Genomic DNA, 144,179 nt, shown 5'->3' on the forward strand with positions numbered 1-144,179 from the left:
CTAACTCCAGAGGGCACACCATGTTTACTAGGGAATGACATCCTGCGTAGATTGTCTTCCCTCATAGATTGTGTAAACAAGGTCCTCTGGAACCAGACAAACCGACCAATAAAATTAAAACATAGTGTCAACCATGTTAGTTTAAATGGCAAATGCCACATAGTTGAACAAACACCTGACCAAATTGAAGTCTATTTCCAAAATAACCAAATCCCTAACATGACAGTAATTGCAGTAGGACAACAAACTGGTGATGGGAAGTCCTCTCTATTTCTGAAAATCAACCTTCCTTCCAGTCTTAAGTGGCATTACACACTGGAAGGGAATACTCTGAAATTCTATACAAATTCACAATCAGAAAATCCCACTCCTGTAGCCCAAAATGATGAGAAACCAGTTCAAAGCTTGGCTGACATTCAGAAAATTGGAGAGCAGTTGTTCATCCCTATTCAGTTAAATGTGGGGAAGGACTCTGTTATTTCCCGAGTGTGCATGAACAACGGTAAGAGCTTCATCCAAAAAGATCCAGCCATTCCTGCATTTAAATTGATAGACAAATGGGAAATGGACCGGGAAACGCCCAACTCCAAACATCTCCTGCCTAGCAGTTTTATGCTCAAGATTTCCATAGGCAACAAGAGCATAGTCCATAATTGTTGGGTCGTGCGAGATGCCCCTGCTGCATTTTATTTAGGCAGTTACATTCTCAATCGCTTTGCCATTAGGATGGACCTAATAAACTTCAAAGCCTGGTCCCGATTAGAGGGTAATTCCATGGACTTTGATGACCCAGATAAAGCATTTCGGTCAGCTCAACTGCTGCCATATGCAGTTGAAATTCAGATTGGAGAGGAAGTCACATTCCCAGAACGTACCTGACAATTCTCACCGGAAGTAAAAATTAAAAGAGGACAGAAACTGAAAAATCCTGACACCTATGTCCATCTCAATGCTCATTTCCAACAGAAAGGGTTGGGGGTAAACCCAACACAACTAGTCAATACAGAACACGACACCATTCCAATAGAGGTGGATAACAGCGACCTAAAAAGTATCACTCTGGGCGCAGGCACCATTATTGGAATGGCGACGTTTTTCCGTAATTTAGGTAACAAACTGATAGGACCAATCCCCAATGACTGTTTTGACAGTGATAGCGACAATGACGGAACACCAGACAGGATCTTCACCCGGCAAGGGGGGAATTTCCTGATGTACTCTTCCTGCCCTTATGGTAAGGAAGATGTGACCTGTGACTTCAGGAGGGATGAGGTGATCTTTCAAGTCCACCAGGACTGCCTTCCCCACCTGAAGCCGTAAGTCCAAGTCAGTACTTTGACCGAGGACTTCTCCACCCAGCTGGAGGAGGCCGCTGAAATAGCTAAACCAGAAGTCTTTCCAGGTTTCAGGCAGATGGTTGTAGAGAGAATCAACATAGGGTGTCCGGTCAAAGGTTCGAAAGCAAAAGGATCGAATGCCATAGGGTTGAGTCAATAGGACCTAAAACGAAAGCGTCAATTTCTTTTTAAAAATGTATATATTTTTTGGGGGAAAAAAGTGAGTTTTAAAGCAAAAAAAAAATCGAACCTTTTGTTTTCAGTCCTTTTGATTTGACCCGATTGTATTTAGATCCTTTTGATTCGAACCTTTGACCTATAACCTCAACCTAGCTTATACCTGTGAGACGCAAAAATTGAGACAAGTTTTCTTAGATTTTCAAGATCTCTTTGCAGTGGACTCATATGGCTGTGGTCACACCGACATCCACACAACAATTCCCACGGACCCTGCATGACTCCAGTGTTTGTGAAGCAATATCGCTTGCCTCTCACATCAATCGAGTCCCTTACTGAAATAATTAAGAACCTTGAGTCCTGTGGTATAATTCATCCAGTCCACAGCACCTTCAAAAATCCCGTGCTGGGGATTTTGAAACCAAACGGCCAGTGGAGATTCTATGATGACCTAAGGGAGCTCAACAAACAGGTCCACACTTCCTGATGGCCTCTTCCCTGCATTGACCAAGGGCTGGCCCAGATACAGCGGTCAAAGGTTTACACTGCCATTGACCTGACCAATGGGTACTGGACTGTACCTGTCAGTAGGGAGGACCAATACAAGCTGGCCTTTACCTTCCAGGGGCAGCAGTACACTTGGACGCGGACTTCCTTCGGATACATCAACTCCGGCAATGAATTTAACATCTTTCGGATAAGGCCATGGCTGACTTGGGTGAAAAGGGTACCCTGGCCTATGTAGATGATGTTTTAATCAAAAGCTCAACTGTGGAGGAACACATAGCGGAGATCTGTTATGTTCTGTCACAGTTGAGGGCTGCCAGAGCAAAACTATCTTTCCAAAAGGCACAGTGGAGTAGGACCCGTGTCAATTTCTTGGGGCATGCGATAACTCCTGAGGGTCTCTGTCCCCAGGAAAAGAAAGTAGCAGCACTCCAGAAAATAAAAGATCCGACAACTCTGCAGGAACTTAGAAGCCTCCTTGGACTGACTAATTACAGCAGAAAGTTCATTGAGGATTACACAGAAATCACGAGACCCCTGATCCATCGATGAAGGGGGGGTCAAGTGGGAGTGGTGTCCAGAACAAGCTGAAGCAGTAAGACAACTCAAAGGAAGCCTCTCACAAGCGCCTTGCCTAGCTTGCCCTGTCAAAAACAAGGAGTTCTTTTTGGAGACAGGGTTCTCAAATACATACGTGACTGCAGTATTATATCAAAAGCATGACAAGGTCAATAAAGTAATTTCCTATGCGAGTAAGACTTTATCCTCTGTGGAGGAAAAATTCAACGATATTGAGAAGGCACACCTGGCAACGGTGTGGGCATTGAAGAATTACCACCCGTTTATCCAGGGGTAACACATCATAGTGGAGACTCCACACCAGCCTCTGCAGTATATTCAAAGTGACAGAATCTGGTCCAGAAAAGTGAGTAATTCCTGTATTACTTCCTGAATTCTGTCAATGCAAGGCTTTCTTGTGGAGGTCAGATATGGCCAAAACAAGAAAAGTCCCCTCGCGCAAGGTCTGGCTGACTTGTGCCAGAGAAAACTGTCTCGGGGACGAAGGTCTTAAAATCAAGAACATGGAGGCATACCTTAATTCCCCACACAAAGTCTATGAAGAAGACAAATGTGAGGGAAATGCCCACTGTATATGTGGATGGGTGCTCCTACCATGTTGACAACAATGAGGAAAAGGAACTTGTTGTCGTGGTAGGGAATGCATGGGTGAATGATGCCCCCGAACCTTATGCTGGGTACACAATCGGTCGCTGAAGTAGTCAAGTGGCAGAGGTGATATCTGTGCATCAAGCCATCCTCACTGCCATCCAACACCAACTCCACGAACTGGTCATAATCACTGATTCAGATTATGTACAGAACAGGTTTGTGGAGCACCTGGTTAACTGGAAAACCAGAGGCATGCTATGTGCTAATAATAAACCACTAAAATACGGAAAGTTAATACAAAATATTGATGATCTGGTCACCTCGAATGGGATGACCATCTACTGGAAAAAGATTAAGGGTCTTAAGGGAGACTGGACAAAACTGGAAATGACCTAGCTGATCAGCTGGCCAAAACCGGAGTCATCCAACGGGATCTACTTGAGATCGAGTCCATGTTGGGGGAAATCCAGGTCACTGCTATCACTAGGTCCCAGACAAATAATCACAATGAACTCTCAACTGCACAATGGTGTAAGGAGACCCGAGATGCTGATTTGATTACGGCTCAAAAAGGGGATCCAATAATTGGTAAGTTTTATGAACACATTGAGGACCCTGAGAACTTTCCCCTGATGGATACCGATTACATTGGGAAAGAGGACCTCAGAGTGTTGATGAAATGTCCAAAAATGTTCTGACTCCAAGACGCTTTGCTGATGAGGAGATCCATATCTGGCCATGACCAGTGAGTGGTCCTTACCTCATTCTGAAGCCTGATGCTAAGTCTCACCCGTGATGCGGCCACAGCCGGTCATCGGGGGTTTCATACGACATTAGAAATCTTACGAGATATTGCATACTGGCCACACATGCGGCAGGACTTCGACCAATACTTGAAGGGGTGTCTTTTATGTGCACAATTTCAGCCAACATCACTCACACACCGTGCTCCCCTCCAAAAGAGGGGGATAACACTGCCTTGATCAGATTTGCAAGTCGATTTTATTGGGCCTGTGATTTGCTCCTCTAGAGGGAACAAGTACATGTTGACTGTAACATGCTTGTTCACTAAATGGGTGGGTGGAATGTCTCCCGGCCCCAAATTGCAAGGCAGAAACAGCAGCTGCCCTGATGATAAATCACATCTTCTTGTGTTTTGGACTACCCCAAAGGATCGAGTCAGACCGAGGTAGCCACTTCACTAGAGAAGTGATGACAAAGATGTGGGAGATACTTGGGGACAAAGGGGGGAAACTACACATTGCCTACCGGCGGTCCTCTAGTGGTGGATTTGAGAGGTACAATAAAACTATTGTGAGCATATTAAAAAAGTTTGTGGCAGATTCTGGGCCAAGTTGGGCCATTTGATTACCCCTTGCCTTGTCCTGATGGCCATCAGATCTACCCCTTATTCTGCAACAAAAATGTCTCCATTTGAGCTGATGACTGGACGAAGGATGGTGCTACCCCAGCATCTGCTCTACAGAACCCAAGAGTAGACCTTGATAAATGCCTCCACAACTCATGAGTATGTTGAGAATCTGAGAAAACACCTTCAACATGCTTTTGCCTATGCTCAGCAAAATCTAGAAAGATCTGCAGACAGTATGAAGACCCACAATGATCTTAAGACAACTAAAAAGGAATATCAAGTAGGAGACTGGGTCTACTTGTACAATTTCCGAAGGAACCAAGCCAAAGAGCACAAATTCCTCCCAACTTGGTGGGGTCCTTTTCAAATTTTGGACAGAATCTCACCAGTCGCCTACAGAATCTGCATCCCCAAGGGCAGTTTGACAGAAGGGGAAGACAAGTGGGTTCACAACACTTCTCAACATTCAAAATCTTGCTTGGCACTAAAATTCATGTAATCTAAGGAAGCATTGCGAACATACAAAGTCCTAATGTGAAGAGAAAAGCATTCATCAGACAAACTGGATTGTCTGTAAACTGACAGCCCCTGGCAGAATCTGGGTGCAGTACCCTGGGCCATCTGAATGACAGCTGTCAGATGAGTTTCTGATGAAACTTTAAAGTGATCTAACCTAAAAATCTGCTGGATTAGCAAACATAAACAGGATTGTGGCAAAAAAGAATACAGATCTCAGTTGCTTTTTATCCCACAGAGTTAAAGCTAAGGAAGTAATATATTTATGTTTGATGCAACAAGTTTGTTTTTTCCTGGATCTTTAAGAATAAATTAGCTTGGCTGAGCTGCAACCCTTTGGAAATGGACAAGCAGGTTTCCTCCAGGGGGAGGGATATCCTCTCAGCTGAAACACACGGGGAAATGATAATTGTGGGGTAACTCAGACTTTTGTCTACAGAAAGAGAATGAACAATAGCAGGCCCTTCAGCCCAGGAAACAGAGGTGTGAAGGTGGTCCTAAACTGCTCCTGGAAGGGACTCACAAGGGAGGGGCATCTTCCTGGACTGCAGGGAGACATAAATGGGCAGACCATTTGATGTTAAACATGAGCGAAAAACAATTTTTAAAACTCATAACTTAGGATTCAAGGTGGTGAAAAATATACCAAGGACATATCTGTTAGTCTTAATTTTGCCTGCACGTTTTAAGAGGCAGCAGAACCGTGCAACATGTCCTGGACAGGAATGACAGTTTATGTGGTTTTATGTGAAATGTGTTAACACTAGAATTGTGAAATTTTACACACACATCTCTAGGTTAAACACACACATTTGTGGAAAGTTGCATAAAGTTTGGAAATTGTGTTCATAGCGAAAAGGACACAATTCTGTAGAAAGTTGAAACAAGATCCCACAGCTGCAAGATTTTGAGGAACAGATGCTACATAAAATATGGCATCTTTGTGTGTTATTTGTGTAAAGGTGACCAAGGGAGAAATATGTATTTAGTATAAAATCCGATTTTGAGACCCGTGGCTAAGGGGATGTTTCTAAGAACTGTAAAGCAAACCATAAAATGTGACATCATCCGGCCTTGATCCAATCACTCAACTGCAAGGCGGAGATGAAGTTTTGATCCTATCCCAGCTCACAGGGGCACGCTTAGCTAAGCCGGCCCATACACCCACTTTGTGATGTCATTTTAAAGCATAAATAGAGACAGCTGAAAACACATAAAGACTGACTGATTCATCCACTTTCCTGATTCCGGTGAAGCACTCTGTGTAACGCTCACCTGATTCCCACGGAGGCGCAGGTCTGGCTTCGAGTGCTGATGCTTCTTCAATGGTGAAGCGCAGGACTCTGAAGATGGAGGGCCCTCTACTCTGGCTTCTCCGGCTTGCAGGAATATTCCCCTGTGCGTGAAAAGGGAGTATTACCTACTGACTGAGTTATGCACCAGCCTCCCACTCTCTTCCAACCCTCCACGATACCCTTCCACGATTCCCTGTGAAGTCTCACCTTAGGGTCAGGAAGGATGAGCTCTCCACCCTGCTTCTGATGCAGGGGCGCGTTGAAACCCAGTTACTTCACTGGATTGAGGATTGATGGGAGTTCAGGTAAGCTTGACTATTCAGGTAAGGCTCTGTAAAAGTTCAGTTGCAAGTTCAAAAGTCCAAGCTTAATAATAATGTTCATTGTCTTTTTGCAGCAAGCGCTAATGCTTATGTCTTTTTTCCCCTTAGGGGCCGGGGTTCGGAATGCCGGAGATTTGGCGCCGACCCGAAGTGAAATGTGCAGTTCCTGTTCCAGTAAATGGCAGGTTAGTTCTGGATGAGCGCTCGGGAACTGTCTTTGCATATGCTCATTCAATGTCTTTGTCTTTTTTCCCCATAGAGGCCGGGGTCCGGAAAATGCCTGGAAGCGGCAAGACCCGAAATGAAATGGGAATGACCCAACTGGTAAGTCTTATTCCCTTCCTTCTCTCACCTCTTATTCTTGTCTTTTTCTCTAGGCTCTGGGAAGTGGCTGTGTATCCGGATGATCGCTGCTGAAGATGGAGGAACCCAGGAAAGGTGAGTGAAATGCAGCGCTGCAGCGATCGTAACGAAATGCTTTTAAAAATAATGTCTTCCCTTTCAGGATCATCGGTGATGTCTCCGTGGTGCAGATTTAGCTGGTAAGGTCTCTTGTCTCCCTTTGCAGGTGACCCAGGATGCTGACAGGCGTGGCTGAAGTCCAAATGCAGGAGCTGACATGGTGAGCGTCCAGCTGCGAGGAGCAGAACAACGCGAAGCGTGATTTGCTGATCGGGTGTGGTTTAAATAGCTTTGGAAGAAGTTCCAAAAGTGTATCCTTCCTCCGATCAGGTATGTATCCTTCCCCGACCACACCCGGGTGGAAAGTAATCCCACAGGTAAAGTAGTTCCATTCAGGCCTCAAGAGGGCCTGGATGTGGCAGCATGGTCTGCATCAGGTAAGTGCACATTAAAACACTTAAACACATGTCTAGCTTTATGAGCCTGGCACCTAAGGCGCCAGGACAGGGGTCCAACATGAGCCTGGCGCCTAAGGTGCCAGGACTGCGTCCAAAGGGCCCCAGCTTGGGCCCGCTGGCACTCCCCTGGGGGAAATGATGCCTGCCTCTGGGGTTGCCGGGTCGGACCTGGCTCCTTGGAGGTAGGCATCATGACACTCTGATCCAGAATTCTACATCCAGCTTTAACATCCTTCCAGATCCAGATGCCAAGACTCTTGCAAGCAGTAGAAAACTATTGACTTTCTGCAGGGCCTAAATCTTCAAACTTATTCTTGCAATCCATGAAGCGCTGTGGTGTGAGAAGGCCTTTTGAACCAGTATCCTGAAATTCTCTGCCTTGCTACCACTAGGCTTGTCTGAGGAACTTGCTATCCAGCTGATTGAAATATCCACAGACTTGGAGGGCTGATCCTGTGCAAATCCAGTGACCAGCCTAGCTGACCCAATCCCGTGCCTGATGTGCTGTTCTTCCTAGACCAGGTCCAATCCATGACCAGAACTGACGGTCCAATTTAATAACTTATTTTGTGAGCATTAATAGGAAGAAAAGTGACCCTAATAAATCTGCATCGTGTGATCCAAATCTCAAACCCATCCCATCTGTAATTTAGAACCATCGTATTGCTAGAACTATCTTTGTGCTGACTCTTCTCTCATCTGTGTTCCTAAACCCTAACTTCTTATTGAATCATTAAGAAAAGTAATTCCCAAACCAAACGGAAACTAGAGTATCACACATGAATTGTTATGATCGGCTGTGAATGACCTTCCTTTGTGGCATTCTCCTTTTTGTAGTCCTTAATATAGCATAAGAAAACCTACCTGTCATTTCTAAACCCGAATTTCAGTTTCTCATTCTCGTGCCTATTTTATAAAAACGACCTTCACTAAAACCTCTATAGCTCCCTCAGTTTTTATGATAGGAACGAAATTTAAACTCCTACTCGTATCTAACATCCGTAGCTATCCAAAGAACCCAAACAGTGTGATTCTCCCATTATCGCGAATATCACACAAGGAAATGTTTGACACGATTTTACATTCTGAGAAATTTTACACATGTAAAATAGCTTTAATTTGTTTCCGACTTGGACTTTGAGATTTCAAATGTTTTCTTCCGACTAAATCATTGCTCATGATTGCGTGCAACTGTCCAAAGCGGCTCCCATAGGAATTTATAACACTTTAAGTATTTTGACCACATTTGGTGTTTTTTCCCAGTCAATTCCAAAGACAATTGCAAAGCCTTTCTGACAGTGAAAAGTCAATTCCGTTCTTCTCTTGTGTTTGAAGAGGGAAGGTGGGACTGATACTCTGTTTGATTTGTGCTATTCCTGAATATCTGCTCTCCCCTCCCATCTCTTTACATTGCCTATAGGGGGCTTCAGGGGTGTTGCAGGGGGAACCTCTAACCATAGTGCTATCTGTTCCAAACCAATTCAAAAGTATTATTTTCTGTGTTGGATTTGTTTTTGTGCTCATTATTTGACTCCTAGTGTATTAAAGATACTATTCAGTGTTCTGTCACCCCATTGGTGATTGTTGTTTACCTATTAAAATATATTGTGATTAAAATTCTAAATACATAAATAAATATTTACCTTTGCAAACTAGCCTGATTTCTGGTTCAGTGTGACCAGTCGGGTCTCAGGAGAAGGGTGTGATACGAGTGGTATATCGTTCAGAATATTGAACTTATAGATAAAAATAAATAAGGGTTTCAGTTGTGCACTGCACGCTGGGCGGAACTTGGGTGTGTGCCGGATTGAAATCACTTGCAAGTCACAGGATCAGCAACAGGATTACACACAGGCACCTCCACAATGACCTGTGCTGCCTCCTGTCCCTGCCCCTGGACTGCACCACTTGCACCAGTGGAACCACACCCTCCAGGTCCCATGCGTGGGTGTGATACGGCCTCCTCCTCAACCGCCCCCCCCACCAACCTGGATGACTCTGTGCCGTCTTCTGTAGTATGCCCCTGTGGGGGCTCACCTGCCCCTTCATCTGCCGAGGAGTCCACATCCAACATTGGCCTCTTGGACCTCCCCTTTGCACCTGCGGCCATGGACGTGGTAACAGTCCTCTCACTCCCAGAAGATATTATTACCTGGGAGGGGGCAGGGCCATGCGTCTCCGGCTGGTGGTGGCATCCCTGCCGCTGGGCTCCACAGCACCATCTCCGCCCCTTCATCAGCCGACACTGCAGACAGGGAGAGACAGAACACAGGCATCAGGACACCGTACAATGGCCTGCTAGACACATGACTAGAGCACATGAGTGGCAGTGTCAAACATCACAGACGGCATCACACATGCACAAACAAGCAGGGAACGTGCAACAGACATCTACATCCATTCACATGTAACTGCATGAACATCCTAAGTGTGGCATGACATCACAAGCATCATGGAGCATGCCATTCACATGCACACACGCCACCAGACATGAATCTGGCCATCTCTACCTCCTGTCACAGTGCAATCATTGTCCACTATGTCACATCTGCCAATTAGGTACCTACATGTCCGTGTCACATGCATCCATGGCGTCTCACAGTCACACACACACCAGACACAGGCACATGTACACCACACACGGTCATGAAGGTGGGACGAGCATCCATGTGTCACACCCCAAACATGCCATGCAAACAGGTGTGTATCTTGCATCAGAACACATACACCATTGATGTGCAGCAAACATGACTGGACTCACATGCAGCGCGGTCATGTCCCTGTACATACAAATCCATACATGGGCCATGTCAGAAATATGTCCAAGCTGCACACTCCTGTCACACCTCAACATGCACTGTGTCGAATGAGAATGCATGGACACTTACAGCTCGACTCCAGACAGGTCTGCCTCTTGAGGACCTGGAGGTGAAGCGCTAGGTCATGAAGGTGGGACGAGCATCCATGTGTCACACCCCAAACATGCCATGCAAACAGGTGTGTATCTTGCATCAGAACACATACACCATTGATGTGCAGCAAACATGACTGGACTCACATGCAGCGCGGTCATGTCCCTGTACATACAAATCCATACATGGGCCATGTCAGAAATATGTCCAAGCTGCACACTCCTGTCACACCTCAACATGCACTGTGTCGAATGAGAATGCATGGACACTTACCGCTCGACTCCAGACAGGTCTGCCTCTTGAGGACCTGGAGGTGAAGCGCTAGGTGAATGCCCTCCAGGACGCTCATCTGGTCGGTGGTAAGCAGGACCCGGCCCCCCACTGCATCTACTGCGTCCAAGAGGCGCCGGCCTTCCTGAGGGTCCTGGACTTGAAGTCCTCCCAACGCTTATGGACGTGTTTAAAGTCATGGGGTGCCACGCCCTCCGCGTTGATGGCCCCCACAATGTTCAACCAGATCCTCTCGTGCCCATCCTTGTCGGCCCGTGCTTGTCCAAAGAGGGCATCATAATGCCCCAGGACTTTGTGTACCAGGATGCCAACTTCTTTTGCAGTGAAGCTTGCAGCCCTCTGCTCCCTGCCAGGGGGTCACCACTGGTCCCAGATGGTGTTTGGCCAGACATGGCAACCCCTGAGGCAGGTGTGGGTGAGCAACTGGGTCCTGGGGCTGGGCTGTGGAGCGATGGAACACCAGTAGGGAGTCTTCTGTTCCAGCAAGGGTGGTCACAGCAACTGCCTTTCTGCCTTTCTGCCCAAAAATCACCATACTTCAGACAAGGATTTTCAGGCAGAAAGGCATGCAAATATGCATTTTTCACACAAATAATTCCATGAATCAGGCTGATTGACTGCTGAGCACCTACACATATACAGCACCCGCTCACGTCTGAGCCCTGTTTCAACCTTCAACATGACAATTGACTTGTGTCATGTGAAAGTGACCTACCATTGATGTATCCATGTGCCTCCCATCACTGTATTTGAACACACTAGCACTGTTGCAGCATGTGACATATGTGTGCTTTGTCCCACTCTTTTGCATGTTCTGTTTGATGTTATGTGTTTTACATGTATGGGGGACAGTAGTGATAAACTCCCATCTGGGTGTCCTTATCAGTTCTGCCATGACTATGCTATGTGCCATCTGTGTGCTGGCATGTGTCATGTTTGTGGATGGCCCATGCTACTCACAGGCTTATGTGTGATCCAGGTGCTATTTACCATGCAGCACATGTGTTGGTTTTCCATTTTGTTGTAAACATCGTCTGCTTTCAGGATCCCCTTCCACTTCATTGCCACTGCATGCATGGCTGAGTTTGTGTCATGTGTGACATGTCTGATTAATGCATTAGATGTGAACATTTTGATGCCTATGTGTGTGGGCTATGCTGTTCATGTGTGTCTTCATGACTTCTCTTTTCATTTTTTGCAGGTGATGAGGCCCTAGATGCTGTGGAGGAGGAGGATATGGCGCAGGGGCAGGAGTATTCAGAGCCCCAACCAAGCACCAGTGGAAGATGTGGGGTGGTGCTGCACGAGAATCCATTGCTCCTACATCCTGTCCACGGGTGTCTCTGGGTACACCTCTGAGGATCTCTATGGCTCAGGTGCTTAATTAGACATTGACACAAATGTCCCGTTGCAGGTGAGTGTTTCTGGCAGGGATGCTGTTCTGTCCAACGCACCTGCACTGGGGGTACACCCCTCAATGGCCCATTCAGGGTTAGAATGTATGTCTGTGGTTGTTACAGATGCAGGGTCACACTCCACACTATTTGCTCCTGTTCCTGGGGCAGCAGATCAAAGGAGGATTGCAGTCCTGCAGCCTCGGGCAGCACCAGCACAGCAATGAGCATATCACCTTGGGCCTGACAGGTATCGTGTCCCACAACGAGGTGGCTGTGCGCCACCGGGCAGAACTGTGTGGGAGAACTCCATGTATGCAATTGCACAACAGGGGGCATCATGTGGATCAGGCCGTGGATAGTGTGGCCATTTCCATTCTCCCCCCCCGAAAGGTAGGTGGCGCTCCAGCAGAAAGCAACACAGTCCACGTGCCGCTCACACAGGCAGGACATGTTGGCTGCCAACAGGGACTGATGGGCTGAACTGGGGGCTCTGCACACAGCCATATCTGCAGAGGCACAGGCCCACAGGGATGCCCTGAGGGAAGATAATAGCTCCCTCAGAGCTACTCTGGGTGCACTTGAGGTGTCCTGGAGTAAACAGTCACAACAGCAGCTGGAGCAGCTAACACGCATCATCTCAGCTGAGCTCCAGGCAACCCTCGAGGGGATCCGTGCATCACGTGAGGCCTTGCAGGCAGAACTCTGTGCTACATGTGAGGTGCATCATGGGTACCTCTGGACCATCATCCTGCAGAACCAAACGGTTCAATCCTGCATGCTTGCTGCCATTGAGGAGCATGCCAGGGCTTTGCGTGGTCTGCCTCCCGTACCACGCACACCTTCTCATGTAGCACCAAATGGTGTCGACAGCAACAGCAGTTCTCCATGCAGGCCATCCACGCATCTAGGCGTTGGGGTGCACCCTGCTCCTCCTCCCTCCTGGGTGGTCCACCCTCCCCCCTGGTCTCCCATGGCCATTTTTGATTTTCCTCTTTTTTTGTCAATCGTGCATTCAAGTTACAGTTTGTTGCTTTGTGTGGCACCCATAGGCATCCACTGTGTGGTACAGCTGGGCCCATCCAGGCTTGTCTTGTGTTTGTGCTTGAGGCGTGGGGTCCAGACACATATGCCACTCCTGCTTCTCCTTTCCATGGGCTTGCAAGGGTGGCACCGTGTGACAGTAATTTACACAGAGTCATCAGTTGTGTGGCCAGTCTCAGTCCAAACTGTGTCTACACCCCTAGTGGGGATTAATGATGGTTTCTCCGCTGCATGGTTGATTTGTATATTGTATTCCATATTGCTCATTATGCATATTTACATGTTGCTTCTTCATGTGTTGCCTTACCTGTCTCCATTGCAGATGCAGTTCATGCTGTATGCAGTACCCTGCCACATTTACCTACCAGCAACACACTGAACATGGGAGGGGTCGATGTGGTGCCTTTGTCAGATATGAGACACTTGGGCTATTGTGATTGGTCACTGTCAGACGTTGCCACTGTTGGGTCCTGTATTCATGATTTGTCATGCTGGTAAGTATATGTTGATGTGTGCAGTTTCTTTTTCATATGTGAGAGGGAATTGTCTGTGGCCTGTTTCCATTTGTGACAGTGCACTTTGTGACAGTTGTGTCATGTGTTGTGCATTTATTTGGTTGCTTTCACATTGCATGCCATGCCATGGTGTGTCGTGCATGTGACATGGGGTATGGAAGGGGTTGGGTGACATACCAGTATTTGGGTGTGCTGTTTTGCAAACAGGTAGTCCTTTATGCAGCATGAATGTGTGCCTTTTGCTGACACGGCATTGGGTTTCTTTAAGTAGGTAGGGATTCACACAATGTAGCACAGGGAAACAATCTCAGGGTGGTAGGGTTGTGACAGTTAACTGTCCCTTTCTCATCATCGATTGTCACCTGGTATGTGCCAGGCCTGTGTGCACTCCGCAGGGTGGGATTTTAGGTGAAAAATGGAGCTACAAGCTGGGTACGGGCTGCCTCGCCACATGCCCGTTCCCTTCCCATGTGCAGCAGCTGTGCATGTGGTTGGGGATGTGGGGGCACCACCATGTCCACCGGCATGCCACGCTGGATTCAACGTTGTGCTGGAAACATGCTGCCACAATGATCCTGCACACTACTGGGGGCGCATATAGCAGCTGGCCACCAGATCGGTCAACGGAGCGGAAACATGACTTGAGCACTCCGAATGTGTGCTCCACTATACCCCGGGTTGCAATATGGGCTGCGTTGTATCTTACCTCGGGTGGTGTGGTGAGGTTCCGTATTGGCGTCCTCATGTAGGTGCTCAGAGGGTAGGCACTGTCCCCTGGGGAGGTGATAATGGTTGTGATTAGTTGCGTTTTGCAATTTCTCAGTGTGTGACATGAATGCATGTACACAGGCATTTGTACTCACCAATGAGCCATGTGTCGCCATGCCTCCCAGGTTCCAGGTCCCGGTTTAGGGGTGACATTCTGAATATGAAACAATCATGGTTGGCCCCTGGATAGTTTGCGTAGACAGGGGTAATTATTCCCTTGGCATCGCATACCACCTGCATGTTGATTGAATGCCAGTGCTTGCGGTTGCGATAGATGTGCTCAGTGGCCCTAAATGGACGTAGAGCCACATGGGTGCAATCAATGGCACCGAGCACTTTGGGGAAGTGTGCCACCCAGTAAAAGTCCTGGACCACGGCCTGCCTTTCTGCAGGTGTTCTGGGCATGTATATGTGCCTGCAGACGGAGGGGCGTGCCGTCATGATTGCCAACACCAGGTGTAGGCAGCGTGACTGTGTGGGCTGTGAGATGCTCTCATCTATGGCACTTGTCCACTGAAATGACCCAGTGGCCAAGAAAAGCAGTACATTGAGCATCTTTTCCAAACGGCTCAGTGCCTGGGAGCACAGGGTGGGTGATGTGAGTTCATCTTCCCACTCAGCGACCAGGTTTAGGATATGGGGTGGAAACCTGTACCTGCCATAGATCTGGTCATCAGGCATCCTAAAAAGGCTGGTCCTGGGTAAAAGAATGCGGGGCCTGGCTATCCTCCTCCTCCAGTGGTGACACACGAACACTGCTGCGAGGAACGATACATTCATTGTAGCGGTATGATCTTGTTTGTTGTTTGTGCAAACTTTTATGCAGCGCGGGGGTGCTTACTCCAGCTTTCGGCTGACGTGTTTCCGGCTTAGCGTGTCATTTGTGGTGCATGGGTTTCCCCTGTTCAATTCCATGAATATGTGTTGTTAGAGTGCATGTGGGCGTTGCAAGTATTTGGCAGCGGTACTTCCCCCTTAACGCCCACATTTTCACGTGTTGTTCCCCATGTTGCATGTTTTACCACCTTTTTAGGTGTGTGCGCTGGGTGGTGTGCGCCTTCACTGGTCGTCTCGCGCACAGCCTTTGGGATGTCGCAATGACGTGTGCGTCACACGTGGATTCGGCGCACGTCCCAAGTAAGCCACGCACAGCGCCTTCCATGAATCGCCAAACAGTTGCTTGCGCAGCTTTGGCACATGTGCGCTGCGATTTTCACGCTTGCGCACCAGTTTTCAGCGCATATTAATTCCATGATTCACCCTGTAAATCAAGGTTAAAGTGGTTAAAAAATGTAAAAAAAAGCCTGAATTCTGGTGCATTACATAGCGGGAGAGAGTATGGGATTCCAGGAGCAAGTCAAACAAATAGGGAGTAAAAAGAGAGTAGTTTTTCTTGGGGATCAAGTCCTAAAGAAAAGTGGGGGGACTCATTAAAATACCAATTGAATGAAGCATCACTAGAAATTAGCATATCAAGGTGCTCACTGAAAAAAGTGGGGGACTCTGTCCACCATCATGCACCCTCAGGCCCTGGCAGTCTCCAAAAAGTGGGACTGAGCCGGGGCCCTGCCGGGGCCCCCGTGCTACCGCAACATTGGCGGGATGCATTATCCCGTCACGGCCGCAGCCACAACGGGAGATGCGCCTGCAATGAAGTCAGGCAAGCTGACAGAAATGGCAGCCAGCCACAGCGAAGCTGTGACTGGCTGCCACTTCCGTCAGTCATAGTAACTGCATCTGGTGACCCCTCGCGCAAGAGGTCAGCAGAGGCAGTTAATGCCCATTTGTTTCCCCAGGTCGCCGAGGCGTCTTTAACCCTCGGCGAACCTGGAGATTTCTCGACATATTTCGAGGTTTATAAAAGATGGCTTTGAAAGTACACATTTCAAGCCATCTTTTATAAAGCTTTGCCGACGGGCAATTTTGTCCGTAGTCAAAGCTTTATAAAAGATGGCTTGAATTGTGTACTTTCAAAGCCATCTTTTATAAACCTGGAATGTTTAAAAAAAGATGGCCTGAAAACTAGGCAAACCGTAGGGTATGCACACAAATATATATAAATATTATATATTTGTGTGCGTACCTTACTATGGTTTGTGTACTTTGCAAGCCATCTTTTATAAATGTAGAACTATGTTACATATTTCTATGTTTAGAAAGGATGGCTTGCATAGTACACATGTATACCCTACGATTTGCGTACTTTTTAGGCCACGCCCCTCCCACAAGCCACGCCCCCAAATGAGGGCCCCCCCTCGATTTCTTACCCGACTTAAGCCCTGGCCTTGGTCTTTCTTAACAAGTAGTGCACAATTCACACTTAATGCATGGTGCTGTTAGCGCAAATGTATCAATCAAAATAGAGATAAATCCGACTTTGAACTGCGACAACTGCATCAGATGGATCCATAGTTCTTCTGGTTATATATGTATTTATTGTATTTTTGCAAGCATACCAACCACAGTTGCTAGAATTCCAGCCATTAAAAACCTGATCCAATCTTTGCTAAAGGTATAATTGCTTATTATATTATTATCTTTAAATGCAGGCATTTCTGAAACTGAACCGGTATTTTACACAGTTACCTTTTGTCTGATGTGGGTAGCTCATTGGCTGCTTTATTTATGCATTAGGTTAATTCTAATGTTGCATTCATAGGGGATATACAAACCAAGAGGATCAAAAGAGTTGCTCAGGTCTAATATGGGACACCTTCAGAGCTCTGACACTGAGGTCAAATGATGGCTTCCTTGTATGATCTGACATTTGGGAATTCTTTGCTATTGCAATGTAGCTATTGAAACAGTCAGTGCAGAGACTATCGCCCAAGCTATCATTGGCGCGTAAATAGATTACTGCGGCAGTCTATTGGTGGGTATGAGTAAAACAGAAGGAAACAGACTTCAGGTCATACAAAATGGCGCTATTCGAGTGGTGATGGTGCTGTCTTGTCGTGTCCATGTGTCGGACGCCGGAAGAGGACTGCACTGGATTCCGGTCAAGGCACGAGTGCGCGTCTGACTCTTAGTCATCACCTTTAAATGTATTCAAGGCACTATGCCCAGCTACTTGAAGCAACTTATTGAGGAAAAAGTTCAAAGTCGATCATTCAGATCTAGTAAAAAGGGAATTCTTATGGTTTCCAGAAGTAGAACCAGGAAAGGGGAAGGGGGAGCGTTTTACCTGTCGGCTCTCATGGCCTGGAATAGCCTGCCTCCTGAGCTTAGAGATCAGACTAATCTTGAATCCTTCAAATAGAAACTGAAAACGTGACTGTTCGCATGAAGTGTTCCCCATCAGAGCTGCATTCATGGTGTCTTCCGTAACCTTTTTTTGCTTTTTGTTTTTGTTAGCGCATCCAAGGTTTCGTGCTTTATAAATGCTTTAAAGTAAAGTAAAGTGAATGCACATGGACAGGAATTATAATAATGTAATTGCTTTGTTGCATCAAAAGATTGGTTTAAATTGATTTGGTGGGGGCATCTTACCCCAAACATTTTTGTTTTTGTCCTTAGTATCGCTGTGCTGCCAACACCCTGAACTAATCTCTTGTGCCTGGATAACCAAGACAGGCTCTCGCAACTCAGCTCTTCTTATTTCCCATCCTTCCTTCCTGTCATCTGTCCCTTGTCTACTTTCTTTTTGGTGTTTTTATTTTCACTCACTGGTCCTGCCCTTCTGGGACACTTTGTTTGTTTCTCGATAAATCCACGGTGCCATTTAATGGTAGGCGAATTGTAACTTTCAGTTGGTGCCACTTGTTTGTGGCTTCTCTGGTGTCCATTCACAGCTGAATCCGATTTGATGGCGTATGTTGGATATCTCGAACCTCCTTTTTTTTTTTTAAAAGCCCTCCTCATTTTGTCTATTTTCTTTGCACCTGCCACCTTCTACTTCGACCCACCCTCATCTGTTTTCGATCCAACATGCAATAAAGTTTTCCGAGTAGCATAGCGAATAGCTTGACAAACTCCCTTAAAATCATACCACAGCAGACACACAGCAAATTCACAATTCTTTGTTAGTAAAGCACTCAAGCACTGCTGCAGATCAAATACAGTTCAGCATTCATTAGCACTCAGGAAGGAAAAGAGAGCTAATTGGGATGGCATCCTGGATAAAGCCAGCTTTAGTGAACTTGCTGGGTTTCTCTTATTCCACTCCTTTCCCAAAAAGTATTCCCCCAAGCTCTAGAACAAGTACACTGTAAAGAAAAGAGGGTCATTTCTGAAAATATCAATAGTACATTATGGGCCTCATTTTGAGTTGGGTGGTATTCCGTTGGTAACTCAACCAAAATACTACAAAAAGGAATGGACAGTGGAATTACCGTAGTATTGTTGCCGTTTGAGTAATTAACGTGTCATAACATTTTCAATATAAATGCAATGGCAATGTGGAAATTTCACAAGAGCAATACAAAACTGACAACTTGGTAGCCCTGCTCAATTGGGCTAAACATTGTCCTAACGTGTTAATTGAACAGGAAACCCGGCACCCTTCTATATTACAAAGGACAGTTTAGAACACACTAATTCCATAGACTTTAAGAAAGATCTACATCCTAACTAGTAGTAGTTGTAGTAGTAATAGTAGTAGTAGCTGTAGTAACATTAGTAATAGTACTAGTAGTCTTAGTAGTAGTAGAGGTAATAGTAGTTTTAGTAGTGCTGGTAATAGTGTAGTAGTGGAAGTAGTATTATTAATAGTGGTAGAAGTGGTTGTAGTGTAGTGAAATATTCACCATCAAAAAACAGTGCATCGGCACCTTGCATTTAAAGTCAGACAGAATCTTCCAAAAAATCCATACATAGAGAGACGGCACATTAACAAAAAAAAATCTAAAACATAAGACTCCAAGCACATGCTTAAGAGTGTACCAAGTAACTGCAAAGAATTATTAATGTACCGTTGCGTGAATAGTTAATTTATGTTTTTATTGATTTATTTTCGATTTGTAAACGATTCCTGATATTAAGAGGAAAAATATTCCTCACGTGAAATGTTCATGATTTGAAACCCAAACATGCAATCTCAAATGTACTGACAGCATTTCAGAGGTACTGCAGCAAAGCACTTGGTGTGGGACAAAGCGAGACCACAGTCCTCCACCAGCTCCGCTAAGGGTTATTTTTTATTGTGGTTGTTTTGGGAAGTTTTATTAAATTCCTACTTCTACTCTAAAAAACCCTGTGATACACCGTTGATTGTAAGTATTTTGAATTCCTATCACTTACCTTTCCTCTTTTCTTTCAAAATCAAAAAGTGTAGGAACACCTTTAAATCCCTTTGTAAAACCCTTTGTGGAACACTTTGCAATCCCTTTCAAACAATATTTTTTTTTAAACCAATCTCCCCAAAAATACCAAAATAATACAATAATGCTGTTGTAAAAGGCCTGATAGAAAGCGATGCGAAAGCCTTTTTGGCACAAAAAGATGTAACACTCAGTAGAAGTCACAGAATGTCATTTCCTCTCCTAGGTGCTCATAGCATCTACATCATTTTCTCCACCCTACATTTCATTGATAAGCCTGGGCGCATTTATTTTTTCGAACTTCAGACGGTTCAATAAGTATGAACCTAGGTTGAACTTTTGAAAAGTTTAAGCCAAGTCTGCTGGCTACTCTGACAAATCCCAGGGTATTGTCACTGCTCTCATGCAGGCAGGCCCTTCCCATGAGATCAGAGATTTGAGGCCGCTACCTGATAATACCCCTGGGGGTGGTACTCTGCAGGTGGATCTCATGGGGAGGGACGCGGTATACACACCCTCCATTTATGTCCTGTTTTATCTCTCACCCCCACAAGTCTATGTATCTCGGTAGCATCGAAGACCCCATTCATACAGATCATACTGGGATGAGGAAGCATGAAGCTTACCCTGATGGACTGCATACAATTGCTGACACAAAGAAGAACAGGCAAGGAGGCAAAAGCCCACCACGGAACCAACATATGTGGTACAGTCAACCAGACTGCCAGGGCTGGTGCTTCTGTGTCTCAACGGGGACTTACAGTTCCCGCAGACTGACATCCCGGGCCACCGGGACTTATAATATCCCAGTGGCGCCGGGATATCAGGCGGTGGAAAGAGTGTTATGTAGTTGGCGACAAGCCATGAGCACAGGCGGATTACCACCAACCTCGTAATGAGGCCCACTGTGTAAGGCACAGACAGTCTCCTGACCTCATATATGAATTTATTGGCATCAACTCTGATTCTCCTATTCCAAATCACAGTACCACAGCCCTAGAACGTCTCCTCCCTTATCTCTTTTAGAAGCTAGGTGCCCATGGAGGATGCTATCGGGGCACCACTCTTATGTTCGAATTTTGCTTATTTATTATTCACCTTGAGTGCAGTGTCTGCAGTTCAAATACGATGACCACCCTTCAGATGAGGGCAATAGTGCTCTAAATCTTCATCATGCCTATTGACATCACAAAATCCCATGTCCTGTTCACATGAATTTAACCTTCGAAGTTACATCCCGACCCTTCCTCCCTGGACCAAACATTCCCATCCCAGTACCGCTGAGCTCTGCAGCTGTATCCAATAAACTGTTATCCCCACAGCTCGGCTGCCAGTGACCTTGCCAGCCTAGCTTCTCTCTGGGGGATGGATGGGGGACTCATCTCTGAAACACCTAATCAGAGCCGCAGCTTCTGCAAATGCCTACTTTGCATCCTTTCACAAGCGTACCCTGTAACATGCCTTTGACTCCAACATGGTGGAACTCTTGCTACCCTAGCCCCGGACCTCGTCTGCATCTCAATGCTTCCCTGACTCCATTTGACACATCTACCTCTATCTACCTATAAGCACATCTCTGAGAACACTACCCCAAACACTACCGCTAGATACAAGCTACATCACCCTATCTTTAACCTCTGCAACAGCAACGTAAATACGTGAGTTGCTTATTCTGTGTATCTACATGGTGTGTCTAATATGTGTCAAAGCTAACTACAAGTGAATACATACGCATTCTGCCGTACCCAATGAAAACTGCTAATGCTATCCCATCTGCTAATATGTCTTGCTCAATCTAAATCTCTTTGCTTGCCCGGGGCGTTGCTCTTGCCTCCCTATCCCAACAACCGCATCGATTGCTGTTGGTTTTAGGCAGGATTTTCAATATTTGTCTTAAAATGTTCATGTACACCTTTTGGTGCAAGTTTCGGTGTACATTGTTATATATTGTGGACCTGAGGTGGCTTGAAGAGTAGACAGGGTTCCATGTGGTTTTGATAAATAAACGTTTGAAGTCAGCAGGCCAGGTAGGATACATTTGTTTAGTGCTGGCTATTGACTGAGTTTGGAATTTAGTCAAAGTGCTTTTCAAAAAAGGAAAAATGTTTTTTTATTAACAACCTGTGCTCCAGTCAGCAGCACTGCAGTTGTAATGGTGGGCCCGATATTGTGGGGACATATTGAGGGTTGGCCTATTAGCCATTCAGTTGGGGTTGTTTGAGGTCCTTCTTTCATGAAATAAGGATGGGCAAATTGAATGGTGTCTGTTGAGAGAAATGGTTGGGGGGTCCCCACACATTGATTTCTTTGAATGATGTCTTGTTATGTCTTTGTCATCAGACTTTGACACTTTGCTTTCTAACCTGTCTGACCAACAAGTTAGGATTTGGTTGTCATTTTGTCTTGCTCCTTTCTGGAGCATTAGGTGTTTAGCATTTATGTGCGATCCCTTGGCATCTGGATCTTTGTTTTTGGCAACATTTTCCAAAAAGGGTGTGTTGAGAGTGTGGATGGGTGTTGTGGGTTGCATGGTCCAGCTGGAATGATGCAGGTTTTTGGTTTTGTTTCATCCTTGGCAGGTGACAGGTTATGTTGTTGGTCACAGCAGTATAAATGTGTGCAGCGGGCCCAAAGTCACGGTTTGCGTAACCCAACATTTTATGTTTGTGGTCGAGCCTGGCAGGTTCGAGACCTGTGGGTGGCAGAGTCAGTTAAATGAGATTGTGTTTTAAATTTATTGGCTCAGAGTGTGGTTTTGTGTGGCCATGGTGGGCTGGTCCGTGCTTGGCACTAGCAGACCCAAGATCTAAGAATGGCAGTCTTGGATAGAAGGTGTTTACGTTTCTCCTGTTGGTTGTGCCTGTAGTTATGTGGTTCGGTGTGCTTTGTGTTGTTGAGAAGTGTTATGGAATATTGATTTTAGGTTGCTGCCTGTGAATTCCGCTGTAGTAAAGTGTGAGTATTGAGAAAGGGGAGGTGTGTTGTGTTGTTCACATAAGTGTATTCTTCAGGTGTGCTGTGTATTGAAATGAATGAGGTGTTTTTTTTTATAGTCCCTTCCTGAAAGCATGGAATGTATGAAATCCGAGTGAGAATGCTGTGTGAGTGGCCAGAATGTTTGTATGTGAAGAAGGTTCCAGCCCAGGCAGTTGGTGGTGTGAGCCTGGGTGGTGGGAGCAAGTGGGTCCCTCTCGGGTCCCCCTTGGGGTTCCTGGCCTATACCCACTTAGCGTATAGAGTAAATGAAGAGTCTTAAAAAAAGGAACTTGGTTAATACCTTACCTGATGTCATAAGGATCTTCTTATCATAACACAGACATACAGTGGCAGAGGACAAAAGCCCGTCCAGTATACCCTATGACAACATGCTTTCATAACTGTCCTCCAGCAACCCCTAACCCTCCAAAGAGAATAAGAAGGGTTGCTTCACCACACACCTGCTCAGGAAAGCTCTTCTTGGCTCCCCCATGCTGGCCAGCTCTCTATGTAAAATAAAAGCTTGCTGCACCAGCACAGGAAACCTTTCCGTACTGAGGACCAGGGTTGATGCAGGAGACTCCCATTCAGTAAACTCATCACAAGACTGAATGCAGAAACAGCCCGCCCCACATCCTCTTCATAAAGGTTTCCAAATTGGTATAGATGTCTTGCAGATTGTTTGTTAGGGTGAGGATTGTGACCAATGAAAACAGCAGAGTCCAATTTCCATTACTCACTCAAAAGGATTTCTTGTTGTATCACTATCACAGACATGTTTCAAATTTAAAATTGTGGGCATTCTTATTCCCACAATTTCAAATGTAAACATGCATGTTGCATAAAAACCAAAGAACAAATGCTCTTCGCTTTAATACAAAATTGTAGGTTTGGCCACCCCCCCTTCCCTAAGGAGGTGGGGGAGCACAGAGTATATTTTTTATTTGACAGTGACGGCCTATTTCAGTGGGGAGCTTTTCACTTTAATAGGGTGCTGCCACCACAACAGCTCGCTGAGCCCTTTCAAAGGATGCCCCATGCTGGTGTGGCAGCTGTGCCCTACTAAAGTGAAACGTGTACTGCTCCAGCACAGGGGCGGGGAGACATTTACTTTAATAGAGTGCCACTACTATACCAGCTTGGGCAAGCCTTTCAAAGGCAGCTCCTTGCTGCTGTGTCAGCGACACCCTATTCAAATGGAGCTCCAACACAAGAGCAGGAAGCTTTTCAATTAGGCCGCCTCCACCACGCCAGCTAATGCGAGCCCCTGAAAGGCTCCCCCGAGCTGGCGTGGAATTTGCTCTCTTTGTGATAGAAAAGCTGCTCCCCCAAACTGGTGCAGCAGATTTCTACCTACGTAGGGTGACATTGCAGTACCAACATGGGGGAACCTTTTATTTTACATACGACACCATGGCCACTGCCACACCAGCAAAAGGGAGTTTTTGAAGTCTCCTCCATGCTTGAGTGGCGGAGGCTGTGGCACCTTTAAAATTATATTCATTTGGCGCCCCAGTGCCTGGGTGCACAATTTAATTATGCCCGTAGCCATGGTTTTAGTGAGGGCAGTGTGGTGAGGGTGAGGGCAGTGTGGTGAGGGACTCTAAATTGTTAATGGTTTGTATGAAAAATGTACATTTTGGTGGAGATGTTGAACACTATTCATTTAATTGATTCATTTAATGATTTGTCTATGTCTTTTGGGCTGATATACATTTGTGATTTAATATGTTCCTGATCGAAATATAATCATTTCAGCTCTGCTTAGGTGTGGGTGCAATGGACCTTGTCTATTTTGAAAAAGTTGAAAGAACACAGTTGAGTCACTGACCGAGCAACACAATTTAGTTTTCACAGCTGTTGATATAGTTTTCTTGTAAACACTGTAATTAGGGGAGTGCAAAATAATGTTTTCATGTGTGAAATTGTGCAAACTTCATGCCATCCCAAACAAGCAGTGTCACAATTGTTGTGCGTACTCCAAAAACAAAGATTTGTGCCCAAACCATTCATCTATCAGATCTGTTGGTACTAAGGAAACATGTTTATACCACACAGCTGTCTATTGCTAGGCCCTACACTCTTAACATTTAAGTGAAAGTAAGTTACAAAATTATAAACAGGCGGCTAAAGTTGAATGAATCTTTAGCAGAAGTACGATGGCACATTTTCAAAAGTGCGCTAGCCAATTTGTTCACTTAAAAAGAAAGGGGAAACATAATGTTGGTTGCCAAACCTGCTAAAAAGTGATATCAGTATACAACTTGAAGGGAGTATTCCTGCCCACACCAAGACATGCCCCTCTTAATGACCTTTTGCTAACATGACTAGAAAGAAAGTTATGCTCCATTTTTCATTGCCCTTTTTTTCCAATACAAATGGGAATTCATTTGATGGTGAATAAGTAGGCTTTAATTCTTTAAACGTTCACTTCATAAACATGGTGGCATAGATGATATACATTTTAAACTTAAGGACAGTGCTAAAGTAATGAAAGAAAATTATATTTTCTTAACAGATAGCTATATTTATTCAAGGGGATTCAAATGAGCTGAGAGCAGCACAGAGATCATAACAACAGCACCACAGGAACTAATTCCATCTGCATGGGGCAATCCTCAGTGGTCAGCGGACCTACATGAGCATCTACGATCAACATACAGACTGCTTACATTATCTCTGACCCCCAAAACCGCCATCTTTGAACGGTCTTTCCACCTCCTAAAGGGGCTTCAATTGGTCTGGGAACAACACAGAGCTCATACCAATAGCAGCAGAGGCACTCATTCCGTCTGCCTGAGGCTGCCCGCAGAGGTCAGGGGACCTACAAGAAGTATCGAGGATCAATCTACGGACTGCTCACGTGACATCTGAACCCAAAATCGACATCTTTTAAAGGTCCTTCCACCTCCAAGAAGGGTTTCATCTGGGCTGAGAGCCACATGGGCTGAGAGCTCATAACAACAGCAGCAGCAGCATTCATTCCATCTGCATGAGGCTGGCTGAGCGTGGCATTCTCCATCCAACCCGCTCCCGTCAACCACCTGCACCACTGTCATGCAACCATCATGCAACAAACAGGGTAGCAGGGCCAGGACTCCATCTCCAGGCCTGCCCTTCCCTGTAGCCGCAGGCTGGTGGTCCCGTCGCACCCTCCTGCCATCAGATGGTCCTCATCACTTCCAGTAATTGATGCCTTGTCTTAAGGTGACTCAGCCCCAGGCAACTCATCAAAGGTCAAAAAGCTAAGGACCAGCCTTTCCTCCAACCTCTTTGGCAATTTACCTTTGAGGTATTGCTTTATTGTGTCCTGCAAATTGCTTCTGAGTACAATTACGTATTTGCTCAGCCCCTCCCACACCATGCACTGCTCTTACTATCTCTTCCTTTCTCTTCTCCTTCTCTCTTCATTCTCCCCTGTTCCAAACCATTTCAACTCTCTTCCTATCCATATCATCTCTTTTTATCGACACCACCCCTCTTCTCACATCTACCACCAGCAACACTGTACTTTGGAGACTCAGCATCAGTATACTTCTACATCCCACTCCATTTATATTTCTCTTTGGAATGCACAACTTGTCTGTAACAAGACTTCATTTACCTCAACTTATTTCTTTCCCATTCTCACTCTCTTGACCTCATTACCCTTATAGAACCTGGATTCATCCCTCAGGCTCTGCAAACCTTGCTGCCCTTCCCGACCCAGCCAAAACCTTTTGCCAAGTCTCCCTGCCCCACTGGCTTCTGATCTCTCCTACTCCCCTTTCTTCAACTAGTTCTTTCTCTTCTGAATACACTACCTCCACAATCACTGCTCCCTATGGCATTTAAATTATATATTTCTATAGGCCACCTTGTCTTGCTGGTCAGTTTATTGACAACCTCTCCCAACTTGTTCACTCCCCTTCCTCCCCATCATCACCTCATTGTCACTGGTGACTCTAACCTCCCCTCCCTCTTTGTTCATTTATCCACTGATGTTTGCTCTCTTCTCATTAACCACTCGCCCTCTTCTGTCCACTTTCTGCCCACCCGTTCAAATAGTAACTAATCTGAGCTTATTCTCAGTTCCTCTCCACTCTCCACATCTAATACTCCACTGCTTCTTATCCATCTAATCATTCCATCATGTTTGCCTCAATCTCCACTCCTGTTTACAACCCACTCTCTCCATCTACAACGTCCATTACAAAGTGCAGGTTTCCCTCCGTCAGATTCCCTATCTACCTCTCTGACATAAATGACTCTCTCTCCTCCAATGCAAAATTAATTGTTCCATCCACTGATAAAGCCTTCACTAACGTTAAAACTGCTCCCTTCTCCTCTTACTTCCCTCTTATTATATTCACTGTTAAACTCTCCCCCCTTGGATTACACCTACCATCCTCACCCTAAAAACAAAATGAGGAAAAGCCTTTGCACTTGGAAAAGATTTAGACACTCCTCGCATCTCCAACTCTACCTGACTGCTATTCAAAATTACTCCTCTATTCTCGAGTCTCCCAAACATGACATCCGTCTCTATCTCTCTCCTTTTGTCTCAATCCTCTCAACCTAGATGCCTTCAGAAATCTCTCAACTCAATTCTCTCACTTCCCAAGCCCTCTTCCATCTCTTCTACTCTTTCTGCTAACAATTTAGCTCTCTACTTTTTGCTTCACAAATTTCCAACATTCAACATACCCTCACAATCTACGTTCTATGCCCCACCTGCAAACTTTTCTACACCCACTCTACCATCCTCTTCTGTGACAATGTCTTCCTTAGCCCCCACTAACCCTGATGATATTCTTGATCTTCTCAGGGCTAACACTTCATGTGCCCCCCCTCATCCCCACACATAATGAAACAGAAAACTCCAGTTGTTGCTCCATATCTTACTTCCCATTTTAACTCCTCTCTTGAAAGTACCACTTTCCATCATCCTACAGGTCGGCTACTGTCAGCCCTATACCTAAGCAACCTGGCCTAAATCCTAACTGTTCTGCCAACATTCATCCTGTCTCTCTGTTAGGTAAGATTTTCATTGCAATGATAAATCTTCCTGACCTTTGTCAACCCCCAGAACCTTTTGCTTTTACTGGTGGATTATTTTTCCATATAGGTCTGTGAGTGGGAAGCATTTTCCACTCTCACAGAATCTTTTACTCTTTTTATGGGTGTCATTTTTAAGACTCTCCATAGTGCCTTTTAAAAGGTATCCTCTTTGGTAACATTTTGGCAATATGTGCCTATTGTTGCTAGGTTTCTCTAGGGGCTCCCATTTTAACTTTCCCTGGCTAGCCTTGTGAGAACTACAGTTCCCAAGGGTAGAAAGGATCTTTGGATCCCTTTTACATTTTATTAGGTGAGTTAAGCATGCCCCCTTCAACTTACGTGGGGTGCTGGGGAGATACTGAGTATCCCCGTTCTCATTTTAAATGTAACATTTATGTTACAAGGACACACTTACCTTTAATGGCTGGTGGTATTGAACCTTTTCATTAATTCAGTGCACCTTTACCGCAGTCTGCTTACACAGCCCCGGTAAAGGCACCTGTGGTGCTCCTTTTACCAAAATGGCCCTTTACATTTTAGCACTTCTTGTCCTTTTGTGTTCCTACTCCTGACATCCAGGGTGGAAAATCCCTTTGTGTTAAATTTATCTGCTTGCGGATTCCTGTGAATTCCCTGCCCAGGCTCCAGAGTGTCTGTGAAGGCAGGAAGCGATGGACAAGTCCAAAGATCTGTAGGCCTTTGTCTTCCAGCCTGTCTGTGAGAATCCAGTTTAAACTGGAAGGCTGGCTGTCCTGAAAGGATTGCCAACGCCACAAGTTTTAATGTTGCAAGGCTGTTTGATTGGCTGTGTGCCTGCATAAATGTCTGATCCTGTAAACTGAAGATGTAGTCGACTACTGGAAGCAAAATCAAAGAGGATGATGAGGAATTCATGGCTGAAACGATTTCCAGTGACTGGATAGCATGCTGTGTAACCATTGCCTGCTGTTACCCTTCCTTCCAATCAACCTGAGGACTATGCCCTGACATAAACCCTAATGAGACCCACTAGAATCAAGAAGACCTGTATTTTGAGCCAGCCAACACCATGGTGTGACCTTGTGGGGGTGCAAAACCACTTACACTGGGACCTCAAGCCATTGGGTGGTGCATGGTTATCCAAATTCTGAATCTTGCTAAAAATGTGTGTGCATCCTGCTGTATCTACAGAAATACTAAACCAGTCTGAAAAATTCCCCTCACCAGATGCTGAACGTTGGACACGACGTGAATCCGACCAGTGATATTCTGTCTTCTTCTGTGTTCCTGAAAAAGGCACCAAATCCACAGAGCCGCATTCAGCCATGAGGAAAACCTTGCCCAGAGCCTTCCCGTGATCCTTACTGCAATATTCCTTCCATTGCCGTGTCTTCTGTCTTATTTATGAAGAAATTCAACAACCAGATTTTTGGTTGCAGATCCAGTAGCCTCCTGCTGCAAAACCTTCTTTTGTGCTGAGGTATTGTGCTGGCTTGGTATTTACTTATCTTAAGTCACTTGTGATTCCCGCATAGTTTTGGGATGTTTTCTGTGATTGGGAGGCCTCTTGTCCAGTTCACTCAAGCCCAATGCTGCAATCCTCCTAGGGTGTCTTCTGTGACACCACTGAACACACAACTAACTCTAAAAGTAAAGTACTTCCTTTTCTAACAGTCTTGCTTAGGAACTCTGTCTTTTGCTATTTAAGAACCTATCCTGACCTGCCTGTTTGACACTAGACCCTAGTAACACCCTTCTGCCAGTGAAAACACTCACACTCCAAAAATAAGGGAAAAACTTCTAAGGATTGGTCATTTTGCCTAGAAAAGAGAATACGTGTTTAAAAGTTGATTGCTTGCAAAAGAAGTTAGTTGGTAACCGTAACTCTGAGAGTGAACAGTTACAAAATATAATACTTACCTTAGAAATGTTCAGCCATTCTGAAAAGTATATGTAAGGTTATTTTACTTACCTTAGTAATGTTCTGCCATTCGGAAAAAAAGTATATGTAACATCTTTCTTTCCTTAGAAACTGTTTCGCTATTCTTATAGAAAGAAGAGGTAAGGTTATTTTACTCGCATGTAAATTGGCTGTGCCTCTTTCCCAAAAGTAATGCTGTTGGCTTCACTAACTATTTATTTCAGAGAATAGGTGTATACATTTCCCAACTGGGTCTTGCTTCCCCTGACTCACTGTTAGCCTGCCCAGGATAAATTAGGTTTTACCTACCTAGAATAACTTTGAGTCATTCATAAAGTCTAACACTGTTTTGTTTTAGTTCCTTGGTCTGTTTTAGACATACACAAAACTAGTCTGAGGTTTATAACTGCCTTTAAGTTGCTGATGGCTCCTTTCTTTAAAAAGTGTATAGTTTGTACTTACCTTGAGGTAGCTGTTTGTCATCCTAAAATAAGTTAAATGAGTTATTGCTTATCTCAATTTGTGTTTTACTGATCTCAAAAGCACCTGTAATAGAATATTACATCCTCAGGTTTTACTCACCTAGTATAACTGTGGGTTATCACAAAAGAAGTTATAGGTTTTTACTGTACTTAGAATAAGTGTTCAACTATTCACAAAAAGTATATTGCCCAGTTAGTTTACTACGTGATTTCTTGCTGAGCATCAAGGTACAACTGCTAGCATCTACTACCCTTATAGTACTGAAAGTAATATAAAAAGTAACTATTGGTTTGATCTTGAACCTGATCTCCTTAAATTCGGGAAACTCCTTAAGCCATTCCTCTTCTCCTCTTACTTCTCTCACCCTCAGCCCTGCTAACCCCTCTCTCCCCTCTATCCCTCTCTCCCTCCCTTTCCATACAGCATGCCGACTGGCCATCGGGTGTACCTCAGAGTCTCACAGGTCCCTGGCACCCTCACCCATTGCTATTGCACTTGGCCAATGACCCATGAGAATGACATCTCTCAGCACTTACCAGTTTCTGAATAACTGGTTGCACTTGTTTCTCCTCCATCACTTGCACTTTCCACCTCCCCCCTACCCTCTTCTGTACCTACTGTGCACTTCCAGTATCGGAACGTACCATGCCTGAATATTGTCTATCATTTCTTCCCTTTCTCCCCTCCTGCATGGTTGAGCCTTTATGCTCTTGGAAAACCTGCAGAATCATTGTCAGACCTATTTACTGTTATCTACACTGTTAATTGTATGTATGCACTTATTTCAGTCCTGTGGCATTCTTGTATCGTTCCAAATATCAAGGGCTCTGAATGATTGTTGGTTTTCTGCCATTGCCCTCCCCCCTTCCTTGAGCACTTTGAAACACTTGTCTTGTGTATAGGTGCTATACAAACAAGCATTACCATGACCATCCCCTTGAACTCCTGTTTGGGGTTCCAAATCACGTTATATGCTTTGAACTTGGTGCATTCAAGCATAGTGTTCTGTTTTTCTATAATGTGTTTATATGGTCTGTGATAGTACTTATTTGCCCCAAGATTTATCTGGGCCTACTTGTAATTAAAGACACCATTTATTTGTACAATTCATAGTGTTTGAGTGTTTTTTGGGCCATTTGTATTACAATTTCATAGTCATGATTCGACATTCCTCCATCCCACCTAAGATAAGCCTGGCTGCTCTGTCTACGGTACAAATAATGCATGGGGTACAGCCTTATACTCAGAGTGGAGTCTTGTACTGTTTCAGTTGAATGATTTTACTAAGCCCTTATTTGGACTTCAGAAGAATTGTCCTAGCACTCTCCCACTGTTCCAAAATCCTAGAGAGTTTTTTTTCAAAGGAATCACTGAGATCCTTGACACACACAACTTCCTGGATCCTCCTGAATCTGGCTTCCTACGGCCATGCACTACTGAGTCAGCTCACCTCAATGTCAGCAACTACATCTCTTCCACTCCTCATACAAACTGTTCATCTGTTCTTATTCTTCTCAACGTCTTTGCTGCTTTTATACTGTCAACCATTCCAACTTTTTCTCAACACTATCTCTTCTAGGTATCAGGGACAAGGCCCTCACATGGTTTGCTTCATATGTTGCCCCAGACACTTCCTGGTGGTCTGGAGCAGCCTTACCTATCGATTCACCCCTTACTGTTGGTGTTCCCCAAAGGTCAGTCCTGGGTCCACTTCCCTTCACTCTCTATACCTCTGCTCTTGGTACCTTCATCTCCTCCTATAGCTTCTCTTATCAACTCTTTGCTAATGGCACAAAGATCTTCTCCTTTTCCATCTTATATGACAAGCTATGGTCACAAATCTCTAACTGTCTCTCCCCCATAAAATACTGGATGCCATCTCAGTCACTCATGCTCAACTCCATTAAGACTATGTTCTCTACTTCCTCTCACCCTCTTCTATTCTTCTATCATTACTATCTACCACACTCTGCTTCTGTTCGCTACTTGGTGTTGTCTACATCCATCTGACAACTTCTGTCTCTTCATCTCCAAATCTGCTACTGCGGCTAGACTAAATCTCTGCAACATCAGAAAAATAAGACATCTTCTTCGCTTCAACTCTGCTCATCTCCTAATCTCTGCTTTAGTACACTCACAATCTGACCACTGTGCCAGTCTACTCTATGGCCTTCTCAACTATGCTTTTTCACCTCTGGACAAAGTCCTCAACTTTGCTGTTCACACACTCCTCAAACATTGCCCTCTTCACCTCTATCATGATGATACATACACACATCGTGGCTCACCTGGATCTTTCCAGTGCAGAGTCAGCTGCCAGGTTTCATGCCTGTCTGGAAGGCATGGAGGAATGGATGTTTGATAATTGGCTTAAACTGAACGGTGATAAGACTAGGGTCTTAGTGGTGGGCCCCCGGAGCTGCTTCTCCCTGACCCCTGCTTTCTGGCCGGCCTCTTTGGACCCTTTTCATCAGCCAGTCTCCACAGTCAAAGAGTTGGGGGTTAAACTCACATCATCCCTGTCCATTGAGCGAATGTTGCGCTTAATAAATAAAATCAAAATCCCAAAAAATCAACATCTCCCCCATTGGTCACCAGTTCGGCTGGTTATCTATGAGACAGACATCAAACTATAAACACATTCTCATCTACAAAACTATACATTGACTTGCCCCACCCTATCGGCCCATCTCACTCCCTACTCTCCCCCTCGCTCCCTATGATTGTCCTCACCTCACCTTCTTGACACCTCAAGTCCTTTGCGCTTCCTCTCATGTCAGCTCTCTTCCTCTCATTTCTGCTTTCTTCCTCTACTCGCTCCCTTACAATGAAATTATATTTCTCTCCCTCTCCCCAGTACTCCCAGTATATCTGTATTTAAATCCAACCTCCTAGCTCTCATACTTTCTGAAGAACCCACTTGCATAGCATTCTTCATGCTGTTCTCTGCTCCCCCTACTTCTCTATGACAACCCCACAACACTTATCCCTCACTATCCCAATCCTAGATCATGATCTACTGTCCTTGTCCCTTGTTCATATTTCATCTTTCTACCTCTCCTTATGGTCTTATATCCACATCTTCTCACCGATTGTTAAGTAAACTGGCCCAAAATGCATTGTTTCCTCTATAATTTCCATTAAATAAATACATATAAATAAATAATTAATTAATTAATGTAGGGATTTCATTCAATAGCAAAATCAAATTTGCTGCCAATTCTTTTATTCCCCACTCTTGCTTTCCACTCTGCCTACAGATGAAAGAGAAACCTACTGAAGGCTTCTGCCTTTGCAGATGCTCCCTTAAAACATGGGCCCAATTACATCGAGGAAATCCATTATTTTCTGTATAAGAGAGCTGACACTTCTCCCAGTTGGAGGGACTGGATTCCACAGGGGGTAGTGATGGGAAGATTAACTTCAGGAAAAGTTACAGGACAAAGGGAAATATTTGAAAGGGCGTAATTGGCATGTAGACCCTTTGATGTGGGGCCAGACAGGAGTGAAGGGAGATCCAGGCAACCCAAGAAAGTAGAAGGCTAAAAGAAGAAGACATTGAACATCTTGGTTAATACTCAAACATATAGGATAGCTGCAGGCTCAAGGACTCAAGGCAGCTCCTCGACTCCACCTTGCTTTGCCCTGAACCTTCACCCCGATGAGGACTAGTGCTGCATAGAAGGGAAGCCCAGTTGGGCTACACTGGACTAACTAGAGGCCTTTACAATCTTAAAATGGCCACTGCCATTGCCAGCATCATCCTGCATCTTAGCTGCTCACCCCTGAGCCAGTCCCACTCACTGCCAAAGGGCCACCCACAAACTGATTTGAATTGCCCTATCCGTAGAGCCTACAGTTGAAGCCAGCCCCCCTCCTAAGACCCACATTTATGGCTTTGTACCCTGCCTGGCCATCTCAAACATCTAGGATGGCTGCAGGCTCCAGGATGCAAGGCAGCTCCTCAACTCCACCTTGCCTTGACCTGAACCTGCACCCCGACAAGGATGAGTGCTGCGTAGAAAAGAAGCGCAGCAGGGCTACACTGGACTAACTACCCTTTACCATCTGAAATGGCTGCCTTCATTCCCAGTATCATCCTGCATCCGAGGTACTAACCCCTGAGCCAGCCTCACTGACCGCCGATTGGCTACAAACTGATTTTAGTTGCCCTATACGGGGAGTCGGCAGACAAAGCTGGTCCCACTCCTAAGGCCCACTTTTAAAGCCTCTTACCCTGTCTGGTCTGTCCGGCTATGGCCAGAGTGCCGGCCCCCATCCCTCCACACATTCGTACTCTATTCACTGCTCATAATGTGATGTACCAGATGGAGCACCACTCACCAATGAGCTAAAGTTATGCAGATAAGCAAGGCTGCTGACTATCACATATTGTCTGCCCATCTCACTCATCACTGCTTTATTGTCATACCATATCCGTTGCTAGCTTTCTCTAGCAGCATCCTTTATATCCACTCCACTCTAAGCATGTCTGGTGCAGATGTAGTTCGATCTCAGACTACCAACTCGCACTCCAGCCTCCAATTGACCTATCCTGCCCACATTTCACCAACCTTGTGGATAGCTTCCATTCACCTCGCCCTTTATTGACTTGACATGCACAAGCATTTCTCGAACTTCGAGCGCGATCTGATGCTTTATACACCCTGTTTCACCTATTATCTCGGTTTGCACTATTGAAGAAGCCCCCCATTCCATGATGTGAGGCTTTGCCAGCCTGTGCACACACACCTATTGTGACCCTTATGCGTGTCTGCAGGCCTGAAGCAGGTGAGGTGAGGCAAAATGTGCTTCTACCACCTAACATTACGCTGCAAACCATTTTCCTATTCTTTCACTCCTAGAACTGTACCATGCACTTTCTGTAATTAGCGCAGGGATACCTTTGAGTCTGGGTGCTATCAACACATGTAATAAATAAAAAAACTACTGGACATCACTTCCTTCTTAACCCCCCCCCCCCTTGACTCCCTGCAAATCAAGAACACTGGATGGGACACTGCAAAGGATGCACAATCTGAAACAGAGTCACAGATTTGCCTTTAACAGGAGTCTAGATAAAGTGTCAATCCCCGTTTGGATTTGACCATAAACATCCCATTTGTTGAATCATGTTTCTGAAGCATCTTGGAACAGAAGAAGAATGTAGAAGATCTCTAGTTGGAGCTCCATCCCTAACCACTTCTGGGAGAATCCCCCTCCCCCGCCCTTATACCTTGGGCCCTAGAGAAAGTAAGCACTCCATTTTCCATTTCCCCTCACCCCCTCCCTTGGTTCGACACGTAAGTCGGCAGAATTGGATTTTCGTTTACATCTGTTAGCCCGAGGTTAAAAAATAAGCACCATTTATCATGTTAATAGTCACACAAGCATTCTTAAACCTAATTTGTGGGCAATTAACGGTGCCCACAGAAAAAGATCCCAACTTCAAACACTTCGCAAAGATTTGCATTCAGCTTCACGAAGTGTGAGAGATTGAAGGAGTGGAACTTTATGGAGTTGAATAAAAGCCTTTTCTGAAAATGATCTAGAGAAAAGTGCGGAGGAAATACTGCCTACATGAGAGGTGATGGATGGGAACTCAAGTCCTGCTGCAGTTGTTGTACCCGCACAGTACCGCATTTCAGGAAAGGGTGCTTCAGAGACGTAGACAGGGTACGGCCTGAGCAGCAAGGACCACCCAAAATCTGTAAATGCCCACTCAGCAGTTCTGTGTAGGAATTTACAAATGTTAAATGTCACTGCGCTGGACCCAAGTACATTAGCTTCTGGCCCCACTTGTTTGACACTTCTGCTTCCAAGTCTGATCCTGAATGCATTGGGCTCCTGGAAGTTTGTTTAGGGCCATTCAGTGGAGACTAAGAATACTATGCCAAGACAGGAGGCTTCATATTATGCAAATCAATCTTTACTACTGAAACCATAGCAGCAAAAAAATATTTAAAAAAAAAAACAAGTTTTTTAAACAAGTTAAACCGGTAAAGCACAGTGTCCCATAAGAACATTAGATCCCAAGGGAGGAATCCTAGTCCAAAATGCAGGTCAGGTCAAACCCTGCCAGTAACCAATGAGCAGAGACCCACTCCCATATAAGTCCATTCCTTTAAAAGCAACTCCTCTTTCTTTGCTGCTGACGCCATGAGCTAAGTACATTTGTTGCACGCTTGTACTTATTGCTAGCCAGTGTGTCTATTCAGAGTTAGAACGTGTGTTTCTCTACAGTGATAGTTTGTTTCATTGCCATTATTTCTCATTGTGTGTAGCGACCGCTGGATACGTTTATTTTTCTTCAGCGGTCGCGTACGCTCGAACGCTGCTCGAGCGTTCGATTCTAACAAGGCCCGACAACGCAGGCCTTCTGGGCTTTCCGCTTGCCAGCGGCGATCGTGTGATGAGGCAGCTCTGCCTCCGGCCCGCCCAGCGCTCCACACAGAGTTTTACCTCAGACGCCCACTCATTTGTTAATGCTCGCCTGCTCAGTGAGGCCTACGCTCGTAGAGTGTGTGTATCAGAAAGTGAACATTCGCCTGCTTGGCGAAGATATATTATTATAAATAATTGATTTCCCTATGTCCTCAATGCTCTCCTGCTCATGAGCGTGTGTGAGGAGAAAGTCCCTTCCCCCTCCCTGAATTAACAGACGCGAGTCATCTCAAAGTGGCCTGCTAGGTTCCCAAGCTCAGCCTGGGGTGAACAAGAGTTTTTCTTTGTTTAGTGCTTTTGCTGCCTTTTTGGCTTTCAGGCTACACCTGATTCAATGCATATTTCATCCAATTGTGGTAATTATCTGCAAGCACATTCCTGCCTCATGCAACATTCTGACGCTTTGCATTTATTTATTTATTTTGTCCCCTCAGCCTGCTCAGCATTCCAGTTGCTCCCTGGTCTTCCCTGGGGAACACATTACTTGTATCCGCATTCACAGCTATTGTGTTTTATGGGGAGACTGTCATTTGTTTATTGTGTTGGGTCCTCTTTCAGGTACTGCAGTTATGGTGGATTCCAAGGGGTCAGAGGGACCCCCTTCTGCAGACGCTAGTACCCAAGTTAGACCTTCGAAGAAAACTGAGAGGTCTGGGGAGGATTCTGGGGTTAGGGGTTCAGGGGAGAGCTCTCTAGCAGCACCCCCTTCAGTTACTAGGGCTATTCAAGATTCCATGGCCTCTGCCCTGTCTAACCTGAACTCAACCCTAACTTCAGCCTTTGATAGACTGATTAATAAAATGTCTGATTTTCATCCCAGTTCCAATGCAGGTCCCTCTTTAGCAGTGCATGCCCCTAGGAAGTGTACAGCAAAATCTAAACATTTGAAAGTACAAATCAGCCCTGTGTCCAGTTCCCCTACACCAACTAATTCCCCTAGTAGGGTCCTGAAGCGTAAGCTGAGAGGGGGGAATCCTGAGCCACTTCCTCCGGTTCGCGCGACTTCAACCCCCCCTATCCTCTCCAGATAGTTCAGAGGATTCCCTGACAAAGAGGCGTAAGAAGAATGGTACCCCTGTGGATTTATATCAGGGAACTAAGTGTCCATTAGTTGGATGATAGTGGGGTACCGTTTTTTGGACCCTCTCGCATCCAGCATCCAAGTTCTGCGGAGTGACACACTTCTGGTGCTGTTTCTTCTTTTATGCATCATTGGGTCAGAAGACCGCTTTCCAGGGAGGAAAGGAACAAGTTACGTTCCAAATGCCCTAGGCTGGTTGTTCCGGATAAGATGGCCCTTACCCCAGATATTGATCAATCAATGGTATCCTTTTAATCTTAAAGAGGAAAGGACCCCAAAAAAGGGTTGACAAGTTCGTAGTTGTCAGGACAAGTTGCTTGGCATTTTGGGTTCCTTCACCCAAATTTTCGAATTACTTGAGGAGGCTGCGCTAATCAATATCTCAGTTGACATCCAATTTCCCAGAGGTTGGGTACAAAGGACGGTAAGCCTGCTCGGTAATGCCAATGCAAGCATTTCCAGGGAAAGGCGCAAATCCCTTCCTATGCGCAATGATTCAAAGCTTCAAGATATGGCAGAAGGAGAAGCAGGCCCTGAGGCCCAAGACAACTTGTTTGGGGACAGGTTTATTAAAGATCTTTCTTCCTATGTGGACACCTTCACTGTTCTAGATAAGGCCCAGACCAACACAAGGAATTCTTTTGCCCCCAAGATTTTTGATAAGGCTGGATGAGGTAGTGCCTGCTCTACCGGCCGTTCCTCCCAGGGTTCTACCCGCCAACACAAGAGTATGCTTCCCGAGATGATGTGATATGATATGATAGTTTAATTATATAGTGCCTATACACAATGTGTTTCAAAGCACTTCAAGGCAAGGGAGGGAACAAAGGAAAATAACGACATTCTTACAGGCCATGAACAGTAAGGATGTGAAATTAACGATCATACTCGGCCTGACAACATTTCAGATAGTGCAAGAGCTAAGACATAGATAAGGAAGGGAGGGGGAGAGTGGGAAGGAAATGTAAACAGACAGGCGACTACCGTACTAGGTCTGACAACATTTCTGGTAGAGCCGGAAAAAACAAAAGGTGAGGAGTGGGAAAGAAATGAACAAAGAAAGGCGACTACCGTACTAGGCCTGACAACATTTCTGGTAGAGCTGGAAAAAACAAAAGGTGAGGGAGAGGGTAAAGAAAGGGAGGGGAGGAACAAAACAAGTGACTATCGTACTAGGCCTTACGACATTTCAGATAGTTGTGGAGGGGGGGAGCAACTAAGGGGAGGAGGGAGGACACAGGCGAAGTTGCTATCATTCTAGCTCCAGGGACAATTCTGATAGAGTAAGTGCATAAAAGAAAGTAAGGGGAAGAGGGCAGGAGATAGGAAAAGGGAGAAAGGAAGAGGAGGAGAGAACAGAAAGTAAGCAGTCAAAACGTGTGGAGAAGCAAGAGGGTAGAGCGAATACATTTGCAGAAGTCAGTAGTAACACATAATGTTGCAAACCTGGATACAAGATGAAGATGGGAGCAGCATGATTCAGGGCCACCATGAATACAAGATGCAAAGGAAGTCCAGCATGAGAGTTGAGAAAGGCACAGTGAATCAATGAAGTTCATGAAGTCAAATCCAGCATTGGCCACAAGACAGTGATGGTGAAACCAGAATGTATTAGGACAGACTTCTGCAGAAGTAGGCTGGAGGGGGAGGGGTGGCAGGGCAGGCTGGAAGAATCAAGCAAAACATGCAACACCTGTAGGGGGGGCACAAGGAAACATCACAGGGCACCAGAGGAGGTGGGGATGGCCTGTGGGGACAGAGGGAGTAACATGTTGGTGCTTGCTTATATGCTGTCTGAGCAGGGGGTTGAGCCCTGGGTCCTCCTGGTCTGAAGAGGTCCAAAGAAGAATTGCCTTTTTCTTCGTTAGCCCTTTGCTTCGGACTCCCGGGCGAGACACACCCTTGATCTAAGAGTTAAGAGCAGGAAGGAAGAGGCAAGGCTAAGAAAGTGGGTTGTGCTTAGGCCAGGTGACCTAGATCCACTTGCACCTGCTCCCCATCTGCAAAGGAAAAGAGGCTGGGGGGCTCCTTAAGTAGGGGAAAAGAGTGGCAACCAGGAAGGCACCAGGTGGGCGAGGGTTAGGGCAGGTGACCTATATCCACTTTCCTAGATGCACCTTAATGCACCTAGATGCACATCATTCCTTCTCTGCTAGAGGATCCCAAGCTGCCTTCTTGCCTTCCACCCATAGAGGGGGTTTCAATGGAGAGGTCCTGCCGGCAGAAGTGTGGGTAGAGCAAGAAACACTCCAGGTATTACCACATATTTTAAATGTTTCTTCCCACAGAGGTTTGTGGGGCAGGTTGACAAGGGTCGTCCATCGGTGGGAGGAGCTCATCTCAGATCCATGGTCATTGCAAACAGTTTAGGGGTTTCAAATAGAGTTTTACTCCACTCCCCATAAACTCTCTCCTCCCCCTCCTCTCTTGTTTCGACAAGGTCAACCAGAAGTTAGTGGATGCATAGGTTCGGTATCTTGTTTTCAACAGGGCAGTAGTCCCAGCCACCTTCAAGGCCTCCCAATTCCTCAGCACGATTTTCCTGGTACCAAAACCCGAGGAGGGATTTCACCCAGTCAAAAATCTACGAGCCCTCAACTCTTTTGTAGTCTACCAATATTTCAAGATGGAGGGCATTCACCTTCTCAGGGACACCCTTCTCCCAGAGGATTAGATGGTCAAGATAGACCTCAAGGATGCGTACCTGGTAGTTCCGGTTTCTCCCTTTCATCAGGAGTTTCTCCAGTTCCAATGGGGGGGGTCGCATTTGGCAGTTTGCCTCTCTCCCGTTCGGCCTCTCGTCAGCCATGTGGTGCTTCACCAAGCAAATGAATCCGGTGATGGCTTTTCTCAGAGCTGAGGTGATTTGCATTATCATTTATCTGGCCAACATGCTCCTTTTGGCGCATGATCTCCAGGTTCTTCTCGACCACTTACATTTAACAATTTCCCTGCTGCAAGCCCTAGGCTTTGTAGTAAATGCAAAGAAGTCCATCTTACCACCTACTCAATGAATCCAGTTTCTGGTCTTCAATATAGTTTCAGGGCAATGCATCCTTCTTCTACCTGTAACGCTCACCTGGTATCCACAGGGACATCACTCAGCCTGTTCTGACCTCTTACGACCTCAAACACTTCCCTGGAGTCTACTCGACTGGAGACTGGGCCTGAAACAAAGGATTGGTAGAGTTTAACTCCCTATTGTCTCTGTGTGCTTGAACCCCTTCTTCCCCGGGGTCCAACCCTTCCCTTTGATCCACAGCTCATCTTGTTTTCTTGGAAAGTGTGCTCTCCATCCTGCTTTCAGCGCAGGGGCGCGTTGATTGATGCAGGCTCGTTGCTGCCTAGTTACTTCACTGGCAAGAGTCCGACAGGTAAGTATAATGAGTCTTTTGAACTGTTCTCTAAATTTGTTCCTTTCCTTCCTTAGATGATGGCCGGCGTCCGCGGATGGCGACGTGCTGCTGAGATGAGTAGCGCTGAAGGTGAGTGAGAGCACGACTCGCGATACGACCCTTTCGTATTTGTATTGAACTGAGTTCTTTTTCTGTGTCTTTTAGGTGCCGCAACGTTTTCAGCGTGGATGCCGGTTATGAAGAAGAAATGCGGTGAGTAAGCGTGGTATGCAGCGCCTCTAGACATTTCCACGCTAACCTGGAGTGTCTTTTCCCTCTTGCAGATGGGTGAGAAGTTCCGGAGACAGAGTTCCCCCAGAGTGGCTGGGATTCAGGTAATCGTTTGAAGCTCGTACAGTCTTTAAAAATAAGCGAAGATTTCCAGAATGCTTACTACTGCCTTTTTTCTGTTCTTTTCCCTTTTCCTTAGGAAGCGGCCTGCTGGGATGGGAATAACACCGCCGAAGATGCCCGCAGAACAGAAGGAGCGATGAATGATGGGCAGAAGCACCGCAAGGTAAGGCTGTTCCTAACGGTGTTCTTGCTCTTGCAGGAGCTGAGCGCAGAAGAAAGATGCAGGCCTACTGGAGACAGATCCGAACACGGTGAGTGTCATGCTAAAGGTTCAGAAAACACAAAGCATGTTTCTCAGCCGGGGAGTGGCTTAAATAGTCTCTGGGTATGCCAGGTGTCTCTGGGATGAACCACACCCAAAAGACCAGACTGCACATTCAGTTCTGGGAACCGAAATATGTGGGGGCATCCATCTTGTCCCCATCAATACACTACAAGTCCAATCCCCAATGTTATCCTATGGGAGTGAGTGAGTCGGGTGCCACAAGCGCCAAGTCTGACTCCAAGTGGGTCTTTGGAGGGATGGAGAGGCCCTTGAGGGCCATGTAGGTGATTGTGGCCTGGAATGGCAAGGCGATCTTTGGTCTATCTACCAACGTTGTTTTAGAATCTGATGCCAGCACGGCAGGTTTGGGGGGCCAGGAGAGTCAGTTCAAGAGAAATGTCTTCATATAAATTGTCTGGAGTTACTGGCCGGCTCTTTTGCAGTCACGAGCCTCCTCAAGGACCAAGGGAATTGTGTCATTCTTTGAATGGACAATGTGTCTGCGGTATGCTATATAAACCACCTGGTGAGAACCCGCTCGAAGGCCCTAGCGGATCTAGCTAGAGAGTTTCATCACTTTTGTTTAGACAGGAACATTCTCTTAAAAGCAGAGTATCTCCTGGGTCCAGCAATTCTGTGGCAGACTGGAATTCCAGGTATCTCCAAGACAGGAGCAATTGGATGTTGGACAGGACAGTCTTTGCCAAGATCCTGTTTCTCTGGGATCCAATTCAGTTAGACCTTTTTGCCTCTCGCCTCAACTGTCAAGTCCTCTCTTTTACAGTTGGAGACCTGATCCTTTGACTCTGGTGACCAACGCCTTTCCCCAAGATTGGGCAGGTCCCCCGTCCTATGACTTTCCTCCATTCCCCATGATTGCCAGAGTCCTGGTGCAAGTACGCAGGCAGTCTGCGGAATTGATAATAGTAACCCCCTTTTGGCCCTCTCCGGTGTGGTTTCCGGCTCTCCTGGAGTTAGCGGTTGATGTCCCTAGTCTTCTCCCTCCCCACCCTCGACTCCTAATGGACCTGACGGGTCTCTCTCATGACCTTGTCCTTCGGGGCATCTCTCCCTTATGGCTTGGACGATTTCAGCTCGTCCTGGTGCTTCCAAGGACTTTCGCTGGACTCTAGCAGTGTCATCAAGGATTCCTAGGCAGACTCCACCAAGTCAGGCTATTCCACAGCATGGAGCCGCTGGGTGGGCTGGTGTCTGGCTCGGCACCTCAATCCCATTTCTGCTCCTCCTGTTGAGGAAGTTAACTTTTTGGTTGAACTGTTCAAGGAGGGCAAGGCTTATAGAACAATTAATCGGTTCAGATCAGCCATTTCATCTGGTCACATGCTTGTTAAAGGAGAACCAGTGGGCAGGCACTTCTTGGTTAGGAAGGCCCTTTAGTCTACTTGCATTGAGGTCACCCTAAAGCTAGATATTTAGTTCTTTGGGATGTCAATAGGGTCTTGGTTTTGTTTCACTCTTGGCCCCCATAATGACAATCTATCTTTGCAGCAACTTTTTACTAAGTTGGCCATGCTTCTGTGTCTCATTTCAATTAAGAGTCTCAGATATCAGAGCTCTGGATGTTGATAATAATATGTTCTCCTCGCTTGGGGTAACTTTCTTCGTGTCTAGAAGGACTAATGTATGCTTTCTTCCATTTCATATCCAGCATTTCCAGAAACATTAAACTGTTTGTTGTGCAATGTTTAAAATGTTTTAAGCTGAAGACAGGGGGGCTTAGACCTCTCAGATGCTTATTTCCTAAAGGAAACCCTATAAACCTATTTCCCTCGCCACCTTGGCCTGATGGATTAAATGGGTCATGAAGGAAGCTGGGATTGACATTTCTTCTTTCATGCACACTCAGTAAGGGGGCTATGGATTCTAAGGCAACCTTCCTGGGGGGAGGTCTTCAACAGATTTTGAAAGCAGCTGACTGGTCCAGAGAGTCCACATTCAAGACATTTTATCATAAGTGTATTGATCACGTGGCACTTAATGTAATGCAAGGGCTTTAAACTTGCATAATATGAAGCCTCCTGTCTTGACATAGAATGATTAATCCTCCTCACTAAGGTGAGAGGGGGTTAAGATTCTATTAAAGACAGAGAGGTGAGTATTATCCCACCCACCCAATTCTGTTTTGTTTTCATGCAGCTTCCGGTTGAGGAGCTTCAGGCAAGGAAACTTCGCGAGGTCCTCTGGACGGTGTGCCATATGAGGATCCCGGAGCTGGTCATCCATTGGAGTGTTTGTGTTACTGTTTCTCTTCAGGATGGCGTTGTGTTGCAGCTTCAGAAGAGAAGTTGCTTTTAGAGGAATGGACTTATATGGGGGTGGGTTTCTGCACATTGGTTACTTGCAAGGTACACCTGACCCCTATTTTGGACTGGGATTACTCCCTTGGGTTCTAATGTGACATTGTGTATTACCAGTTTGACATGTTTTTAAAAACTTGCTTTGTTTAAAAAAAATGTCTTTGCTGCTATGGTTTCAGTAGTAAAGATTGATTTGCATAATACTCACCTCCTAGTCTTTAATAGAATCTAAATCCCCTCTCAAGTTATTGAGGGGGATTAATCATTGTGGCGGTTGGGCGGGTGAGTTACTGCAGATTGTGCATTGAATCCTTTGTCTTGCATTTCTCTTTCGATGTAGAGAAGCCTCTCCCTACTTTATTATTCCCCACTTTAGATGGACGGTGAGGAGGAAGAGGCATGCCTGCTTAATGCGTTTTACCAGTAAGTACTCTAGGCAAACTGCCACTTTTTCTTGGATTGTGGTTTACACACCGATGCAAAAATTAGCATGTGAAATGATCATTTTCAACCACAAACTTCAATTAATGAGATTCGTCACGTTGATTATCAATGTCTAATAGTCTCCATCATGATTATATTCGGTCAAGGAATCTTTTAGATCATGGCTCTATCTTCAAACTGCATAACAGGGCGGATTATTTTTCATCGCTTTTTTTTAACTCAATTACCCTTGATCTGAATGCTTGCTCGAAAGTGTGAACCCGTCGTTGTTAGGAGCCATGTTCTGTCATAAAAGCGCTCATTCAGCCGGACAAAAGGACGCAACACTGACAAACAAAACACAGATTCAACGAATCTTGCCGTGTTTACAAATGCGAGTTAAATCATACATAACTGCGTCAGAAAGACATCACGCGTTCACTCACGCACATACAAAGTTATCTTGGAGCAGCAGAAGGGCCTTGGAAAATAAACTCTTGGAAATGGTGTTTTCTTTCTGGCCGCCTGTAATTGAGAACGGTAGGGTGCTTGCTGTCGCTTCTTTCTGTATTAGTTTGTTATGGCTAGGAGTGGAAGTTCATCTGGAATGGCGGGCCTGTTTAAATTGAAAACACTGTTTACACTGAAGGCATTCCACAATAAGAACGCGGGATCCCAGCACAGGCAAATGAATTCATTAGGCCTAATTAGATGGTATTTGCATTCCTATCGATTCACCCAAATGGGTGTAAATTCACACACGATTTCCCCCCCAACCCTGCATCATCCTTTGCGGAAATCATACAAAAGAAAGTTGTCGGAAATGTATTTTGACTGGTAGCTGCACACATAAAACAATGTCGAATAATAGAAATATAAAACCTCTTTGCAGATTTTAGCCCCTTGCATATTTTTTTTTTTATGACAGTATTTCTTTTTACCAGTTCCATTGACATCGGACATCTGACCTCGGCTACCATAATTGCTGTTAATGGAAACTTCACCTCATGCAACGATAAAAATGGATTCTTGGCAGCTGACGGAGATTATGGGGAGAACGAACATTCGTTGCTGGAATCAGAAGAAAATGAGGCATGTGTACCTTGAGAGCCGTTCAGCTGGCTTTCATTATGAACCAAGCCCAGGTTTATTACGGAGAGGCTAGCCAAGAGACAAGAACCTGATAGGCTGCAGCGCTCGGAGTGAAGAGGCCAGTGCGAGTCAGATAAATCCTCTCTTTATTCTCAGAGCGTTCAGTCGGGTGGAAGCTGAGACCGCAACAGCCTGAGACATATCGCAGACTGATGCATAATTCCACTCCAATTTATGAAAAATCCTACTTGTCTTTATTTTTATTTGGATGAATATTAGATAATATTAGCGCAATGCTGCGTATATAGACCTGTGATATTCATTAAGATCGATGGATGACAATAAACCATCTCCTTTTGGACCCTGCTAAACAGCCCTGCTAAAACAGAAATCATGGTGTGTGGCAATACTGCCCTTCTACCACATCCGCTCCCATGGCCCTCATCCCTCGGCCCACCTCCACCCCCTCCGACTCAGCAAAACCTAGGCTGCACCATGGACTCAGGCCTGATCCTCTCCCGCCAGATCAACAATGTGTCAAAATCCTGTCACTACCACCTCAAACTTCTCAGACGCATTTTTTCCTACCTCTTCTACCCTAACAGACTTGCCGCAGTTATGTCTATTGTGATATCGATACTGGACTATGCCAACTGCCTATACCTAGGAACCCCGGCATACCATCTCAGCAAACTACAAAGAGCCCAATATGCTGCTGCAAAACTGCTCCTTGCCATGGCCCAAGAGACCACATCTCACCCGATCTCCAAACCCTCCACTGGCTCCCAGTCAGACGAAGGGCCACCTTCAAGACCCTATGCATCACTCACCATGCAGTGCAAAAGACTGGTCTAATATACATACAGGACAAGATAAAACCAGCACCCCTTTCCGCACCCTAAGATCAAGCACTGCCCTCTTTCTAGTGATTTCAACCTCTAACTCTGTCAGGATTGGAGGATCCGCCTTCTCAACCTTGGCCCCAACTCTATGGAACTCGCTTCCCCCTATATTCGACACACCTAAGACTATATGACACTCTGCAAAGCTCTAAAAACATGGCACTTTCCGTAATACCAACCACGGCCTTCTGAAGCATTGAACCATGGCAACCCGATGACTACTGCTCAATGAGATCCCTAACAATGTCATCCTTGAAAACGCTTATTAATTTGCTAAGAAGCAACCGCATAACTGAAATTCAGAATATCAATCTCCTTTAGATCATAACTCCACGCAAGCACTCTCATCCCATATCACTAGGCCTACTCTATTCTCTACACCACCACTCACATAGAGTGCAGCTATACCCCTCCATCAATTCGGCCTAGCTGCTCACATACAAACATTACCCCATGAACCCCTCATCACTCTAATAAAACACAGCTATTTCCCATGACAAACCGGCCTAGCTGCAGATATAAACGCCCTACAGGCATAACGCAGCCAGAACACAGTCTTGGTGTTCACCCGCCTGACTGCACACATTCAACCGATATCAGTACACCACACCTAATGCTAGGATGCAGCTCCCACCAGGCAATTTCATCAGCTGCACACATAACTGGTGCACCCAAGCAACCTATGTCACCCTACTCTCTCAACTGACCTGGACTACGGTCCGCGAGGGCGTTCAACCTACCAGCGCTTTGAGGTCATACCAATGATATATAGAGTGCTATATGAATGCCAAATAACATAACATAAAAATAGAGATTCTCTAAAAGGTAGCTTGCTATAGATCTAGGAGGGCTTGCAGAACTGTTGTCTTTTCAATTTTGCCTGAAAGTTGGCAAAGCCAAAGAATTTCTGTCTATGTGCGCTTGGATTCATGCAAGGATAGAAAGTTGCTGGATTTGCAGGTACTTTCCTGTAGCACATTCATCCAATCAAGTATTTTTCCTGGCCCTTAGATGACAATATCAAACATACCATAATCGGAAGAATACTCTTGTCACTTATTTCATAAATCTACGTCAGGTCCCTGCTTCATCTTCCCAGCACTGCACCTACAAAAGTGAGCATTATAATAGCAATTTGGTGAACGATATATAGCACTTCGTGCCGTATTTCTCTAGCTTCTCAGCATTGTAATAATTGGTTTCAGCCTTACACACGTGCGGTGCTCCTCAATGACACTTTCAAATGTAACTTTATTTGTATAACAAAATACCATAAACGTTTCATGCAGCTGAAACATATAACGTACATAAAACAAATATTAGAGCAATGATAATAGAGCAACAGCTCAAAGAAATATATGAATTCATACATTCGAAAACTTGATAACCTTTAACAGATCGCACCACAAAATCCTCCAAAAATGGGCAAGAAGCCTCTAATTTTAAAAGCACTCCACATATATCTGTCATAAGAATATTAACATAGATCAACATTAAAACAATGCAAATATTAGAGTGCTGGCTTGCATTGATTGAAGCAAGATAGTCTGATGAATAACGTGTTCTTTCTCAGAAGAGCATGCAGGTAAAATGCAATAGCTCCTGAACTGTAGTTGGATACTAACAATAATGCACTCTGGTTGCCTCATGCCGATTCCACTTATCTGTTAGTGCATGTATTGAACGTATATTGTATCTACGTTTGATTAGAAAAGAAGTGAACATAACCTTCCAAGCCCCAGGATATGTAAGCCTCAGGTGCACTTGTTATTTGCACATTTTCAGAAAGGAGGATGGAGGGCTTCATCAGGCCCTGCTGCGACTCACTTTATAAATCATAAAACAAAGTATGACGGGAGTTGGGTAGTCCTAAAGACATCTAGTCACGTGTTTCTTGATGCAAGAACCATGACCCTGATCCAGTCAGCCAAGCTGAAAATTGCTCTTTCAGGAGACTACTAGAGAACGATTGTGACAAAATGACTTCTGCTCTGTGGGGGTATAAGGGTGAATATTACCAATCCACCTACACAGCCCTCACACTTCTATAAACCAACAGCGATCCCAATCATAAAGATAAAACAGAGACAGTAAAGTGAGTATACCTCCTTCACCTTTTTTGGGTAGCGTCGGCCGAGGGAAGGCATTATTATTATTATTATTATTATTATTATTATTATTATTATTATTATTAATAACCTCACCCAGACTCTGGTGCTGGGGTGAGGCTGGGAAAGGCTGGGTGCTTCGAGCAACTTAAGTGCGTTTTTTTAAAAATACATTTCGGCTGCGCCGTAGTGCACATGTTTCCGCTCCCCCATCCCTTATCCCTGTTCCCACCTGTTCTGTGCCCTGCCCTCCCTCCTCTCTTCTCCCCACCAGCGCTCCTACTAGATGGCGGTGCCTGTGGGTCCACGTTGTAGCCACCATCACCATTTCCACTATTCTGGTGTTTGGGTGAGGCTGGGAGAGTTTGGGTGCTCTGAGCACTGTAAGTATGTTTAAAAAAAAAAAAAAAGTTAATGTCTGGCCTCACAGTAGTACGTGTGTTGCTGCTCTCCCTCCCCTTATCCCTCTTCCTGTCTGTTGTATGTCCTGCCCACCTGTGCCTCTGCGCTCCTAGTGGCTGGCTGCCCATGTGGGTTCACGTTGTAGCCTCTACCACCATTTCAACTACTCTGCTGCTGGGATGAGGCTGGGAGAGACTGGGTACTCTGAGCACCATAAGTAAATTAAAACATAAGTACATTTTGGCCGTGCCATAGTTTGTTTGTTCCCGCTCCCCCTCCACTTATCCATGTTCCTGCCTGTTGTGTGTCCTTCCCTTGCCCTTACCACCTATGCTCCGACTGACTGGCTGACCCTTTTTAGTGGCCACCATAGGTAGCCCCTGCCGTGGCAGTGAACTCATAGACCTAGAGTCATTAAGACGAGGTAGCAATATGTAGAGGTGGATGGGGATACAGAAGTTACTCAAACATCAATAAGAAAAATGACTCAGGAAGTTGACAAAACTGAGTTCTGTTTTATTCTCAATTATCTAAAACAGGGAGTACAATGCACAACATCCGACGTCACACAGCACAATCTCAACACATTTCAGAAAAACATGTTCTTTTATAACAAAAACTTGTCATTACTGACTTCACACTATGTGGCAAACTACAAAAACCTACGGGTAACAGTGGTTGGCTTTCAGGGCACATCTAAGTATACATTCTATATAGCTGGAGGTTATGATTGGGTATCTTAAGTCAGGGGGACAACTAAGCCCATCCCAAATAAATGGTCATCATCATTGTCACTAAATACACAATGATTGATTGGTTACACAAACTATAGGGCTCTTTATTATGTCGTCTATGATTGGTTTGGCATCCTTATACCCTTCTGGAATATTCCACAAGCTAGCAGCACACATGCTAGCATTCGAGGTGCATGGATGGTCGGCGTGATCATGCCTCCCCACCAATTAGCCCAACATCTATCATCACTCCTACAGTCTTCCAGTCAATTATGGCTTTGAACTTGGCCTTACAGAAATTGCTTGCGCCTGAGAAATAAAGGGAGTGCGGCATTGTTCTGTCTTCTGGTTTTGGTGTAGCTTGACCCAAGCTCTTTTGATCTCAACCATGTGACTAGAGACCACTCTTTTGAGCCTTTTTGCTGCATTTAATTTTATTAAATGATGAACTCTTGATGCCTTCAGTGTTTTTTCATTTTGCTTCAAACAGGAGTTTGTTCTTTTCTCACGTTCGTTGTACCCTTTTTCACAAGCTCCCAACTCACTGTTGCCTCGTCTTCGTGGTTCTGGGCCAGCCAAGCCTTTCTGGAAATGTGCCTTTCCATCAGGAATTTCCAACTGCGCCACACACTGAAATCCCTTCCAACAATGGGGTTTCAAACCTTGCTAAAGTGCATTGTGGAATATCCAGGTTCTGTAAATTTCCTATATGTATACATTGACGCATCGCTGCAATCTAACTCACTACGTAGCTAGCCTTTATCATTACTTTTCCCTACTTGCATTTCTGCATCTGAACAAGTGTAAAACGATATTGCATTTTCTTCAGTGTTTCTATAGAATGAGCATCTTCATCTCGAGCCCGAAATGGTGCTCATCTTTATCACCTTCTCTTCAAATCATAGAGAAATTCTGGGTGTGCCAGTTCTCACTTCTCATGACATCATCGGCCTCTTCTCTTGTTCAAATGCACATTTCCTCTGGCACTCCAGCCAGACAGGCACCATTTCTGTGTGCATTTATATAGGGTTTTCTCAATGGATACCTTGTCTCGAAGGTTAATTGAGGTGTAGGCACTCTCACTGGAACTGTACATGTCACCATTTCCAGTTCCCAACTTTTAGGCAACATGGGAGCAGAGCTTTTGATGGGGGTACTTGACTCCACCTCTAAAGCAGCTCCCTTGGTGAAGGGCCTGAGGCTAGGGGCAGCTCCTGTGGCGTCTGCCAGTGTCCACCGTCGTAGTGTGAGACCTGCAGCCATCAACCTGCTGCAGCTATCAAGGTAAGTTGAATCTGGGTGTTTTGCATTGTGCTGTGTTAAAACTGTGGGCAAGGTTGAATCTGGGTGATTTGCATTCTGATGTGTTTAAAACTGTGGAGAAAAAAGAATCTGTATGTTTTGCATTTGTAACTGTGTCAAAGTCACTGGGTCTCTTTAGGCTCCCTCCCTCCCTAGATCCCCCCCAAAGCATTCAGTTCTCTGTTGTTTGCTACTTGTTCTCCCCCAGTGTCTTCCTTTGTTGTGAACCCAGGCTCCACCCCCCACTGACCATCCCGAGTTGTGTGCCACATGGCTGTGGATATCTCTCTCTACCCTCAGACTCATCCCCTCCCTCCTACCTCCTTCACACCCTCTGTGACTAACTGTTACTCTATCTCCTATCCTATCCCTCTCACTAAGTCTGGTAGAGATGTTCAATAGGGACATCCTGGTCTCCAAACCAGGCCTCCCTATTGCTGATATCTACACCAGTGCTTCCTTCAGACAGACCCTTACCGACATCCTATTTGTCATTCCCTCTCCAGGCATATGGACCCCTCAAATGGTCTCTGTTCTCTCCCCTTTTTCCTCTTCTCATATTAATGGTGACACTTGGTGGGAGGTCCTTGTGGCTCCCTTCCACTCCACTCTATCTGAATGGCACTGTCTTGGTCCAGGGCCAATCTCCTCCTTTTCGATAGGTGTTTCCCATGTCTTATCAACTTCCTCCCTTCTCCTGCTATGTCTACCTATTCCCCTCTGGCTCCTCTGCAACCTCCCTCTTCCACCACCACTTTGGCACCCTCCTCATCTTCTCTGGTCACTATGCCACCTTCTTCCTCCTCTACCCACTCTTGGTCCCCTCTACCACCTCTGCATTGCATACCTCTTGCCTGTACCCCTTCAAGGAAGCCTTTCAAATGTGGCAATCTGCTACACACAGCTGCTCTCAACTCTTGCTTCACTGTCAAACACTCCTCTGACATCTGCCACTTGATTCACAAGAAATAGTTCCAGGCCATCTCTGTCACAACTTTTGACACTTTCCTCCCCGCTGGTTGCAAGACCCTCTCCGAACCTAAACCAAACTTCCAGGAGATTGAGTAGTTCTGATCTTCAGGAAGATGATCCCTTCTTCTTTCATTTCTACATAGGTTTACTCCTCCTTTGAATATCTGGTCTGCAGGCTCTCTATCTCTCCTGGCCTCTCTCTTACTCTGGCCACCATTTACAGGCAACTGTGCAAGGTCACCCTCTTCAGATTTGAGTGTGCCAACCTCTCCTCCTCTCTCCTTGCCTCTACCTCTCAACTACTCCTCCTTGAAGACGTTAACATCCATCTGGATGCTTCTAACCCCTCCTTGGAGCACTTTTGCACTCTATCTCTCTCTTTCTATTCTACCCTTTGGCCTGACACACTCTGCCGGGTACACCCTGGATGCTCTCATCTCTTTTGACATCCCCCTCTCAAACCCTCTCACAACTCCTCTCACTTGGACTGACCACTTTCTTGCCTCTTCCCAACTGATGCTCTCTGTCCCCCAGGTTAAGCCAGCCCCAGCACTGCCACCCACCTTCTCTGCCATCGACCCATGAAGCGTGTGTCAGTGGAGGCTTTGACGCTACTTTTTCGCATCCTCCTATGCCTGCGGCTGACTCACACTCTGGCACAGCCCTCTCTAACCTGCGTCTCTCTATCACTAACACTCTTGATGTCCTTGCCCCTGTTATGAGGATATGTTTAAAGCCCACCTCCAAGTGAAACTCGTGGTATGACTCTGACCTTGCCAACCTTATACCCAAGTATAGGGTGGCCGAGAGGAAGTGGAAGGCATCAGGCGCATCCTCTAACAAACTAGCCTGCTGCCTGCTCCAAAGACAATACAGACTGTCTGTCCTTTATAAGAAGAGAGCCTACATACAACCCTGCATCTCTGCAGCCTCTAACAACACTGCTGAACTCTTCATAATCTGTAAGAAGCTGGCCAATCCTGCTGCAGTCTCCACCTCTCCTGTTCCCTCCCAGACCCTCTGCAAAGCACTGGCTTCTGTGAGAAACCAGATGATGTCTCACTCGCTAGTCCCGGGATCTCTCTCTTAGGTGGCCAGGGCTGCATTCTGGGGTTGGACCAGTGCGGAAGGATCACCTGCATGATTGGTCTTCCGGGAGAGGGGGTGAGGCAGCCGATGGCGAGATGCGGTATTCCCCCCTTTTTTTGAACATCTAACCCATACTATTTTTTAGGATTCTCCGAGGTCCCAAATATCCCCCTTTTTAAACAAGCACCGGGCAGAGGAAGAGGGAGACTGAGATTAACAAGAGTAACTCTCATAAATCGTACTGGACATGTCCCACTAATCGGGTCAGGCAAAGTCAGGCACTTGAATTTAAGGGCGTACACCTGATACCAATTAGCCTTCCTCACATGGACAGAAGGCAGAACCAAGAGACACACTCTGAGCAAGGCAAACACGACTTCTAGCAGAACTTCCAGGGCAAAGGCAAACCTACTGGAGCAGAGCGATGGACCAAGGGAAGAGAGCAGCATGTGCAAAACCCTGAGAGTTCCCTACTGGAGGTTGTTGCCTCCGACAGGCCATGAAAGACACATGTAGAAGGCCAGATCTCAGATCAGAAGGCTGCATTGTGTTTCAAGGATACCAGCAACCCTCCCGGGTGAACGGCAGAGTTGGGGAGGCGAGGCCAAACCTGTGATACTAACCTTGACTTGTGAATTGGAAATTGTAAAACTAAGAAAGAAAACGCACACAGCCAGTGAGTTGGCAAGTGACCAGAGAACCAGTGTGTGTTAAAGAATGTTTGAAGTGCCAACATTATGTCGCAAGTGAAGGCTGCATGCATGTGGATGAGACGCAAAGAAAGGCAGACCTGTGAATGAACGTTGAAGTAAGGACAGCTGTGAAATCAGCAATACTCAATAATGGAGTGGTCTGGTGAATGGAAGTACCCCTGTGAAAGGTGCATTGTTTGTAACGATAAAGCAAATGGACTGCAAAAGAGAAGTAAGCTAAATTAACTCCTAGAGAAGGGGAGAGTAAAAGTTGAATATTGAACTTTTAGTTAAAATGGTCTTGTGGAGCTCTGTAAAGAAAGCCATGCACATTTGAAAGTCCTTGACATACATCTGAAAATGGTTTGACCCCGACTGAGAGAGAACCGAAGTGTAATGCACTTGGGGAAGGGAGCCCCCCTTGCAAGTTTTGTTAAACTTTGTTCTGACGAGGTCTCAACCCGACTGAGGGGAACCTATGTGAACTTTGTTGTGAAAGGTCTGAGCCCAACAGAGGGGGACCCACGTGAACTGTGCTTAGAAGAGATATGAGCCCGACAGAGGGAGTCCTACGTGAACTTTTTGGTCGAAACATTGTTTGGAAGTCTGAAAAGGGAGACTTTAAAATGGAAGACCAGGCGGGCCTCGATCCACATTTTGGAACTGTTTATTGTATTGAAAACCCGAGCGAGAGTGTGTCATCCTCCCTACAGGGATCGCCTTATTCCGTGTGGTCTAACGTGGGGAGGAGAGATGATTTGGCTACATTTATTCTTTTTAACACTGATTTGTCCTTTACACACATTTCTCCTTTATACACTTTTTGTACAAGAGATGGGGCAGGCATTAGGTTTTGTTAGCATAGTCCATTTTGATTTAGACTCCAGGAGGACTGTTTTGTTTATTGTTTGATGAGCGATACTATTCCCATCTTAGTTATAGGGCAATGTAGGAGTTCTTCCAACCCCAGAAACTTCAGTAAAGGTTTTATAAATTGTATCTTTTGTGTCAGTGTCATACTTGTGATACAATGCCTCCCCTATACTTCTCAATTTGCCACTAAATCTCTGTACATCATGTCCTCTCTCTCCTCTTCCTCTCCCTCTACCTCTCTCGGCCGCTTGCCGGTCCCTTCTCCCTCTCTCCTCCATTCTTCTCTTTCCCTGTGTTCACTCCTGAAAATTTTTCTAGACAAGTCGATCTATGAAAGTATCATCCAAGCAGGTGCTCCCCTGCTCCTCTTGAACTATCAAGAACCACATCAACACCCTTGCTCCAGCATTGGCTGATTTCTACAATCACTCTTTTGCCACTGGATCTTTCGCCTCCCACTAAATAACTCCCTTGAACACCCCCTCCTGAAAAAGCCTTCTGCCGATCCTTCCTCTGGCAAACTACCACCCGATCTCTATCACTCCATTCCTGGCAAACTGCTGGAAAAGCTGGCCATCTCCCAGCTTACTTTCCATACAGAAACTGTTTGTTGTCTCATGACCATCAGTCTGGCTTTAGAGCAGCCAGGAGCATGGAAAATGCTTTCTTGAACACCTGTGAAGACCTGCTCTCAAATATTGATTCTAGACTTCCTTCTGTCCTCACCCTCCTTGATCTTTCCTCTCCTTTTGACACGGTCAACCTCGCCATCCTGATTAATTGTCTCTGTGACAACCTAGGCATCACGGATAAGGCCCTATCCTGGTTGAACTTCTTCCCCTCCTATCGAACCTCCCAGGTCCAACTAGGGTTCTTTCTCATCACCACTTCTCTTTCCACATGTGGTGTTCCCCAGGGCTCTAACCTCTCACACTGGCTCTTAAAACGTTACTTGGCACCTCTGGTCCATCTCATCTCTACCTTCTCTCCTAACTTTCAGTATTATGCAGATGACACTCAGCTCTCCTTCAGACACCCCTCTGCCTCCTCTTCTCTCTCACTCATTCCTGAGTGTCTATATGTGATTCGGGAATGGTGTGCATCTAGCAACTCTGCCTGAATGCCAGTAAGACTGATATCCTTCTAATTGGGACCCCTGCAAACGATTTCCTCTTTCACTTTGGCCGCCCTTATTGGGCCCTCTACCTGCGTCTTCTTGCGAGGCAAAAAACTTGGTGTCATCTTCGATTCCACCCTCTCCTTCTCTCCTCACATCTCAGACATCTCTAAGAAGTCCAACTACCAGCTACACATCCTCAGAGGTATTCTTCATTTTATCACTTTCTCCCAGATGCTCACTGTCTCCATAGCCCTGGTTCTCTCTAGGCTGGACTACTGCAACAACCTCTTTCTTAATCTGCCTGCCTCTACCCTTCACCCTCTGTAACTAATCCAGAGCAGGACTGCAAGACTTGTCCTTGGCCTCAAGGTCAGGAATCGTATCTCGGCAGCCCTGAAATCTCACCACTGGCTCCTAGTGGCTGCAAAGATCAAGTTCAAGACCCTCTGCATTGTCCACATAGCTTTCTTGGGCCAGGGACCACTCCACATCCAGCTCTTTCTTCCTAAGTGCTTTGCTTCTCAAGCCCCCTGCTTATCCACCACCAACTCTCTAAGGGTCAGACAGTTCTCGAGGCAGATAGTGGGGGGTAGATCTCTCTCCACGGGTGGTGCCTTCCCCTGGAAGTGCCACTGTGGTCCCTCATACTGATTTTCCCCAGACCATTGATTCTGGCTGTTACCTGTCCAATTTGCCACCATCTGCTTTGGTATTCCCATCTGTCCATCTTCCTACTCCCGCTCCCTTCCTGCCACGCTGGTTGCTGCTACTGCACTGACTTTCAGCAGTTTACATTGCACTAATTTAGCTTTGTCTGCCAACCGCCGCTGAGCTATCTCCTTTTCCTTCTCTTTGATCCTTTTACAGTGGTGCACTATGATGTTTTGAATTTCAGGCCAACCTTTGGCTTCTATCCCAGCTATTTTATCAAGGGCCTTCTGTGATTCGCGTGGGGGTGTCATTTATCCGAAATAGTATCTCTCCCTCTTCTATTCATCTTCCCCTGTCCCTACACTTGTCTGGTGCATCTCATCACGTTCCTTCCGGGGGGTGAGTGACCCCCCCTCGTTCTCCCATGGCCCTTAGGCGAGACAGCTCAGTTTGAGCCATTGTTAGTTATGAGTCTAAATCCTGTGTGAGCTTTTAAAAATCGATTGTAGGGGTATCCAACTGTCCTCTTACTCCTTGGCTCTCATACGAGGTGGTGCTGTGGCGGACAGCTTAAGTATAGAAGGCACTGTGGGTTGTGTTACATATTCGGGGTCACTATATCATTCTGCAGGCACTGGTTTTGACAATAAGGGATATACGAGTGTGACCTCTATTGTCTTCTCATTCTGTGTGATTGGCCCTTCACTGCCAGTTGTTGTCAAGGAGATGTATTACCCTTGCTGCTTTTCTCCGGGGGAACTTCCTCAAACAGCAACCACAAGTCCAATATTTCTCTCCTGTTTTGCAACTGTTTCCCTTTGTATTTAATGGACAGGCAGGTGGCAACCATATTGAGTATTGCTTTATCAAAAGACCCTCCCTGCGGCCAAACGTGGGGCAATCTTTCTCCCTTCAACTCCATGACCCAGTGGGCGTGGTATTTATTAATCTTTTCTGCATACCCTGGCAGAGTCTTACAAATATGAGAAAGGGGCGTCTCTGCACCCATTGTACTGTACTACCAGTGTAAGTCAACTGACAATAATTATCTAGACTCGTACACTTCTCGTGTGACCAACTCAATGCGCTATGCAATCCTTCTCAAAAAAAATTAACTGTTCGCTTACTTTTCAATACTTTAAAACTGCATCAAGAGAAGTACAACTCTTTCCATGCAATGACGATCTATTCATTGGTGTTCATGCAAAAAAAATCAATGTTTTCCAAAAAGAAATGAACACTTAACAAATTTCACATACAACGAAAAACATAGACAACATAAATTGTACTTCACCGTCCCTAATACCCCTTCTACTTCCTCTTAACTACACTCCCCTAGAACAATTCTCTCCCCTCACTTTGCTCTAGTCCACCGGAGAGGGAGAGAGAATGAGATAGGTAAGATGAAGTTGGAAAAAGCATTTCTAAATACTATTCCGGGTCTTCCTTTGAGACCCCTATGTTATCTTATTTTACCCCAATCTTCCCACGCTCATATATCCTGTACTAGTTGAGATAGCACTATGCGGCGCCGCCTTCCACCCCCTACCGGAGATAGGATCCCTGTTAACGTCTTTTCACCTTGTGCTTTGTCACTGTCCTAATGGCCATATGTGATAGGATGAGAATAGAATGCACTACAGATCTCCACACCTGTTTTCACCCAAATTATGCCGGTTATCCCAAGACCTTCTAATCGGACTCCCACCCACACTTTCAATATCACTCGCACTTGATACTCACATGTCCTTCTTGATCCGAGACCCTCTGGACCCGATCGGTCAGTGCGCCGCTCCACGCTCAAAGACCACACCTGGCTCCGGCGAGTGGTACGGTCGGTTTTCTAAAGGGGGATCCCGTACACTTTTGCCCTACTGTGTGCGGACGTCTAGGTGTACCGGATGTCGTTGACCGGTAGATCTTGAGGGAGCGCGCTCTGGGTCATAACAGGGGGACGTCTTGTGCCAGAAGGACGGAAAAGAACACTATCGTGTCGGGGTCACCAATGTAAGTGAGAGGCCTCCAAAAATACAGTTAAATCTCCCAATGGAGTCAATAAAAACGCATCCCAGGAGGGAATGAGACCAAGACCAAGTGCTGGTGGTATCAAAGGTAGGCTTTACCTAAAAGCAGGGCAAGCAGAATCTACTCTGCTCACGCCAAGAGCGCTCTGCAGAAAACATGTTACAATTCAGTTATATACAGAAGAATCATCATCAGGCTGTGGGAAGGCCTACGGGGCACAAGAATAGTTGGGATTGGTCACTAAGAGCGGGCACCTATAGGTGCCATAGGGTCAGAGGCAGTTGGTTGGCTTGAGGGCATGTGCTGAGATGACGTCATGTCCTGGGTCAATCGGTCAGCTGGGCTCATCGAGTTGGTATGTAGAATCGACACTTGTAATATTTCTTCTGTTACACTAACCATTTGACATTTGCCCTTGTGGCCACACACTCCCATTCATTCATTACCATAATCTGTTTGTCTGGTAAACTCAAAGACCTGTATCTTAAACACTTGTGAAAACATGGTTCAAAGGCAGGTTATTTATTACTGGCCATAGATTAAACTTCACCTATTAAATGCTGTGCTCAACCTGTTTAGACAATTCAGGATATACTGACTAAGGGGTAGAGCTCATGGGGTCATTGTATGATCTGGGGTGTCCGTCTGATAACAACAAAGAGGATTCTGAATATGCGGCTAGGTCACAAGAGGCACATGCCATCATGGGCATACATTTAATTGTGGGGTTTAGTGATCAGATGTCCAAACATCATTAAATCTCTGCTAATCTATCTTGACACCATGAAGGGTAGAGAGGAATCAAAACCCCTTTGTGGTATGGTTCCTTGTGGCACAATGAAACAGGGTCTTTAGAATACAATTTTACATGCAGTTTTTTTACAAGTGGCTTACTATGTTACACTCAGATCATACTGGTTTGAGGTATAGTATATTTTTCATCTGGGTAGGCATTCTCATCATAACAAAGGAAAACAAAAGAACTCATCAAGAAATAAAACGTGTACTTGAATCAATGTTCATCTTTCACAAAAAGTCAGTTCATAACTCGGGGTCTGTGTGTGCAGCCTTAGCAGGGATTGTGCTTGTCCAGAGTGATTAGCTGCTGTGTTACTTTTACACAACATTATACATATATTTACATTTGAACTTATGAAAATGAGGTAGCTTAGTGCTGGCATGTACAGTATTATACTAGTTATGCATTATTTTGTGTGCAATCTATTTCTATAAGCATCTGTCTACCATATGTTAATATACATCACACTTTCATTATTAAGCTTAACATAAGAACTTCTAGTTACACATATATGTTATATTGTTCACTCGCATACACATTGCCCCATCGTTAGGTTTATATGATCTTGCATGCAAAAGGCACGTTGGCTCTGTCCACATTAGAGTGTGAATGATCAAACGGACTCAAGGGTCCCTCCTAATTGTTGACTCTGTCCTGAGGGGCATGGGGATTATGTTCTTTATGGCCAGGGTCTGTGGGGTGTGGGGCAGGTTTATAGAGACAGATAGCTTTTCCTCTGGCCCCTGCTCAGGGCTGTATCTGGGTCAATGAAGTGAGACGGATATAGAAGATACAGTGTGGATGTTGAGGATTTTGTTGCATTCTCGCAGCCAGTCTTCTCATGGAAACCGAACAACTGCAGAGACGGCAAAGGGGAGGAGGTGGGGGGAGGAACTTGCTCGCTGTGCGCGCCTGGCTGGGAGAGTTGCAGACCTGTGTTGAAACTTCACAGCTGTTTTATCTTTACAAAATTGAGTCAGCAACTTACAAAATGGAGTCTATTCACCTCTGGTCACACATTGTTATAAGGGGTGTTACAAGGGGGGTCACAGTTCATAGGGGTGTTCTCACATGAATGCTCCAGGGCCGGGGCCCAGCACCCAAAGCAGTCATGACTGGGCTTACACAGGAAGTGTAGGAATAGGGGATGGGGGGTCAAAATGCTGCCTCCTTCCACTCATTACTGCACAGAAATGTGTGTCATAATACTGCAGTTTCATAGCAGTTATACCCGCGGCTACACAAGCCCGCCAAAATACATGTTGTGCCATTGGCCTGATGATAGCCGCAGGTATGAATGCCTGCTTGTAGCCGCGGGCAAATGTACATTTTTTACATACTCGAAAACACATATTGCCAGGGTTTCAAAATTCAAATGAGATGAGGCTTTTGGGGGCAGTTGTCTTCACATATAGTAATCATTGGGTCATTGGGAAAAAATACAAGGTGAAGCCACAAGTTTGTTCTATTCAGATACAATGTTCTGTGAGTTTTATGGATGGAAGGATGCACTCTTTGACAATTATTGCAGGGTCCGAAGTGAGACACATGGCTTGGTCAGAACTGAAGGAGGAATATGGCCTGTTGAAACTGCTCTTCCTTTTCCTCTGTAAGTCTGATCTTTTAGCCTACCTCATGGTCCCATTGTATTCCAGAGGACATTTAGGAGAAGTGCAATTAAATAAAGTTTTAACCACAGAGGAAGTTGTCCAAGTGATGACAAGAGTTGCCTGTGTGTTGCAACTCCTTCACAAGACTAACATTGTATACGGACCAGTTCCGTATTTGCAGTATACCACAAAAAAGAATTCTTGCAGACTTTGATTTCAACAAAACAGAGGAACAGTGCATGGTGTTGATTAAGAAGTTTGCACTTAAACTGCAGTTGTGGGCAGGTTTATGTGTGTTGCATTTGCACTATATATTTTGGCTGTGTTAAGTTTTGTAATGTTAGCCAAGTAGATAGTTTTACTTTTCTGCAACACAGATGTCTAATATGTTACACACTTAGACAGGGAACACAGCAATTCGCCAACACAGGGTGTAAATTGTTTTCTTAAAATGTTCTCATTTTTTAATTTTTATTATGCATAGAAAAAAGAAAACTGTTCAATATGTAAGTCTTCTTGAATCTGTAAGAGGAGGATCGGTAGTTTGTGATGGAGCCGGTTCTGAATCACAGGACAAATGCCCTCTGAAAAATCACAACCACTTATTTTAAATACCTGATACAAATAGTGCCACACATTTTTAGATATCCACATGTACCACTGTATATTCAGAAATTATGGTAAGAAAAACACACATAAGCCACATTAAGACCATATTAAAACTGATAAAGTATATAAAAATGGTAAATGCAATCAGTTCTCTTTCTTAAATAACCAAACCATAATATGGAATATCTTTATATATAAAGCTGAATGTATGTATGTGTGTGTCTATGTTTGTCCAGCTATAAAAATTCACACCGTGTACCCACTTCTACCATATTTTGCATGGACTCCTCTTTTGGCTTGGGTATGATTGTCTATATTTGGATGCAAAATTCTTATATGCATAACATTTTTTGTTTGTGTGTGTGTATGTTTGTCTGGCTATACAAATCCACAAAGTTAAACCCACTGCTATTATATTTTGCATGGATATCTCATTTGTCTGGGGCAAGATTGTAGTCTATGTTTGGATGCAAAAAATGAACTCCATAGACACCCTCATTTACTGATGCTCACCCACCACAGTAGGTACTAGAAGGAGGCAAAATTAGGAAAAGTGTCTGAAGCTAAATGTTCGATATGTTGGTTATTCCTTTAAAATGTATTACTACTGTATACAGTTTGAAACTGTTCATTAAAGTCTTTTTAAAGGGAATACATTTTTTTTTTTTATTATGCCACCCCAAATATGGGAAACGGCAAGGTTACAGTTTACTTAAGTCATTCACGAGAAGAGATCACAATCAATCTATCTTTCTTGGACATTTTCTCAAATGTGCTGAAGCCATTAAGTGACTGACTAAAACATGCCACACAAAAAATAAATATCTCTTGAAAAAGCTCCATCTGATGCAAAGAGAAGATCAATATCAAGAGCTTCTGAAACACAAGAACCAACAGCAGCATGACTTGGCAACCAGAGGACAAGATCAACATCCTCCATGGCACAGTAGACACCAGAGAAAACTGAAGCAAGACTTGCCAACAACAGGACAAGAGCAACATCCTCCAGGGCACATGAAACACCACTAAATCACCACTAGATCAGGACAAATATCCCTTCAAAAAATAGCCATGTAGCACAGCATGTAATCTTAATCAACAAAAATAAAATGACTTGATATAGATCACACACACCACACTGCAAACAAACCTTCAACTATGTAAATATTTACTGACACTTACTTTCAACTTATCCCAAAGATCCAAAGAGATTTTCACATCAGGCACAGAGTTTGAATGTGCAAAATGTGGGTTCTGCAATCAGAGTCTCAAAAGTCTACAATATGGTGCTAATGATACTTTTTGAAATCAATGGCACAAAAACAGGACTCTAGTAAGCAGAGTACTAAAATGGCCAACACATTCTGACTGCAACATATGAGAGGCAACTACACAACAGTAACACCAACTAATGCAACAATATGTTTCATAACATATTTTCAATCAATCAATCACACATTTATTTACAACATCTTTATAGCCGCAGATATAGTAAAATATGATAGCCGCGGCTACCAAGGGACCATTCTGGCCATGTCTACATAAGGCCGGCCAAATTACTTGGTGTTCCATTGGACTTAAGATAGCTGCAAGTAAAAATGTCTTTATGTATCCACGGCTACTCATGAATTTTTTACACACTCAGAAACACATATTGTCAAGATTTGAAAATGCAAATGACACCAAGTAGAGGTGGGGGTATGTAATCAGGAAGATATGTACAATTGTGTGGTCTAACATCCACAAAATATACATTGTCTTAACATATTTTCTAAATATTTATTAACAGATGACAATGTGATTCAAGTGAGAAGAAGGATTCAGCAGCGCACACCTGAAGATTTCCCTAAAAATGCAATCATGGATACATTAAAAGAAATTAGAGACATGTTGAATGTTCTTCAAAGTGATACAATCAGTGAAGAAGGACATAAGAGAGCTAAAAAGAAAAATAGATAATACTAATGTAGACAATTGTGACAATGAAGAAAAAATATCCTGTGAAAACACTAAAAGAAAAAGAAGACCCAGAACCACTTTCCCCGCAAATACATATTTAAGAAGAAACATTGTTTGCAAATATATTTAACATACACATTGTTGTTTAGAGTCATATGTGTTGTCAATGAAGATAAAATCATTAAACTGTTACTCTAACTTTGCACAAACGCTACACTCAATATATTTCAAAATAGAACTTTTAGGACTACCTATCAGACACATATATATATATTATTTTAAAACATTATTTCATACGCGCGGCTACATTAGCCATGGTTACAGAAAAATATTGCATATATGCATTATGTTTCATGCATAAACTATATTAAATGGATGACATAACAATTATTCATCAATTTAAACAGTTTGTGTTGTCTAATGTCTGTTTTGTAAACTCAGAGTGTGTCCATTACACGGGCCATTTTGGAGAATGGAAAGAGGAGGAAGTAACTGGGAAGGAAATCACATTAAGGATGGAACATAAACTCAAAATTGTTCTAAAAAAAATGTTTTTTACTCTGACAATGTATCTACTTCCGTAATCCCATTAAACCCCTTTAGAAGTATCCTAATAAACTTCTGATGTATCTCTGCGATATTCATTCAGATGTTTTATTATTTTCTTTAAAACAATCATAAAATAACTCGAACTCCCAAACAAAAATATCTTTCCACAAAACGTACAGATACCTACTATTTCAGAAGCTCCTTCCAGAGTTCTGTGGTGACACCAGAAACAGGTATTTAGCCAATGATTCTCCCATACTTACACAATTTCCTCAACGTCACTGTTTGTCGCAGTTTCATGATACATTATTACCTCATGATGATCTTATGAAGGAGATTCATCTCCTGATAAATCCATAAATGAATTGCTACATACAGGCTCACATCTTCGATCCAATTTCTTCACCTTTCTCCAAAAATAATATATTCCTAAAATGTCCTCCAATAACAGTCTGCATGAACACTTCAATCCCTACAACTGTTAATGACCCAGTTCTTTCCTAGCAGAATGTAAAATGAATACCAACATTCAATACCATGTAGCTTGGAACAACCAATGAAATAATCACTTCAAAATACTATTGTGATTGGAGAAAGATTGCACATTTATAACTTAGTTGTATAGCTGTGTCTATCCTGTACCCATGGCTGGCATGACAGTTATAACCGTGGCTAGAGCACCCCACCAAAATACACAATGTCCCATTTGCTTGATGGTAGAAAAATCATGGCACAATGTGTATAAGGTAGTTTCAGCTTTCATCAGAGACCAACACCAATTATGGATATTCAACAACAACATCCAATTCTACATGTCTAACCTGTATAGTCATGATGGTGTACCCTAACTGATGAAGCAAATGCTGTGTTCCTTGATACCATCAAAGCAGTACTCCAAATGTGCTGAAATACTACACTCAGTCTACCCCAAAACAGCCATTTTAATAACTACCTATTACATACATATGCAGATGTATAATAAAACACACAACTTTTTTTTTTTTAACCATCCTTTCATACCTGCGGCTTTTCTACCTGTGGCTATGTACACCTTCTTTTAGCCGTGGGTACATGCACATGTTTTTACATACTCAAAAACACACATTGGCAAGATTTCAAAATTGAAATGACACAAGGGTAGAGATGAAGGCATGGAATCAGAAAGACATATACAATAGTGTGGTATAACATTCATAAAAGTATGTGATTAATGCACAGAAATTTGTGTCACAATACCAAAGTTTCATAGCAGTTATACCCGCGGCTACACAAGCCCACCAAAATACGTGTTGTGACATTGGCCTGATGATAGCTATATGTATGAATGCCTGTTTGTTGCCGCGGGCAACTGTACATTTTTTACATACTCGAAAACACATATTGCCAGTGTTTCAAAATTCTAATGACATGAGGGTGGAGGAGAGGGAATGCAATCAGAAAGACATACAACTGTATGGTGTAACATTCATGAAATAATATGATTACTCCACAGAAATGTGTCCTAATATCCAGGGCTATAACAGCAGTTATAGCCACAGCTAGACCATCCCACCAAAATACACAGCATCAAATGTGCTTGCCAGGAGTCAGTAATACCAATGACAGCTATAGCCACAGCTATAATGCGCTTTGCAATAGGTTCTCAAAGCCCATTGACATTGATTATGGCCAAGGTTATGAAAAAATACTGCATATCTGGAACTTTTCTCACATAAACTGTATTAAATGGAAGATATGACAATTATTTATCCATTTAAACAGTGTGTGTTCTCAAATGCCTATTTCTTATCAAGGGAGTGGCCCTGAAAAGGGCCGTTTGGGAGGAGTTGTCTTCACATGTAGTAATCATTGGGCCATTGGGAACAAATTCAAGGTGAAGCCACAAGTTTGGACTCTTTAGATGCAATGTTTTGTGAGTTTTATGGATGGAAGGATGAACTCTTTGACACTTTTTGCTGGGTCCGAAGTGACACTCATGGCTTGGTCAGAACTGCAGGAGGAATATGGCCTGTTGAAACTGCTCTTCCTTTTCCTCTGTAAGTCTGATCTTTTAGCCTACCTCATGTTCCCATTGTATTCCAGAGGACATTTAGGAGAAGTGCAAGCAAATAAACTTTTAACCTCAGAGGAAGTTGTCAAAGTGATGACAAGAGTTGCCTGTGTGTTGCAAACCCTTCACAAGACCAGCACTGTACATGGATCAGTGCACCAAAGTGATGTATTTGCAGTATACCACAAAAACGATTTTTTGCAGACTTTGATTTCAACAAAACTGAGGAACAGTGCATGGTGTTGATTAAGAAGTTTGCACTGAAACTGCAGTTGTGGGCAGGTTTATGTGTGTTGCCTTTGCACTATATATTGTGACTGTGTTCATTTTTGTAATGTTATCCAAGAAGATAGTTTTAAGTACAAATAATAATTTTCTGCAAAAGAGATGTCTAATATGTTACACATTTAGACCGGGAACACAGCAATTCACCAAAGATGGGTGTAAATTGTTTTCTTTAAATGCTCTCATTTATTTTATTAAAAAGTATAGAAAAAAGAAAACTGTTCAATATGTAGATCTTCTTGAATCTGTAAGAGGAGGAACAGTAGTTTGTGATAGAGCAGGTTCTGAATCACACGACAAATGCACTCTGATTTTCCAAATCAAAAACCACAACCACTTAGTTTAAATACATGATACAAATAGTGCCACACATTTTTAGATATCCATATGTACCACTATAAATTTTGAAATTATGGTAAGAAAAACACACCTAAGCCATATTAAGACCATATTAAAAATGATAAAGTGTATAACAATGGTAAATGCAATCAGTTCTCTTTCTTAAATAACCAAACCATAATGTGGATTATCTTTATATATAAAGCTGAAACTATGTATGTGTGTGTTTATTTTTGTATTTGTATTTGTATTTGTTTTATTTGTATAGCGCAACCAGGCCCAAAGGCAACCGGGCACATATCTTGACAGTACATTACAGCAATGACATATAATAACAGTGGTAATAACAGTTGTGGCAGAGTTACAGTTAACGTTACAGATATCACATGCATCGACGAGAGCAGTGGCGTGCGGGAGCAATACAGAGTCCCATTGGGCATTGAGTCATGATATACATAATCAAGAGGATAGTTGTTCGTGTGAGGTAGCTTACCAGAGCTTGGCTTTGTGTTTGAATAGGTTGAATAAAGGTAGATTTCTAATGGTAAGTGACAAGGTGTTCCAGAGCTTGGCAGCAAGGACTGGCAAACTGGCACCTCCAGCTGTTTGGAGCTTGTATCTGGGTATCATGAGACCTTGAGTTTGTGCGGATCTAAGTGCCTGTGATGGGATGTAATGAGTGAAGCGAGAGGCAAGAGGGCCTGGGGGGCCTGATTATTTACACATTTGTAGGTAAGGGCCAATGCTTTCAGAGAGATCCTTTGGGCGACCGAGAGCCAGTGAAGGTTCTTCCTGGGTTCTGAGATGTGAGCTGATCTGGGGATGTTGAGGGCAGCTCTAATGGCATATTTTTGGGTAATCTGAAGTTTGTTGAGGTTACGCTGGTTGGTGCCTTGATATATTGCATTACAATAGTCCAGTTTGGACATAACCAGAGTCCTAGCCAAGGTGATGCAGTTCTGGGTAGTGAGGAATGGGCGACAGGCTGTGATCAGCTTGCAGGTGTAAGCCGAGGCGGCAACAACTGCATTGGTTTGTCGAGTGAGGGTGAGTGTGGAGTTTAGGTAGATACCTAGGGTTTTGGTATCTTTGGATGCTTTGATGGAATTGCCGCAATATTGAAGGAGCTGAACGATGGGTTCAGTTTGCTAAGTCTCTGTTGCATACCCAAGATGAGAAGCTCTGTCTTGTCATCTTTGAGGCATAACTCATGTTGGGCCATCCAGGCTTGGATGACTTGGTAAATGTCGTTAAGGGCTTTGGAGTCAACAATGTAGTCAGCAGTGATGGGAATGAGTATCTGGGTGTCATCCGCATAATTCGTGTAGTTGACGCCCAGATAGTCAAGCACATTAAACAGCGGTTTGGTGAATAGATTGTCGAGTGTAGGGGAGACACAGGACCCCTGTGGGACTCCCCAGGGGACTGAAGCAGGATCTGCAGAGGAGGTAGGTGAGAATACTCTCATGTGCGTATTGTCAGGGAATGACCTAATCCAGTTAGTGGCATTGTCGGAGAAGTGGGTAGCGGATTTCAGGTGCTGCCAGAGAATTTGGTGATTGACCAAATCAAAGGCAGCAGATAAGTCCAGTAGGAGTAGAAGGGACAATTTTCAATTGTCTTTTAGGTCCTCAATTTGGGTTTTGAGGTCTAAGAGAGCTGTTTCTGCCCCGTGCTTGGGTCTAAAACCTCAGAGATGGTGAGTGGAGTGAAGCTGAAAGGGGTGTGAGAGAAGGATTTAGCTAGGGGGGAGGTGAGTAGGGTGGTTTGTTTGGCATTAATTTTCAATTGCAGGGTGGCTATTTTGTTGGGGAGTGCATCTTGGATGTTGTTACACCACTTGCTGTCTTTATTGCAGGTATCGGGAAGGGAAGGAGATTCTAATTCTTTAAGAATTTAAAATAACTCCTTCGTGTTGGATTCCGCTTGGGAAATCCTCTCGTTGTAGGTCTCCTTTTTGGCTTGTAAGATCGCTTCCTTGTAGTTGTGGGAAGTGATGAGGAGGCCGTCTTTGTTGGAATCACAAGGGTGGCTTTTCCAAAGAGCTTCAGCCTTACGCTTTTCTTTACGCAGGACTCTTAACTGCGGGGTGAACCAAGAGTTCAAGTGGGCTTGTTGTTTGGCTTTCCGTAGTTTGAGCGGTGCTATAGTATCAATGGCTTTAAGCAGTGTTTGATTGAAGGTATCTACTAAGATGGTGGGGTCATTATGTTGAGATGCGCAATTGTTCAGGATAGGAAGGATGAGAGGGAGTAGTTTGTCCCTAGTAATGTCTTTTCTGTTCCTCGTGGGAATAGCCGGAGCTATGGTAGGTTTGGTGTGAGGGTTGGTGGCTGGTAAGTGGAGGATAATGATGTGGTAGTCTGACCAAGCACAGGCGTAGTTGGAGCTTATAGTAGTGTTACAGTTAAGATCAGTAATCGAGTCAAGCGTTATGCACCTTGATGTGGGAAGGTTCGCAAATGCGTTGCTGGAAGCCTAGGTTAGCCAGGGTGGTAGCGACCTCAGTGGCCATGTGGTCCTTAGGGTCGGATAAGCCAAGGTTAAGGTCACCTAGTAGCAGCACCTGAGAGTTAGGCTTAGTATTGTCAGTCAGGATGGCCGTGATATCATCTGTGAAGGTGCCAAGTTGTCCTGGAGGTCTATAAATGAGGTGTATTATTGCAGTATTGGTCGGAGAGAGGGTGAGTTTCACGGAGAGAGATTCTGCAGAACTAAGTTCGATGTTAGGGATGGCTCTTAAAGTAATATTATCTCTATGTATAAATGCGACTCTGCCTCCTTTAGAGGTGGACTGTCGGTCGATTCTGTTGATAGAGTATCCATTCGGGATAGCGAGGCCAAGAAGTGGGCCAGAATCTGCATGAAGCCAAGTTTCGGTAATGGCAATGAAATCATGGTTTTGGATGGTGATGAGGTCAGAGATGTCCAAAGCGTGGGCCGTGAGGGATCTGGCGTTGATGATGGCACCCTTGAGTTCTGTGATGGAGGTGGAGATATCAGGGAGGTGAGGTGGTGTCTTCTGTGTAGTAGACTGTGTGATGGTGGCGTGAACGCACTGAGTGCAGGGGGCACGAGGCAGTTTGGATCTGAGTCTGAGATTCTTAGAGTGGAGAGTGCAGGGTTGATTGGGTGTGGGTTTAGTGGCATAGTGTTGAAGCCACAAGGCCGGGTCATTGAGGTATGGGTTGCCTAAGGTGCTGGTGCTGTGGAGCATGATGGGGTGATGTAAAGTAGAGTAATAGTAGTTGGTCTTGGCAATGCTAGTAGGGAAGGTGCAGTGGGGGGTAACAGTTAGATAACCTATGATGATAACGTAGATAAGGTGGCTGATAAATGGCTGTAGCCGCATGTCGTGACCAAAGTGTCCTAACCGTCTGTAAGGTGTAGTGCGACTGCACTGACAAGTAAGCAGTGAAGTTTTATACAAGTTGGCAATCAAATTAGCCAAGAGGTAGCTACTCTGATGTGGCTAACTAGGTAGATGCATATGTAAATGACAATCGAATACTTAGCTCAAGTATGGCCGACTAGGTAGGTACATGTGCAAGAAGGCAATCAATTACTCAAGGCAGTTGCTCAAATATGGCGGACTAGGTAAGTACATGTGCAAAAGGCAATCAGTTACTCAGGGTACACATGCAAAAGGCAATCAATTACTCAAGGCAGTTGCTCAAATATGGCCGACTAGGTAGGTACATGTGCAAAAGGCAATCAATTACTCAAGGTACATGTGCAAAAGGCAATCAATTACTCAAGGCAGTTGCTCAAATATGGCCGACTCGGTAGGTTTTTGTTTATTTCTGTCTGGCTAAACTAATCCACACCGTTGTACTCATGTCTACCATATTTTGCATGGATTCCTCTTTTGTATGGGGCATGATTTTCTATGTTTGGATGCAAAAATCTTATATGCAAAACATTTTTTGTATGTGTGTGTGTGTATGTCGGGCTATACAAATCCGCACAGTTGAACCCACTGCTATTACTTTTTGCATGGATTCCTGATTTGTCTGGGGCAAGGTTGTAGTCTATGTTTGGATGCAAAAAATGAACTCAGTTGACACCCTCATTTACTGATGGTCACCCAGTTCCGTAGGTACTACAAGGAGGCAACATTTTGAAAAGTGTCTGAAGCCAAATGTTCGATATGTTGGTTATTCCCATAAAATGTATTACTACTGTATACAGTTTGAAACTGTTTATTAAAGCCTTTTTTAAGGGAATAAAAAAATAATTTTACATTTTCTTTATTATGCCACCCCAAATATGGGTAATGGCAAGGTTACAGTTTACTTAAGTCATTCACGAGAAGAGATCACAATCAATCTATCTTTCTTGGACATTTTCTCGCATGTGCAAAAAATGAATATCACTTGGAAAAGCTCCAACTGATGCAAAGCGAAAATCAACATCAAGAGCTTGTGAAACACAACAACCAACAACTGAAACACTGTGAAACACAACAACCAACAGCAGCACGACAAAAAACCTTCAACTATGTAAATATTTACTGACACTTACTTTCAACTTATCCCAAATATCCAAAGAGATTGCTCACATCAGAAACAGAGTTTGAATGTGCACAATGTGGGTTCTGCAATCAGAATGGCAAACATCTACAAAATGGTGCCTATGATACTTTTTAAAAATCAGTGGCACAAAAACAGGGCTCTAATAAGCAAAGCACTAAGATGGCCAACACATTCTGACTGCATCATATCAGAGGCAAATACACAACAGTAACAACAAGTAATGCAACAATATGTTTCATAACATATTTTCAATCAATCAATCCATTCCATATTTATTTACATCATATTTATAGCCGCAGATATAGTAAAATAAAATAGCCACGGCTACCAAGGGGCCGTCCTGGCCACGGCTACATAAGGCCATCTAAATTACGTGGTGTTCCATTGGACTGAAGATAGCTGTGAGTAAAAACGCCTATATGTAGCCATAGTTACCCGTGCATTTTTTACATACTCAAAAAACCATATTGTTAAGGTTGCAAGTGCAAATGACACCAGGGTAGAGGTGCGGCTATGGAATCAGGAAGATATGTACAATTGTGTGGTCTAACATCCATGAAATGTTATGATTATTGCACAGAAATCTGTGCCCTAGTACATGAAGCTATTTATAGCCACGGCTACTCCAGTGCGATAAAAATTACAATGTCCCATTGGTCTGATGATAGCCACGAGTATAAATGTCCTTCTTGTTGGCACAGGAACCCGCAATTGTTTTACATCACAACGACACATATTGTCAAGGTTAGAAAGTTCAAATGACATCATGGTAGAGCTGAATGCATGGAATCAGAAAGACATGTAAAACTGTGTGGTCTAACATCCATGAAATATGATGTTTATTACACAGAAATGTGCAGCCTAATACACAAGGCTAACACAGCAGTTATAATCACGTCTATCCATGCCTCTGAGAGAGCACGGCTTTCATTGTGTGGATTGCAGCCCCTATATATCTGCCGTTATACACACAATTCTGGCAAGGAAACTTTATATTGCTGTGTGCACATAAATAAACAGCAGGGGCAGAGACTTTTTAAAATATGTCTTACAAATATCTTGCACCTTTTATAATACTAATATGTTTGAGTTTTGTGTAGAAAGACGCTTAAAATTATGAGACATTGGAACATCCACCTTAATAGTTACATAGAAACGTCACTCAAAAAAATGGGATTGTTTTATAGGTTGAATACCTGAATACCAGCTAAGCTACTTGACGCCAAGTTGGCAGCTGCCCAATATCGACACAAGAAAGACCCAATCAGAAAGTAAATGCAGAAAATTCTACCTTCTTTCATCAGGGAATGAATTTCCATTGTTCATTCTAACAAGTGAGTTGACAGAAAGAGTTTTGTGCTCTTATTCCAGAATGGAGAACTATCAGGAGTGGCGTGAAGACAAGTATCGACCAGAGGAGGAAATACATAATGAGGATGCTGAAGACCGGCATTCTGAAGAAAGTGCAGAATATTCTGGATTAAGTGAGTTTATTCTTTATGTGTATCTAACTAATAAAGTTGGGTGATGCACATGATTGTAATTTTAGGTATGCCTTATTGTGGTAAAGAACATAGTATTTAAAGTGAAATATGTTAGTGAGGTATTTACACTTAGTGTTTTGTAATGTCTGTTCTACTAGAAAAAGTACTTTGAAGTCAATTATACCTTAAATTGTCTTAACTTATTTTACAAATATTTATTAACAGATGACAATGTGATTCAAGTGAGAAGGATTCAACAGCAAACACCTAAATATGCAATCATGGATATATCATGGATACATTAAAAGAAATTAGAGACATTTTGAATGATCTTCAAAGTGATATACAACCAGTGAAGAAGGACATAAGAGACCTCAAAAGAAAAATAGATAATACTCATGCAGACAATTGGGCCAATGAATTAAACATATCATGTGAAAACACTAAAAGAAAAAGAATACCCACAACCACTTACCCCGCAAATGCATATTTAAGAAGAAACGTTGTTTGCATATTTATTTTAACTTACAAATTGTTTAGAGTTATATGTGTTATCAATTAAGAGAAAGTCATTAAACTGTTACTCTAACTTTCCACAAATGCTACACTCTATATATCTCAAAATAGAACTTTCAAGGACTACGTGTATAGGCGCGTTACAAATGCCATATCATATCATATCATACCTATCAGACACTTATATATATTTTTCATACCCGACACTACAATAGCCATGGTTATAGAAAAATATTGCATATATGCATTATGTTTCTCACATAAACTATATTAAATGGATGAAATAACAATTATTCATCAATTTAAACAGTTTGTGTTGTCTAATGTCTATTTTGTAAACTCAGAGTATGTTCCTTACAAGGGCCATTTCGGAGAATTGAAAGAGGAGGGAGTAACTGGGAAGGAAAGCACATTAAGGATGGAACATAAACACAAAATTGTACTAAAAACATTGTTTTTTACTCTGACGATGTATCTACTTCAGTAATCCCCTTTCAAACTCCTTTAGGAATATCCTTATAAACTTCTGATGTATCTCTGTGATATTCCTTCATGATGTTTTATTAATTTTCTTTAAAAATCTTAAAACAACTCGAACTCCCAACCGAAAATATCTGTCCACAAAACTTACAGATACCTACTATTTCACAAACTCCTTCCAGAGTTCTGTGGTGAAACCAGAAACAGGTATTTAGCCAATGCTTCTCCCATACTTTCACAATTTCCTCAACATCACTATTTGTCACAGTTTCATGATACATTATTTCCTCATGATGATGTTATGAAGATTTATCACCTGATAAATCCACAAATGAATTGTCAGATACAGACTCACAACTTGACCTTTCTCCAAAAATGATATATTCCTCAAATGTCATACAATATCAGTGTGCATTAACACTTCAATCCCTATAACTGCTAATGACACAGTTCTTTCCCAGTAGAATGTAAAATGAATACCAACATTCAATACCATTAGACCTTTCAACATGTAGCTTGGAACAACCAATGAAATAATCACTTCAAAATGCTATTGTGATTGGAGAAAGATTGCACACTTATAACTTAACTGTATTGATCCATTTATACAGTCTGTGTTCTTTATTGTCTATTTTTATATCTGAAAAGTTGGCCCTGAAAAGGTCCATTGTGGGGGAGAGGGAAGGAGATGGGTGGAACTGGGAAGGGAATAACGTTAGGGTTCACACATGCAACAATGGGTAAAAAAAGGGCATTTTGTTTTGTAAAGCGGGAATACACTGGCTCTAAAAAAAACAACCTATTGGCATCAGCTAGCCTTGTGTTCAGCAGTGGCATGTGCCCAGCCAGCTTGGGTTCAATTTCCCACCACGATCCAGTTGTGTCAATTTCAGCACATTACTCTGCACTGCTGCAGATCGGGTTTAGGCTGGATGGGATGAGGTTGGGTGGTGGTGGATGGAACAGAGGCAGTAGCAACAGAAGAGGAAGGCAGTGAAGAAGCAGTAACAGAGGGGATTGTGGCCTGCAGATACCAGCGAACAAATTGTGGCCCATGGGCTTGCACTTCATGATCAAAATGTGCATCCCTTTAGGGTTTGTTCACGTCATCCCAATGGAAATGGATGAGGTGTTGAATCAAAGTGGAGGTACCCAGGTTTTTTGACATTTTATTGGAAGTTCCTCTCAGCAACCCCTTCCCACAGAAAATACATTGAACCTCCTCAACAGCCTTCTTACTAGGATGCTCCTTTACACAGAAATTCTGCCAGCTATCAGCAACAGTTTTCTGGGAATTCTGCTAATAACGCAGAGGTGAAAATAACAAGCTAAAATAAAAATAAAACACACAAACTACAAATGACTGGACAAAGGTATAGGAAAAAGGGCTGGTAAGAAAGGAATGGAAACAATGTGGATACTGATCTTTCAATATTCCTGCAGGCTCACAAGCAAGTTCACCCATCAAGAGACAAAAAACAATGAGGAAAATAAAAGCAGGTGTCTTTGAGTGTGATGAATACCTGCGGCTAGGTTGAAAAGCCAATTAAATGTTGGGCTTTGTATTTGTATAACTGATAGCCGCGTCAATGGGAATAGCCAATTGGATGATCTGGTGGGTTAACACAGCTTTGCCCATTCACGCATTCCACATCGTCCAATCGGATTGCGCTTTGTGGTTACGTGAACACATATGACTACTGCTGCATCAAAAACATAGCCAATCGGATGATCTGAAGTGTTAATGAGGCTATGCCCATTTGTGCCTTTACCTCTTTCCTTTGTCATGGCAATTGGTCTATTTGTCTATACTTTATTTTTGTTAGTTATTTCTTTTTAAAATATTTGTATTTTTAGTTGCATAGTCCTTTTTGTAGTGACTTTTTATATTATTACATTGTCCTTCCAGGTCGGACATTGTTCACCATGACTGACCACAGCAGTAGCAGTGATGATGTCATCTGGGTCTCAACACCCCCCACCCCCTGCAAACAATTGTGTGGAATGAAATAACCTGCAGACAGTTGGCGTTATTTCCTGGCGGAGGAGCGCCATTTGTGGAAAGAAATGGGTGCAATGCAAGATCTGCAGAAAGGTTCTATGACGTGGACCATTTAACTTCACATTGCAGAACTTGGGAAATTCTGTCCTATTTCATCACGTTATCTGGGTCCACTGGGATGACGTCGATAAGGACGACTGGAAGGACCATGAGCAACACAAAATTAGGGCATATGGGCCTGTCCCTGTACGGCGTAGAACACCTACCATAGCATCGACCTCTGCACTGGCAACCACTATAGCAAACCCCGCCCCATCCACCTCAACAACTGCACCTTCCACTACATTCACCGGGACCCAACCCCCCTACTGCTGAGACCTGATCTAAAGCTGCTTCCTTAGTTTTGTATCCACAGATATAGGTGCAAGGCTATAGCCACGATTAACAGAAAATGTCTACATTTCTTAACATGACATCTGTTGAATTTTAGACTCTACAAATCCACATACTATTTTTTGCCAGCTCACCACATCTAGCCTGGTGTCATTCAAGCTATTCCACCACTCACAACTGGTAATTCCAAGGTTTTGAAACGTTGCATACCCACGGCTATAGTAACGAGACACAAACCGAAGTCAACAGGAGCATCTAATAAAGAAGAGCAAAACATTGTCGTTGCTAAAATCGTATATGTTGTCAGATATCTCGGCATACAAAAGGATACAATGAGAGGGTTTTGTTGTACAGCCTGCTCCACCTACTCATCTGATGGCCTCCTCACCTCCTCTGCCCTCTACCATTCCCCCCACAATACTGGTCCATTACATGACCCGGTTTCAGTTGTAGCGTCAGGTAGCTGGGATGATACTTCAGGTCTTAACCAACGGTATGCAACAAATGTTTGAGCTATGTGTAGCAAACCATTTTCCCTAGACCACCAACAATGCCCACATTTCACATGGCATCCTCTTGCCTACCCCCCATCTCTAGACTATTGGCATTTGCATGTTTTTCACCTGCAAATTACTTTTTTCTGCATTTTATATTTTGATACACTCTCCAATGACCTCTGGTATAAAAGCAGCTATCTCTTGCTCAAAGAAAGAAAAAGAGATGGTGGTTGTTTCATATATCAACACCTGTTTTCTTCTCAATTTACCCAAGATATAGCTACTTATTTGGAGAAGGGGCAACCCCCTATCTGTCAAATACTAGAAAAAGTACTGGATGGAATAACCCTAAACAGTGGTCGAAGTGTACAAAAAGAAGTAGTGGAATTATGTTCCCTGCTAACTTGCACCCACTCCCCACAAACCCCATTACCAAACCACCTCCCACACACAATACAAACCCCCAAACACATGCACATGCTGTTTAAGAGAACGATCAGTGCAGTGTACTGAAAATGTAAGTTTAAACTTCTTCCTACACTGTTATTTTAAAATGAAACCGTTCCGGAACGGTTTCTTTTTAAAGTAAAAGTATAGGAGCTGTAAAACTTAATTCAAAAAAGTAGAGGAGCACTGCTCCCAACCGCTCCCGCTCACCTCGACCACTGACCCTAAACCACAAAAGCATTGCAAGTCAACGCTTCTTGCCCAAGTTGTTTTCAGACCTGATCCAAATCTGTCGAGGGGTTATGGCTGTGTGGTCTGGCAAAAATGTACCTTTTTTGTCTATGGGAAAATGAATGGGTACTAGGCCGAATCTGTGTATTTTTGTTTTCTTAATAACTTTTTTCATTTTTCAGCCATATCCGTCGCACAAGGAAAATGTTTTAGCAATTTACTTTTTTTTCGATTTCCTCCTATGTAACTCCATTTTATCTTAACTCTATGGTGGAAATGTCCACCCTATAATAAAATAGAACATCTGTTTGTTTGTTCCTCATATAATTCCATACCGTTCCACCAATCTGCACCAAATGTTGCATAGTTACCTGTTAGACCCTCCATACGTCACTGGCTACATTACATGTGGACACCCGACCCCGTTCCTTGGATTTCAGCCCCTGCACACATGAGACAGTTGCCTGGAAGCAGGGAAAAATACACGTGGTCGTAGAAGGACCGGACAGAGCTATTTTCAAGCATCTGGATGTGAGGAACCAAACTTCAAGGTCCCTTACGGACGTTGGGAACCAGGTTTCTAGGCCCTATGATGCACCGTTTCTGGGATATTTGCATCACAATGCACACAACATCACTGTGTGTAGAACCAGACAAAACTAATTTTAAGCATTTGTTTTTGGAGGGAGGAGTGAATTTAAAGGAAAAAAATAAATAAGTGTTTAATTTAATTCCTTGCCTTGATAAAAGCATGGATCTGAACAAACGGACTGTGTGGGTGATTGGAGATTCACTAGTTTATTGGTTTGAGGTATGTTAACAGCAGCATTGTATTAGGTATGGGGTTGATAATTCAGTGATGTTGTGGTATGTTGAATGAAGTGGAATCACACGTTTCCAATGTGACAGAACATGGTGAATTGCAAACACCCACAGTTGATTATCATTATTATTATTATTATTATTATTGTGAAAGTAATAGTTTTAAAATGTTTCTGGAATATCTTTGCTGTTTGCAATGGGAGATACATTTGGAGCTCAGGTAGCTCTTTTTCCACAAACCAGATTCATCTTTTTCCAGAATTAATCAAAGACAAACGTGGAAACGTTTAAAAATCGTCCACACATTGAAAAGCTAGCTATCATTGGAATACATTTGTCTCTGCATATCTTTGCGACTATGTTATGACATCTTCCAAAAATGGCAATATTCAACAAGATGCAGTCAATGTTTTTCAAAAGGATGAGGGCATCTCTCAAATTCAGGGAATTAACCCTTTGTGTGTAATATTCAGAGTGCAGTCTGTCATTTGTGCGAGAAAAGACTCTAACAAGATTTGTAATGCACCTTTAAAAAACACATTTCTTGGTTTTATAAAAAGTTGTTTAGATTCATTTTGGCAGTAATTACATTCCCTGTTTTATTATCATATAGTCTGCAAACAGTTCCTCCTGTTTTAGGTAATCTCAAAGAGAAGTCCACAAAGAGGTTGGGAATTACCAAATTTTTCTGTAGGTTTATAATTGCAGACTGCTTTCCGTTTTTTTGAGAAAACAAACATATTAAGGATGCACATGAGGATCTACACAGGCAGGTGAAATTGAATTATTATACTTTTTGAATTAATAAAGGTGGTTCTGGATATGTCCTCAAGTATCTAATTTTGTTTCAACATTAACTAGACCACAGCGTTCATAGAGAACAATTACAAAAAAATATATTCTCTCACAGACTAAAATATCTTTTTTTTTATTCTGTATCTACCACACTTAGTCCTACTTTTCAAATTTTCATACACACTCAATATTGCTTCATCAGGGTTAGGGAAAAGAGGTTGTCAATCCCCGAAACTCATGATGGTAAAATCTGCAAGCATCTTTTCAAAGATACAAAACACAGGTCACTGAGAAAAATGGCACAGGCCCTGGTCTGTGTTACACCCTAGGCCTACTTTTACAATGTTCATACCACACTTATCAGTGTATCATTGTTGCTTTGGATGGGTGCCCTGGGTTCACTTTACATCGACCCAGATGACAGCAAAATCCACCAATATCTTTCCAAAGACAAAAAATACAGTTCACAGGCAAGAATGTGCTACACCTCAGGCCTACTTTTCACATGTTCACACACGCCCATCATTACATCATCAGTGCCAAAAAAAGTGAGCACAGCTTCCAAAAACTTCATGCATGTACTCTTAATCAGTGACAGTTAACTCTGCTCTAGAGCTTCAAAATGTACAATGACAAACACAAAGAACAGTGGACCAATGGATGGCCTCTATAAAGTGGTACACAACAAACATTGTATAACAGAGTGCGCCAAGTGTGAGGGCCAGGCTCTGCATCTGATGATAACAAAACCTGCAATCATCCTTCCAAAAGTAGCAAACAAATTTCACAAACAACAATGGGTGCGTGCCTTTGCCTGTACTGCACTCCAGTCCTACTTTTCAAATACTCTCAAACAACAATCAGTGCATTATCTTTGCCACAGAAGAGTGGAGCATTCCCTGACATGTATTATACCTCAGACTACTTTTCAAATATGAATAGAGAGAAAGCACTAACGCATCAATGCCAAAAAAGTGGACATACTTCATCCAACATAAATACCTAATACCCGCATCATCAGTGGCCTGACATCACAACATTTACCTGTCCACGGACAAAGTGGATTATCGTGGACAACACTGGAGAAGAAATCTGCAAATTCTGTTATTTTTTGCCACATCTACATACCTCCAGTCAGTAGCTCTGACCCTCCCTGATAGTTTAACACTTTATAAGAAAGACATAACAAAGGTAATTGTTTAATTTGAACCGTGAAACATCCACAGTCCAGTCATTCAGTTCACCGACATCATCTCGAAATGGGCTCCTTCATTTGAGCCATTGTAAACCTACCAAATACTGGCATCCACACATCCCCATCTTAACGTATACTGTACTCAAACTCATTGTAAAATGTTTGTCAATTGTTCTGGCTGCACTATCTTTGGGCACCCTGCTATGTCTAAGGATCAAATATGGCTTCACTGTCAAGTGTTTTGATATTTGTCATATTTCTTAAATGAACAATCAGTACCTTTAAACAATGTCCACAAACACTAACCCCCTCCTATAGGTTAGAAGCACATGTGTACAATGAATAAGTGAGTCTGCGTTCCATACTGACCTATCACTCGTTTTTTTTTAACCTAATTTTTGGCAATTTAAAAAAAAATCTCTTTACTTATTAACACCAAATTTACCAAATCAAGCTTTCTGGATCCATCAGGGTGAAGGTCCCCATGCATATTTGGTGAAAATCCATGAAGTGGTTCGAGTTGTACGTGGGAGAACATTTGTTTCTTATTTAAGGAAATCAGAATTTGAAAGATTTTGGGATCTCTTCTATACATGTGCCCTTCCCCCTGAAACCTTAATAAAAATGCACTAAAGTGTGTGAAACAATTCAGTCAATTGTATTATTTGGAAAGCTAAAGTTAGAATCTGCCCCAAAAGAAGTTCTCTTCCTAGGAGAGAGGAACGTAACCATAAATACAAGTTCACTATCACCGACTACGTAAAATGCTGACCCTTTATGTTTATATGTATATTACATATATTATTTGCATAATTTTGCTTTCCTAAACACCATTCTCACATCATTAAACATGGCACAACAAAAGAAACTGCCCTAATGCACAGTCACTCATTCTCAATTTAAGTGCAAATGCAGATTTATTAAAGTTCTGAAAAAGTGTTATCAAATACAAAACATTGACTTACAAAAGAACTAGCACCTACACTGCACACCGCGTTCCTTCCCTATGTAGGGACTTCATCAGGCTAATATAAACAATTCTTTAAGGGCTCTGAACATTTACACCAAACTCTCTTCCTAGTACCCTGGTCATATCATGTGAAAGGGATCTACATGGCTTCATACAATTACACAAATGCAGCGGCCATCGTATCATTGGTCCATTCTCAATACATTGATATGTCTGTACTTTCAATTAGCATCAGACATCTAAATCCATAAAACGATACTATACTATACTTTATCTTGATATTGAAAGAACTCAGAGTCAACGTTCTTACATTTTAATCTATTATGCATAAAGAGCCAAAGTGCATGTGGTGTTTACAGTTTGTGCCACATTATTATCCTGTCCAATGGTGTGTGGCATGCCAATGGCAGGCATCGCTGCACAAATAGAAAGTTACACACTTAACTGATTATTACTCCCGGGTACACATCTCTTGACAGTCAATCGAAAAGATAAAAGGAGAAAAAAACCTGTTAAAAATTCACAATTTAACAAAATACACTATACACTAAAATATTATGAAAAAACAAATTGAGATTTATTTTTGGAAAAAAAAGCAAACAACTTCAAATCATTGTGGGCCCGATTCATGTACTTTTTGCAAAGTTCAAAGTGGCTTTGCACTGCTGAAAAGTGACTTTGCACTGCCGACACAAACCCTGATTCATGGAACTGTGGAAAGTGTATTTTTACAGTGCAAAGTCAGTGCAAGTGGTCATTTATTCAGTACAACATTACTTTGCACTGACTTTGCACTGCAAAAATACACTTTGCACAGTTCCATGAATCAGGGTATGTGACAGCAGTGCAAAGTCACTTTTCAGCAGTGCAAAGTCACTTTGAACTGTGCAAAAATTCCATGAACCACGCCCTATACATTTTACCAGTGTATTCACTGCTACCATTTCTACACATTATTGCCACAATTAAATTACATACAATCCAGAATAAAGAAGGGCTCTTGGAGTGTGACATCCAAAGTAAAGGTCTATGTGGATAGATGTCCTATGAATATTGGGGATTTCACTGTCCAACCTGATCCATACAGTGGATCATGAAGCCCGACTGATAAGTGCAGACAATACTATGAGTTTCTAGAGATTCATAAATAGAAACAATATTATCTAGACTATGTATGATAAATGTTACCTAATATTAATAGGATATTTGCTTACTTGAACTCACACCAGTCTCATTATTCACACCAACATTTCTAGACCACTCATTCTCGTGGTGTTTCATGTAAATGAGGGTTTTTCTAAAGAATGATCCGGAGGTGATTAATGCAGTGAACACAGGAACTATACATCAGACTACTTTTCAAATTTTAATAGAGAGAAAACAATACCTCATCAATGCCAAACAAGTAGACCAACTTCATCCCACCTAAAGACCTGACTACTACTCGCATCATCAGTGGACCGACATCACTGTACTGTACCTGTCCATGGACAGAGTAGATTATCGTGGACCACACAGGGTACCAAGGAGCACAATACCGGCAACGTAATAATTATTTGGAGAAACGAGAGCTGCCAGAGGAGGGATGAAGAAGGAGGAGTGAGTGCTCAGGACTCAGCAGATGAGATGTTATTTGAAGACAAGAAAGACACTATTTTTACATTTCCTATCATTGAAATGTCTAATTGTACACCACTACTAACGGCGGAAAAATGCATTTGGCCAACCCCAAATCACCTGGATTTTGGGATGGCTAGGGGTTCAGCTGATCCCCTGAACTTCTTCCAAGTTCACGGAAAGCATTTTTTTTTCTTTCCTTTTCATGTAAGAAAGCCCCTTCGGCTGTGAAAACGCCCCCTGCAGGCCAAAACAACATTATTTTGCTTTGGAAACAGCCCCAACTAGTCATGGTATAAGCAGCATCACACAAGACCCAATCATCTTCTATTTTAGCCCCATAATCATACCGGTGCCAATACCTTGGGCGATGCTGTTCTTTCCAAGATAAGCACAATGGTCTGAGGGTGGGAGCCATGTTTAAAAACTGATACACTAGACTGCGGGGGGCTGGTATCCACCAAGGCTTTTTTAAACACAAATCTGCGGTTTTGCTAAGTTTCCCTAATATTTCAGGAGCCAAGATATCTGTGAATAATGATGGATCACCTGGATTTTGATGGTCAGACCTGTACAAATTCAGGGATGCCATATAATAACATTTTCGCAGGCCTAGCCAAGTTTACAATATTTAGACATTCTGATGCATTTGATCCAATTCCCTTATTAATGCAACAAAATATTCTATGTATATTTGGACACAAAATGTATTTGTGCAAATTAAGATAATGCATACATAAACACATGGTAGGCACCTTCTTGCCTCACTCTTCAGTATTTTTGTGTGTCAGGTTCTAAGAATTTGTATTGACTATTTTTCTACTAAACTGATTAAGTGCCATGTATTACATAACTCATGTGTGTCAAATGTAACATGCAAAATGACACATACTGTTCTTATGCCTTCATTGCATGAGAGAATGAGTCAGTGAGCTAAGCGCTGGCCTCAGACTTGTGACTAGCTGGAGTTTGCAACTCTGAATCCTGATATAGCAGACTCACCCATTCATCCTTCTGAGTGTGAGGAATTGAGTACCATTTAACTGTGCACTTGCCTACTGCACTTACTCATTTCCTGCGCTTAATAGCGGGAGGACATGTTAGTCACACTATCATACACAGTGCTCCCTCCAATAGAAGCAAAGCACTGACCATTGCTAAAGAAAATGTTAAATAGTTTTGTAGTGAAGATTGTTTGCAGACTGTTATAAACAGAAACATGTTCTATGCTCAACCGCTGCAGGAGGTCGTGCAGTTTCCTCGCACGTATTCCCATTTCTTCTTGTAAAAATAGCGTCCGAAAAAATACGAGAATGGCTTGTGATCATTTGATTTGACATGTATTGGATGCCATTTATTGCATTACTCTAAGAAATCTCTGGCTGTATCCAACCAACTATATTATGGTAATGCGTTATGACAGTGAGAGCTGACTAGAGTGCATTGACTGGCTGAGAAACGTGCCTAGCCCACGCTGGTCTTCCGAGGAAATTGGAAGGAAAACAGGTGAGATAGTCTGCTCTGTTATCCTAGAATCATTGAAATGGAGAGTTGGACTGCCAGCCATCATATCTTACCCCCTGCTGCTTTGCTGCATTAACTATTGCTATGCTAAATTACACAACACGTATTTAATATTGTATTGTGACATGTGTAGTGGGTCACTTCAACGCACCCACATCTGTGATTTATTTATTCCTGCGGATAACTGTTGTTATGTCAGTTACTTTGTTCCTGGCAACTATTTCAATGTTTCTTTCCAGTTTAAAATATTTCCTTTTACACGCAGAGACACATTTTAAATACGTGCTGCGTTTCTAGCATGTTGTTAAACCTCGTGGAATTAAATAGGTAGAGAGCTATCTGTTCTCCTCCAATACTTATTTTAAGAGTACTAGATGTAATCGAGCGAATTGATGAAGGTGATTTATAGTAGGATGCAACACGCACAGTGTGCATTGCATCAATCAACAGCCAGCTCAATACACAGATCCACTGGGTCTCAAAAGGACACCGCGCCATGTGCGATAACCCACTTTTGATGGCGGGTGCTATGCAGGCCCTACATATCTAACGGTCGGGATATGCATTGGTTCTGAGAAGCAACACGGACGGATGGTGTGCACCTGCTGTCAGTAGACACTAATCCTTCTGACCACGTGATTACAGAGAATACATGTGACATGAAATGTTTGCTTTGAATTGCATCCCATAGATGGGGTGGAATTCTAAAATTGTAAAGAAACCCCCATGCTTTGGGCGAATTGTGCATTGAAGATCATTGCAATGCAGATAAGGATCTGAAAAGAAAAAAAAAAACAGTCTGACATGAACAATTACATGTGTTTTGTGTCTAATAGGTACTATGGGAGATTTGCACCACAGCTTTAAGAAGGCTATGCATGTTTATCCAACTGGTATCTTATCCTTCATATAGAATAACTGATGGGGGAACACCAAAGGAAGCCCCAGGGGCATGGCACACAGACACATCAGCACGTGACATTAAGGGCCTGATTCCCAAATAGCTTCTACCTTATTAATAAAGACTAAAACGGACGCAAACCCAGAGCTGCCTGGATCATCTTCGAGATGCCAGGGCATTTTAGAGATGTGCCAATCAGCTCCAGATTTGCGGAAGGATTGGGCTTTATGAATCAGGACCTTAGATTGCAGGCATATCAGAGAAGAGCATGAACACAGCAGTCAAAATCCATGTAGCAGCAACAGGGGGCACACTCTCACTTAGCAATCTTGATCTAAACTCAAACTGTGCACACCGTTTCTACAATCAGACAGGAATCAATGATCTAAAAGTATCAGCAGTTAGCAATGGTCTTGGAGGAACTGATTCGGAAGGGTTCAGTGGCAAAAAATATATTTTATATGATGAATGGGTCCTTTGTAGGTCAGAGGGCTGGTGTCTGTAAGCAGGCGTCATCTTTCCCAAACAATTTACAGATCCCCAGAACATGAACATGCAAAAATGACTTGTCCACTATACTCCACCCCGTATGCAGAGGTATCATTGGCTCCCGATCCGCCATGATGCTGTGGTCACTCAATGAAGTAACCCATAATGCCAGCGAAGCTGTCAGATCTAGGCCTTCATGACATCAGCTAAGGAGCTAATGGATCGTGGGCACAGTGCAAAACCAATGACACTGCAGGCTCAGGAAAGGCGCATACAGAGCCTGCTGGCAGAATACTAATTATTTGTGACAAGGGGTTGTGATGAATCGCCAACTGGCAATGGTGTGGAAGCCATGGCTTTTTTGATTTTTATTAAATGATAAAATGATGTTGATGATTCCATTTCTGAAAGGTAAATCTGCTTATCAGATTCCGCTGTCATGAATTCCATGCCAAAAGCATAATGTGTACTTGTGTCTTGCTGTTTCAGTATCCTGATTTTCCCCACCTGCTCTATCAATGGCACAGAGCTGTTTCAGATGCCACCAGAGCCCTCTTGACAACTGCAGTGACACCCACGTCTCTGCAGCATTTAGACTATGCAACCCAGTTGCAAAAACTGCATAACTATGCAGATGTTGTACAGGTGTCACATATGACCGTAAAGATAAGCCATACCTGAGCAAGGATATGGTGGCCAGCATCTCACAGAGTTATCTCAGCCACATTAAAGTCACATCACACATGTGTTAGCCTTGTGGGCACAGTTCAGCTGTGGAAGGGTTATATGTATTCCCAAAACAGGCTGGACCCTGCCCTACTGGCAAAATTATAGTCTGGTGGGGTGCCTATCTTTATTCCTTTGTAAGGGTAGGTAACACTCTTCTCCCTCGGACAGCATATCCGGTCTCGTCCAATTCCTCTGGAGCAAAGCACTTTGTTTGTAATATCATAAGGGCAAAGATGACACATTTCAAGAGCAGAAATTGGACCTCTAAAGAGGCTAGCTTTAGTTCAATCACCTGAGGACCTTTGCCTATAAAGATGGAGTCTCCCACCATTTATTAGAATCATCTGGACTCCTCTTGAACCATCATGAAGATTTTGTTGGACCCTGCTGGAAGAGCAGTCCTTTCTAAACACCTCCAATTGTTGGGTGGAGGCAGAGGTTCCAAAGGCAGAAGCAAGATCTGTCCCATAACCATCCCCAGTGACAATTGGGGGTGGGCAATGCTCTTGGACTATAAGTCTGCCTCTCTGCTAGCTACCATGTGCCTAGGACCTCACCATGTTGCAGGTCATCCGAAGGTGTGTGCTGTCAATTCTGTCTTTGGGAGCCTGAGAAACAGACTGATATTGGCCCTCAAGACCCTTGAGTGGGACTCACATCACCTGGAATGACGACCCACTCTGAACCATGATTCGAGCACACCTCAATGTTCAGAGATCCAGCAGGACCCGCTGATGCTTTCGTTTGCTCTCCATTGTTCTCCCATCCTCCATCTGTTGTTTGACCTCATTCACCACTGCACTGCATCAGCAAAAGTGCATTGTTGCCTCGGTTCTATCTACGAAGTACTGTTGCCTTGCATTGCTCATTTCACCATCCAAAATATCAGCTTCTTCACCATCACTCCTGTGAGTCGACCCACACAACCGAGTTCTCCACCTCTAGGCATTCGCATCAAACTGACTTACCTGCCCATCTTGGTACAGACTCGACCACCATCGATCTTTAACTATTGAATGAGACCTGGAAATCATCCAATCTCCACAGCTTGAGCAGATGCTCTCAGACTGCAGTTCCCCTTACATCTGACCCTGCCTCCATGCCAGCTTGCTGCTGTAACCTTCTCAACTGCCGCATCTGTGACACAAGCAACACTGTGGTCAACAGAGAGTAGCCAGGTTTGATACGGTTGAACCCCCAAGACCTTTGCCAAAGGTATTTGAATGATATATGCTCCTCTGGTCCGTCTTTGAACCTTATAGATGGGCTAGGTCACTTTCATCCCTTTTTGAAACCTTGAAGAAATATTCTTCTGAACATTGTGGTATTTCGAATGCCTTTCTCCCCTTGTCTCATCACCTAGAGTGCTGCATGTATTCTATCTGTGCATATTCCGTGTTTCTTCTAGAAGGGTGGGTTTTAGTGTTTTCCATTTCATTATTATTGTAAATGGTGTGTCTAATTAAAGTATTTATTTTATAGAACCTTGATTGAACTGCTATACTTCGCTGTTTGGGTTGGTAATGAACCACATTCACACCCCTCATAATAATATAGCCTTCCCTTAGGCCACATTACCGCAAAAGGGGAATGTGTTATATCTCTTGACTGTGCCTGTTTTACCTTTATGATTGTGTTGGCTCTTGGTTTGTAGAAGTGTGAGGGCTGAGTGGGCGTTTTAGCCTCTACCCATCCTTCTACTCCTGCAGTGCAGAAGTCAATTCATCACAGAGGTTAAGTGAAGTGGGGTATGAAGCGGACACCCCCAGGTTTAAGGCCATTTCTGCTACCTTTCTCTGAATCCTTGGGGAAGCCATTGTTCTGTCTGTGCATGTTGTCTGAGAACTCTGTCTTGGCCTACAGGAAATCTGTGCCATGAAATGCACTTCTGATTGCATTCCACTATGAATCAGTAATGCCCTCAAAATTGCTCTTGAAAGATCACCTACTCATGCCTGTTAAGGCCAATTTGTATCTGCATGAAAAGGCAGCAGAATATCAGCTGTAGGATGAAGAGGGCTAATAATATTGTGGGTGCACCTGCAGCACCACAATATTTCTGCAGGACACTACATTTTCATTTGCAAGTGAAGGTCCTTAAGCCAAACTTGAAATGATGGTGGTAGAGAGTGCATCGAAGTCAACAACACTTTCTTTCTCCCAAGGCAAGATTTATGAATCTATGTTTAGAGGCTGGTAAACTACGAGTATGTCCCATCATGCAGAGCATATGGTCAGTGTTGACTTCTTCTGCAGATATCGTTATGACTCTCACTGTGACTTCATGTCAGCGGCAAGGTACATCGTAGCAACTCCATGGGAGATGGAGGAGGTCTGCATCATCTACTTGCCCCTGGGACTATGCCCCAAACCTCATAGAGTCACAAAAAGTGTAATAGCTTATTTTTCTACTTCATGAAATTGCATTACTTTATCAACAGATATATCTTCAAACTATATCTTCAATAGAGAAACCGTAGGGAAGAATTTAATCTGTGCTGAATCAATATGGATTCTCCAGCCTTTCATTCAATGGCCAGCACACTGTGTACATAGCTTTATGGATTGAGTCATCCTGAACTATATATTTGACACCTTCACTCTGTCAGGTGGTATTAGCGGAAGAAGGAAATGTTAACATCAGCCCACCCCTTAGCCTGAAGTATGCTTTCAATTGAATTGCAGAGGAGTCACAGGGTTCCTCCAACCTATCCAGGGCAATGACTTCACCTTCAATAATAGCACAACATATTTAATATGATATGATATGATATGATTGTTTATTTATACAGCGCCTATACACAATGTGTTTCAAAGCGCTTCAAGGCAAGGGAGGGAACAAGGGAAAATACGACGACATTTTTACAGGCCATGAACAGTAAGGATGTGAAATTAACTATCGTACTCGGCCTGACGACATTTCAGATAGTGCAAGAGCTAAGACATAGATAAGGAAGGGAGGGGGAGAGTGGGAAGGAAATGGAAACAGACAGGCGACTACCGTACTAGGCCTGACGACATTTCCGGTAGTGCCGGGGAAAAACAAAAGGTGAGGGAGAGGGGTGCAGAAAGGGAGGGGAGGAACCAAACAAGCATCTATCATACTAGGCCTGACGACATTTCAGATAGCGCTGGACGGGTGGTGGGGAGGTAAAAAAAAGGTAATGGCAGGGTGGAGGAAACAGACGAGGTTGCTATCATATTAGGTCCAGGGACAATTCTGATAGAGTAAGTGCATAGAAGAAAGTAAGGGGAGGAGATAGGAAAAGGGAGAAGGGAAAGGAGGAGAGAAAAGAGAGTAAGCAGTCAAAAAGAGTGGAGAAGCAAAAGTGGAGAGCGAATACAATTGCAGAAGTCAGTAATAACACATAATGTTGCAAGCCAGGATACAAGATGAAGATGGGAACAGCATGATTCAGGGCCACTATGAGTACAAGTATAGCCAATAGAATACACAGTAGTGATCTCAATCCCCCCAAACTCTATTGAGGTAAACCAGGAGGGAATATACTGCTGTCCGCTCATACTTGTCATGGAAAAGAATACAGGGGAGTATAGTGGATCCAGCAGGGTTTATGCTGTTGTTGCTGATCTATCACATGCCCAAACGGTCAGTGAAATGCCTCGGTGTGAGCTAACAGTCTTCAAAGTCTGAGCATGTTGGTGATATGTAGAGGGCAAAGACTATTCTGTGGTGTCACTTGACTGCAAAGTAGTACATTTCCAAATGTGGAATTACAAAGCTACCCCCATCAGTCACAGGCACAATATAGCTGACATCACCTATGTTTAGAACCTGTCCAAATGAGCTCAACAAGCACACATTTTAGTTGAACAAAGAACATATCCAGGAGTCTAACAGGAACACCTTTGAATACATATATATGAGTAGGCAGTATTTGCATCTTGATAATGATCAGGGAGACCCTGTTCATGTTGGAGATTTGAAACCTAATCAATTGATCAGTTTCACATTCCAATCAATGAATGCCATAACCAAACACATCATCATAAAGTTTATGAATGTGTCTTGATATGTGAATACCAAGGTAGCAGACCTTACAGGGGCAGGCCCCTTGTGAACCCAAGATGGTACTCTGCACTCCCTCTGGCTAGTTGAGGAGTCAAAAAGAAATAGGTCAGTTTAGCTGATGATAACACTAAAGTCAGAATATTTGACAAAGCACCCTACTTCTTTGTCAAATGGGGCTACCTTGTTGGTAGGGCTCTAAGGTACAACAGAAGGTTGTCTGCAAAAAGATAATTTAAGATTCTTTGATTTTAAAAAACAATGCTCAAGTGTGCATTTGACTCATGTAGTATTCAGGCCAGACACTCAATGATAAGGGAAACAAAGCTAATGGGGACACAGGATACCACTGTTAAGTGTCTCTCTCCAGGGGGAAATATCTAGAAGCATAACTTCCAGTCTAAGTAATGCCATGGTTCATTGTACAGAGGTTATGGCTTGTTACATTGGCATCCAAACCATTAAGCTACCAACCATGTGGACCAATAACATTGCTATACCCTGGGTTAAGGAGTTTGATTAACTTGGCATTCGATTTTCACAGAATCTATCCGGCAGGCTGCACAAAAATAAACAGACTACTAGAATGTAGCAATCAATAGGTGTGCAGGATCGTTTTAGAAAACTGTGCAAATCACGGTCCCTAAAAATAATCTTTCATGCGTGTACTAGTAAGGCCCCTGCAGTGGCTATGTATGGGGCCACACTATGGGGCTTTGCAGATCGGGACCCATGCAAGTAATCAAAAACCAGTTTATCAAACCTCTGCTAAATCTGCATCATGCTGTATCCAATTATGGTGCCCATTTGGGGCTAGGATTACATCACATTGAAGACTCGAAACTTCAGCTCTCTCAAAACTGGCTCTGAGTGTGGTTGAACCTTGCGGCGGGACTCACACAGGGTTTTACCGCCCCGACTTTAAGGATCGCAAATTGGCAGACCAATGGAGGAGAAAGCTGTAAGTACACACTCAAGATGTACATGAGTCCAACAAATTACTGACATTTTCGAACTGCAGACACTTAGTGTTATCTTTTGGTCATATGCAAAATGATCATTGATGGTCAAACTACAGTTATGAAAGAAATGTCATCACAAGGGCAAGGTTTAATTGTCCTAATTTAAAAGCGGTTATGGTGAGTTGGTCAGACCAGCTTACAGACAAAAGTTGTTTACATTGCTCTGAAACTGTGGAGGACCTTATGCACTATATATATTTTTCTGTCCATCCTACACATATATCAGAGCAAGAACACTTTATCCGATCTTGAGGGAAATGGCTCTTAGATAGTGGTGTGCGGCACGGGTATACTTTCTCCAGGTAGCTACACCATTAGTGAGTTGTTACCTCTTATCATACCTCAGACAAGCACTGCATTTCAGAAAAAAATGCATTGTCCCAATTTCCAACTCATCGAGAATGATTCTAGGGAATTGTACTTTTCTGCCTTTGCATTTGTAGTAGGACAACTAACTGGATTATTTTATGCCTGAATGTGTTTTAATGCCCAAAACAAAGATCATCTGTGATGATGTATGATCATTAGATAATCATTACTCTCACTGTTATAGGACCTGTGACTAGACTGTTTCTTAATAATGTTATGCATCTTGTTAGTCGATAGCATTTCTTATGTATGAAGCACAGGCACATTACATGATCGTTCTGTTGCTTACGTATTTTACTCAATCGCTTTATTCCTGAGAATATGGTATTTATGATTGTTTTTGTTTATGTTTGTGTATATGGCAATTTTGCCAAAATAAAGTATTGAATTGATTAATGTATTGTACTGAAGTTTACAGATAGTGTATCCTCTGTTGCCTATTCTCTAAAAGATAGTGAACTAGAAGGTCCCTTACAAGCAATCAAAACTCTCTGAAAGTATGGAAACTGCTGAGGCAGGTCAAGAGTGAGATGGCTGAAAATAGATGTTGTAAATATGCCATACCTGGTATGAACCTAAATTTGTCTAGGAGGACTATGGCATTAATGGCAAACTAATCCAGAATCAGCACAGGACGTTACATAGGGCAGCACCAATAGCATATCTAGGTCACCATAGATTCTGAAAAGTGCCACAGACTGGTGGTATATCAGATGGCAGCAGTTGGCTATTTGCACAGCATCATTCAATCAGCATGTGGCTCTAGGTGTTATCCTCCATTTGCAGGAATTAATGAGATCACATTGTTCATGGACCAAAATAGAAATGCATCTAGTCATAGTGAGTAGGTTATGATAGTAGAATTAGTGGAGTGTTTGTAGGGAGCTTTTTAAAAACACAGAAAGGTTGCGAGCCGCACACAAGCCATACCATATTTTACGGCATTTTTATTTGCCACATCCTCTAATTCCAAAGGCTTCCAATCACTCCCTTTATATCTTGCAGCAAAGGCCAACCTTATTTCTCCCTGTAAGAACATGGGTCTTCAACAGCTTCCATCACCTAGTGGTAGACATTTCTCTGCTAGATGTCTCTTCACAAAGTCTCAGTCCTTAGACCCTCCCATACTGTCTGACACTTTTCCTCCATTTTCCAACTTGTGTAGCTCCAGTTGCTTTACCACAAGCAACCCACCCACTACATTCAAGAGACATTGTGGTAAATGCATTTGAAAAATTTCAAATGTGCCAAGCCAAAGGGTCCCCAATGAGTGTATGGGAAAAGAGTTTAAAAGTATGCTGTTTTCCACTACTCCTCCCTACAGGAACAGGAGGAGGACATGATTAAAGACCTATACAGACTAGTGCATCAGAGTATTGTTGTCACAGAATGCATTCTGAAGATCCAAGATAGCATCAAAGTATTGAATACTAGCTACTCTATGCTACAGTGTTTCACAGACACCCATATCTGGAATACATTTTACAAATACGTCACCTAGCGAACTACTTCAAAAGATAAAAGAGTAAAGTATTGATAATCTCTTGGCAAATATGCATGATACAAACATATTTTGGTTCCAACATCACATTTATGTTTGCTGTATGCTAAGGAAGCATATAATATGCATGGGATGATTTACATGACTTCCTAAACACTGCAAATCAAAAAATAGTAAATGTTGATGAATCCTTGGATGTCATCCCTTCTTCCCTAGGCGAAACCCCTTTCAATGAGGCCAGGTAGGTGATGCCGCTAGTTGATAGTCCCCCTCGGGGTGATACTCCGGAGAATCTCATGGGGGGGAAGCCCCTTATGGGACCAGTGATGACTATTCAGAGAGAATGTGGTATATCCTCTATACATTACCTGCTTTGTCACCCACTTACCTTATCCAGACTCCTCCTACCCCATACACTTCCATTTGTCTATATAGGATAGATAGTATAACTCCCTCTGGAAATATTGAGACAAGGAAGTGTGTGGTTTGCTTAGGGAAGACACACTCAGAAACTGGGATGAAGAAGAACACTGACACCCCAGTGGAGAGTGAGAACATCACAACTGAGATGAGGAGAAGGCGTGGAGGAATGTGGAATATGCCGCAGAACCAACATGAACAGACTAGACAACCTGAACTAGCAGAATTCAATTATACAATTAAAAGGGAAGACAGACTTTGTTTGTGGTCAAGCCCTCCCTGGAGGAACCGTTAGAGCAAGCGGAGAACAGAAGTGAAGGCAGAAGAAGCCCAGGACGCTGAGAGGGGAGCTGAAAGTTCTGGAGCCAGCCTTTGCTGAGATGAGACAGTGAACTGGTGGAGAGAGACTCCAGGCGTCCCTGAAGTTTTAGTGCACTGAGATCTTCTGGTAAGAAAAGAATGCCCAGGAGCGACACACGCATCACACAGTTGACTGCAGGCATACAGAACGAGCCAGAACCCTCGTGAAGAGTGAGATAAGATACACGGGTTGGCGGAAAGGCACTAGGGGCAAAGAAAGATGGTGGCAAATCAGAAGGGGCAAGGAAAGCCCAGAATACATGGTCTGGGAACTTAACTACTAGAGTAAAGAGACACATATATAAAGGTTAGGCTGTATAGTACTTGGCAGGAGAATAAACCAAGCCTAAAGAAGAAAGGTGAATCTGGGACTTGCACCCATATGAATAAGAGCTTCATCCTTGATCTTCATAGTCACAGTACCTTGCAGGGTAGTGCACCAGGTCGGCTGTGAAACCAGGCAATATACAGACCCGAGAGAGTCAGAGGAAGAGAGTTATTCCCCCTCATTAATTCATGTATTTATATACAGGAGGAACAATGCTCTTTTGATCACAAAAGAATGTACAATAGATAAGAAATCAGAATTGAAAGGAAGCAGTGGGCTCCTTACAATGGAGTGAGTTTGAGTTACATTCTGACCAGGTTGTGGAGGGGAGCAAATGGAACAATTATCAGGAACAACACATAACAGATTACCAATCACCATTGAACATTTTTAAGTGCAGGTATGCATTATGGCATGCTCTGCTCCGGGTGTGACCAAGATGGGTGAAGTGCTAGAATGGAGACAGAGGAAATGAGAGATAGAGGCATGTTAGAGGTAATGGAAACAGTTTATCCAGCAGGCAGATCAGAGTTAGGTTAAATGGTTAACTCAGAACTGAGGAGGTAGGCTTTTAGTTTGGTTTTGAACAAATCCTTGTGGACTGTTTCTCAGATGTCCAGGGGAAGGGAATTCCATGCAAGTGGAGCAAGAAGAGAGAAAGAGCGGAAGTGAGAGGAAGCACAGAGAGGACAAGGAGCCACAAGGGTAGTCGAGGAGGCAGAGAAGAGATTATGAGAAGGCTTATAGAGTTTGATAAACAAGCATAGATGCAGTGGTGCCTTACCATGCATAGATCTGTGAACCAGTAGATGACATTTACATCTTGCCCTGTTTTGCGACATCAGCCATCCAGACTGGTGACGGTACAAGGAAATAGGTGTGAAGATAGGGAGTTCAAAGATATTCCTGGTAGCAAAGTTAATCACCTTGTCGAGAGGACAGAAAACATATTTGGGGAGACCAAAGAGGATGCTGGCAAAGTAGTTCAGTATAGAGAAGAGTGGTTAAGAGATGCTTGGTGGTTTTGAGAGGTAGGCAGTGTCTGATTGTCCTAATATTTAGGAGGTTGAGGCAAGCTGCTGTTCCAGTTTTGGAGATGAAAGTAGAGAAGGTGTGTGAAGGGTCTTAGATGACACTAAGGTTTCTAGCCGAAGAAGAGTAGGGGATATTGTCAGGTGAAAGCTGGATAGTCAGAGTAAGAGATGGGAGAGAGCTTTTTGCAGGGAGGAAGAGTACCTCTGTTTTGGTAGCATGAGATCAGAGTAGGGTTCAGGAAAAGAGAAAACGATGTGGGTGTCATCCATGAAGATTTGGTAGAAGAACCCCAAAGGAAGGGATTAGTGACCTAAGAGTAGAAGTGTAGAGTGTAAAGAGGAGCAGACCAAAGACAGAGTCTTGTGGAACACTAACAGTTAGAGGAGTGAGTTCAAGGGTGTTGTTGCTCCAGAAGACAGAGTATTGGCTATGTGCAAAGTAGGATACAATCCAGGCAATGGCTGGACGGTGAAACCTGTGGGATGTATTGACCCACTCCTCTATCTTATGCGGCATCACTCTGATAGTTATGGTGCAGGAAACAGCAACAATGGCTGCAAAACTCTTGTGTGCACCAAAAACCTCCAAAACCACGTGTTTAAACACACAAAAAGATGGATGCACAACCTGCCACCCATGGTGCATGCATGGTGGGATAGAGCACACACTGCAGAAAATGTGCCAGTGGGCTCCATGACCAGCAAACAGAGTGCAGAGAGAAAAGCAGTGCTTTGTAAATGAAACTCCAATATGTGCCTATAAATGACATTTTCTTTGTTGCTAAAAACTCCAAAATGCCTATACACTTCTCAACATTCAAAATCTTGCTTGGCGCTAAAACTCATGTAATCTAATGAAACATTGCGAATATACAAAGTCCTAAAGTGTAAAGAACAAAACATTTACTCAAACAAACTGGATTGTCTGTAACTGACAGCTCCTGTCAAAATTTGTGTGCAGTACACTGGACTACCTGTGGATGACAGCTGTCAGATGAGCTCCTGATGAAACTTCAAAGTATCTAAACTAAACGGCTGCTGGGTTAGCAAACATAAAAGGATTGCTGCTAAAAGGAATACAGATATCAGTTGTGTTTTTGATCCAACAGATTTAAAGCTAAGAAAGTAATGTATTCATGTATGATGCAACAAATTTGGTTTTTGCTGGACTTTACATGTTAAGAAAAAATTAGCCTGGCTGAGCTGCATGAAGTGGATAAACAGGTTTCTCCCAAGGGGAGGGGAATTCTCTCAGCAGAAACTCAATGGGAGATGATAATTATGGGTTAGGCCAGACTCTTGTCTACAGAAAGAGAATGAACAATGGCAGATCCTTCAGCCCAAGAAACAGAGGTGTGAAAGGGTCATAAACTAGGCTCGCAGAAGGAAATCCCAAAGGAGGGGGCTGTTCCTGGACTCCATAGAGAGACAAAAGGCTGACCATTTGCTGTTAAGAATGAACAATGAACAATTTTTAGAGAATCATAACTTGTGATTCAAAGTGGTGAAAAATCTCCAAAGGACAGATCTGTTAGTCTAATTTTTGGCTGCACGTTTTAAGAGGCGATAGAACTGTGTAACATATTGTGGACAGGAATGGCATATGTGGTCTTATGGGAACTGTGTTAATGCTAGAATTGTACAACTTTACACACACATCCCTATGGTAAACATACACATTTGTGGAAAGTTGCAGAAAGATAGGAAAATGTGTTCATGGCAAAAAGGACACAATTCTGTAGAAGGGTGAAACAAGATGCCACAGCTGTGGAATTTTGATGAACAGATGCTACATAAAATATGGAATCTTTGTGTGTGATTGTGTAGAGATTACCAATGTAGAAATATATATTTAGGATAAAATCCAATTTTGGTACAGTGGCTAAGGGGAGGTTTCTAAGGACTGTAAAGCTAAACCAGACATGTGACATCATCTGGCTTTGATCCAATCACTCAAATGCAAGACGGAGATGAGGTTGTGATCCAATTCCAGCTTAAAGGGGCAAGCTTAGTTAAGCCGGCTCATACACCCATTCTGTGATGTCATTTGAAAGGATAAATAGAGACAGCTGACAACACAAAGAGACTCACTGATTCACTCACTTTCCTAATTCCAGCAAAGTACTCTGATTCAGCATTCTACATCGAGCTTTAACATCCTTCCAGATCCAGATGCCAAGACCTTTGCCCACAGGAGAGAACTATTGACTTTCATCAAGGCCTAAATCCTCAAACTTATTCTCACAACCCAATGTAGCGCTGTGGTGTGGGAAGGCCTTCTGAGCTAGTATCCTGAAACTATCTGGCTTGCTACTACAAGGTTGGCCTGAGGAACTCGCTATCCAGCTGATTTGAAATACCCACAAACAAGAAGGGCAGATCTTGTGCAAATCCGGTGACCGGCCTAGCTGATACAGTCCCGTGCCTGATGTGCTGTCCTTCCTTGACCGACCCAATCCATGACCATAAATGACTGTCCAATTTAATAACTTATTCTGTAGGTATTAATAGGAAGAACTGTGACCCATAATATGTTTGCATTGTATGATCCCAATCTCAAACCCATCCCATCTTTTATTCAGAAACATAGTATTGCTAGAACTATCTTTGCGCTGACTTTTCTCTCATCTCTGTTACTAAACCCTAACTTCTTATTGATCTGATTAAGAAAAGTAACTCCCAAACCAAACGGAAAATAGAGTATCACACATGAATTGTTATGAGCGGCTGTGAATGACTGAGTCCAGTGTGGCATTCTCTTTTCTGTAGTCCTTGAAATAGTATAGGAAAACCTATCTGTCATTTCTAAATCTGAATTTCTGTTTTCCATTCTCGCGCCTATCTTGCAAAAAAACGCCTCATACTAAAACCTCTATAACCCCCTCTGTTTTTATGATAGAACCACATTTTCAACTCCTACTTCCACCTAACATCCTTAGCTATCAATGGAACCCTGAAATGCTGTGCAAAACAGTGTGATTGGCCCGTTATAGTGGAAATCGCACAAGGAAAAGTTTGCTGCGATTTGACATTCTGAAAAATTTTACACGTGTGAATTAGCTTTAAATTATTTCCTACTTTGACTTTGAGATTTCAAATGTTTTCCTCTGACTAAACCATTGCCTGTGATTGTTTGCATCGGTTCAAAGCGGCTCCTTTGGAATTTATAATAATTTAAGTATTTTTGACCACATTGGGTGTTTTTGCTCAGCCAATTCCAAAGATAATTTCCAAGCCAAGCTGACAGTTGAAAAGTCAATTCCGTGTTCTCTTGTGTTTGAAGGGAGAAGGTGGGAGTGACATTCTGTTTGATTTGTGTTAATCCTAAATACCTGCTCTCTCCTCACATATATTTCATTTGCCTATTGGGGGGTTGAGGGGTGTTGTAGGGGGAGCCTCTAACCATAGTGCTATCTGTTCCAAACCAACACAACAGTATTCTTTTCTGTGCTGCATTTGTTTTTGTGTTCATTATTTGACTCCTAGTGCAATAAAGACATTATGAAGTGTTCTGTCACCCCAAGGGTGATTGTGATTTACCCATTAAAATAAATATTTACCTTTGCAAACCAGCCTGATTCCTGGTTCAGTGTGACGGGGGTTCTCAGGAGAAGGGTGTGATATGAGTAGTATATCTTTCAGAATAATGAACTTATAGATAAAATATATAAGGGTTTCATTTGCGCACTACATGCTGGGCGTGACTTGGGTGTGTGCCAGATTGAAATCACTTACAATCCCAAAAAGAAAGAGGGTATTAAGGAGATAAGAGTGATCAACAGTGTCAAAGGCAGCAGACAGGTAAAGGAGAATTAGGATAGAGGACATGTTTTTTTGCTTAGCAGAGGCGATGAAGTTGGACACATTCATGAGAGCATTTTCCCTGGCGTGACAGGAGCGGAAACCTGCTTGTAGGGGATCTCAAAGGTTGTGGATGTCTTAAGAAATTGGTAACATGGTTGAACACAACCCTTTCAAGCACTTTAAAGAAGTGCAGAATGAGAGATACAGGGCTAACATTTGCTGGTAGATTCGGGTCAGCCCTTGCTTGTTTTAGGAGGGGAATGACCATGGCTGTTTTGAAAACAGAGTGAATACAAGTGGAGTTGAAGGACAGGTTGAAGAGTTCAGCGAGATAAGAGGCCACTATAGGGGCAATAGGCTTGATAAGCTGAGGACCAAGTGGGTCTGATGAGGCACAAGAGGGGTTATCCTTCATCAAAAGAGATATCACTTTGTCTGTATTAGTGTGACTAAAGTAGGAGATGGAGGCAGAGGATGATGTAGAGCAGGCTCAGTGTAAAAAGTAGGCGGGGCAGTTTGCGGAAGTTCAGGAGAGAGTCTCTAATTTTGGAGTGAAATATTCAGATAGGTCATTAGCTGTGAGAGTAAACATTGATAGTCAAAGACTTAGGAGGAGTGAGCAGTGAGTTACAGTGCCCTGTACCTGGCAAGGATGGTTGGAGCGAGTGAGAGTTAATGAGGGTTGGTAAGAATTTCCTTTTCGATCTATAAAGAGTTCAGGGCAGTAAGGTAAGGTTGCAGGTCCTCATGAGTGTGGGTACACCTCCATTCGAGCAGCAGCTTATGCATGTCTGTGCAGAGAGAGCGCATGCATGGGTTGACCCATGGTTGAGGATGCTGATATTTAGGGGTGAAAGTAAGCAGTCGGAAGTGACAGGAGAATGAGTCATGTCGTAGGTATTGCATGCTGGAGAAGGCAGTGTTGGTGGAAGAGATATTGGGTGTGAAGGAGGAGAGTGAGAACTATGGCTTGGTGAGAAAGGAGATATGGCAGAAGGTTTCCATTTCCTTTTAGTAATAGGTAAAGCCAGTGGTGAGGAAAGTCAGAGAGTGGAAAGCAGATAGTGGTAAAAACAATTGAGTGATCAGATATGGATGGTGCAACATTAGTATAGTGGCTGGGAGAGGTGGAGATGAATATGAGATCCAAAGAGTTACCTCCTGTGTGGGTAGGTAGGATATGGATAGAGTGGAGAGTGTGGTCACTACGAAAAGACTGAAGTTCAGATTTCTGAGAAGTGGTTTAAGAGGGAAGGTTAAAGTCACCTAAGAGAATGAGGTGATGTTTAGTGGAAAGAGAATAAAGGAGTTGTGGAAAGTCATCAAAGAATGGTCCAGTCAGACCAGGAGTGCGATAAATGGAGATGATGTGAACTGAGTGAGGCAGAGTAATAGCAGAGATGGTGAATTCAAAAGAGGTAGGAGAGGATGTGGCATTTGAGATGTTGGGGGCATTGAGGTGGGAAAAGAGTAGGTGTTCAACACCTCCACCTCTGCCAGTCAGTCAAAGAGAGTGAACTGAGGATAGTTTTGGAGTCGTGTAGGGCTGCCAGAATGGCAGTGTCATATGGAGAAATCCAGGTTTCAGTGATAGCAAGCAGGTCTAGGGGAGGAGAGCTGAAGTGAAAGTAGTCAGTGATAAAGGAAGTTTTGTTGCACACAGACTGAGCATTCCATAGTGCAATGTTCAGTTGATGAGGTAAGGAAGACAAGTTTATTTCTCAGAGGAGGAGAGAAGAGGTGGACAGGTGTTAGAAGAGATATGGTTAGCTCATCACTTTGTTTGTTGGAAGGAAGTGGACGAGAAATGGAGTTTCAAGTTGTGTGTTTTATAATAGGGATAGGAAAGGAGGAAGTTGTAGCATGATTCGAGAAAGTGTAGGGAGAGGTGACTAGGAGGAGCAGCAGGAGGAGCAAGAGTGAATGCATTATTGGTTAGAGCACAGTCTGGAGAGACAGTACAGTAATAAAGAAGCTTGGGCTACTCACAGGCGCAACAGGTGGAAATGCAAATGCTCATAGGCAAGAGGCTGGTCAAGGGTTGGTCTTCACCATTCACTGTTCCGCCCGTACCTGTGAGGCCCCCTAGGAAGTTCACAAGGGATGGCACACACTCTTGTCACCTGATTTCCTAGTCCATCAGTGCTTGATCTCTAATATTGTCCCTGCTGTTGCTGGGATGAGGCAATTTCTTCCTGATTGGTTTTGCCAGAGGAGCCTCTTGTGACTTTCAGCTGGAGATGGCTTTGGTCTAAAATGGCCACAGGAAGTGATGTCAAGGATCCAAGATGGCTACAGGAAGTGATGTCATGGATCCAAGATAGCCGCTGGAACTGATTTCAGTGACCACACCAAGATGGCCACTGCCAGTCAAGTTTCAGACAGAAAGTGAAGCCAAAAAACAGAAGCAATGACACACGCTCTTGTCACCTGATCACCTAGTCCATCAGTGATTGGTCTCTCTGTTATTGTCCCAGCTGTTGCTGCGATGAGGCAATTTCTTCCTGTTTCGTGTTGCCAGAGGAGTCTTGTGTGGCTTTCTGCTGGAGATGGGTTTGGTCCATAATGGCCACAGGAAGTGATGTCAAGAATCCAAAATGGCTGCAAGAAGTGATCCAAGATGGCCGCTGGATGTGATGTCAGGAATGACACAGGCTCTTCTCACCTGATTGCCTAGTCCATCAGTGCTTGATCTCTCTGTCATTGTCTCTGATGTTCCTGGGATGAGGCAATTTCTTTCTGATTTGTGTTGCCAGAGGAGCGTCTTCTGGCTTTTGGCTGGAGATGGGTTTGGTCCAATATTTTTGTGAGCATTGTGAAAAGCCAAGAGAAATAGGCAGGTAAGCCATCAGAAGGACGATATTCTATTGGCATTGTGAGGAACCTAGAGACAACCCACGGAAGGGAGTAATTCCCCCTGGTGTATTTGTGAATATTGTGAAAAGCCAAGAGAAGAGAGACATGTGCTTGACATTGCAAGACGACTAAAGAGAGCCAGGAAATCCAGGAGAAGGGACACATTCTCTTGGCAGTGCAAGGAGTTTGGAGAGAACATGAGAAGGGTGTCATTCCATCTGGTGTGCTTCTGAACATTGTGAAAAGCCAAGATAGGGAGGCATTCTCTTAACATAGAAATAAAGGAGCCAAAAGAAGGAAACCATTCTCTGGATAACAGGGCTTTGAGTTGGAACTTTGTTTCTTTCTGAACCAGAGAACCTGTTGCTACTTGGAACTCTGCTTTAAGCTTTGAAAAAGGATTGTCACCTGGGGGAGGGATCAATTCCCTCATAAACCAGTTCCTCTGATACATGGAAATGTGCCTGTCCAGAAGAAGGGAGTCTTTCTTCTGGACCAAGAGGACAGCAAACCCCTTTAATTTAGTTGTAAATGTAGGGGTAGGGAACAAAACACTGCACTTTTTTAGCTCTTGGACATTCTGACAGATTCCTTTGTTTTTTTGAGGCAGGGAAACAACTCTTAGAGCTAGGGCAAGATAGGGCTTTCTTTTAATTTTCCACAAATAAAGGTTTCTGCCAACAACCATGGCACTTGTGTGTCAATCTGCTCCTTCATTGCCTTGACAGAAATAATAGACATAGAAATCACAGGAGAACTCTGTTATATAGACCCTGTAAATGTTTCATGATAATTTCATTACCGATTTATTGCAATGTTACATTTCATCTGCAAAAAAAAAAGCCCTTCACTTAGAAAAGTATAACAATACGTTTCCAGACAAGAATACCTGTATAGAGGAGTACCACATATTCACATGCTTTTGTGGATCAGAAAATGCTCCCAAATTTGGCATTAAAACCGATGGGACTATTTTAATGAAAAATACAATAACTGTAACATCCCTAGAGAAGACATAAATAATGAGATACCAACTCAAACCATATGATTGAAATGACTTAAGTGTGGCAAATATTGCCAGCGTTGATATATAAACAGAGCCAAATACTTCACTAAATGTTGTTTTGTATTCCCTAGACCAGTGTGTACCAAAGGTCAAGTAAATAGTTACGTTTCTGCTGTTAGACACAGTATGAATGGCATGTCTCCAAACCATATAACATTTAAAGAGATAAAGCCTCCAAGTACATAAATGATTTCAATCCTCAAATTGCATCCATGAGGAATGCCAATATTGATATTCATAGCACTGCAGACCATTCAACTGCAGATCATTTAACAGGCACAGGGAAATATGCAAAATCTGAACTTAAAATCTACTTAAACCTCAGTCCATCTTCATTGTGAAAAAGTGTTCTAAAAATTATACCTTGATATTGAATGGCTTGCCACAGAAAATACCAACAGCACATATGTCTAAAACATTGTCACATTGACACATATTATCAAAGAGAATTCCTTTTTTACAAAACATGTGTTTATATGACATAGTGCAAAACTACACATACAAAAATAATGTCACACCAAACGAAGCATATGGCATATATTCAGTTTAATTCACACAGATACAGTGGTTCATGGACGATTGAACTACATGGGGTTAATTTCAAAACCGATCATAGCCTGTAGGGGACTATGCCAAGGTTCTGTCCTGGCACCTATTTTGTTTAATCTTTATAAATCAGATGGTTCTATGTCGTTTCATCGACACTCATTTCTACGACTGACTTTTTTACGAGTACACTATTATGAAAAAGGTGATCAAATTCTTTTTCGTCGGGGGGTTCCCCACCAAACTTCCCCGCCCCCACCATTTTTTAACTATTCCTGACCCCAAAACCCTTTTCTTGCCTTTCCCACCTCCCCACAATTTCAATAACCTGTTTTGTAATAGTGTACTCGTAAAAAAGGCAGTCGTAAAAATGACTGTTGAAGAAACAACGGTATACCACATCAAACATAGAGCCTAACCTGTAGGAGACTCAGGTAAGGTTCTATCCTGGCACCTATGTTCTTTAATCCTTATCTATCAGACATAGGGGAGGCCAAACCAGAAAATTAGGTGGAGACTAAATCATGTAAAATTTGAAACAATCAATACTGTGGCGTATCTGGGATTTACTATTTGTGAGAGACTCTCAGAAAAGGCCTCCCTGAGATTTCTACAAGTTAAGCCCTTAGATCCGGTGGCCGAAGCTAAAACAATACATTCTCTGTATGGTGTTTCTCCCTAATTCCTGTGATCACATTTTATAAAATGAAAGTAATCCTAGTGCTGACTTATGGTGCTGAGATAATGCTGAGATAACGGGTCACTGGAACAATCTTCCTTGAGCTAGACTCGAAAGAATATGCAGGTGATCTATTCTCAGACTATCAAAAGGGGTTCCAGTTTCCATGAATAGATATGAACTGGGTATGTTATCACTGGAATCCATGGTTAAATGGAAAATCATATTCCTTTACAGGAAAGTTCTTGACCCCCTTATTTGGGATCTTAAATTCAGCACTATTTTTAAATGCTGACCAAGGACTCTGAACATGGAGGAAGGGATGCATGGATTTATTAGTTCAACTACTTTGTACTAATGAACTGCTGATTGACCAACCACTCCTAGTGAAGAAAACACTAAGATAACTTGAATTGATTACCATTAGAGATGATGACACGAAATATAAGCTTTACACCCATATATCTGGACAAGAAAAAGCAGTAAATACCCTCCCAAAATATCTACAAGCAGTTCCTGACATTAGCTGGTGGCAATTACTGTTAAGGATGTAGTTTTCCTACTAAGGAGATAATGGGGGCGTGCTCAAAAGTTCAAGCCTCTAAACGATTTTGCAGATTCTGTAAGGCTGATATTAAGTTAGACACACTAAAACATTGTGTTTTCAAAAGCGCTAGCTTAAAAGATTTAAGGTATTTGTCATTATTGTGACCTATAAATGTTATTAAGTGTTTTAATCAAAATGAACTGTTGCAAAGAATTCTGGTGGGGAATCAAATGGCGTTAATTGTAACAGCTATTAGGTTCTTACTGAGGTTCTTCCCTAATTGATTTGGTGTTTAATGGCTAAATTTTGACTCTGATGGAATGCACACTGTGTACTATTTTATTTGTAAGATAGAACTATATCATAAAGGCTTTAATCTCCATTTTCTATTTTCTATGATGGATTGTATTGCGTTGTTTTGTGAAAGGTTTGTATCACAAGCCATATCACATACATAAATAAAACAATAATACATCAAAGTCATATTCAGTAATGAACTATGAAGGAAGTCTAGTAAGACTTTCAAACACACTCTAATTAATTACGCATGTAAAACGTTCATTTAAATCTGCAGACAACGAAGAATTATATATATTGCTCTACATTGCTAATCAAACTTTGGAGAGAAGAGAAAGAATTATTAGGTGATCATGATGCATTTGAAGCTGCATTCGAAGCAACTGAATGTAGCAAAACAAATGCCAAATGTAAACAATTCAGAAACATGTTAGCAGGTGAGCATCATCACGAAGAAGAAATAGAAAGAGAAATTGGTAAATAAACTGGCCAAAATTAGTAAACCATCTCTTGCAGCTAGACTGACTCATTCAAAATGAAGCATTTTATTTATTTATTTATTGGGTTCTACTCTGTTGTGGACTACCTGGATAGTACTCCTACAGGACCACCTCTATGCCCCGCCATTCCAAATCCAACCACTGCTATGCTCTCAGCAAGGTTGTACCTTTCTTAGCAAGTAGTAGGCTGTCTTCCTCCAACTCATCTTCCTCAACCAATACTGTACTGCACAGCCTTCTTCTGTGGGAGACAAAATCCCACCAGCTGCCTTGTAAGCGATAAAAGAGGCTGCTGATCCTTATCTTTTGAAAACAACAGTACGCTGTTTATTCTGCAAAACACCACTCAGCAGGGGGTAGCAATTTCAAAGTGCTTTTGAAACTGTAATCAAGGAGCATGAGAAACACTGCCCCCTACCTGAAATGTAAAACATGCACAACATCCTCTCCTGTCCACCTGCCCCTCAATACTTTCTGACCTCTCTTGCAAAAAAAAAGAAAAAAAAGGTTCCTTTAGGAACCACCTTTCACAGTTAAAAAATAGAACTAACAGAAATAATCTTGTAGTCTCCATCTACTGTAAGTTTCTCAATAAAGTAGATAGACTCAATAAGACTCTCCAACATTTTCATTAGCATTTTGTGTTATGCTAAAACAAATAATGTGATGTTTATCCCCTGTTCCAGAGGCTGGAATGGAGGATAATGGCTTGGCATCCTAAGTTTTTGACCCAAGTAAAGTAAGGCCGTATAACAAGGGCTCCGAGCCGTTATCCCCTGTTCCAGCCCCTGCAACTGGGAATGAATGCTAGTAGCACCCCAGGTTGCCAAAGCAGTGAACTAGGGATCTACAAAAAGAATTTTTCTTCCTACAGTGGGAGACGCGCTGCGTCCCATGGAGGAAGGAAAATCCTTTTCCAAGATGGCTGCCATTGAAAGGGAAGTCGGGGCTCTGTACGAAGCCTTTCCATTGTGTTCTGCGGGAAGCGAAGAGAAGGAGTGAATGTGGTGGCGGCACCCACCACCACTGAAATAATGTAAGTAGGGCGTGTGGGGGTGAAAATAAAATGGAATGGAGGCTGGTGTGGGGAGGGGGAGATGGTGGCAGGGAGAGCCGGCCCTTAGGCGTCTTGGAACACAGGCTTGTACCGGCGGTTCAGGTCCACGCTCCTAGCCACCTGATTGGCTGGCTCCCCTGCCCAGGGTGCTAATGGACAATTGTATACTAGAGAAAAATACTTTTCTCTTGCATACATTAAGGACCTTAATGGAAGGACCTTTTAAACTATCCACGGTCTCCACATACCCCTTTCCCGGCCATGGATCATTAAAAGACAGAAATGGCAGGTTCAATCCATCACACAGGGCAGCCCTTTTACCTTTTTTAATTTTATATTTGTAACACTCCCTCAATGCCTGCTTTCAAACAGTTACACATCCAACAACCCATCACTTCGGCCACGCTGAATTCCCCAATAAGCAAATCAGAGTGCACATTTGTGTTTGCCGAGGGCCAGGCCCTCTATCCAGACACCAAATATATATCACTAGTTTTTCTACTTGCATTCTTACACTTTGGAAGAATAAAACACAAGTCATATAATCAAAGACATATTTTAGGTCCTTGCTAATGCTTGTCACGCAAGTTTGTTGTAATCTAGTATACCACTGCAAGCTGTAACTGCAAGCAGAATCTTTTTTCCCATTGAAACCTACCGCTTTGCCCATGCTGCATGACCCAATAAGCAAATGACAGTACACATTTATCCTTGCTGACGGCCAGGCCAATTAGCCAAACACCAATGTTTTAACACTGTTTTCTGTACTTATGTGTTCACACTTAAAAAAAAAGAAAAAACAGCACATATTTTCAAAACCATGCTTTGAAGTTCTTGCTGCCACCTCTAGTGCATATTTGATGCAATCCCATCCAGCATTTTAACCTGTACTCACAAGCAGATTTTTTTCCCCACCTAAACCTATCCCAATTTTAAAAAAACGTTACCACATAGCCAGTCCCTGGTGGTCATGCCCACTTTAACCCTTTTGCTAGTCCCTCGTGGTCATGTGTATTAGCCAGATTGTCTGAGTCATCGCCTTACACCATGACCCGGACAATCTGGCCACAGCACATGGCCACAGGTTATACCTCAGTCACCAAAGGAATATCACTTTTGTTATACTTGCTTTCAGGTACTTGCCAAATCAGTCCAGGGCTGTAGATGTGTGCACATTTCTTTTTCCATAGCGTCCATGGGAAAAACCACACATTTTGGGACCCCTTCTATAAGTTGCCCCCTCTGCACGAAACCTCACCAAACTTTGCAGGATCAATCTGACGGGTTCATATACTTTTTTTTGCAATGTTTCGTGATGATTTGTCCAGAGGTGGCAACGTTATAAACTGACCAAAAAGTGCTCTTCCTATGGGTTGAGCAATTTAACCATAACTACAGGGCCGCTACACAGGTCCTGCAATATATCTGTGAAAGTGTGTTTGTATGTTCGGGGCTGGCTCCAGCCCCATAGCAGTTGGTGGGCTGAAATGATGGCCCAAGGTCAGCATTCCAGAAACATCACCAATCCCACCCATTCACCCTGCATAGGGTGGGGACCGGCCCGGTGCTATCTGTACAGGCGATTTTGGGAGATGGACTATTTTGCGATTGTTGACTCCAGCCCCGCACCAGCTGGTGGGTTGAAATATTGGCCTGAGGTCGGAACACTGGGCCTGCAGTGTATTTGCAGTATTTAAATCTGAAAACACCACCCATTCACTTTGCACAGGGTGAGGCCCTGTGCTATAAATGTAGATGATTTCGGGAAATTGCCTAGATTGAAACATTTCCAAAAATAGGATGTTAGGACACAAGGTCGGCATTCCAGTCTGGGGTGTACTGGCCATAGTGAAATTTGACCAACAACGCCCATTCACCCTGCACAGGGTTGGAGCGGGGTCCATCACTGTGCTATCAGTATAGGCAATTTTGGGAGATTGCTGATTTTGCAATTTTCAATGCTAGAAAGTTATGACACAATAAAAGATATACAAGCCTATAGCAGACCCCCACATTACAGACTTGAACAACACTGTGTGGTACCGGTAGAACATTAAATAAAACCCTGTAAATGTGGCATCAAACTCCCATCATTGTAAATGCTGTGGTGTTTGTGGACAGCAAAATTGTTGCCTGGTGTATTCCAATGCTTGCGACCATGAAACTGAGACTGCAAACACCACACAACATAAACCGATATTTTTCCCAGTAACACAAATATTCTTTTCCTCACTACCCTCCACAAACCTCTCTAGAGACATGATCAGCACAAATGAAAATGTGAGTCTCTACATTTTTCTACTGCTGTGTCTGTGAACAAAGAGAATGGATCGCAAACCCCACATAGTGACCATTTCAAAATATTTTGGCACTCGTCACATTTCTTGGTTGACCAATCCATGTCCTCATACCGAGCGCCCAGATGTTACGTAGACCTCTGATTTGTCCAGAGTTATCCGTGACACCAAATCTGGAGGTGAGTCCACAGAACGAACTGAGATATAACAAATTAATTTTTCACCTTTCCTTTCCACATTTATAAAAAAAGATCCACTGACGGGATTCACCTCAAATTTGAAAAAGCACACTTTTGAGACTAGGCTGCCACTTCTGATGTAGGTTTGGTGCAAATCGGTCAAGCGGTTCAGGATTGAGTCACACACAATTTCTTTTTATCAATTCATGTCTATCTGGATTTGAGAAATTTGGGAAACCCCATATAACATTGCCTCACCTTGATGAAACTGCACCAAACTTTGCAAAATCATTTAGGGTTGGTCTATAGTGTTTTGGGTCTAAAGTTTAATGTGGATTTGTTAAACGGCACCAAAGTTATAAGCCACCCAGAAACTGATCTTCATATTGGGAAGACAGCTTAACCATAACTACAGGATCACCATTGTCAACCCTGTAATATATCACGTTGCCTGCTGCAGCGGCCATGTAGTTATGGTTAAGTTGCTTAACCCATAGGAAGAGCACTTTTTGGGTGGCTTATAACTTTGCTCCCCCTGGATGAGTCCTCATCAAATCTTGCAAAAAAAAGTACATTGCCCACTCTGATTATTTTTGCAAAGTTTGGTGACGTTTGGTCAAGGGGGGGCAAAGATATAGTGGGGGGTCCCAAAATGTATTTTTTCCCATAGAGATAATGGGAAAAAACGTTTGGTCATGCCTATAGCCCTAACCGCTGGATGGATTTTCACCATATTTGCGGCAGGAGCGGTGGCTTGGTCCCGAAAGTGTGCTTTGTTAATTTGGTGTAAATCCATCCAGTAGTTTTTTGATGACTAAAACGTAAGCCAAAAACATGTGTGATATCTTTGTCCGCTCCACAGACTAACTCCCCTGTTCGGTCCGCGGACTGGATTCTGATTGGCCAGAAACATTCGCTGACTTTTGCGTGGTCTGTGGACATCAGGATGCCTCTGCTGATTGGTGGTGAGAAACGTGAAATGTTTTCAGTTTTACTTGTAAAAATGTTTTTCCATTGAATTTTATAGGTTTTTATTAGTGCAACTTAACCATAACGTCCCTGGTAGAAACTTTTGTGATGCAAACTTTGATGTTCTGAGTCTTAGTGTTTGTAGTGCACGCTGATAGCGTGAGTTATGGCTGGCTAGCTTACCATAACTGGCAAATTTCCGTTTTTTGGGGGCTTTACTTGTAACCATAGTTTTTGTTATTGAATTTCTTAGATTTTTATTAGTGCAGTTTAACCATAACTTCCCTTTCACAAAGTTTTTGCACTGAATTTCATAGGTTTTTATTAGTGCATCTTAACCATAATGACCATTTAACAAAGTTGGTTCACTGAATTTCAGGGGATTTTACCAGTGCACCCTAATATTATACTTACCCCCAATATAGCAGCATTTCCGGCTGATTTAGAAAGTTTGAAGTTAAAACAGGGTCATGTCACTAGCAACTTTTTCAACACTACTGTAAACGTTTTCCAACTTTTTCCACTATTTTTGTGTTCGCTGATGTTCACGAACGTCTGACTTCATTGCAGACTTTCGGGACAGTGTTGTATGACTGCGCGCATGCGGGATGATGCCGTGTTTGCAAATAGGTTGTTGCTTCGCGGATGGGTCCATGCTTCGCAAACAGTTCAAAACTGCATTTTTAGCTGGTCCAGGACGTTTTAATATACAAATGTACCTTTGCACAGCTCCTACAACTATTCTTACTTATAATATATTTGCAATCTAGAACAGAGCACATACTTGCAAGAATATTAGCACAGCTGCTATTTATCTTCAAAAAGGGCATCAGCTATTACCATCTCTCCTCCCCAGAAGCTACCACCACCACCAGCTGGATGGCCTAGACACCGGAAAAAGTGCAATAATGCCAGAAAACAATCAAAAGGAATTATAAGGTAGAGGAAATGGCTACCTCCAGCACCCTGAGAGAATCATGGGTGTGGCACTGTTGGGGGTGTACGAAAGGCTTTGGCTACCGAGGGTAAATGCACTGAGTGCTACATTGTACTAAGCGTCGGACAACCCGGGCAGTACTCATATGAGACCACCTCTATGTGCTGCAACACTTAAAACAACCACCAGAATGCTCTCAGAAATGCTGTTCCCTTTTCAGGAAGTAGTATGCTATATTCCTCTACCTCATCTCCATCAACCAAATCATACTACCTCATTCTTGCTCATCATACTACCAGCAGACAGGCTACTTCTGTGGGGCACAAAATCCCACCAGCTACCTTGCAAGCCATAAAATAGGCTGTTGATCCATAACTTTCCAAGACAGGAGTACTCTGTATATACTACAACATACCATTCTACAGAGGGGAGCAGTTTCAAAGTGCTTTGGAGGCTGTAATCAAGGAGAATGAGAAACACTGCCCCCTGTTTTAGATTTAACACACATCCAACATCGTCACTTGTCCACCTGCCCCTCCATATCTGTGGTTGGTGTCCCTTCCCTTATTTCCCTCCCCCACCTTATTGTCTAACCTCTCCTTCAAAAAAATGAAAAGAAAATACAAAATCAAAAAACACATACAAAGGTTCCTTGAGGAACCACCTTTCACAGTTGGAAAATAGAAGGAAAAAAAAGCTTCTAGACATTTTTTCAGTAAAGTAGTTAGACTCAATAATATTCACCAAAAATCCCATTAGCATGTTATACCATGTAATGGAAATAATGGACAATTATATACAAGAGAAAAAGAAAAAAAGCACAGAAACAATGTTCTGTCCCAAACATGTTTCTCTAACATATAATAAGGACCATAATTCATGGACCTTTACGACTATCTTCAGTCTCTGCACTCCCCTCTCCACGCCATGCATTAATTAAAAACACAGATTGCACATGCACACCATCGCGGAAGACAACCCTTCTACCCTTTTTACTGTTATGCTTTTAACAGGCAAACATAAATCCACCAAACAGTTAGAAAAACTCTACATATAATCCTATCAACATGTTAAACTTTCACACACCAACTGCATTTAAATATTTTGTGCAAATCTTTTACGTATGCATTTTCCTTGCTTATCCCAAAAAACAGTAAAACATTTCTGCTATAAATAACCATATGTATTGTGCAGTAAAACAAGTGCATGAATGGAAACAGGATTACGGATTACCAAGTGCTGATAGCAGTCCAGAAGGAAAGTGCCAACACAAGCCAAGGTGGGACACCACTAGCTACCTGCTGTAGCAGAGGAGTCCCAAAAAAGGTGTAGCACACAGCCACTAGGTGGTAGACACACAAGGGTAGTGCTGAAGGGGTGGGAGTTACTGGTGTCAAATAGAAAGAGCACCTGGAACCTGTGCGGTTCATTAGGGACCAGGCCACCAGTATTTGTGGCAGTGGTATAAGTAAACGTGGAATGGTGTAAGTAAAGCAGGAACACGCAAGTAGAGTTGTCAGACATTTTTGGAGAATAAGGAAGTCCAGCTCAAGTATAAGGGGAGTAGGAAAACTGTTTGAAACAGAGGCACCGCCGAATGGTGAGACATGTTTCAAAAAGCATTTGACAAGCAGCATTGGAGTTACAGCAGCAGAGGGTTCTAGCAGGGCAGTATTTAGGAAAGAAAAGTTTGACATATTGTTGTCCCAGGTCCCAGAAAACCTTGTCAAGTATACAAAGGATATCAAATGTCATCCTTGCAAGTAGCAGAAGCCAATGTACACATTTTAGGGCTACAGCAATACGATGCCTGGGCTTGACGCCAAGGGTAACTCTTGCAGCCCTATCCCAGATTAGCAAGAGGAGCATAAACAACAAAGGGGGGGTTAAGGAAGAGGCTGCTGCAGTAGTCAAGCCTACACATGAGCAGTGCTCTACAGACCTTTACCTACTGGGGCAAGGTGAGAAACGGTACAACGCCTGTAAGGAGGTCAAGCTAAAAGCATGGGCTTTCTTTACAGGCTGGAAAGTGTAAGGAGTAAAACAGAGAGAGGACTTAAAAATAACCCCAGGTTTTTTGGCCTCATAGGATGGTGAGAGTAGAGGGCCCAAAGACAGCGGCCAGAGGGTAGGAGAAAAACAGGGCACAGATCTCGGTCTTACTGGCATTGAGACAGAGATTGTTAGACACACACAATGCCCCGATGGTGGTCAGACAATCAGGGATTAAAAAACAGGAAAATAAATATATTCAGGAAAGTTTAAGGAATGCTGTGTGTGATTAACTTAACACTAGAAATGAGAAAATAATGAGAAAATCAAGTGAGCCAAAGGAACACAATAGATATGGAAGAGCCACAATCATACGATAAAACCCTGTGGTACTTTGCTGGTACTCAGTGAAATGGTGAAGTACAAACATCCCAGTTGAAATTGGTAAGGGCTGTTAGTGTGGAGCACAGATCACCCAGTCCAGTGCCAATGCATTATGCTAAAAGTATCATGTAATCATTTAATGAGGATACAATGGTTGGCCATGTGAAAGGCAGAGGACACATTAAGGAGCACTATCCTCAATTGTACTACAATCATAAATACCATATACACTTTAATTATGCAATTCAGCCATATTACAAATAGTGTATACTCCCACTACAGTACCTATAATTTCTACCCACATATTACTATGCTATGTTTTGCCAGTGGCCATATTTTTGGTGGCATGGAATATGGCCATTCCCCAACAAATCTGGCCACTGGCCACATCCACCACAATTGAATTACACTATATAACAAGTACGTACAATACACCTTCAAATAACACAACTCACACAGAACCCCATGCCATCCATATAATGTCTGCGGACAGTAAGAATTGACCAGAGCCTCTGCGGCACAGCAAACCCCTTTTCCACCTAAAAAAACAGCTTCATTTCATCTTTATTTTACTCACCCACCCTTTCTAGGGGCTCTTTTGGCCATCAAATAACCCCAAATGTGTTTTCCAAACTGTTTGTTTACAAGTTTGTTCACAGTGCTGTCCGCAGACTACTGCAGTGTCCGTGAACTTAGCAGCACCTGCACCCACATTTTTCACCCATAAAAACAGCTCCACATCAACTACATTCCACTCCTCACCCTTTCTAGTCCCTCTTTCATCCACCAAATAATCCCAAATCTGTTTTCCAGACTTTTCCTCCACCGCGCTATCCGCAGACACCGTCCGTTGTCCACAGATCCAACATGGCCACCGTTTCCAAAAATATGACGCACCTCACATTTTTCACCATCCAATCAGTGGGCACCTATGCTGTCCATGGACATCACGCTGCTCTCTCATTGGCACAGAGGCATCCGCAGACACCAGACCAGGAAGTGAGTCTATGGACTGGACCCAGATATCACAAAATTATTTTTTTACCTACTTTTTGTCTGTTTAAAAAAAAAAATGGACGGATTTACACCAAATTTAGAAAAGCACGCTTTCGGGAAGGCTGTACCTTCTGGCACTAATTTGGTGAAAATGTGTCCAGCATGTTGGGTTGTAGGCAAGAGCAACCTGTTTTTTCCATTGTGTCTATGAAGATTTCTACACACTTTGGAACCCCCCCTATAACTTTGCCCCCTCTGGATGAAACTGCACCAAACTTTGCAAGGTCATTCCTAGAGAACCATATACTTATTTTACAAGGTGTGGTGCAGATTCGTCAAGGGGGACAAAGTTATAGGCCAGCCAAAAAGTGCTCTTTCTCTAAGTTGATGAACTTTATATGTATATTTTGTATTCCTATACTCATACATCACTTTCACACACCACTGAGGTGCAGGTGCATGGGGATTGCCTACTGCAGGAAGGAGTTGGACAAAGGGGTGGCATGATACCTAACTAAGAACAACTCGGCTGCTCGTCGTTAGGGTGGTTGTCCAAATGAAAAAGTCATGTGCTCTGTCCAAAACTACCTAACCCTTTCCCTAGCATTATACATTCAAACATCATAAAGAACACCTGGTTCACTGGTATATACCTTGGGGATTGTGTTTTAAAGTCTTAACTAAGTGTTTATGTTCCACAAAGATACAGAATATCAGGAGGATGGTAACCTTTGCCCTAGTATGTGAATAAACAAAACTGTTTTGTGGGTTCCGAAGAATGAATCCCTTCTCCTGGTTCACTTGTCTTTTGTTGACAATATTTCGTATCGGTTCTTATTAAGCTTCTTACTTCTCTCCAGGCTTTCTCCACAGTTGGTTTAGGTGTTCTTGCTTCACTTTGTTTACTGTAACCATAAGTATTGTTGTGAGGGAGACTACTTGTGAGTCATTGGTTATCTTTACCAGAATCACTCAGACGAGGGAGCTCACTCCTGAGGTTTTTGTAGGTTTTGCACCAATTAATGAGATGAGCGAGATCACCCCTGATGCGTTGGTCATTTAGCTTCTTCTTAAAATACTGTGACAGGGGAGATCATTCCCTCTGCTTTGGCTGACTTCACAACAATTACTGAGATGAAGGAGATCACTCCCAATGCTTTGGCCAACTTTACAACAGTTACTGAGACAAGGGAGGTCACTCCTGATGCTTTGATAAATTTTGCAAGAATTACTGAGGTGGCAGCGGTCACTCCCAAAGCTTTTATCAGCTTTGTAAAAATGACTATGATGAGGGAGATTGCTCCCGATGCGTTTGTTATTCTCCCAGAAGCTCACACTGGTTCTACCAGTGTTCCCTTTACCTTTTTCTTCCCGGGACCACGTTGCATGTTCTTCCTGGGACATGTTCTTCTGCGTTTGTCGTTCGTCCCTGCTCTTTCCTCACTTCTCTCTATCCTGCTTCGGTTCTGCAGGGCTTCCAGGTCACTACTAATATCATCGTTGTAAGGGACAAACCAGTCTTCCACAATGTGGCGATGCAAGCTTTAGCTGGATCCTCGCTTCTGCACTGGCCGGGTCTCCTTCTAGTTTTTAAGGCTTCCTCTGACCTTCCAGCTATATACTCTTGACTGAGGACTTGCTTCTCCATCACACGTCTTAGTTGCCAGGTTTGAACTTCCTGGGAATGTGCCTTTTCATTCTGGCCACCTCTTCTCAGTACTTTGTAAGTCACATGAAAGAGTAGCTTGTATAACCCATGTAATGTTCTTCTTCACAGTATTTCCATAAGACAATGGGGGTTATTCCGAGTTTGGAGGTAGCCATGGTGCTATTAGCACCATGGCTGGATCCAAACCCGGGTCTGGGTTCTCTGAATGGGGATTTACCGGGTCATTCCAACCTTGGAGGACCCGGTAAGTCCCCATTCAGAAAACTATTCCCCATTCCCATTCGAGCCCCCATAGGGCTCAATGGGAATGGGGAAGAAGCAAATAATGGGCTCGCTAATAGCGTGCCCGTTATTTGCTCCGTGGTCCCTTAACAGGTCCCGCTAAGAACGGCTGGTTAGGTCAGCCATTCCTGGTGGGACCCGCTATGGGACCTCAGAATGTGGCAGTATGGGGTTCACGGCACCGGCATCCTTACCGGTGCCGTTAACCCCCTCCCACCACACTCGGAATGAGTCCCAATGTCTTTGGTTTTATAGGAAGAAAGGTAGGGGTGTCACAATAACATACAGTGGTACTATCAGCAGCTTTTCTTCTGGATCTTAGTAATTTCGGAGTTTCAGTGGTCAGATGTTTACCATCTCCATGAGGGAATTCCCTCCTTGTGAAATCCTCCTGATTTTTACCTCCCTTAGGGGGAATATCAGGTAGCTGCCTCAGCTCCCTAGCCTCACAGGGAAGGGCTCCCCCATGGGGATTAGTGACGTGATCCCATGATTCATCACAACATTGATCAGGAATGGTACTGATACTCATACCACATATTGTTAAAAAATGATAGAAGATAGGCATGATCTAAAGTAACTCGACACCCATCTTGAGGATTCGTAAATGTATGCAGGAGCCAAATGAAGGCTAAAGGAAGCACAGCAGAGACAGAGCTAAAGAAAATAATGCAAAAAGCTATTTAGACAATGAATGAATAGTAGCTGCATGGCCCTTGGTAAGAAAAGTGAGATGGTGAGGATGCACCCCACCATTGTCCATATAGAAGTATGCCATAACTGAATCATATGGTCCAGGCAACAAAGGCCTGCAACTTAGGAGTGAAAGACGAAGTGGCCCAAAGACAATAAATGAGACATGGTGCCTCATTACAAGTTTGTCGGTCTGGTAACAACGGTACCGATAAGCTTGCGGGTACCGTTGTCACCGGACTGGCAAACTACGAGTTCTGCTCCCGGGTTCCTTCTTGCCCACCAGGTGTGACCTAGCAGGTGGACCGGCACCCACAAGCAGACACTGCCGGTAGCACCGGCACCTTTTTGAATGGTGCCGGTGCTACATGCCTCCCCATTCCCACTGAACCCTATGGGGTTCAATTGGGAATGGGGAATAAAAGTTTCCGGCCCTGGCAATGGGGAAATACAGAGTCCGCCAGGATTGTAATGGCCCTGTATTTCCCCATTGCCAGGGGCCCGAAAAATTCACAAGTTTGCCGGCAGGCTGCCGGTTGTAACGGCAAGGTTACTACCAAACTTGTAATGAGTCCCATTAGTCCCATGGTGCAGTGGGGACAATCTATACTAGCATGGAGACAGATACCTATGAGGATTAAGAAATATATTGACAATAATATAGGAATACTCTGTTGGCTGTTGGAAGGAATGTATACAAACTGTACCGGGCACTTGTCTAGTATATGTGGCAAGGGAAGGAAACCTGAATCTGAATGGCATCACCGCGTCTAGTAATGGCGCCTGATCATTCCAATGCAGCTATCCCAATGGATGTTGTGCAGTTCTGGAGGATGAATATACTGCGTGAGAGGGGAGGATCATTATATCAAATAAAAACAAAAGGCTCCCATTACCGAGGGAAGAGACACAACAAAGGCCCATAAAAATACATCCGAGTGGAATGGCGAGAGACAATGTCAAACCCACAGAGGAAAGGGGCAATACATGTAGAGGAATTTACTGAGTTGTACTCGCATGAGCCGAGTTGAGTCTGTTGTGGCTCTCAAGTCCGAAAGGCTCACAGACTGGATGAAGACAAGAAGATCATGTCTATTCATGTGATCACTAGGAGGAGGGGCAAGAGGAGGAGAAACACAAATATGCCTAGGAAGGTATGGTGTACTGGTGGACAGATGACATCTGCTACATGCCTAATGAGTAGCCAATGCAGGCTCTTGTATACAGTACTCAAGTAAAGAGAAACCTCCAATGTAATGAGGGGAAAAGAGAAAGTTGTAAAACATCCTGAGGTGGTAACGGGAGAGAGAGAGCCAGAGTTAGAGAGAGAGAGAGAGAGAGAGAGAGAGAGAGAGAGAGAAAGAGAAAGAGAGAGAGAGAGAGAGAGAGAGAGAGCGAGAGTGCCACCTCTTTCTAATTGAACCTCCTATAGGGAACTGTAAACACAACATAACGTGGCCAGTATCCCTGACTGTAATACAGGCAATGATGACTTTGTGGCGCACACCAAAAGCACAGCATGGTCACCAGTATGACGGCAAGGCCTCATTAAGACCATTTCTATAGTGTCTAGACGATGGATCCATCTGGCCTCTTGCATAGATAGATTGCGGCTGATACAAGAGTCCTTAGGGATCGTGTCTACAATCCACCATAGCATGTCTTCTGTTGAGTGTCCGTATTCCATATAGTGGGACACAAGGGGGGCCGTGATGTTCCGGCACCGGATATTGAATCTGTGCTCCACAAACCGATTGTAGACTGATCGCATGGTTTTCCCCACATATTTCAGCCCACATGGGCATTCAATGCAGTATATGGCACATGGGGTTTTGCAATTGGTGTGTTTGTGGAGCTGCCATTGTCATCCCTGTACCTCAAAAGATGTGAGTTTCCTGGTGAATTTATATACTGCACAACTGCCACACAGGAAGTGGCCAGTCAAGGGTCTCAAATTCCATGCAGTGGTGGTGGCAGATCTATTCTGTGGTGGTCTGGAGTGTACAAGGTGATCCTTCAAATTATTTTGTCTTTCCATATCTCTGGGGTCCTGAAGAAGGCGGCATATCTTTCTACCCAGCATATCTAGCATCAGGCACCATTTGGGACATCCTTGGTGCTCGGTGTCCATGGCCATCAAATAAATTGAATTCTGGCCTTGAATAACTGGATCCCTGTGTAACTCCCTTATTCTTTAGATTAGGATTAGAATAGTGGGCATTTTCCTTCTTCCATGCCTTTTCTATGGCAGGGGTTCCTCTAGATCGTAACAGTAAAAATGCAATTACATTCTTGTTCAAAACTAATGTGTCAAATGTTTCCCTTCTTTTTGTATATCTATAGTATCCTTTTTCTCTTACCTACAAGAGAATACGAACGTTATATAATGGCTGATTACTTCTGTGTTTGTTTCATTAATGTTTTATATGAGTTATTGAAGACTCATTTAGCGGATGATGAATCTGTCCAAAACATAATAAAATATAATATTTTGTTTATTCATTATTCATTGTTTTATAGAAGATTGGCTCTGACCTAGCCCACAACTGCTTGCAGTTTCATTCATTCTATGGTTACATTATGTATACCACTATTAGGTTTATGAATGCTCCCGTTGGGAACAAACCTCCTTTTTTGATTTCTCGTGCTCATTAGTTTCCAACAGCCACTGAGTTTCGCCTTTGGGTATCTTTTCTTATTACATTACAGGTCAGTAATGATGTCACAAATATCCTGTTATATGTTATATATGTTGTAGAAATGTTTTATGCAATTGTATGTAAAATACCCTATTGAAATTGTCACAATTTTAACAGTGTTTTATGTGAAGATGGAGGTCCTAATTTACAAACAAAGCACTAATTCCATGCTAAATTGTTAGCTAGAACATTGCGTGGACCAAATATACCGTGCTGACAGCTGATTCATTACTTAAATGCATGCAGAAACATGCACTGCAAAGAAAAATGAGTTGCGCCAGGAAAACCCACCACCCCCATGCAAACAGAACATAGCGCTTTCAAACTATTTTTGTGCCGGACGCTTGGAAAAAAATGAATCAATTATTGATTACCAGCAATCACCATGACTTTAATACCTCTCCTGCGAACCACAAGTTCTCACTAACCTGCGCCCCAGCCCCTACTTTAAGGCAGCAGCCACAAGTCCTCCCTCATGCTAGCACCCCCACTAACCTGCACCACCCAAAATCCACATCACTCCACAGCCACGCCTCTTACACACAGCACTTGCCCTAACAGGGTGCCACATCACACTATGCACCCCAAATACAAATCAACATAATGCCCACGTGGACTCTTACAGTGCACAGTACTTATGCCAGGATTTGAATGAAATGTGAAATGACTGACTGAATATCCAATGAACCAGCTTGCTTGCAGAGGTCCATGATGAATACCCAGTCCATCTAAGTAGCCCACATACATTCCCATGTTATTTGGCCACAACACTTGCTTGACAGCATGTCACTGGATGCCACTCATATCCCTTGTACCTAGGGAAACAACAATCAGACTCCCACAGATGTACACATTCTGTGGTCTGCTGAACAGACAAAACAGTATGATGGCATGCACTCATGATCTGTTGGGAAAACTGTACAGTCACATCTAGAACAGTAATGGAAACCCAAACCCATTCATTGTCCCTACACAGTGACAAACAGGCTTCCCGGACTTGTTATATATGATGGTGGTGTTAGCCTTCCAAATGTTGTAACTGGAACAACAGTTGCCAGCCATGCAATCTGAACAACCATGGACTAAACCTGTGGAGCACTAGCCCACCACAAACCAACTGCCCTGTGTCTTGCATGAAGTACACCTGGCAGACATCCTCCCCCAACATGATCACTTGGAAGGAGTGTTGGGGAATCCGGGACAGTCACGTCTTCCATGGCTTCCCCTTGGAGCACACAAAGCTGCACAACAGACAAACATATTGTCACTAGTCCTACACTTTGGCCCCTTGATGTTCAGGTGACATTATACACATGTGGGGTGTGCAGCCCAGTGAATAAGAGTGAGATAGCATCCCTCTTACCATTCCCAATGCCAATGAGCTATACCTGTTTAGGAAGTGTGAGCACATCCAGGTGGGTAAGCACGTGCCAAAGAGATACCTAAACAGCTGTGGTAGCATGAAGGAACACAATGTACAATAAAATTAGACCTTTAGAAATGAATGAGCAGTGGTGAATGAGATGCCAAAAGATACCACAATCTTCCCTGCTCTGTGTAACATCTGGGCATATACCTAAACAAATGAGATCCCACCCTCAACAAGGAACAGAAAACATTGGGCCTCATTCCGAGGCTGGCGCTATCCATGGAGTAAATAGCACCATGGTAAGCAACCATGGAGCTATTTACTCCATGGAAATCCGGCATGGTGAATGGAGTAATTACCAGTCCATTCCAAGATTGGAGGGACCGGTAATTCCCCATTCACCATACCGGTTCCCCATCCCCATTCCTGCCCCCATAGGGCTCAATGGGAATGGGGAAGGAGTAAATTACGGCACCGTAAATTACGGTGCCGTAATTTACTCCAAGGTCCCTTTGCGGGTTGGATTTTTAACGCCTGCTAAAAGCAGGCGTTAAATGCCAACCCGCAAAAGGGAACTCGGAATATGGTGGTAAGTGTTAACGGTCACCGTTGCCATTAACGGTGACTGTTAACCCTTACCTCCAGCCTCGGAATGAGGCCCATTATCTTGAAATATACCTCTCATCTCCAAATGTCTCCCCACATCACCACCATCCTACACACAATCTAAAACATACTCAACCAACACTGATACACCATCAGCAAGCATGCAATGCCCAAACATAAGGAATGGCATCAGGCAAACATCCCTTGCTACTCCCACCCTTGCACTGGTCCCTTCACTACATATGAAACACATGTTCACATGGCCATATTGGCAAGTCGATCAAAGAAATTCCACCATGCCTACCTCAACCAACCCCCAACATGAGCCAACACCCATGAACACATGTGCATAGGAAGTGCCATGCTAACCACAGCGTACATGGTTGGCACACCCACATACACCATGTCCATTAATGACCAACATGCCTGTACTGCAAGGCATGGAAGTAGCCAAGCAACAGATGTGTATGACAAATATGTGAAACACGTGCAATTCCAAACAAGTCATCTCCCTATGTCATGATGCCCGCTCCTGGGGAGCCGGTTCAAGCCCTGCGTCCCCGAAAGCGGACATCCAGTCCCCAAGGAAGGACCCAGCAACCCCATATAGGGGCCCTTTGAACAGTGCCCTGGCGCCTGTGGCGCCAGGCTCATAAAAGACATCAGTCCTGGCGCCATAGGCGCCAGGCTCATTTTGGGAGTGCTTGGGTGCACTTACCTGATTGGAGGAAGGATACATACCTGGAACTTCTTCCAAGGCTATTTAAACCCCACCCGAACAGCCACACGTGCTTCGCGTTGTTCTGCATCTAGCAGCTGGACGCTCACCGTGTCTGCTCCTGCATCCTGACTTCTGCCACGCCTGCCAGCATCCTGGATCACCTGCAAAGGAAGAGAAGAAGAGAACAGAAGAAGGAAAAGTCCTTACCTGCTAAATCCGCATCCCGGAGACATCTCGCCGACAATCCTGAAAAGGAAGACTTTAATTTAAAAGCTCATTGCGTCGATCGCTGCATCGCCGCATTCCACTCACCTTTACAGGGCGCCTCATGTTCAGCAGCGATCATCCGGATTCGCAGTCACGCCCCAGCGCCTAGGGAGAAAAAGACCAGAACAAAAGGTGAGAGAGAGAAGGGAATAAGGAAAGCTAAATCTCCATGTTAAGACTTACCTGTTGATTCATTTCCTCTTCATTTCGGGTCCACGCCGCATCCTGGTATTTCCGGACCCCGGCCCCTAAGGGGAAAAAGAGACAGCAGCGTTAATGAGCGAATGAAAAGTCATTACCAAAAAACGCTCATTAAAGACTTACCTGATTTCTACAAGGATTTCACCTCTCACCTCGGGTCGGTGCCTGCTCCCCGGCATTCCGTACCCAGGCCCCTATGGGGAAAAAGACACTAGCATTAGTACATTAATGCATGGACACAAGGGGAACCTCTTATCAAAAAACTTACCTGGAAGCCAAGCAAGTTTGGTTCTCACCAATCCGAAAATCCAGTGAAGTAACTGGATACCAATGCGCCCCTGCATCAGAAGCAGGATGGAGAGCTCGTCCTTCCAGACCCTAAGGTGAGACGCTACGAGAAATCACAGAAGGGTTTCGAGGAGGGTGAGAGGGGAAAGTGGGAGACCGATTGCATTACCCCGCAGACAGTTAATCCCCTATTTTCGCCTACAGAAGGATACTTCTGCAAGCCAGGCAAGCCAGATTTGGGGGCCCGGTCCAGTCCGTCTTCCGAACCCTGAGCATCACCTTAGAAGAGGTCACAGCAGCGCGAACCAGGCCAGCGCCTCCGTGGGAGACAGGTGAGCGTAACAGAACACGAAGCCTTCCTACAAATTCCCACCCAGGCGCTATGGAAAGTTCTGAGACTGATTAGTTGGCCCAATTACTGGGGGAATTACGGGCCGAAGTACATGCCGCTCGTCAAGAGACTAATGCCCTCAGGAAGGAATTAATAATATCAAAGGAAAGAACTGATGACCTGGCCAGACAGCTTTTGCAAGGTCAAGCTGGGCAAACTCCTCTACCCGGTTCCGGAGGGAACCCCGCTCCTGTGGTTTCCAGTAACCCTGTGCAGATTAATCTACCTGGAAACATGCCGCTGGCCCCACCCAAACGCTTTGCTGGGGACCCCAAACGATTCGTCGTATTCATGAATCAGTGTCGCTTGCACTTCCTCTGCAGACCTGGGGCCTTCCCTAATGATCAGACCAAGGTAGCCTTTGTATTGTCATATCTCAGCGGCTGCGCTGCCGATTGGTCAGTTCCACTGGTTACTCAAGATGACCCGATTCTCCGTGATTTTCAAAGGTTTCAAGCAAGCATGGAAAGGTTATTTGCTCGACACTCTCAGGGGTAGGCTCTGGATGACGAACTTCCATCCCTGCGACAGGGCAATCAGGACCTTCTATCCTATATTGCAACCTTTAATAGACTAATTGTGGAAACGGGATGGCCAGAGATTAAAAGAGTCATGTTGTTTTATCGAGGCCTTCGCGGAGAACTTAAAGATGTCTTGGCCCAAGTTGTAAATCCGCCCCAAGAATGCACAGAGTATATAGACTTAGTGGTCCAATTGGATCACAGACTTCAAAACAGAAAAGCAGATCGGTCGAGGTTTGAGACCCGGGTGTTGGTCAAGACCCATGCTAATCCCAAGGGAGTTGATGTCTCTGAGCCTATGCAAATTGGAGGGGTTAAAGGACCCTTAACTCAAAAGGAACGTGAAAGGAGGCGGCAGTTAAAATTATGTCTTTATTGTGGGAATTCTGGACACTTTCTACGAGATTGCCCGGCAAAACCGCCCCGAAAGGCGGTAGGAGCCGCTGATAAAAACCATGAAGACTCTGTTTCGGGAAATGACTCCGCCCGACAAGTGTAGGGGTCCGCTTGCCAAGCTTGAAAACGAACTCTCAGACCTCGCATTTCATTGTGCCAATGGTTCTCGTAGATCCAGAACAGCCTAAGTGGTTGCATGCAATAAAGGCATACATCGATAGTGGGGCTATTGGAAACTATGTGGATCGTAAATTGGTCTCTAGGATTAACCTCCCTCTCCGTCCTAAAACCAGCAAAGATGTCATCACCACAGTCGATGGAACTGAAATTGCCTCTGGACCGGTAACACATTCCACTACTGAGGTGACTCTTATTGGTCCCGACGGCCATCGGGAGGGTGTTGTGTTTGATGTAATCAAGGCTCTACAGTTTCAGGTTATTCTTGGAATCCCTTCGTTAGAGACACATAATCCTTTAATTGATTGGCGAGCTAAGAGAATAACCTTCCCGGATTGTACACAAACCTGCTACCCAGGAAACCTGAAGATTAATCTAGCAACTGTAACCTCTGCCTCCATGCAACTACCTCCGGAATACCAAGACTTTCAGGATGTCTTCCAAAAGGAACAGGCCAACACGTTACCTCTTCACAGATTGTACGATTGCCAAATCGATCTGGTGCCGGGTGCACAACCCCCTTCTAGCAGGATTTATGCCCTTACCGAACCTGAGAATCTGCATTTGAGACAATATTTGGATCAATACCTAGCTAATGGTTTTATTCGCCCGTCAAAGTCCCCGGCATCCTCGGCTTTGTTCTTCGTGCCCAAAAAAGAAGGCGACCTTAGAACTTGTATCGATTACCACGCATTCAACCAGATAACGGTTAAAAACCGTTATCCTCTGCCTCTGATCCCTGAACTCCTTGACCAGGTGAAGGACGCTTGCATATACACCAAGTTAGATCTCCGGGGGGCTTATCATCTGGTACGAGTTAAAGAAGGCGACGAATGGAAAACTGCCTTCCGTACTAAATACGGATTATTCGAGTACCAGGTGATGCCTTTCGGATTGTGTAACGCGCCAGCTGCCTTCCAATACTTCATGAATGATGTCCTTTGGGAACTCATCGATGTTTGTGTTGTCGTATATATCGATGACATTCTGGTGTACTCCTCTTCGGAATCTGATCACAGAAAATATGTCAGGCAGTACTTGAAAAACTGCGCCAACACAAACTATTTGCTAAATTGGAGTATTGTGTTTTCCATACCACAGAAGTCGAGTTTCTAGGTTTCATCCTGACACCCAAAGGAGTCCGAATGGACTCAAGAAAAGTGGATGCCATCCTCAAATGGCCATCACCTAGCTCTGTAAAAGGGGTTCAAAGCATGCTCCGCTTTGCCAATTTCTATCGCAGGTTTATCCTGGAATTTTCACGTGTGGTACAACCCATTACTGCACTCTTGAGGAAAAATAAACCTTTTGAATGGTCTGAAGAAGCCGAGCAGGCCTTTCAGGATTTAAAAGCTAAGTTTACCTCCGCACCTATATTGAAACACCCGCGTCCAGATCTCCCTTATGTCGTCGAGACTGACGCATCCAGCCTAGCCATGGGAGCTGTCCTGTCCCAAAGAGATCCCGAAACCAACCAACTGCATCCCGTAGCATTTTGGTCCAGAAAATTCTCAGCACCCGAGGTTAATTATGCAATCACGGACAAAGAACTGTTAGCCATTAAGTCCGCTTTTAAAGCCTGGCGGCATTATCTGCTTGGCGCTCGACATACCATCACAGTGATCACTGATCACCGGAATTTACAGTATTTGAAAACCGCCAAGGCTCAGTCATCACGGCAGCTCCGATGGGCTTTGTTTTTCGCTGAATTTGATTTCGTGATTACCTATCGACCTGGCTGCAAGAATGGCAAAGCAGACGCCTTATCCCGAATTGGAATGGGAGAATCTGATACAAACTCAGAACCAGTACCAATAATTCCCGAACAGAGGATTCTAGGCATGACTTTGTTACAGACGCTTGAAGACATTCAAGCCAGAGTGAAAGAACCCTACAACCTTACAGGAATGGATACAAAAGGGATCAGACTTTACTATAGATAATGGTTTACCTTATTTCCAAGGACGCTTATTCCTGCCACATAAGGAATTACACGAACTAGTTATTTCCGGTTATCATGATACATTAATAGAGGGACACCCTGGTATTGCCAAGACAGAGGAAAAGGTGAAACAACAATTTTGGTGGCCCTCTTGGCGAAAAGATGTTAAATCTTTTGTGATGTCCTGTGGTGTTTGCGCCCAAAATAAAAGTCAAAAGAAAAGACCAGCCGGTCTCCTTCAACCTCTAGACATACCACCAGCACCCTGGCACACCCTATCAATGGATTTTATTACGGACCTGCCTCCTTGTTCGGGGTACAATACTATTCTGGTAATTGTGGATTTGTTTTCCAAAATGGCCCACTTTATTCCTTTGAAAGGTTTACCTTCAGCTTCTGTCCTAGCCAAAGAATTCCTCGAAAATATTGTTCGGCTACATGGATTCCCATCTATACTAATCTCTGACCGGGGAAGCCAATTCATTTCCCACTTCTGGCGCAAATGTCGTCAAATGGCGCAGATCGACGTAAGATTATCGACCAGTCACCACCCCCAGACCGATGGTCAGACCGAGAGGACAAATCAGACCCTTGAACAGTACTTACGGTGTATGTTACAGCAATCTGAAAGCAACTGGAAAGACATTCTTTGGATAGCCGAATACGCATATAATAATTCGGTACACTCTGGAACTGGCCACAGTCCTTTATATACTTTGTTTGGGCATCACCCTCGAACCTCAAACCTTGACTCACCTCAGAACCTCGGAATGCCGGCAGTAGAACATCTGCATTCTACAATTACCCAAGCCTTCAAAGAGGCAACTACGCATTTACAACAAGCCAAGAGAAAATACAAGGAGAATGCTGATCTACATCGGAGTGAAGCAACTCCGTATCAGATTGGGGATCAAGTGTGGTTAGCTACCAGACATTTACCACTCAAAGGGCCTCGAACTTTTAACCCAAAATATCTGGTACCTTATTCTATTATGGCAATAATTAACCCAGTGGCTGTTAAACTTGATTTACCAGCTAGTATGCGAATTCACCCAGTTTTTCATGTGTCACTTCTGAAACCAGTGGTACCCGGAACCCGACTACTCAAACCTCCAGAACCTATTCTAATAGATGGGGAGCCCGAATTCGAAGTGAAGAACATTTTAGACTCAAAAATGTTTAGGTCAAAACTGTTCTACCTAATTGATTGGAAGGGGTACGGACCTCAGGAGAGGTCGTGGGAACCCAGCGACCATGTGCATGCACCTCGATTAGTCAGGAAATTCCACCGACTCTTTCCAGACAAACCAAAACCCCCGGAGGGAACAACCTTGGGAGGGGGCCTTGGGGGGAGTGCTGTCGTGATGCCCGCTCCCGGGGAGCCGGTTCAAGCCCTGCGTCCCCGAAAGCGGACATCCAGTCCCCAAGGAAGGACCCAGCAACCCCATATAGGGGCCCTTTGGACAGTGTCCTGCGCCTATGGCACCAGGCTCATAAAAGACATCAGTCCTGGCGCCATAGGCGCCAGGCTCATTTTGGGAGTGCTTGGGTGCACTTACCTGATTGGAGGAAGGATACATACCTGGAACTTCTTCCAAGGCTATTTAACCCCACCCGAACAGCCACACGTGCTTCGCGTTGTTCTGCATCTAGCAGCTGGATGCTCACCGTGTCTGCTCCTGAATCCTGACTTCTGCCACGCCTGCCAGCATCCTGGATCACCTGCAAAGGAAGAGAAGAAGAGAACAGAAGAAGGAAAAGTCCTTACCTGCTAAATCCGCATCCTGGAGACATCTCGCCGACAATCCTGAAAAGGAAGACTTTAATTTAAAAGCTCATTGCGTCGATCGCTGCAGCGCCGCATTCCACTCACCTTTACAGTGCGCCTCCATGTTCAGCAGCGATCATCCGGATTCGCAGTCACGCCCCAGCGCCTAGGGAGAAAAAGACCAGAACAAAAGGTGAGAGAGAGAAGGGAATAAGGAAAGCTAAATCTCCATGTTAAGACTTACCTGTTGATTCATTTCCTCTTCAATTCGGGTCCGCGCCGCATCCTGGCATTTCCGGACCCCGGCCCCTAAGGGGAAAAAGAGACATCAGCGTTAATGAGCGAATGAAAAGTCATTACCAAAAAACACTCATTAAAGACTTACCTGATTTCTACAAGGATTTCACCTCTCACCTCGGGTCGGTTCCTGTTCCCCGGCATTCCGTACCCCGGCCCCTATGGGGAAAAAGACACTAGCATTAGTACATTAATGCATGGACACAAGGGGAACCTCTTATCAAAAAACTTACCTGGAAGCCAAGCAAGTTTGGTTCTCACCAATCCGAAAATCCAGTGAAGTAACTGTATACCAACGCGCCCCTGCATCAGAAGCAGGATGGAGAGCTCGTCCTTCCAGACCCTAAGGTGAGACGCTACGAGAAATCACAGAAGGGTTTCGAGGAGGGTGAGAGGGGAAAGTGGGAGGCCGATTGCATTACCCCGCAGACAGTTAATCCCCTATTTTCGCCTACAGAAGGATACTTCTGCGAGCCAGGCAAGGCAGATTTGGGGGCCCGGTCCAGTCCGTCTTCCGAACCCTGCGCATCACCTTAGAAGAGGTCACAGCAGCGCGAACCAGGCCAGCGCCTCCGTGGGAGTCAGGTGAGCGTAACACCCTACATCTACCATTGTCCACATACATACATTGGCCATGAAGGCATCACACTAAACATCACACTCACATGAAGCATGCATACATGTCCCACAGCAAATTGCCCAAATCCAATATGAGCCAAGGAGTGTGGCCAAACACACATGACTGCAATAGGACATGCCTACCTGGAGATCATGTTCAAATAGAATACGCATATGGAGAAAGAAGCCCACACAAAATAAGCTTGACATAACTTGCGGCAGACTTCTACCTCTCATCCTTCCAGTCCTTAATGAACAGGCACCCTCATGCACCTACCCTACTGTCCTGGTTGACACCTTCAACCACACTATGCTAAAATCCCTTGACCTAATTGCCCCATTTAAATTGAGAAAACCGAAACCGCAAGCTCACCTCAACTCGTGGTTCACACCCCAGCTTAGAAATCTATGCAAAGAAAAATGAATTGCTGAATCACACTGGAAAAGTAACCCTACAAGTAACCCTACGGAAGCTAATAAATCGAGCATCATTCTAGCAATTTTAAACTACAAGGAAGCCATACTCCAGGCAAAAAAAGACACTTACAACAAACGCATTGAGCAAGCCAAATCCAATACTAAAGAACTTTTCAGAATGTTAAAAGAACTTGAAACCCCTGTCACTGCACCTGACACCTGCATCAAAGATAGCACTTGGTACACTAATATCCAAAAGGCACTCCTTGGCAAGTTGCCTCCCTCCAAGTCAAAATTAATAATAAAGAAACCAGTCTACAATCCAACTTGCAACCTAACTCTATCCCGATTATAAATAACTCTATCCCCGATTCATTGACTCCATTCAGCTTCTCACCTGTATCTATTACTGAAGTGGAAAATATTATCAATAGCCTTAAACCTTCCAACTGCCAAGGGGGACCTATGCCCCGCGCCCATCATCAAGGACGCAGCCCAAAAGCTAGCTCCCTTCATTACCACACTCATTAATTCCTCCTTCAGCACTGGGATCATACCTGACCACTTGAAGAATGCTTAGGTTATCCCGTTCCTAAAAAAAAACAACATTGGACGCTAACATACCTACTAACTACAGGCCCATCACCACGGTGCCTTTTTTACTAAAAATCCTTGACCATGCTGCCTACTTACAGATTCAAGACTACCTCGAATCCAATAAACTCCTGGGATAAGGAAATCTGGGTTTCGACCGCGACACGGCACCAAAACAGCCCTATCAATCTCAAAACTCAGATTGAAAACCTTAAGAGACAAGGGTAAACTTGCACTACTACTCCTTCTCGACCTCCCTGCGGCGTTTGATCTCATCAATCACCAAATACTGTGTCGACACCTTAAACTAGCTGCACACTTTTCTGACAAAGCCACAGCCTGGATTAGCTCATTCCTGAACAATAGATCAATGCGTGTCTTTTCCCCATTGGCAGCAGCCTCTCTCTCACGTGTCACCTGCGGGGTACCACAAGGATCTTGTGTCTCTCCCACATTGTACAACGTGTTCACAAAACCACTATTTGGTATTTTGGATTACCTGGGTGTCACATACACCAATTATGCTGACGACACCCAGATACTCATCCCGATCTCAGGAGACTACTCTTCCAACTGTCTCTCTGTGAATTCCCCTTCCTATCATCAGCTAACTGTGTCACACTTGCCAGGACTCTCATGCTGTCAAAAATTGATTATTGTAATGCCCTCTATTTGGGCACTAACCGTTGTAATCTAAATAAGTTACAAATTATCCAAAACAATGCCATCAGAGCAGCACTCAACATCCCCAGGGACCAACACATTTCAGACAGCAGACGTAATTTACGTTGGCTCTCAGTCCCACAAGGAATTTCATTGAAAACTCTTGCCCTCACTCACAAATGCCTTTCTAACCAAGCACCTTGCTACCTGGCCAATAGATTGCACTCCTCAACTCTAACAGACCCCGTAGAAAGGCTCAGACTAACTACCTCTACACACCATGCTTCAACCTTCAAAGATCAGGTGGAACTATCTTCCCAGTAATGGCGGCTAAACTTTGGAATTCGCTACCCAATGTGCTAGGAGCGGAACCTTCCTTCCATAGATTCAAAAACATGGCCAAAGCTTGGCTGTCCGCCCAAGACCTCCCTTCTACTGGCCAACCTCCGTCCATGCATTAGCCACCTGCCTCACCTCATGTATATAGGTTATGGCTTTTATGGTCACTCTGTAACTGCTTTTGTATATAACTGTAAATTAAATTGTAATTGTAATGTTCTGTTTGCCTGTATCATGTTGTAAATAAGTGCCGCGCCTGGATGCCCTCGGGTCTGGTGCGCTTTATAAATAAAATAAATACAAATACAAATACAACCACAAAAGCATTCATACACCAGCAAGCCAATACATGCAATAGATGACACAAACAACTGGCAAACTGTTCTGTTGAACAACAAAATATAAATGAATTGACACAAAATGATGTACAATGATGATAACAGAAAGATTGTCTGTTAAATAAAACAATAGGAAACCAACAACTAGTGAACTATGTACCTGAGTCAGTGGGCTAGTCCATCCACATCCGCTTCTTGCAGGTGTCCAACCGTTTTAAATGGAGGGTTTGCAGGGCCTCCATCATCCAAGACTCAATTTCCCACGCTGCTCTGCAAGAATCCTCCAGGAAGGCAGCCAGTGTCTGCACCAACCTCTCATCAACCTCATCACTGGAAATTGCTGCCTCATGTGCCCACTACCTCTCTTGGTGCTGCTGCCTCACGAATGTCACCTGCAATGAAAACCGTTCCTGTAAGCGCTGTTATACTTCCTGCCTCATGCACCTCATTACCTCCTCCTGCTTGCAATGCATTCAACGATTTGCCTTGTCCTTGACAACATCTCCTGCTGCCTGGCAATGTGGTTGTAGCTCAGGTAAACCCTCTGACTGGATGACAGTCTGTGTCGATGGAGTACAGCACCTGCATTGCCATCGAGTACCTGCTGTTCCTCCACAGCATGTTCCCCTGTGTGCTCCTGGGCAGGCTCAGTGACCACATCATCTGCCACGGAATGGAGTTCCACCTTCACCTGACACACAGGCACATCCAGACTGGCCAATGGAGGGACAGGGCACAAGAGCCCACTGTGGTAGCTGGCATGGAGGCCTCAGTTGAGGTTGACTGGGGCACAGATGAGGAGGAGGCGGAATAGGGGGCCATGGCAGTGCCTATCCGAAGTGGCCACTGGACAGCAGTGCTGCTGCCAGTTGGGACAAGAGGTGGCCCATCTGCCCGAGATGCTCTACAAGCAGCTCATGAGTTGTTTGCACAGCATCAGGCGTAGATGCCTGCTGCCTCAAGCCACCATTCAACAGTGGAAGCACTGCATCACAGATGGTCACATTGCACAGAAGTGCGGGCTCTGTCTAGGTAGAGGTATCTGTGAATGTGGGTAGTGCTGCAGCATATGGCCCTTGGACAGGAAGTTGCGCTGACCCCTCAACGGTGTACTGCACAGCCTCCTGTCTCAGGGATAGGTGTGCAGCATGCACATCCCCCCTGTTATCTCATCTGACACCGTGGGAAGTCTTGCAATGTCCTCCTCCTTCTCCTCCATCAACCCCAACAGCTTAAATGAGTTCTCCATGCCTTTGGTCCCCAGTGTGGTAACGTCACCACCACCACCCTGTCACTCTGCTGCAGAGGTACCCACCGCAGCAATGGAATCCTGGTCCCACACCTCAGGCGTCTTGCCATCAGAATGGTATTCTCCTCCAAGCACATCATCCTTAGAGAAGGTGGGTGCAACTGGGTGTACCTGGGGTCTTCTCCTGCATCTGTAGGTCTTGCCCCTGGCATGCAGCTCTGCAGCACAGCTCGTACCCTCTTCTGCAGCCGCTGATACTGTGGGGAAGGGACCAAAGAACATAGGGATCAATCATAAATGTAGCACCATAGGAACATCTCCACTCCACCACATCCAACAACATGCACCCATGATAGTCCAACATGAAAGCATGCAACACGCAAATGCACCAATTGTTGAGGTACAGGCAGCAATGGTCTTGCTTCCGACATGAACACGTGATGACATACCATGTTTACACCCTAATTCTGTGGCCTGACAGGTCCCAATGATGATCAGAAGAGTCAAATGCAAGAAATTACCATTACCATGACCACACATCCATATGCATGTGTCAGTGCCAGCTGCTGAGTGGCGATGATGCAATCATTATACACAATGGAACAACCCATAGAGGAGCATGCATGCATGTACCTCACATGCCTCCAACAATTGTTCCTGTATGAACCATTGCTGTCAGCCTTTCACAGTGCATGCCCATGAGTATAGTTAGTCACCAGAAGCTGACTGAGCTCACACCTACACCTATCCACTTCACAGATGTGTGCCATTACCTGCTTCCAGCATCCGCATGAGGCTGCATGCCATTCAAGGATCGTGTAATACACACCTTGGAAAGCACTTATTAGATCAAGTCATGCATGCCCATGAAGGACATACCAAATCTCTGGAAATGTACACCCTGTGAGTACTCATCAGCAGCTTGGATACATGCCTGCAGGTCAACTCTTTGGGTGTGGACCGCTGGGTTGATTCTCTCCCCGACCCTAAGGTGAAGGGGTGACACCCGATGGAGGCCTGCACATTGCACCTCCAAGGAAGCATCTGCCTCAATGGCCTCCTTCGTCCGGCGCCAGATTCTAAGGCTGTGCCAGCGTTGAGGACAGCTGTGATGTCCACCCAGGTCTGTTGATGGCACAAGTTTCAAACTGCTTCAGTGGAACAAAGAGGGCTTCATAATTAGCCAGGACCTGATCACCCAGGATGCCAACATCCCCGAAAAATGTTTGAGTGATGTTCATTCCACATTTGGAGTGTGAATTATTCAGTGGTCATGCAGGTGCACACTGGTCATATCCATGTTGCACTCTCCTCACACATCCTTGAGATGCATGTTAGAATGGGTAACCACAAATCTGGCCTTCGACAATAAGGCAAAGGGGGGTGTTGGGGTTTTTGTAAACACACATGCTTGTCCAGCTTGTCTTCTAGTGCTCGCCACCGCCGATGAGGCTCGGATGCCCTTCATGATCATTGCTGGAGCAATGCACCGACTAGGAATGAAGCCAAAGCTTCATCCTTTATCAAGGTAGGCCCTTGGGCACTTTCTACCTGTGAGATCTCTGCTCCCTCTAATTGTATTAGATGCGCTATTAAGTGTGCCTTTGCTGCCTTTCCACTTGATGCAGCTTTTGACCATCACCGTGCTGTAGACTAACCTCATCTACCTGCATCAGAATGCTATTTTCTGCATACCGCGGGTGCCATTCCAAGCTGGTCGCCCGGCATCGATAGGCACCTTCTCACCCTGCCTGGACCCTCCTGGACCCTCCTACCTGACTCCGCACTCCACATTGGCTGCCCTTGCCTACTTACGGGCCAATAGCCAACCGGGAGGTGGTAGCCGGCTCCTGCACAATGGTTGGCACTAAGGCTGTTTTTCTGGCCAGTCTGTCCAAGCCTTTCCAGCCGTAGGCCAGAAATGCTGCTCTGATCTTAGCATATAAGGGCTGCATTCGCCCCTTCGATGAGGTACGTCGTTTCATGCTGTATAATTAAAAACCACCCTGGCTCGCAACTGCAACAATATAATAATGTACTCAGTTTCCCAACAGATCAGTACGACCTTCGTTATTTTCATCAGCTCATCCCTTCAAGGCTTACCCCTTCATCTCTGATGGTGACATGCAGCCACATCTAGTGGCATATCATTTCCAACACATTATGTACTTTGTACCACTTAACCTAAGTTTTGGCGTATCTACAAATTCTTTTGATTGCCCGCGCCCTTTGGTAACTCGTGTAGGCCACTATTGTTATTCCGTGACACGTGTTTCCGTGTAACTCGCTAAGGTCTCCAAACATTCGCCTTGATTCATTAAGCTTACCTATCTTTGTACGTGTAGGCGTTACTTACTCTTGCCTTTCTAATGATCCATGCCTCTATTCTCTCACTCTCGCCTTCGTGAACAACACTGTGCACCGAAACGTACTTACCTTGATATTTTAGCCATCGCCTTCAACTGACCCACTGTGTTAACTATGCTGCTTGTGTCCTCTTCTGGTTTCCAACATGCATTGTAATGATGTATACCTGCAACGTGCATGCACTGTTTGTGTTAACTCAGCATCCAATTATTATGTTGTGCACTGGCATTTTGTCCTATACCGCTATATCTGCACGCATGCCTTTTAGGGGCCATAACTGACCTTAATATAGCACTAGCTTATCCATGCCTATCTATTGCCTCTGTATAGGTAGCTAAAATGCGGGAGGTACTAGACCCCACCAGCCTTTTGCTTCCCACACCTTTCCCAGTCCGCTACTTCACTGCCCGGAGTTCACTATTTAATAGACTACACGTCTTATCACCCTTGCTGGTCCTGACTGGGCTACTACTCTTGCACAGCTCCAGTATTCTTGCTATAATGTCAGCTCCAAACCCCTACCTAAATGATCCAGCCCTCTGGCTGCAACATTTTGCATGTAAACCCACACCGAATCTACCTTGCTCCACCCTTACTAGAAACTTGAGACTTGGCTCACGGCACTGTATTACTATCTTCAATAATACAACTATGCTTGACATCTCTACTTCCACACTTCATCAGCCTCCTCCTCTACACATTAGAAATGGGAGACTTGGTTCCCGATTGCCTCCAACTTTGACTTGTGAACGTACACTCTCTAGCAATATAAACTGCCCACAACACATACCTAACCAAGTGTTCAGTAACATACGCCCACTCATCTACCCTAGTTTACCTTGTCCTATGCACATCAGAAACCAAAGACTGGCATCTACATCCCTTTACCTATCACGCTTACCACACCATCCCCCCAACCCCAAACGTCCTCTAACAGCTAACACCTCTTCATCTACCCACAACCCAACCATCACTTTATCACCTAACAAAGACATCTCTTCTCACCAGACCGCCACTCACTCAAATCCAAAAGTCAAGATACTCTTAGGTGTGCTAATTAACACGTGCTCCATCCCAGCGCAAGCTCTTGACATTGCAGATATGATTACGTACGAAAATATCGATTTCCTGGCCATTACGGAAACCTGGCTGCATCCGGCAGCAGGTCCTTCCCTATCTCTGGCAGTCTCTGATAATTATTCTATCATCAGATGTGAGGGGAAACTAATCAAGCTAAGGGCAGCGGTTTAGCTATCATCTTCAAAAGTTCCCTGGAACTCAGGGTGATCCCTAACACTCAAATACCATCCGCAGAACTTCTCGCCTGTAAACTCCCAATATCACCCAATCAAACAGCCACAGTTTACCTTATCTGTAGGCCCCCAGGGCCTACTTCGCCATTTAGTGAGGATATCTCTGCCATTCTTGCCTCTAACACTAAGCCCAACTCTCAAGTCCTCTTACTTGGTGACCTTAACCTTGGTTATCAAGATGCGAATGACTCTAAAGCGACTGATCTCGCCAACACGTTAACAGACTTTGGAATCACCCAACACATCACAGTTCCGACTCACATTAAGGGCCGGACCCTTGATTGGATTGCCAACATGAATTGCTCTTTTAATTTGATCTCTCTAACTCCATGTCTGTGGTCTGACCATTATCAAATAATCTTCGAGTTACACTCCTCGTATCATTCTATGAAACCTAATGTTTCCCCTTCTCTCATAACATGGAACAAAAAGGACATTACCTCAGAGAAACTTCTCCCTATCATTCTTCCATTACTTAATACAGCGGTATCCTCCTGTTCAGATCCCACAGTCCCAGTGGACGCCTACAACCAAGCCACGTTAAAAGCTCTTAACATTATTCCACCGTTAAAGGCACGTAGACAAAAACCTTGTCTACATTTGAACTCCTGGTTTACTCCACAACTTAGAGACCTGCGTAAAGATAAAAGAAAGGCTGAGGCTCGTTGGAAAAGCTCACCTTCACTAATCAACAAGAATAACCTAGTCTTTGCTTCCTCTACTTACAAAAATGCTCTTCTCACAGCCAAAAAAGATGTTTATAACAAACGCACCCTGAATGCCCAATCTAATACAAAGGAACTCTTCAAGATTCTAAAGAAACTCGAGTCCCCAATAACTCCTTTAGATGCTTGTATCCCAGACACCCTTTTGTGTACCAATATTAAAAAAAGCATTGCTAGATAAAATCACCACTCTTAAATCTAAAATTAATGGCAAAAGAAGTAACCTCATTGATTCCACCCTGAATGCTCCTCCACTCAATGTACCTACCTCGATACCTACCTGCAAACTATTTAGCTTCTCTCCCCTCACCATGGAGGAAGTAGAAAACACCATGAGGAAGCTCAAGCCTTCTAATTGCCAAGGTGATACTTTCCCCGCCCCTCTTATCAAGGACATGGCTCATGACTTGGTACCTTTTATCACTACATTTATAAATGCCTCCTTCAGATCTGGCATCATCCCTGATAACCTTAAGGATACTTGGGTCATTCCTTTAATCAAAAAACCTACCCTTGATCCAAGCAACCCTTCTAACTATTGCCCCATCACGACCGTGCCATTTCTCTTAAACATCTTGGACCGTGCGGCCTATTTACAAATTCAGGAATTTCTTGAAGCAAATCAATTATTGGGACTTCGTCAATCTGGCTTCCGTCCGAGACATGGTACAGAAACTGCCTTGATCGACTTGAAAACTCCAATTGAGGTCCTCAAAGACAAGGGTAAGTTAGCACTCCTCCTCCTACTCAACCTCTCCACAGCCTTCGATCTGGTTGATCATAAAATCCTGTGTCACCATCTCAAAACTGCGGCTCACTTCTCCGAGGAAGCCTCATCTTGGATTAGCTGCTTCCTGTCCAACAGAACCATGACGGTCTTCTCACCTCTGGCCTCTGCCGAACCAGCACCTGTACCTTGTGGAGTCCTACAGGGGTCCTGTGTTTCCCCCACGTTATATAACGTGTTTACCAAGCCTCTCTTCGACATACTTGACTAGCTGGGTGTCTCCTACACGAATTACGCTGACGACACCCAGATAGTCATTCCACTCACTGGTGACTATATTGCTGACATGAGAGCTCTTAATGAAATCTACGCAGTCATGCAGGCCTGCATGGCACATCATGGGCTTTGCCTTAATGAGGAAACAACAGAGTTACTGATCCTCGGCTTGCATGCCAAATTGGCTAAACTTGATACTGTGTATAATTAATTCAATATTGATGGTAATAACATTAAAGTTTCCAAAGCAACAAAAACTTTTGGCATCTACTTGGACTCAACACTCTCGCTTACCAGACAGACCAACGCAGTGGTGTCTGCTATGGCCTACACATGTAAGCTGATTACAGCGTACAGACCGTTTCTGACCACCGAAAATCGTATCATCCTTGCTAGAACTTTAATCATGGCAAAAATTCACTATTGCAACACCCTGTATCTAGGCACTAGCCAAAGAAACATTGACAAGTTACAAGTCACTCAGAATAATGCCATTAGGGCTGACCTCAACATGCCTAGGCATCTTGACATCTCTGAAACTAGACGCAGCCTTCATTGGCTCCTTATAGTACACAGAATCTCCTTGAAAACACTAGCCTTAACCTTCAAGGCTCAGAACAATCTAGTGCCAGAATACTTGGCCAACCGATTCTCTCGTCATTCTGCTAATAGACCTTTGAGGTCAGTTTATGTGCACACGCTGGCCATAACTAGCTTTAGACTGCAAACAGCGGGTGGAGCAAGTTTCCCAGTCCTCGCCTCCAAACTCTGGAACACTATACCCATTGCACTTACAACAAAACCAGACTTCCTTGCTTTCAAAAACAATGTCAAACTCTGGCTTTTCGTATTTGACACACCTCACTCCAGGTAACAGCTACACACCTATCAGATACCCGTAATCTACTTACCATTAGATCCTCTCTACATCCGGTGGATCACCTATGTACTACCATCACCTGCATTGTCTTGATCCACTATGTATTGCTGTACCTTATCACTCTCGTAACTGGTTTTTGCTGTATCTTCATGTATGTAACCATCTTCTTGAAACAGTGCGCCCGAATGCCCCAGGGCAAGGCACGCAAAACAAATAAATAAATAGAAATAAAAATTGCATGAAGGTTTGGCCAGCAGGAAAAAACATGATACTTTCACATGTTGCAAGTAGACATGGTTGAAATAGATAAGTGGCTCAGCAGTAAAGCATGGACCTCCTTCTATCTACTGTACCTTTAACTCTCATACATGTATGGATCTATGTATGTAAGTCTGTATGGTTGCCTATTACTCCAATCCAAGGCTTGATGCAAGGCCTAATGTGCCCTGACATGATTGCACAGAGCACTGAATGTTAGTCACCTGTGCCTTTCACGTTTCAGAATGCACAGATTTACAGCCCAATTCATGGAATTAATGTGCACTGAAAATTCCCACGCAAGCGTGCGTAACCGTGCGAATCGCAGTGCAAGTGCGAAAATCGCAGCAAAACCCGCGCACATCGATTCATGGAAGTCCGTGCGCGAGGAAAATCTGGGATGTGCACTGAAAATCTGCGTGGCGCACATAGGCGCACTGGTCATCTAAAGGGCGTGTGCTACGTCCACAGCGAAAGCGCACATAGCGCGGCGCACATACACAAGTAGGCGTAACACGGGGCATGACACGCGGAATGGGGAACAATGCATTAAAATGTGGGCTTCACGGGGGAAGTACAGGAGGCAAGTGTAGGGAACGCCCACACGTTCGCCTACAACACGTATTCATGGAATCAAATAGGGCAAACCAGCGAACGGGCGAAGACGCGCACAGGCCTAAACACGTCCGCCACACAAAGGCAGGCGCTAGCGTCCATGTGCATGAAAAATATGTGCGCCAAAATGTGCGCTAACAAAAAGCATGCATATACAGCTCTGATGAATGTCCCATACTGTGGCCCTCTAGGACAAATGACATGCAAAGGGGTACGCAACAAACAAGGACACCCGCTGTGTCATAAATAGCGTGTGCATCTATTTCGGGGATGTGCGGGAAGTTTCACATGCGATTGGACTTGGGCGAGCGGGGTACGTGTAAATCTGGGGTTCGCGGGAAGTTTCACACACGATAGGCCCTGTGCGAGTAGGGTGCATGTATTCCTGAGGTTCGCGTGAAGTTTCACACACGATTGGCCTGGGTACATGTAAATCTGGGGTTCGTGGGAAGCCTCACACGCGATTTCAGCAGGGTACATGTATTTCAGGGGTGTTGTGGAGTCCTACATGTCAATTGGCAGTGTGGCTCCTCCCAGGTGTTCGCTCTACACCCTCCACGGCCCCTGCAGGCAGCCCACACCACAGGGGACTACCCTGCACACCTGGTCATGTCCCGCAGGCAGCCCATCCACCATGGGCATGCCCCCCAGGCAAGCCACATGACAGCTTGCACTACTGATCACCAACGCATAACCCCCTCCAACCCACCCCCAGCACTGAGGGGCACCTGCCAGCAGGACCCCACTCATGTCCCCCAGCACCCCCACCCCCCAGCACTGAGGGGCACCTGCCAGCAGGCCCCCAGTCATATCCCCAGCACCCCCACCCCCCAGCAGTGCAGGGCACCTGCCAGCAAGCCCCCACTCATGTCCCCCAGCACCCCCACCCCCCAGCAGTCAGGGGCACCTGCCAGCAGGCCCCCACTCATGTCCCCCAGCACCCCCACCCCCCAGCAGTGCAGAGCACCTGCCAGCAGGCCCCCACTCATGTCCCACACATGTCCCCCAGGACCCCCACCCCCCAGCAGTGCAGGGCACCTGCCAGCAGACCCCCACTCATGTCCCACTCATGTCCCCTTGCACCCCCACCCCCAGCAGTGCAGGGCACCTGCCAGCAGGCCCCCACTCATGTCCCACACTGTCCCCCAGCACCCCCACCCCCCAGCAGTGCAGGACACCTGCCAGCAGGCCCCCACTCATGTCCCACACATGTACCCCAGCACCCCCACGCCCCAGCAGTGCAGGGCACCTGCCAGTAGGCCCCCACTCATGTCCCCCAGCACCCCCACCCCCAGCAGTGCAGGGCACCTGCCAGCAGGCCCCCACTCAAGTCCCACACATGTCCCCCAGCACCCCCACCCCCCAGCACTGAGGGGCACCTGCCAGCAGGCACCCACTCATGTCCCCCAGCACCCCCACCCCTCAGCAGTGAAGGGCACCTGCCAGCAGGCCCCCACTCATGTCCCCCAGCACCCCCACCCCCCCGCAGTCAGGGGCACCTGCCACCAGGCCCCCACTCATGTCCCCCAGCACCCCCACCCCCCAGCAGTGCTGGGCACCTGCCTGAAGGCCCGTACTCATGTCCCCCAGAACCCCCACCCCCCAGCAGTGAAGGGCACCGGCCAGAAGGCCCCCACTTATGTCCCACTCCTGTCCTCTTGCACCCCCACCCCCCAGCACTGCAGGGCTCCTGCCAGCAGGCCCCCACTCATGTCCCCCAGCACCCCCACCCCCCAGAAGTACAGGGCACCTGCCAGCAAGTCCCCACTCATGTCCCCCAGCACCCCCACCCCCAGCAGTGCAGGGCACTTGCCAGCAGGCCCCCACTCATGTCCCCCAGCACCCCCACCCCCCAGCAGTGCAGGCACCTGCCAGCAGGCCCCCACTCATGTCCCACACATGTCCCCAGCACCCCCACCCCCCAGCAGTGCAGGGCACCTGCCAACAGGCCCCCACTCATGTCCCACTCATTTCCCCTTGCACCCCCACCCCCCAGCAGTGCAGGGCACCTGCCAGCAGGCCCCCACTCATGTCCCACACATGTCCCCCAGCACCCCCACCCCCCAGCAGTGCAGGGCACCTGCCAGCAGGCCCCCACTCATGTCCCACACATGTCCCCCAGTACCCCCACCCCCCAGCAGTGCAGGGCACCTGCCAGCAGGCGCCCACTCATGACCCGCGCAGCATAAAAGTGCGTTCAAACAACAAGCAAGCTCAGATGCCAGGATGAACATACCGTTCCTAGCAGCAGTGGTCGTGGGATACCGCAGGAGGGGGAGGAGGATAGTCAGGCCCAGAATTTTCACACCCAGAACCAGCCTTTTTGGGATGCCTGATGACCAGGTGTATGGCAGGTACAGGTTTCCACCTCACATAATACTCAACCTGGTCAGTGAGTGGGAGGATGACCTCACATCACCCACCCGCTGCTCCCAAGCACTCAGCCCCCTGGAGAAGGTCCTCAATGTACTGCACTTTTTGGCCACCGGATCATTTCAGCGGACAAGTGCCACAGTGGGGGGGGTGTCACAGGTGTTAGGCAGAAACCTGTGCAGTTCCCTCTGGGATTTAAGACTACAGGTGTTTGGCAGTAAACCCACTTGATAGCAGTCTGTACCACACAGATTAACTTGGTAGCTGTGGCTGAGCAATCAGACTTCCCTCAAGAAAAGTTAGGCAGTATGTGGAGTATACAAGATAGGGCAATTTACACAGTAGAAGAAGCAGACACGGAACATAGCTTGGGTGTGATATATAATTATTTATTTTAAAAACACATCTATGAAAAACACACTGGCACTAATACGGCAAACAACTTCAATTACAATTACTATCAGTATATCAATCCCCTAACAATATTTCGACAAGTCTAGGTTCACCGGCACCACTTATTTGCAGACAGAGGTGAATGCTTTAACCTAGATGGCACTCTAATATTCGTTAGAACGGGAGAGAAAAGGCAGGGTATGAAACCAACTCGGTACCAACACTTTTACGAAGCAAATGCAAGGCAAGTAAGGCAGGGTCTACTGTAGATCATCAAGTCCAGAGGCCAGGCCCAATCGGAGAGAGGCAAGGCGATATGTCCCAAAAAGTATCACAGTGGAAATGCACTTCGAGTCTTTGTAGCAAATTGTCACAGAAAGGTTGGACCAGTTTAGAACAAAATGTTAAGAAGGTCTGGAGGTGACCCAAGGGAAAGGTAAGGATTTAAGACACCTCACGCTAACCGTCACAAGGGAAGCCAGGCGGACACAGTACCTTGTAAGTGAAGAGACAGCTCCGGCGGGGGCAGTTGTTCCTGGTGGTGGATGCAAGTCAGGGCTTTGCCAAGAGATGAGATGGTCTCGTCATTGAAGGAAAGTTGAAGATCGCTGCACCACCAGGGAAGAGACCAGCCGCGGAGTGCTCCGTCACAAGGCACCACCTTTTGGACACGGTACGGGCTAGTGGCTATCCGGTTGCCTGGGTGCTCAGCACAGGCAATTCTACCACTAGACGTCCTGGAAGCGAAGAAAAAGCAACCACCAGTCAGGGTAAGAAGACGCTCCAGCAGGGAGATCTCCTCTGTCGTTGGGTAGTGGTGAGTCGGTTCAGCAGGGCTCCACCGGAGGTGCCGTCGTTGCAGGTCGGCTCAGCTTTACCCTCATCGGATTCTTAGGTCCTGTGGCGACTTCTGAAGATCCAGTCCCAAAAGCCCTGCTTTTATGCAGAAAACCCCCATTCATTCAGCGTAGCTGTCAATCAGAACACGCTAAGTGGTGAGCGGGGTGGCTCACCACTTGGGCCAATCACACCAGAGTGCGACTTGAGTTGGCAAGGCAACTCAGTCCAGGGTGCCTAAACCCCCTCCCACACTCCCTGTGGTACCCAGACAGAATGGCACCACTTTGGAGGGCTTCTGTGTAGAAGCCCGCCAAAAGTGGAACAAAGGGCTCAACCTTTGGTCTCGGAGTTACAGAGGTGAACACATATGCCATTTTAAAAACCGAGTTCTGGCAGAAAATACCAACTGGTAGATTTATTTAAGATAAATAAACCGGCGGTATGTTAGAGACTAACGTGAAAAAGTATTAGCCTCCAACAATGGGAAGAATCCCATAGGAATATATTCGGGGTCGAATATAAAAAGTAGT

The sequence above is a fragment of the Ambystoma mexicanum genome, chromosome 6q, assembly GCF_040938575.1.
Source record: "Ambystoma mexicanum isolate Mex_15411 chromosome 6q, UKY_AmexF1_1, whole genome shotgun sequence".
NCBI classification, from domain to species: domain Eukaryota; kingdom Metazoa; phylum Chordata; class Amphibia; order Caudata; family Ambystomatidae; genus Ambystoma; species Ambystoma mexicanum.